General features: G+C 38.7%; 2 long non-coding RNA genes and 1 pseudogene across 2 annotated transcripts; 1 reads left to right on the top strand and 2 right to left on the bottom strand.

Annotated features, from left to right (window-relative positions):
* Positions 1-44,513: 44,513 nt before the first annotated feature.
* LOC114114110 (male-enhanced antigen 1-like) lies at positions 44,514-45,214 on the bottom strand (annotated as a pseudogene).
* A 15,968-nt stretch (positions 45,215-61,182) lies between these two features.
* LOC121819209 (uncharacterized) lies at positions 61,183-106,332 on the bottom strand. The gene is made up of 3 exons (XR_006059446.2): positions 105,150-106,332; positions 64,040-64,166; positions 61,183-61,837 (listed from the first exon to the last, which is right to left on the bottom strand). It is a non-coding gene; the product is annotated as an uncharacterized LOC121819209 (long non-coding RNA).
* On the top strand, positions 75,471-92,853 carry LOC132659482 (uncharacterized). Its single transcript, XR_009600004.1, has 4 exons — positions 75,471-75,633; positions 83,223-83,346; positions 91,862-92,016; positions 92,747-92,853. It is a non-coding gene; the product is annotated as an uncharacterized LOC132659482 (long non-coding RNA).
* Positions 106,333-144,179: the final 37,847 nt, after the last annotated feature.

Genomic DNA, 144,179 nt, shown 5'->3' with positions numbered 1-144,179 from the left:
CAAAATGTCAGTATCAGGCAGCAGCTTCAAAACCAAAGTGGTGACTAGAGGTAAAATGGAATTTTAGTTGGCAGAAAAAGCAGATGATTAAGAAAGTGGATCTGATGATGACATGGAGGCCATGGAATCCTGTGGCTACGAAGAATGTTGAACTGTAAACTCCGTCTGAGATGGTAAAGGGTGCTTCATAATACTCTGAGGCTTGTAGTAATGTAAAATACACACCTAGGGCGATGGTGATAAACAGGGCTTGTAGTATGTGGTTACGGTTTCCTTCTATAAGACTATGGTGGGCTCAGGTAATAGAGACTCCTGAGGCCAGAAGAACGGAGGTGTTGAGTAGTGGGACTTCTAGGGGATTAAGTGGGTGAATGCCTGCTGGGGGTCAGCAGCCGCCTAGTTCGGGTGTAGGGGCAAGACTTGAGTGATAGAATCCTCAGAAAAATCCAGTAAAGAATAAGACTTCGGAAATAATGAAGAGAATTATTCCGTAGCGAAGACCTTTTTGAACAGTTGGAGTATGATGTCCTTGAAAGGTACTCTCTCGGATAACATCTCGTCATCATTGATATATTGTGAGTATGTTTGTTGTTAGGCCGAGCATTAGTAAGGTTGTTGAGTTGAAGTGGAATCATATAATTAGGCCGGATGTTATTAAGAGGGTGGATAGTGCTTCTGTGAGGGGTCAGGGGCTTGGGTTTACTATGTGGTAAGCACGGGTTTGGTGTGTCATTATGTGTTGTCATGCAGGTATAGGCTAATTAGGAGGGTAAACACATAGGCTTGAATAATCGCTACTGCGAATTCGAGAATCATTAGTAGGACTAAAATAATAAATGTAATAAGAGCTGTTGCAGCCTCTGTGAACAGAGCAAGCTCCTTGTCTCTGGGCTTTATTGGCTTTCTGTGTAAACCAAGGAATATCAGCTTTTTTTCTCTCCTCTATTTTCTTATCTACAACATCTTTTCTTTATTTCTCTCTAAATCATTCACCAACACCGTTTCTCTTGAGGGTTCCCCTGGATCCTGCGGGGGCTGGACCGTGGCAGTTTTGTGAATTTTGAGTTTTAGGCCAGCTTTTTCACTTTCCTCTTTCACCTTCATCAAATAGCTCTTTAGTTCCTCTTTGCTTTCTGCCATTAAGGTGGTATCATGTGCATTTCTGAGGCTGTCGATATGTCTCCTGGCAGTCTTGACTGCAGCTTGTGTTTCATCCAGTCTGGCATTTTGCCTGATGTACTCAAGTTAAATAAGCTAAGGTGACAATATACAGCCTTGGCATACTCCTTTCCCAATTTTGAACCAGTCCATTGAAGATTTAACTGGTAGTAAAATATTAGTTTTTCTCAAAGTGATCTATAGGTTTTATGAATTTTTTTTTTCAAAATCCAGCAGGATTTCCATAGACATAGACTATGGACAAACTTATTTCTGAATTCAAATGGAAAGATAATAGGCCCTAGGATAACAAAACAACCTTGAAAAATAAGAGAAAATTGGGAGGAATTATTTTATATGATGTTGAGGCTTACTATATATTTAAGGTCATTATACAATATTGGCAAAGTGCTGAACACATAGATTAATACAACAGAATAGAGAACCAATAAATAGACCCTTGCAAATATGACCAATTAAATTTTCACAAGCGTACCAAAGAAATTCAGAAACTAAATAATTTGGAGAACTTGGGCATCTACTGGCCAAAAATTTAAAAAATGAACTTTGACCTAAACCTTACATTTGAAACCAGTATTAGCCCCCCAAAGGGATGCTAGGCTTAAATCTAAAATAGAAAATTAGAAAACCTTTAGAAAAAAATATAGGATAAAATCTTTTGGATATAGAGCTAGGCAATAAATTCTTGGGCTTCCTTGGTGGGTTAGATGGTAAAGATTCTGCCTGCAATGCAGGAGACCTGGACTCGATCCCTGGGTCAGGAAGATCCCCTGGAGAAGGGGATGACTACCCACTCCAGTATTCTTGCCTGGAGAATTCTATGGACAGAGGAGCCTGGCTGGCTACAGTCCATGGGGGTTGCAACAGTCAGACATGACTGAGCGACTAACAATCTCACTTCAATAAATTCTTAGACCTGACACCAAAAACATGATTCATAAAAGAAAACATTAATAAACTAGACTTCATCAAAACTGTTTTTTGATTTTTGTGTGTGTGTGTGTGTGTTTTTTTTTTTTTTTTTTGCCTGATACCCTGAGGAGAGAATGAAAAGACAAGTTAGAAATTGGGAAAAAAATTTGCACAAAGAACCAGTATGTGACAAAGAACTAGTAACTAGACAAAGAACTAGTATGTGACAAAGAACTAGTAACTAGAATATAGAAAGAACTCTCAAAACTCAGTAATAAAAAATCCAACTAGAAAATAGATAACTTTTTAAAAAAAGTTTTTTATTTTTTTTAGGTAAGTGTCAGGTTTACAATGAAATTGAGAGAAAGGGATAGTTATTGCATATACGCCCTAAAAAAAACCCACATACATAGCCTCCCTCATTATGAATAATACCCACTAGAATGGTATATTTTTCATGAAGGATGAACCTACATTGACACATTACAATCACACAAACTCCACAGTTTACTTTTGGGTTCATTCTTGCTGTTGTGCATTCTATGGGTTTTGGCAAAATATATCAATGTACCAATATAGGCACAATAACATTTCCACTGTGGTAAAAATCCTTTTGGTTTTTGTCAGTTTAATATCCTTCCATTCCACAACCCCATAATCATCAGTTTTTAAAATTTGTCTCCTGGAGTCAAACAGCATTTTCAGATTGATTTCTTTCATTTAGTAATATGCATTTCAGTATTCTTCAGTATACTTCCAGAACCCCATTAACAGTATGAAAAGGCAAAAAGATATGACACTGAAAGATGAACTCCCTAGGTCAGTAGGTGCCCAATATGCTACTGGAAATCAGTGGAGAAATAACTCCAGAAAGAATGAATGGAAGAAGCCAAAGCAGAAACAACACCCAGTTGTGGATGTGACTGGTGAAAGAAGCAAGGTCCAATGATGTAAAGAGCAATATTGCATAGGAACCTGGATGTTAAGTCCATGAATCAAGGCAAATTGGAAGTGTCAAACAGGAGATGGCAAGAGTGAACATCAACATTCTAGTAATCAGTGAACCGAAAAGGACTGAAATGGGTGAATTTAACTCAGATGACCATTATATCTATTAGTGTGGGTGGGAATCCCTTAGAAGAAATGGAGTAGCCATAGTAGTCAACAAAAGAGTTCAAAATGTAGTACTTGGATGCAATCTCAAAAACGACAAAATGATCTCTGTTCCTTTCCAAGGCAAACCATTCAATATCACAGTAATCCAAGTCTATGCCCTGACCAGTAATGCTGAAGAAGCTGAAGTTGAATGGTTCTATGAAGACCTGCAAGACCATTTAGAACTAACATCCAAAAAAAAGATGTCCTTTTCACTATAGGGGACTGGAATACAAAAGCAGGAAGTGAAGAAACACCTGGAGTAACAGACAAATTTGGCCTTGGAGTACAGAATGAAGCAAGGCAAACGCAAATAGAGTTTGGTCAAAAGAACACACTGGTCATAGAAAACACCCTCTTCCAACAACACAAGAGAAGACTCTACACATGGACATCACCAGATGGCCAACAGTGAAATCAAATTGATTATATTCTTTGCAGCCAAAGATGGAGAAGCTCTATACAGTCAGCAAAAACAAGACCAGGAGCTGACTGGCTCAGACCATAAACTCCTTATTGCCAAATTCAGTCTGAAATTGAAGAAAGTGGGGAAAATCATTAGACTGTTCAGGTATGACCTAAATCAAATCCCTTATGATTATACAGTAGAAGTGAGAAATAGATTTAAGGGACTAGATCTGATAGACAGAGTGCCTGATAAACTGTGGACAGAGGTTCATGACATTGTACACGAGACAGGGATCAAGGCCATCCCCAAAAAAAGAAATGAAAAAAGGCACAATGGCTGGCTGAGGAGGCATTACAAATAGCTGTGGAAAGAAGAGAAGCAGAAAACAAAGGAGAAAAGGAAAGATATAAGCATCTGGGTGTAGAGTTGCAAAGAACAGCAAGGAGAGATAAGAAAGCCTTCCTCAGCGATCAGTGCAAAGAAATGGAGGAAAACAACAGAATGGGAAAGACTAGAGATCTCTTCAAGAAAATTAGAGATATGAAGGGAACACTTCATGCAAAGATGGGCTCAATAAAGGATGGAAATTGTATGAACCTAATAGAAGCAGAAGATATTAAGAAGATGTGGCAAGAATACACAGAAGAACTGTACAAAAAAAAGATCTTCACTACCCAGATAATCATGATGGTTAGATCACTCACCTAGAACCAGACATCCTGGAATGTGAAGTCAAGTGGGCCTTAGGAAGCATCACTATGAACAAAGCTAGTGGAGGTGATGGAATTCCAGTTGAGCTCTTTCAGATCCTAAAAGATGATGCTGTGAAAGTACTGTGCTCAATATGTCAGCAAATTTGGAAAACTCAGCAGTGGCCACAGGACTGGAAAAGGTCAGTTTTCATTCCAATTCCAAAGAAAGGCAATGCCAAAGAATGGTCAAACTACGTCACAGTTGCACTCATCTCATACACTAGTAAAGTAATGTTAAAATTCTCCAAGCCAGGCTTCAGCAATACATGAACTGTGAACCTTCAGATGTTCAAGCTGGTTTTAGAAAAGGCAGAGGAAATAGAAATCAAATTGCCAATATCCTTTGGATCATCGAAAAAGCAAGATAGTTTCAGAAAAACATCTACTTCTGCTTTCTTGACTATGCCAAAAGTGGATCACAAACTGTGGAAAATTCTTCAAGAGATGGGAATACCCGACCACCTGACCTGCCTCTTGAGAAAACTGTATGCAGGTCAGAAAGCAATAGTTAGAACTGGACATGGAACAACAGACTGGTTCCAAATAGGAAAAGGAGTACATCAAGGGTATATATTGTCACCCTGCTTATTTACGTTATATGCAGAGTACATCATGAGAAACACTGGGCTGGAAGAAGCACAATTTAGAATCAAGATTGCTCTGAAAAATATCAATAACCTCAGATAGGCAGATGACACCATCCTTATTGCAGAAAGTGAAGAACTAAAGAGCCTCTTGATGAAAGTGAAGGAGCAGAGTGAAAAACTTGGCTTAAAGCTCAACATTTAGAAAACTAACATCATGGCATCCAGTCCCATCACTTCATGGCAAATAGATGGGGAAACACTGGAAACGGTGGCTGACTTTATTTTGGGGGGTTCCAAAATCACTGCAGATGGTGACTGCAGCCATGAAATTAAAAGATGCTTACTCCTTGGAAGAAAAGTTATGACCAACCTAGATAGCATATTCAAAAGCAGAGACATTACTTTGCCAACTAAGATCTGTCTAGTCAAGGCTATGGTTTTTCCTGTGGTCATGTATGGATGTGAGAGTTGTACCGTAAAGAAGGCTCAGCGCTGAAGAATTAATGCTTTTGAACTGTGGTGTTGGAGAAGATTCTTGAGAGTCCCTTGGCCTGCAAGGAGATCCAACCAGTCCATTCTGAAGGAGATCAGCCCTGGGATTTCTTTGGAAGAAATGATGCTAAAGCTGAAACTCCAGTACTTTGGCCACCTCATGCGAAGAGTTGACTCATTGGAAAAGACTCTGATGCTGGGAGGGATTGGGGGCAGGAGGAAAAGGGGACGACTGAGGATGAGATGGCTGGATGACATCACTGACTCGATGGACGTCAGTCTGAGTGAACTCCGGAAGTTGGTGATGGACAGGGAGGCCTGGCGTGCTGCGATTCATGGGGTCACAAAGAGCTGGACACAACTGAGTGACTGAACTGAACTGAAGACACAAGAATCTGGACTCATTGAAATTATTCCTTTGATAGGCATTTAAACTATGTAGGACCAGTGTCCTAATTTTCTCCTTGAATTTCTATCAGAAAGCACTGCTTTGGGCAACTGTTGTGATTGATAGAGTTATGGCCACTGCATCCTTTGTTTACTGAAATGACAGGTGTCATTCTTTCTCTACTCTAACCAGTATGTTCCTGTTAGTTGGGAAAATCTGAAAGTTTTGAAGTTACCTCCGGGAACTGGGACAAAGGCCAGACCATGGGCAAGAGACATGAGCAGACATTTCCCAGAAGAGGCATAGTAAACATTTTCCAGAAACGACGTGAACAGACATTTCCCAGAAGAGAATATCCATAGAGCAACAACCAAGAATAGATGCTTATGGCCATTAATCACTATAGAAGTAAAAATTGAAACCATATGATAAATAGGTAAAACTTGCCAGAATTTAAAAAAAAAAAAAAGAAAGAAAGAAAAGACAATGTGAAATTCTGATGAGGATGCAGAGAAACTGCGTTGCTGATGGGAGTATAAAATATTACAGATACTCAGGGAAATAATTTGACAATTTTTTTTTAAATTGTGATAAGAATACTTAACAGGAGACCTCCTCTCTTAACAGATTTTTAAATACATAACATAGCATTTTAATCTATAGGTACAATGTTATACAGCAGATATCTAAAATTTATTCATCTCGCATAACTGAAATTTTATGCATGTTTATTAGCAACTCCAGTTTTTCCTTCCCTCCAGTTTCTGGCAACCACCATTCTATCCTTGGAATCTATGAGTCTGATTATTGTAGATACCTCAGGTAACTGGAATCATGCAGTTTGTCCTTCTATGATTGGCTTGTAGAACTCCTGGGGATTCTCCAGGCAAGACTACTGGAGTGGGTTGCTAGTTCTTACTCCAGGGGTTCTTTCTGATCCAGGGATCGAACTCATGTCTCTTGGGTCTCCTGCATGGTAGGCAAATTTTTTACCACTGCACCTCCTGGGAAGACCTCTGGCTTTCTTTAATTAACAACAATCTGGGATATCTGGTTCTCTTTAATTAACAACAATTGTTTGACGTTCAGATTACCTGCCCTTTGTTGTAAAACTTCCATTTAACCAGGCTCCTTACTCTCCTCAGAGCAATTCTCTCAGGGCCACTTGAGGGGTTGCCTCCAAGACTTGAAGTCCTAAAAATTCCCACCAAATAAAACATAACTCTCAACTTTTAGGTTGTGAATATTTGTCTAAGGTGACAGCAGGAGGCTCCTTCCTTCTCTTTTTAGCAAGCCTTATTATAACTAAATTTAATTGGGTACCCCTTACTTGCCTGGTGGCTTAGACGGTAAAGTGTCTGCCTACAAAGCGGGAGACCCAGGTTCAATCCCTGGGTTGGGAAGATCTCCTGGAGAAGGAAATGGCAACCCACTCCAGTATTCTTGCCTGGAGAATCCCATGGATGGAGGAGCCTAGTAGGCTACAGTCCATGGGGTTGCAAGGAGTCGGGCATGACTGAGCGCCCTCACTTTCACTTTCACTGTTCTACTCATTTCTGACCTAAGCCCGACTTTCAAATCTTTTAATCACACAACAGCTTGCCTAGCTTGTCGGTTCTTCCCATAGATCAAAGAAGTAGGTATGAAGAATAAGATGACCAGGTCTCTTCTGAAGCTTCCCATTATATGACCTCCCAAACAAACCATGTGACTAACCTGTGATCAAGATAAAGGAACAGGTCTAGAGGAAGATCAGGAAGAGACAGGCCTGTACTCAGTGGAGGATGGTGATGACTCTGATCCACTTCCTCAATGATTAACTGAGGTTACTTCCCCCTTTTTCTTTAAGACTTTCATGGCTAGCAGCATCTTTGGAGGTGGTTCTAAGGGGACTAAGCCCACAGACTTCCCAGATTGTGGGCATTCTGATTAAAGACACCTTGTCACTGTACCAATGTCCATGAGTTTGATTTTTGTAAGCAATGAGCAGTCACCCTCAATTCAGTTGGTAACTTGCTGAGAGCTCTTTCCTGCAAAGAACTCTTTCCTGCCAAAAGATGCTTACAAAACAAACAAACAAACAAACAAACAAAAACAAACAAACAAAAAAACTAGATAAAGCTATATATATATATATATCCCTTTCAAAATTTCAAGCTCATATGTAGTAAAAAAACCTGCCTGCCAATGCAGGAGATATAAGAGACATGGGTTCAGTCCCTGGGTTGGGAAGATCCCCTGGAGGAGGGCATGGAAACCCACTCCAGAATTCTTGCCTGGAAAAGCCCATGGACAGAGGAGCCTGGTGGGCTACAGTGCATTGGGTCACAAAGAGTCAGACATGGCTGAAGCCACTTAGCACATATGATCATATAGTCAGAACCTGCTACCTAATTTGTAAGTGTAAAATAAAAAGATTGGAGTTCTTTGTTTAAAAAATCATTAATAATTTCAAGATATTGATGGCAGGGCATTAAGCCAAGTATGAAACCCTTTTTAGCCAGAGAACTGTGCTCCTGAATGGTCTGTATGTCCACATAGCTGATGGTGCATACAGAATCATTTTTATGTCCAGTTCCAGTTCACCATTTTCTGTGAAATTTTAGTATTCTTGCTTCTTGAAGAGTGCACTTTTCTCTGCTACCTAACAAGAGTTGTTTGGCTTAGCAAGAGGCAGGAAATAAATGGACTTAGGGTTGTCATTTATACCTAGCCTTCTTTTTAAAAAAAAATAAATTAATTACTAATTAATTTACAATTACAACTAATTTACAATTACTAATTACTTCACAATATTGTAGTGGTTTTTGCCATACATTGACATGAATCAGCCATGGGTGTACAGGTGTTCCCCATTCTGAACCTCCCTCCCACCTCCCTCCTCATCCCATCCCTCAGGGTCATCCCAGTGCACCAGCCCTGAGCACCCTGTCTCATGCATCGAACCTGTACTGGCTATCTGTTTCACATATGATAATAAACATGTTTCAATGCTGTTGTCTCAAATCATCCCACCCTCACCTTCTCCCACAGAGTCCAAAACAATGTTCTATACATCTGTGTCTCTTTTGCTGTCTCACATATAGGGTCATCATTACCATCTTTCTAAATTCCATATATATGTGTTAGTATACTGTTCACTCTGTATAATAGGTTCCAGTTTCATCCACCTCATTGGAACTGATTCAAATGTATTCTTTTCAATGGCTGAGTAATACTCCATTGCGTATATGTACCACAGCTTTCTTATCCATTCATCTGCTGATGGACATCTAGGTTGCTTCCATGTCCTAGCTATTATAAACAGTGCTGCGATAAACATTGGGGTACATGTGTCTCTTTCAATTCTGGTTTCCTTGGTGTGTATGCCCAGCGGTGGGATTGCTGGGTCATAAGACAGTTCTATTTCCAGATTTTAAAGGAATCTCCACACTGTTCTCCATAGTGACTGTACTAGTTTGCCTTCCCATCAGCAGTGTAAGAGGGTTCCCTTTTCTCCACACCTTCGTCAGCATTTATTGTTTGTAGACTTTTGGATACTAGCCATTCTGACCAGTGTGAGATATTACCTCATTGTGGTTTTGATTTGCATTTCTCTGATAATGAGTGATATTGAGCATCTTTTCATGTGTTTGTTAGCCATCTGTATGTCTTCTTTGGAGAAAAGTCTGTTTAGTTCTTCGGCCCATTTTTTTGATTGGGTCATTTATTTTTGTGGAATTGAGCTACAGGAGCTGCTTGTATATTTTTGAGATTAAGTCTTTGTCAGTTACTTCATTTGCTATTATTTTCTCCCATTCTGAAGGCTGCCTTTTCACCTTGCTCATAGTTTCCTTCATTGTGCAAAAGCTTTTAAGTTTAATTAGGTCTCATTTGTTTATTTTCGCTTTTATTTCCATTACTTTGGGAGGTGGAGCCTGCTGTGATTTATGTCAGAGAATGTTTTGCCTATGTTTTCCTCTAGGAGTTTTACAGTTTCTGGCCTTACATTTAGATCTTTAATCCATTTTGAGTTTACTTTAGTGTATGGTGTATAATTAGCCTTCTATTCCAACTTGCTGAGACAAGAAACAAGTTGTCTCCAGACTACATACTTATGATCAACTTTCTGTCTGCATTTTGAGATAATAATAGCCACAGGAAAAGGCTGAATAGCTGGGCTTTGCTTCTCATGTTCACCTTAAGATAACAATTATGGCAGTGATAAAGAAGGGCTAAACCTTGTTTGAGTAAAAGATCAAGAGATCACATATTTCCCATCCTTGAAGAAAGAAAAATCTCCCCATCTACACATGTGCAGAAAGGCTCCTTGCGGTTCCAAAAGGAGGGAGCACCCCCAGAAAATATGTGATGCTAAGCCCCTCCCCTCCCCAGGCCTCTGGGTGAGAATCCATCTTGGAAAAAAAGTTGTGCATTCATGTTGGGGACGGGCCTTGGGTATGGCAGCTGTGCAAAAAGAAGCGAGATAATTAACCAAAGATAATCAAAGACCCAGTAGAACTGCCCTGTATAAATCATTTAACCACCTCTTTACTGAACTCCTCCTCATGCAGGGGGATGTCCACACCCTCTCTCTTTGGGTGCATATCTCTGCCTTGTTTCTCCCTTAAACTGTTTTTCTGAGGGGTTTCCACTTGTACTGTGTCTCTAATTAAACTTTACACCTAGTTTTACAGTTTTTGCCTCCTTGAGAAATGCATTTTTCATTGAGGGTAAGTGGAATTTTGCTTCTGTCTTCTAACCCCTAGTGGACTATCAGCCAGGATTCCAGGTTTCCATCCAAGCTGTGCTGTGTGCTAAGTCGCTTCAGTTGTTTCCTATTCTTGCAACCCTATGTAATGTAGCCTGCCAAGCTCCTCTGTCTATGGGATTCTCCAGGCAAGAATACTGGAGTGGGTTGCCTTTCCCTCCTCCAAGGAATCTTCCTGACCTCAGGGATCAAACCTGTGTCTCTTATGTCTTCTGCATTGGCAGGTAGGGCTACCTAGGTTCAATTACTGAGCAGGGATGTAAGATCTCGCTTGTTTTAAGCCATCAGTTACTGCTGTCTCACTGAGATCAAGTGGGCTTTGCTCATTTCTCTAAAATTCTTTGCATGATGCACTAGGGTGAAATATACCATTTCTCCTACTCTTGAAGAAACACTGCTGCTGCTGCTGCTAGTGTTCAGAGTATTTAAACACAGGCACTTGTCAATCAGAAGAGTCTCTAGTCTGTGTTCTAACCTGAGGGTTATAGCTTTATCTGAGCCCTGAAGAAAAAAGGTTGTAGGTATTCCCCAGACCAAACTTCACTGGGATTTTAGATAATAAAGTTCATAATATTTCCTTAAGCAGGCATGAATAATTGTAACTGAGCAGGACCCTATGGTGGCACAGTCGTAAAGAATCCACTTGCCAAAGCAGGAAACACAAGAGACCTGGGTTCTATCCCTGGGTTGGGATGATACCCTGGAAAACAGGAAATGGCAACCCCCTCCAGTATTCTTTCTGGAAAATTCTTTGGACAAGAGAGCCTGGCAGGCTATAGTCCATGGGGTTGCAAAGAGTTGGACATGACTGAGTGTGCACACACACACAGGACCCTATGGTATCTTCCTGGGACAGACCCTCCCCTCATGTCCTCTGCCCACATCTCCTTTGCAGAAAAGGTGTAGTCTCCAAGCCTCCCCGAGTCACAAAAGCCTGGCTCAAGAATAAATGATTGAATAGATGTAAACATTTAGTAATAAACAGCTGTTGGGTGGAAGGAATGGATAACATTTAAAACAGTTCAGTTCAGTCGCTCAGTGGTGTCCAACTCTTTGCGACCCCATGAATCACAGCACGCCAGGCCTCCCTGTCCATCACCAGCTCCCAGAGTTCACTCAGACTCACGGCCATTGAGTCAGTGATGCCATCCAGCCATCTCATCCTCTGCCGTCCCCTTCTCCTCCTGCCCCCAATCCCTCCCAGTATCAGAGTCTTTTCCAATGAATCAGCTCTTTGCATGAGGTGTCCAAAGTACTGAAGTTTCAGCGTTATCATCATTCCTTCCATAGAAATCCCAAGGCTGCCGCCCCTGGCCTCAGGAGTGGGGTGGCTCCTCAGGGCCACCGCCCCTGGCCTCGGGCGCAAGGTGGCTTCTCCCGGCCGCCCCTGGCCTCGAACGCGGGGTAGCTCCTTTTGGCTGCCGCTCCTGACCTCGGATGCGGGGTGTCTCCTCCCAGCCGCCACTGACATCGGACGCGGGGTAGCTGCTCTCGGCTGCCGCCCCTGGCCCCAGACACGAGGTAGCTCCTCTCGGCCGCTGCCCCTGGCCTCCGACACGGGGTAGCTCCTTTCGGCTGCCGCCCCTGACCTGGGACACGGGGTAGCTCCTGCCCGCCGCCGCTGACTTCGGACATGGGGTAGCTCCTCCCAGCCACCTCTGACATCGGATGTGGGGTAGCTCCTCTCGGCCGCCGCCCCTGACCTCGGACTTGGGCACCTCCTCTCGGCCGTTCCTGCGTGTAGCCTGGCACAGCCGCTGCCCCTGACCTCGGACGTGGGGTAACTCCTCTCGGCCTCGCCGCCCGCGCCCAGCACGCCGGGTGGCAGCCGCCCGCGCCTAGCGCTCTGGGATCAGCCATATGGTGGTCACAGAGTCTTACGTCCTCTCTGAATTACCTAGGTAGTAACATCTGACCCCATATCCTGATTGGTTTCACAGATGCTTAACTCTCTACCAAATAGAAGAAGTTAACTGCTTGTTGCCCCATGAGTAGTAGCCCCCAGAGCTACTGGAGCTCTAGGGTTGATAATGTTAACCCCTGTTCCTCACCACCCTGGTTCTTCACCATCAATCAGAGAATTGAGAGGATCACACATCCTTACTCCCCTCCCTTGCTTGGCCTTTAAAAATGCTTTTCTGAAATGCATCAGAGAATTTGGGTTTTCCGAGCACTAACTGCCCTGGACTATTTGTCTGGTGACCTCAGTAAACTTGGTACTTTCCTTCATCACAACCTGATGTGAGTAAATTGGCTTTATTGCATATGGGTGAGCAGACTCAAGTATGGTTTGGTAACATTATTAGTAATTGAATAATAAATGTATTAACAGCTAAAGTTTTTTGGACACCTTTAACAAAATCATAATTTCTCAGAACACTCCTGTCACCATACAGATCATGAGTGAAAGAACTTAATGTGCTGTGATAATTTGCATGTATGCTCTGTGGCTCAGTCATGTCAGACTCTTTGCGACCTCATGGACTGTAGCCCGCCAGGGTGCCCTGTCCAGAGAGTTTTCCAGGTGAGAATACTGGGATGGGTTGTCATTTCCTACTCCAAGTGATCTTCCCATCCCAGAGATGGATCACACATCTCCTGTGTCTCCTGTTATGGCAGGCAGATTCTTTATCACCGAGCCACCTGGGAATCCTGTAACAATTTAAGCAATAATAAATTACCAGGAAGCCCCTGATTGTCCAATGGTTGGGACTCTGTACTACCTTTACCGAAGGCCTCAGTTCAATCTTTGAAGGAGGAACTAAGATCCTTCAAGCCACACAGCACTGCCAAAAATAAATTAATTAACCTTAGAAAGTTAATGAGTTGCAACAATTTAGTGGTTTCAAACCTACACTAATGATTATTTTACAGTTCTGGAGGTCAGCAGTTCAAAATGAATCTTACTGAATGAAGGTTAAGATATATTAGTAGGGCTGAGTTCCTTTTGCAGGCTTTAGGAAGGAATATGTCTCCTTGTTTCTTATAGCTTCTAGAGGTCACCTGCATCCCTCAGCTCTGGCCTCTTGCTTCATCTTCAATGCCATCAGCAGAGCATCATCAAATCTCTCCATGATTATGACACTGCTATCTTCCTCTAATAAGGAGCTGTGTGACTAAATGTGACCAACCTAGGTAATCCAGGATAATCTCCCCATCTCAAGATCCTTAATTAATTACATCTTCAAAGATTCTTTTTTTTTTTTTTCATGTAAGGTAACAAATCCACATGTTTAGGGGCTTGGGACATGGTATCTTTGATGACGGGCATCCATTGCTTTGTCTACCACATATGTGTAAAGTAAAACATTTAACAAGCTAAAGATTTGTTACTTACATTGAGTTTATTTTTCTCCAAAGACTGTTTTTTTCCTGTCTCTTACATTGAGTATATTCCTCTTTCATCAGCTACATTAACCATCCATTCTGTTGTCAAAGTTAGAAAGGCCCAAGGGAAGCAGGGCAGAGGTAAACTGGGAGTAAATTTTCATGCTCTTTGTGCTCAGTCATGTCCAACTCATTGTGACCTCTGGACTATTGCCCGCCAGGCTAAAAATCCATGGGATTTTTCAGGCAAGAATACTGGAGTGGGTTGCCATGTCCTTCTCCAGGAGATCTTCCCGACCCAGGGATTGAACCCAGGTCTCCCGCATTGTAGGCAGACGCTGTACCATCTGAGCCACCAGGGAAGTCCACTGCTCTTATGTAATCACATCTCACTGATTATTTTATTTTTATGTTACTCATTTAGACAGTCACTTCTGTTGGGTTTGTTGACTTAAAAAATAGTCACAGTCTAAAAGTTGAGAGTTATGTTTTAGTTGGTGGGAATTTTTAGGACTTCAAGCCCAGGAGACAGCATTTCAAGTAACCCTGAGAGAACTGCTCTGAGGAGGTGAGGAGAAGGGCCAGGTTACATAGAAGTTTTACAACAAAGGGCAGGTAGTCAGAACATCCAAAGATTATTGTTAATCAAAGAAAACAAGATATTCCAAGATGAGGAGTTTGATGTTTTTCTATGTCTGGGAGGATGCAAGAATCTGGGCTCAACTGAAATCATTCCTTTCAAATGTGTTTCAGTTCTCTGGGACCAATATTTTGTGTTTTAACATCTTGAAGTTGTTGGAGTTCACCTTAGGAAGTGTGGCAGCAGCCTAATGGCTGTTAGAGGGCAGGTATTCTTCTCCTTCCTGAGTTCCCTTAGTGCTCACAGGCTCACATTGGATGGCTACGATCACTGACAACTGTGACATTCTTTTTTACTGATCTGGCAGGAAATCCTCCATTTCTCAGGTGGTAATGTGTAACTTGAAGAACTTTTTCTTACCTTTTCACACTCAATTAGTTACTCACTTCCATCTCCTAAATGTAGGCCCAATTAAATTCTTTTGGAAAATAAAAAAAGTGTTTATCCTCAATAAAATTAAAATAACTCTCCTTGTACTTTCTTCCCTCACACTGCAGCCCCCCACGAACCACGTAAAACAATGTCACTTCATCTTATGTGTCATGTCGGGTATCAGGTATAGGGTTTCATAACAAAGTAAATAAGACAATAAGATTTAGGAATTATAAAATTCACATATTTAATAAAGAGCCTTTGGGTTATTTGGAAAGTTATTTTCTCATATGTTTTCTTTCCTAATGTGTGGTTGAGTTATTTTTAATTTTAGGGGGTTTCCTAACAGCCAGATACATTCTCTTCTCTTTTGCAGTTCCCTTCAGATGAAATATTTCCTTCTTCAAACTCAATTGCCTTGCCCTTTCATATAGCAAATGTCTACTCAAGTTATTGGTTTGGAAATTTATTTAACACTTCCTTGGAAGACTTTCCACTGAGTAGATATATCTCATTAAGTTCTCTCATAATATACTTATTCCACTGTCTTTTGCAATTTGTCACAATGAATCATTTATACCCTGTTAACTTTGCAGTTTCCTATTAAACTGCTCAGCGAGGCCTGGTGACTCAAAGGTATTATTTTCAAAAATATGTTCTAAATGGCAAGTGAGTAACCATACAAATATTCAAGTACTTAGTTTTCAGTTTCTTGTTCTCAGAAAGGAGAGAAGTTAAGCAATGTGGAGCAGAGCTTTCATGATAAAGGTGCTCTGTGTCTAATTCAGAAATCCCATGACCTGGTTTAGTCACTGACCTTTTACTGCCTTAATGGAATTTCCAAAACAGACCATTTACTCTGTTGCTGTCAACTTACAACAAATTTACTTGGTTTCTCACTCAAGGAGCTCATCTTCAATGTAGTTGAACCAATTATATGAGATACATTTAAATCTTTTATCAATGTTTCTGGCTCATGGTAAATGATGATAAACTGTAGCTTTATGTTACCATGTCATGATAATAATGGTAAAAGTAATGTTATTAGTTCTGTCAATTATTTGGGAATTCCAAGAATATGAAATTTACTAGGGTTTGTTCCATTTCTCTTTGACAGCAAAATGATGAAATATGTAAAAAGGATAAACTTGAAAGCTCATAAGTACTTCTGTTTATAATAAACAAGCTGAGAGAGGCCAAGCTGATGCTGCGAAGAATTAGAGGAGCCAGATTCAAACAAACAAGTTTTTAAAAAGGCATTGGAAAATTTCCAAGGTAATTGGAGGAGCAGTAAAGATTCAAAGTGAATAAAGATTTTGAGGGTCACTCTTCTAGCAGTATCTTGGTGAAGGATCACCTGCTCAGAATCTGAGCAGGGTCATGGCCAGCAGGCACTCTGCTAGGTGAGATAAAAATTGCTACCAATGCGTTTGAAGGACCAAAATCCTGAAGCGAAAAATGGGTCAAAGAAAGCTTGACATTTTTCCTTTAAGCCATTTGCCAAATTATTAACCTTCACAGGGAAAGAGGGTAAGAAGAAAAATATGACAAGCAGAGTGGCATTTTGACCATCATGTAGTTTTGAGAAGAAGAAAAAAAATCAGATTCACTCTCCAACAAGACAAGGAACTTTAGTAATAGTCCATGCTCTGAGATGGAATTTCTAGAGGGTTTAGCCACAGGTGCTAGGATAAATAAGAAATGGTGGAATGGTTGATAAATGGAAGATAAAATCTTGCAGAAACTGCAATAGATGCAAATCAACTCAGTCTTTATTGGCTTCAATATCAATGAATGTAATACTTAGCAGAGGATAATGTGAATACTTTCTGGAAGCAGGTTTCATATTTCATACATGTGTAGGTACACTGACAACATTCAAGCAAAAATTTTCTTATTGTACCAACAGCTAAAACAAACAGATGCATAAATAAATAATAGACACATAGATGACTCAGGTATAAGAATCACCAAACTCAGACTTTAAAATAACTATGATTAACACATTCTAGAAAGTAGTTAACAAAAATGATGCATTTTGCTAGAGAAGTGGAATCCCTAAATATAAATCAAATGGAAATTTTATAAACAAAAATGGCAATAAAAATTGATGGTTTAATAAGTTTAAAAGCAGATTGATCTCAGCAGAAGACACAATTACAAAAATGTAAGGTAGGTCAGCAAAAATTCCACACTGAAGCACAGAGAAGCAATAGAGAAAATATTATTCAGATATAAGGACAATAATAAAAAATACTATAGACAACATATATAGGGGTCATGTTTTTGTATCCAATCAGCCAGTCTTTATCTTTTGGTTGGGGCATTTCTGCACAACAAAGGAAACTATAAGCAAGGTGAAAAGACAGCCTTCAGAATGGGAGAAAATAATAGCAAATGAAGCAAATGACAAACAACCAATCTCAAAAATATACAAGCAGCTCCTGTGGCTCAATTCCAGAAAAATAAATGACCCAATCAAAAAATGGGCCAAAGAACTAAATAGACATTTCTCCAAAGAAGACATACGGATGGCTAACAAACACATGAAAAGATGCTCAACATCACTCATTATCAGAGATATGCAAATCAAAACACAATGAGGTACCATTTCACACCAGTCAGAATGGCTATGATCCAAAGGACTACAAGCAATAAATGCTGGAGAGGGTGTGGAGAAAAGGGAATCCTCTTACACTATTGGTAGGAGTGCAAACTAGTACACCCACGATGGAGAACAGTGTGGAGAGTCCTTAAAAACTGGAAATAGAACTGCCTTATGACCCAGCAATCCCACTGCTGGGCATACACACCAAGGAAACCAGGATTGAAAGAGACACGTGTACCCCAATGTTCATTGCAGCACTGTTTACAATAGCCAGGACAGGGAAGCAACCTAGATGTCCATCAGCAGGCGAATGGATAAGAAAGCTGTGGTACATATACACAATGGAGTATTACTCAGCCATTGAAAAGAATACATTTGAATCATTTCTAATGAGGTAGATTAAACTGGAGCCGATTATACAGAGTGAAGTAAGCCAGAAAGAAAAACACCAATACAGTATACTAACACATATATATGGAATTTAGAAAGATGGTAATGATAACCCTGTATGTGAGACAGCAAAAGAGGCATAGATGTATAGAACAGTCTTTTGGACTCTGTGGGAGAGAGAGAGGGTGGGATGATTTGGGAGAATGGCATTGAAACATGTATAATATCATATATGAAACGAGTCACCAGCCCAGGTTCAGTGCATGATACTGGATGCTAGGGGCTGGTGCACTGGGACGACCCAGAGGGATGGTACGAGGAGGGAGGAAGGAGGGGGATTCAGGATGGGGAACACGTGTATACCTGTGGCGGATAGATGCTGATGTATGGCAAAATCAATGCAATATTGTAAAGTAATTAACCTCCAATTAAAATAAATAAATTTAAAAAAATCTTAATATAGATGCAATTGTATACTCAGAAGTGAAAAAACTGGAGAAAGGCAAAAGCAGTAATTTAAGAGATAGCAATCAATAAGTTTTCAAAAGAGAAGAAAGACATCAAGCTATAAATTTAAGAAGCTTGGCAAATTAGAAACAAGATAGACTTTTGAAAATCTTACCTAGGAAAATTATAGTAAAATTATTGCAAAATTAAAAGAAAAAACAGCAAAAAAGTAGGTATAGTAAGAATGCCCAGTGCCTTCACAATGGAAACAATGACAAAATGACTTTTTTTTTTTTTTTTTTTTTTTTTACAGTGGTGAAAGAAAACAACAGGGTTCTATCCCTGGGTCAGGAAGATACCTTGGAGAAGAAAATGGCAACCCATTCCAGTATTCTTGCCTGGGAAATTCCATGGACAGAGGAAACTTGTGGGCTATTGTCCATGGGGTCACAAAGAGAGTCAGACACTAGTTAGTGACTAAATAAAAGCAACAAACAACAACAAAATAAGATAATAAAACATGGTACTTGGAAAACTGTAAGACACTGATGAAAGAAAGTGAAGATGACTGAAACAGATGGAAAGATATACTATGTGTATGAATGAAAACAATTAGTATTGTTAAAATGACCAAACTACCCAAGAAGATCTACACATTCAATGCAATATCTATCAAAATATGAACGGCATTTTTTCACACAGAACTAGAATAGATAGTTCTAACATTTGTTCAGAAGCACGAAGCCACCTGCTAAATAGTAAAAACAATTTTGAGCAAGAACAAGAGTATCACACTCTGTTTTCAAACTGTACTGCAAAGCTATAGTAATCAAAACAGTATGTCAGTGGCACAAAAACAGACACATAGATCAGTTAAATAGAGTAAGATCACAGTAATTAATCCATACTTATATGGACAATTAATCTATGACAAATGAGGCTAGGATATACCATGGCGGGGGGGGGGGAGACCATCATCTTCAACAAATGGTGTTGGGAAAACTGGACATTTATATGTGAGAGCATCAAACTAGACTACTCTCTCACACCACACACAAGAATAAGTTTGAAATAGATTAAAAACTTAAGTGTAAGACCTGAAGTGATAAATCTAGAAGGCAGCATAGGCAATATACATTTTGGCACTGATATTTATAATATTTTTTCATATGTATCCTCAGGCAAGGGAAGCAAAAAGCAAAAGTAAACAAACAGGACAACATCAAACTAAAGAGTTTTTGCAAGCAAAGGAAACTATCAACAAAATGAAAAAGACACCTACTGATTGGGAAAAGATATTTGCAAAATATAAATAAGAAGGGATTAATATCCAAAACACAACTCAACATTAAAAAAAAAATACAAATATTCAACAGGTACACTAAAAGATATTCAACATTACTAATCACCAGGGAAAAGCAAGGCAAGCAAAGATTAGATATCACTTCACACCTCTCAGTGGAGAAGGCAATGGCAACCCACTCCAGTACTCTTGCCTGGAAAATCCCATGGGCAGAGGAGCCTGGTGGGCTGCAGTCCATGGGGTCACTAAGAGTCGGACACGACTGAACGACTTCATGTTCATTTTTCACTTTCATGCATTGGAGAAGGAAATGGCAACCCACTCCAGCATTCTTGCTGGGAGAATCCCAGGGACGGTGGAGCCTGGTGGGCTGCTGTCTATGGGGTCGCACAGAGTCAGACACGACTGAGGTGATTTAGCAGCAGCAGCAGCAGCACACCTGTCAAAGACAGCAAATAACAAGTGCTATCAAGGAGACTGAGAAAAGGGAAATATCATGCACTATTTATGGGAATGTAAATTTGTGCAGCCACCATGAAAAACAGTATGGAGATTCCTCAAAAAATTTAAAATAGAGCTGTCATATGATCCATCATTAGTATTCCTGTGTACTTATCTGAAGGAAAAAAATACTAATTAGAAAAGGTACATGCACCCCTAGTTTAATTGAAGCATTATTTACAATAGCCAAGATATGGAAGCAAGCTAAGAGTATGGATAGATTAATGGATAAAAAAGATGTGATATATAGAATACAATGGAGTATTACTCAGTCATAAAAAGGAATTAAATCTTGTCAATTATAATAAAATAGATGAACCTAGAGGGTATGATGATAAGTGAAATTAGACAGAGAAAGACAAATACTGGATGGCTTCACTTTTATATAGAATCTAAAACAAGCATAACAAAACATAAACATAAACAGCTATAAATTTTGTATAGTGTTACTGATATTGAGAAAAAAATAAAAAACACAGTGTTTTCCAAAAAAGAATGGGTGGTGGGGTGCACAGAAGGGAAGACATAGCTGAGAGAGATTGAGAGATAAAACCTCTAGTTACAAAATAAATGAGTTACAGTAAGTCCCCGACATACAAAACTTCAAGTTGCAAACTTTCAAAGATGCAAACGTGTTGACATGTCTAATCATGTAAATTAGTTCACATGTTTATCATATATTGTCACTCTCAGTCATGTCTGACTCTTGCGACCCGATGGACAGTATCCAGCAAGGCTTCTGTATCCATGGAATTTTCCAGGCAAGAATAGTGGAATGGGCTGTTATTTCCTACTCCAGGGCATCTTCCTGACCTAGGGATCAAACCCACATCTCTTGAGTCTCCTGCATTAGCTGGCAGATTCTTTACCATTGCATGCTTGGGAAGCCCACAAGGTCCTGTACTATAACGTTAAAATTGCTTTCTTTATTTTTTGTGTTTTTTTTTTTTTCTTGGTGTACTATTTGTCTGAAAATTGTTCTAAATCTATTACAGTACAGTATAGTACTATAAAGCTAATTGTGCTGGTTGAGTACCTAGGCTGTTTGACTTATGAACAAACTGGATGAACATGCTCTCAAGCAGATCTTATAGGGGACTTACTACATATAGGTATGCTGCTGCTGCTAAGTCACTTCAGTTGTGTCCGACTCTGTGCGACCCCATAGACGGCAGCCCACTAGGCTCCCCCGTCCCTGGGATTCTCCAGGCAAGAACACTGGAGTGGGTTGTCATTTCCTTCTCCAATGCATGAAAGTGAAAAGTGAAAGTGAAGTCGCTCAGTGGTGTCCGACTTGTAGCGACCCCATGGACTGCAGCCTACCAGGCTCCTCCATCCATGGGATTTTCCAGGCAAGAGTACTGGAGTGGGGTGCCATCGCCTTCTCCTATGTATATATATACATTTTTTTGTGTGGCAAGGAACCTTATAAAAACGTGAGTCTTTGATCAATTTAACTTCACTTGACATTTTTAGTTACTCGGGAATTTCTGAATCAAATGGTTACCTGTGGTCTTAGTTCTCTCATGAAAACCTGAGGCAAAATTAACGACATTAATATTGTAGAGGAAGACTTTCTTCCAACTGGATGGATTGCAAATTGAGCTAAGTTGGGCTGTACGGAATGAGGGTGGGATTTGAGGTGATAAGGCAATGATGCTGATGGACTCTAGTTTCTACACAGGGAAAATGGTTGATGGGTACAGAGCATTCAAAGATGAGAGATGGAGTGCTAAAAGTCATATATATGCTTATAATTTGTGTAAAAATAGGCAGATATTGAAATTCTTGTCCTAACAGGGAAGGAAAGGGGACTATTAAGAGAAAGAGGATACAATCAGGTTAAATTTATAACTGAGAATGAAATGATTAATTTCACAGAGAACAACACATACTGTAAAGTGTTACACAGATGCAACATATTATTATTATGAAATAAGGTAGAAAATTCTATCATGGAAGATTATAGGAGAGAAAACATTACAAGGTAAGTAAAGAACAGTTACAAAAAAAGAAAAGTGAGCAAGTCCAAGTAAAAACTTAGAAGAATGAAATATATTCCAGGTACTATAAAAAGAAAAAAATATTATGTGTGTGTGTATGTGTGTGTGTGTATGTATATATATATATATATATATATATATACATGCACACACTTGAAATTAAAAGAAGAAACTTGTATTTGAGATTTTCTATAATGATTTAATGAATGGAAAAAGTGATTTTTGCCTGTTGGGGAAATTTGAGGTGTCATAATTTAGGATGGAAATTTTTATTTTTCCTTGATAAAAGTAGATAGAATTGCAATTCAGATGAGGGGAAAAAATTATTTCCAATTCATGTTAAATGATTTATTTCTTCATTCTTCTGGTATTTTGAGTAACTATAAAAGCTGCTTATATTTGCTAGATAATTCCAACATTTGTGTCACCTCGTCACAGCTTCTGTTGATTGTCTTTCCCCATGCGAGTCCAAATTTTCATGGCTATTCATATGCTGAACAACTTTGCATTGTCTTTTGGACATTTTGCTGTGAGACTCTTGATGTTTAAATGTATGCAGCATATTCAAATTTTTTGCTTAAGTAGGCAGTCACTCTGGCTAGTTTCAGGCCTTCTGGGGACTCTGGTTCCAGTTCAGTTTTCAGAGCTTTTATACTGTTTGGGGATATTTCTTGCAAGTGGGTTTTCACCCAATGACCAATATGGAATTTAAGCAATGGTCTAATATGAAGAGTTCAGGTCTCAGTGTCTTGGCACATTAGAGTAAAATGTGCAACTTCTGCATGTGTGAGCAGGGGGAGCACAGGAGCTTGTTAATAAGATTCAGAGGTCTCTTTACAAAGTTCCTCTCTCTTCATCATCTGCCCAATACTCAGTTGTTCCCAGAAACTTCTCTTTTTTTCCATCCTCCTGCTAGAAGTTTGTGACTGTAATTATCCTGGTCTACCATGCACTTTTCAATTGCGGCTGCATCTGTAAGACCATATCACAGGGAGAAAGAAAGAAAGGAGGGGAAAAAAGCAGAGGATTTAATTGAACCTTGCTGGAACTACAGCTCATCTATACAAATAAGAAAAAATCTGAAAACCCAAAAATCAGTATCTCTTCTTAGATTGAACAGAGGACTAAGGTTACATGGAAAACCATTGCTGACAAATTGAAGAGAGACAGTGGTGGATACAGAGACCACAACTCACTGGAGCAGAAGCCTGGGAACTGGAAAGTACCAGCTTCCTTTTACAGCATATCTTCTCTAGCTTTGTGTTCTTACACAACTGGGTGTTCTATAACTCAATCCAATTCAGTTCTGACACTAACTGTAGTTTGTACCAAATCCCGCAAATTAAAGACCAATGTCCCTAACAAGACTGACAGCCACAAGTCAGGTCCACAGGCTATTCACACTTCTGCCTGGATGACTACAAATTTAAGGCTTCCCACAACCCCCTTAGGTTTGATACAACTCTCAGAGCTTACTGAATGTACTAGACACGTGATAATAGTTTTGTTATAAAGACTGCAACTCAGGAATAGCCAAATGAAAGAGGCGCAAGAAGCAAGGTTTGAGATGGGGGTAATGATTTAATCACTTATGCCTATAGAGTAATACTTGGATAAAATGCCCTTTCTTGGCAGAACACAGGTGCATGAGAATGCCAGCATGGAGTCTGTGTCTGGAGTTTTATCCAAGTGTTACTGTATAGGCATAACTGAGTAAGTCATTGGTTACATGATTAAATGTAATGTTCAGTCTCCCTCTGTCTTTGAAGGTCACAGATCAGGAGGCTGAAAGACTCTACCCTCTAATCACATGGTAGTTGGTTTTCCTGGGGATTAGCCCCCACGCTAAACTTATTTAAAACCTCCACAATGAGTAATCATATTAGCATAACAAAGATACTTCTCTATCACTCAAGAAATTATAACGCTGTTTGAAATTCTTTACCAGGAATAAGGGGTAAAGACCAGGTATATTTACTGCAACACAGGTTTTAAACCACAAATTATAGCCATACTAAACCACAAAAACAAAACAAAACAAAAAATGAAGCACAGTTTGAAAAGTATCAGAACTTAGATATGGCAGCAATATTGGAATTATCAGACTGGAAATATTTAAAAAACTGTGACCAATATGCTAATGACTTTAATGCAAAAGAATAGAGACCATGCAAGGATAAATAGGTAACGTAAGGAGAGAAATAAAAATTATAAGAAAGAAAAATAGAGAAAGTCCGGAAAATAAAAAACACTAACAAAAATGAAGAGTGTCTTTCGTGAACTCATTAATAGATGACACATGGTTGAGCAGAGAATCTCTGAGTTTAGACTATGGTAAGAGAAACTTCCAAAACTGAAAAGTTAAAAGAAAAAGATTAAGAAAAAAAGCCCCAAAATCCAAGAGCTGTGGGACAGCTACAAAAAGTGTAGCATCTATAATGGGGACACCAAAAGGAGAGGAAAGAAATAGAAGCAATATTTGAAATCATAATGACTGCGAATTTCTCCAAATTAATCTGAACCATACATCCAGGAAGCTCTGAGATCACCAAGCAGGACAATTGTCAAAAAACAAAACAAAAACAAGAAAACACAAACCAAATACACCTAGGTATATTATAGTTAAACTGCAGAAAATCAAAGATTAAGAAACATTTTTGAAAGAAGACTAAAGGAAAAAGATGCCTTACCACTTTTCTTTACCTAAGAAACAATGTAAATAAGAAGAGAGTGAAGGGAAATGTTGAAACTTTGAAAGAAAAAAATACAGCAACCCAGGATTCTATGTCCTGTGAAATCACCCTTCAAGGTTAAGAAGAAATACTTTCCCAGACAAACAAACATTAAGGGAGTTAGTAGCCAGGAGACTTGTCTTGAAAGAATTACTAAAAGAAGGAAGAAGAAGGAAAGAGAGAAGGAAAATGATACAGGTCAGAAACTCAGATCTACTTAAAGAATATTACAGAAAGAATAATGAAGAGAAAATTAAAAATGTATCTTTTGTTCTTAATTGATCAAACTAATAAAAGCTTGTTCAAAATAATAATAGTAACTGTATTTCTTGTAGTTGATGCATCAGTGGAATGAATGACAGTTATGATATAAGGGATAAGAATATAATTAGGATTATTTTGTTATTATAAGATATTATGCCACTCTTGAGGTTTTATAATGTTACTTGAAAGCAGACTTGGATTAGCTATAATTTTGTGTTACAAGTTCTAGGACAATCAATAACAATATTTTTTGAAAGAGAAATAAGTCAAGTGAATATAAGATAGAGAAAATGAAATAATCTAAACTGCCCAACTAAAACCATGTAAGGCAGAAAAATGAAGGCAAAAATGGAAACAAAGAACAACAGCAACAAATAGAAAATTCTTACACACATATTCAATATTAATTCATCTGTATAAATAATCACCTTCATGTCGATGGTTAAATACACCAGCTAAAAGGCAAAAATTGTCAGAGTGGAATAGAAATAAGATCCAATTATCTGTTGTCTATAAGAAATCCATTTTAAATATATAAAGGCACATGTAGATTTAAAAATAAGATAGGGATGGAGAAAGATATTCCATATGAACACTAATTAAAAGAAAGCTGGAGTAGCTATGCTTTATTAATTTCATGCAGAGCAACTCCTAAACAAGAAAAATTATCAGGGATAAAATTATCAGGGACATTATATAATTATAAAACAGTTAATTCTCCACAAAGACCTAAGAATTCTTTACATATGTGCATCTAAGAACAGAGTCAAGATGTACGGCAAAAACTGATAGAACTGCTAGGAGAAACAGGTGAATTTGCTGTTATATTACTCATTGAAGACTTCTATAACCCTCTATTAGAAATGGACAGATCCAGCAGACAAAATCAAAAGGAGGTAGTTGTATTAACAACACCACCAGCAAACTGTATATAAAATAATTGACATTTATAGGCTACCGTATTTCACGTTGAACATCTGCCAAGTTAGACCGTATTCTGAGCTTCAAATCATACAATGTATGCTCTCAGTCTAGTATCTGTCTGTGGCCTGGGGATTGAGGACACCTACATTAAGGGATTGCAACTGAAACAACAAAGCGACCACTCCATGTCTATTAGAACAGCTGAAATCCAAATGACCAAATGCTGATGATGTAGAGCAACAGAAAGTCTCATTCACTGCTGGTGAAGTGCACAGTTACCTTGGAAGATAGTTTGGTAGTGTTTTACAAAACTAAACATATTAATCATATAACTGGAAAATTGCATTCCTCGGTATTTATCCAAATGAATTGAAAACCTACATCCACACAAAAATCTGAACATGATTATATATAGTCACTATTCATGATTGCCAAACCTAGAAGCAATCAACATGTCCTTCAATAAATGAATTCATAAGCTAGTGCATCTATACTATAGAGTATGTTAAATGACAATAAGAAATAAACTACTGCTGCTGCAGCTGCTGCTAAGCCGCTTGAGTCATGTCCGACTCTGTGCAACCCCATAGATGGCAGCCCACCAGGCTCCCCCGTCCCTGGGATTCTCCAGGCAAGAACACTGGAGTGGGTTGCCGTTTCCTTCTCCAATGCATGAAAGTGAAAAGTGAAAGTGAAGTTGCTCAGTCCTATCCGATTCTTAGCGACCCCATGGACTGCAGCCGACCAGGCTCCTCTGCCCATGGGATTTTCCAGGCAAGAGTACTGGAGTGGGGTGCCATTGCCTTCTCTGAAGAAATAAACTGTCAAGCTACAAAAAGATATGAAGGAACTTTAAATATTAATACCTATTGCTAAGGGAAAGATGGCCATTTGAAAAGTCGTATAGTATAACTCCAGCTATATGATAATCTGGAAAAGGCAAAGGAGATAGTAAAAAGATTATTCCCTCATAGGCCAATGGTTTAAGAATCTGCCTCGCAAAGTAGGGGGCATTGGTTCGATTCCTGGTCTGGGAGGGTTCCATATGCCACAAGGCAATTAAGTCTGTGCATCAGAACTACTGAGCCTGCATGCAGCAACTACTGAAGCCTGCACACCTAGGGCCCATGCTCTACAAGAGAAGTCATTGCAATGAGAAGCCTGAAAACCACAGCTAGAGAGTCGCTCTTGCTCTCCTGAAACTAGAGAAAGCCTGCACATAACGGCAAAGACCCAGGCAGCAAAAATAGATAAATAAATACTTTTTAAAAAGATTAATGGTTGCCAAGGTTTTGGGTTGGGAAGAGAGAGAGAAGAATGCATAAGTCCTAAGCACATAGATTTTGGGAGCAGTGGAAACATTCTGTTGTTCAGTCACTCAGTCATTTCTGACTCTTTGCAACCCCATGGACTGCAGCATGCCAGGCTTCCCTGTCCTTCACCATCTCCTGGCATTTGCTTAAACTCATGTCCATTGAGACGGTGATGCCATCCAACTATCTCATCCTCCATCGTCCCCTTCTTCTTCAGTGAACTGACTTTTCTTTGCTTTTCTTTAAAATATAAATTTATTTATTTTAATTGGAGGTTAATTACTTTACAACATTTTATTGGCTTTGCCATACATCAACATGAATCCACCACAGATATACACGTGTTCCCCATCCTGAACTCCCCTCCCCCATCCCTCCCCGTACCATCCCTCTGGTTCGTCTCAGTGCACCAGCCCCAAGCATCCAGTATCATGCATCAAACCTGGACTGGCGACTCATTTCATATTATACGTTTCAATGCCATTCTCCCAAATCATCCCACCCTCGCCCTCTTCCACAGAGTCCAAAAGACTGTTCTATACATCTGTGTCTCTTTTGCTGTCATTTAAGGGTCTTTTCCAATGAATTGACTCATTGCATCAGGTGGCCAAAGTATTGGAGCTTTAGCTTCAGCATCAGTCCATCAGAATATTCAAGGTTGATATCCTTTAAGATTGACTGCTTTGCTCTCTTTGCTCTCCAAGGGACTCTCAAGAGTCTTCTCCAGCACCACAGTTCAAAAGCATCAATTCTTTGGCACTTGGCCTTTTTTATTGTCCAGTTGTTACATCCATAAGTGACTACTGGAAAAAATCATAGCTTTGACTATAAGGACTTTTGTAGGCTAAGTAATGTCTCTGCTTTTTTAACACACTGTCTAGGTTTGCCATAGCTTTTCTTCTAAGAAGGAAGTGTTTTTTAATTTCATGGCTGCAGTCACCATCCACAGTGATTTTAGAGCCCAAGAAAAGAAAGTCTGTCACTGTTTCCATTGTTTTCCTATCTATTTGCCATGAACTGATGGGACTGGATGCCATGATCATCTTCTTTTGAATGTTGAGTTTTAAGCCAGCATTTTCACTCTCCTCTTTCACCTTCATCAAGAGGCTCTTTAATTCCCCTTTGCTTTCTGTCATAAGCGTGGCGTCATCTGCATATCTGAGGTTACTGATGTTTCTCCCTGCAATCTTGACTCCAGCTTGTGTTTCATCCAGCCTGGCATTCACATGATATACTCTGCATGTAAGTTAAGTAAGCATGGTGACAATATACAGCCTTGACATATTCCTTTCCGAGAACCATTCTGTATAATACTGTAGTGGTGGGCACCCGTCATTATTCATCTGTCAAAACTCAGAATATGCAACCAGAAGAGTGAATTCTAATGTGCACTGTTGTGCAGTCTTAGTCACTCAGTCATGTCTGACTTTCTGTGACCCCATAGACTTGGGCTCACCAGGCTCCTCTGTCCATGGGGATTCTCCAGGCAAGAATACTGGAGTGGGTTGCCATACCTTCCTTCAAGGGATCTTCCCAACCCAGGGATCGAACCCGAGTCTCCTGCATTGCAGGTGGATTCTTTACTGTCTGAGACACCAGGGAAGCCCATGAATACTGGAGTGGGTAGCCTATCCCTTCTCTAGGGGATCTTCCCATCCCAGGAACTGAACCAAGCTCTATTGCATTGCAGGTGAATTCTTTACCAGCTGAGCTAGCAGGTAAGACCCTAATGAACTTCAACTAATAAGCAAAAGATATTAAGAAGAGGTGGCAAGAATACTCAGAAGAACTACACAAAAAAGATCTTAATGGCCCAGATAACCAAGATGGTGGGATCACTCACCTAGAGCCAGACATCCTGGAGTCTGAAGTCAAGTGGGCTTTAAGAAGCATTACTATGACCAAGGCTAGTGGAGGTGATGAAATTCCAGCTGAGCTATTTCAAGTGCTAAAAGATGATGCTGTTATAAAGTGCTGCATTCAATATGTCAGCAAATTTGGAAAACTCAGCAGTGGCCACAAGAATGAAAAGTTTAGTTTTCATTCCAGTCTCAAAGAAAAATGATGCTAAAGAAGGTTCAAAATATGATACAATTGCAGTCATTTCACGTGCTAGCAAGGTAGTGCTCAAAATCCTTCAAGCTAGGCTTTAGTAGTACATGAACCAAGAAATTCCAGATGTACAAGCTGGACATGAGTTTGAGAAAACCCAGGGTAATAGTGAAGGACAAGGAATCCTGGCATGCTGCAGTCCATGGGGTCACAAAGAGTCCAACACAACTTAGCAACTGGATAGCAAGAATAAATGCATTGATATTTCTCATGATTTGTGACAAATGTACCAAACTAGTTCAAGGTGTAGCAAGGTTAATCCATAGTTTGTGTGTTTGGGGTCAGTTTTGGTCTCCATGAACACTTAAACTTTGGAGATGCAATTTTAAATTCATAAAATGATAGGATAATTGACTCCCTGGTCAAAAGGGAAGAATTAGGTGGAAGTAATATTTTGATGGTTAATGTTTCTAGTAGTCTGTAACTAATGCAAACATGTTTTCCAATAATTTTTTCAAGTTGTCTGATTTCAAAAAAGCATTTGGATAAATTTATCCTGAATCCAGTTTTGGTTTTTCCTATAATCATATGTCTGACTGCTGCAATATGTGTAACGGGTACTGTCTTTGGTCAGAGAATTTCAATTTTTGTTTATCTACAGAATTTCACTTTTTTGAGAAGTTTTGATGTTAACAGAATAATTCAGAAGTGTATAACTTTGGGTAATTTAAGACAAAATCCATAATAGCTTATGGAGATGCATGCTCAGGCTTTCCCATATTTTTATGCCTTTTATTATCCTCATCACACCTAAATACATACAGGTTCATCCTTTATCAAATTCTTCTTAGGTCACTAAGTTGCCAGGTAAATTATAAATGAGAAAGTACAGAGTTTGAAAACCCAGATTTGAGTGTAGATTCTAGATTTACATTGCCTGGGCTTGAATTTCAGCTCTTTTGCTTGTGATGCCCTGTTACCTTGGACAGCTCTAATAACTACTCTGTGCTTCAGGTTAGTTATTGTTGTTGTAATGATTAAATGAATTTGTATATGAATGAGGTTGGACAATAGAAGATAATTTCTTTACCACTAGCACCACCTGGGTAGCCCAATTAAGTATGTTCAGTTCAGTTCATTCACTCAGTCGTGTCCGAATCTTTGCGACCCCATGGACTGCAGCATGCCAGGCCTCCCTGTCTATCACCAGCTTCCAGAATCTATTCAAACTCATGTCCATTGAGTCCATTCACGACAATTAAGTATGTAGTGAATATTATTACTGGTCAGAAAACTCAAATTGTTTTTAGTTAAAACACAATACTGAAGCTATTGGCATATTGCTAAAAAAGTCAAAATTTTCTAAAATTATGTGAATCCACAGTATAATGAAATCTGATGAAAATCGGAAATGGCAAAAATTGGCCCAAAGCCATATAGTTCACATACAACATAGAAAATATTTTGGGCCAGTTATTGTAAATGCACTAGAATTTGCTTCCCAAGACGGAGTGACTTCACTTTCACTGTTCACTTTGATGCATTGGAGAAGGAAATGGCAACCCACTCCAGAGTTCTTGCCTGGAGGATCCCAGGGATGGGGGAGCCAGTTTGGCTGCCGTCTATGGGGTAACAGAGTCGGATGTGACTCAAGTGACTTAGCGAAGCAAATTTATTTTCCAACAAATTTATAAAGTACTTCTATATTTCAGAAAAAAATTAATGAATATTAGTTGCAGCCTCTGAGTTATCATAGAATTTGTTACCTGCTAGTGTAATTTTCCATTTATCTTTGAGCTTATTATGCTTGCTATAAGCAATTTGAGGGAAAAGTATTATACTTTTCTATATCCTTAGTCTCTAGCCTAGTCCCTAGCACAGACTAAACATTCAATAAATTATCACCAGTTGAAAAAGTATCTAATATTTTATCCTTTTTAATACAATTTTAAAAATCTGTACTTTAGTTTTCAGTTTCTCTGACCATACTCTGTTGTGTGTTCAGTCATTTTTTTCCCCATCTAGAGTTAGGAAAAGATTGTAATCCAGTATTTAGCCATATGTACATTTTACCACTAAGTTATCTGTTTTCATATCCCAAAAGTGTGAACTGTGGAATTTTGAGAAAATTAATTAAACTCTTATTCCTAATTTCTTTGTGAAATGAGCATGATAAATAGACTTCATAGGGTTGTTTTGAGGATAAATAAGCTATTATAAATAAAGTATATAGATAATGTTGCTGTTGTTTTTGTGTCTGACTCTTTTGTGACTCCATGGACTATAGCTCACCAGACTCCTCTCTCTATGGGATTTCTCACGGAAGATTACTGGAGTGGGTTGCCATTTCTTTCTCCAGGAGATCTTCCTGACTCAGGGGCAGACCCACATCTCCTGCATTGCAGGTGGAGTCTTTACTAACGAGGCACTTGGGAAGTCTGACATAGACAATGCCTGACATCTAATAATACACTTAAAAGATAATTTTTGTCATTTTTTTTCTTTGGCTTTCTTTTGCATAGTCTGTAAAACCATTATGGCTGATTTTCAAGGAGCTAACTTTCTAATCCTGTGTAGACTATACTGTTGCTTATTTGTGTCTCAAATTTCTTATGTAGAGTAAGACATATGGTACAACCTCAGTAAGATATGTGATGAAAAACAACGTGCTAATAATATCTGTGACTTTTGCTTTCATTCAGTTACACCATAAACTTTGAAATCTGTGACTCTGCCCTTTGGTGTCAGTAGGAGATTTTGCAATTTTAGAATTGAAAAAAAAAATCTATTTTTTAGTGTCTGGGTTATAAAAGGCCACTAGTAGACAAGGGATACAGAGTTTATACTTAGCTTTAGCATAAAAAGGTAATGGAATAAATTTGTAAATTTAGTGTAATTAAATTTAATTAAATGATTATATACTTCATGCGTTTGCAGTGATTCAGTACAGTTCAGTCGCTCAGTTGTGTCTGACTCTTTGCGACCCCATGAATTGCAGCATGCCAGGCCTCCCTGTCCATCACCAACTCCTTGAGTTCACTCAAACTCACATCCATTGAGTCAGTGATGCCATCCAGCCATCTCATCCTCTGTCGTCCCCTTCTCCTCCTGCCCCCAATCCCTCCCAGCATCAGAGTCTTTTCCAATGAGTCAACTCTTCGCATGAGGTGGCCAAAGTACTGGAGTTTCAGCTTTAGCATCAGTCCTTCCAAAGAACACCCAGGACTGATCTCCTTTAGAATAGACTGGTTGGATCTCCTTGCAGTCCCAGGGACTCTCAAGAGTCTTCTCCAACACCACAGTTCAAAAGTATCAATTCTTCAGTGCTCAGCCTTCTTCACAGTCCAACTCTCACATCCATACATGACTACTGGAAAAACCATAGCCTTGACTAGATGGACCTTTGTTGGTAAAGTAATGTCTCTGCTTTTGAATATGCTGTCTAGGTTGGTCATAACTTTCCTTCCAAGGAGTAGTGGTCTTTTAATTTCATGGCTGCAATCACCATCTGCAGTGATTTTGGAGCCCCCCAAAATAAAGTCAGCCACCGTTTCTGCTGTTTCCCCATCTATTTGCCATGAAATGATGGGACCAGATACCATGCTCTTAGTTTTCTGAATGTTGAGCTTTAAGCCAACTTTTTCACTGTCCTCTTTCACTTTCATCAAGAGGCTTTTTAGTTCCTCTTCACCTTCTGCCATAAGTGTGGTATCATCTGTATATCTGAGGTTACTGATATTTCTCCCAGCAATCTTGATTCCAGCTTGTGCTTCTTCCATCCCAGTGCTTCTCATGATGTACTCTGCATATAAGTTAAATAAGCAGGGTGATAATATACAGCCTTGATGTACTCCTTTTCCTATTTGGAATCAGTCTGTTGTTCCATGTTTAGTTCTAACTGTTGCTTCCTGACCTGCATATAGGTTTCTCAAGAGCCAGGTCAGGTGGTCTGGTATTCCCATCTCTTTCAGAATTTTCCATAGTTTATTTTGATCCACCCAATAGATGATACCACCCTGAATAAAAATAAAGCCTCCAAAACTATTTTATGCTATTTTTATTACCATGAGCAATATCACCACCACCATTATCATTTTTAGTAGAATTATTATAAAGTTGCTGCTGCTGCTAAGTCGCTTACATATTTAATAAATAGAAGTAATATTTAACTCATTATGGTCATCCTCATGGTTAGCTATCAAAGATTTCTCAATGTGATATTTGCTCAGAGTCACCTCTGGACAGAAATCTGGAGCAGAGTGATTACTCATTACTTTCTCTAGCAAAACTTGAATTTTTCAAAAACAAATATGAAAAGGAAAGATGTGTTTGGATTTGGCCAATATGTTTGTCATTTGTTATCTGTAGTATTCTCTACTCCGTGAGAGACAGAGTTAAAGACTTTATTTTACTTCAGCAATATACATGCAGTGTGAATAAGAGTGGATCAGATGGTATTTTTAATATTTCATAAGACTATTAGACTACTGTAAAGGCCTTGTGTTACTGAGTTGAACTTGGGTCTACTCATCTGATGCACAGCAAAGCCAACCTACTGACATCACCTTGTGGTGAAGGAAAGTAGTGTAGACTACAAAACATCTAGCAAGGAGAATGAGAAACTGATGCTCAAACATGAACTTCCTGACCCCTTTCAGAGAAGACACAGAAGACGCTTTCAGAGAAGACACTTTCAGAGAAGATACAGAAAGAGGTTGCGAGTGCATGATCAGCTCCTACACAATTCTCTGATTGGCTGATAGTAAGTTACCTGGATACTGTTTCAGGAATCGCAAACAAAGCTAGTGGATGTGAGTTATTTCAAATCCTAAAAGATGATGCTGTGAAAGTGCTTCACTCAATATGCTAGCAAATTTGGAAACCTCAGCAGTAGCCACAGGACTGGAAAGGTCCATTTTCATTCCAATACCAAAGAAAGGCAATGCCAAAGAATGCTCAAACTACTGCACAATTGCACTCATCTCACACGCTAGTAAAGTGAAGCTCAAAATTCTCCAAGCTAGGCTTCAGCAATATGTGAACCGTGAAATTACAGATGTTCAAGCTGGTTTTAGAAAAGGCAGAGTAACCAGACATCAAATTGCCAACATCTGCTGAGTCATTGAAAAAGCAAGAGAGTTCCAATAATAATAATAATTTAAAAATCTATTTCTGCTTTATTGACTATGCCAAAGCCTTTGACTGTGTGGATCACAGTAAACTGTGGAAAATTCTGAAAGAGATGGGAATACCAGACCACTTGACATGCCTCTTGAGAAACCTATATGCAGGTCAGGAAGCAACAGTTAGAACTAAACATGGAACAACAGACTGGTCCCAAATAGGAAAAGGAGTACATTAAGGCTGTATATTGTCACCCTGCTTATTTAACTTATATACAGAGTATATCATGAGAAGTGCTGGGCTGGATGAAGCACAAGCTAAATCAAGATCGCTGGGAGAAATATCAATAACCTCATATATGCAGATGATACCACCCTTATGGCAGAAAGGGAAGAAGAACTAAAGAACCTCTTGATGAAAGTGAAAGAGGACAGTGAAAAAGTTGGCTTAAAGCTCAACATTCAGAAAACTAAGATCATAGCATCTGGTCCCATCATTTCATGGCAAATAGATAGGGAAACAGCGGAAACGGTGGCTGATTTTATTTTTGAGGGCTCCAAAATCACTGCAGATGGTGATTGCAGCCATGAAATTAAAAGACAGTTGCTCCTTGGAAGGAAAATTATGGCCAACCTAGACAGCATATTTAAAAGCAGAGACATTACTCTGCCAACAAAGTTCCGTCTAAGGCTATGGTTTTTCCAGTAGTAATGTATGGATGTGAGAGTTGGACTAAAAAGAAAGCTGAACGCTGTACTAATGCATATATACGGAATTTAGAAAGATAGTAATGATAACCCTGTATGTGAGACAGCAAAAGAAACACAGATGTATAGAACAGTCTTTTGGACTCCATGGGAGAGAGAGAGGGTGGGATGATTTGGGAGAATGGCATTCAAACACGTGTAATATCATATATGAAATGAATCGCCAGTCCAGGTTTGATGCATGATACTGGATGCTTGGGGCTGGTGCACTGAGATGACCCAGAGGGATGGTACGGGGAGGGAGGGGGAGAGGGGGTTCAGGATGGGGAACATGTGTACATTTGTGGTGGATTCATGTTGATGTATGGCAAAACCAATACAACATTGTAAAGTAATTAACCTCCAATTAAAATAAATAAATTTTTAAAAAGAAAAAAGAAAACAAACAAACAAAAAAGAATTCATGCTTTTGAACTGTGGTGTTCGAGAAGACTCTTGAGAGTCCCTTGGACAGCAAGGAGGCCAAGCCAGTCAATCCTAAAGAAATCAGTCCTGAATATTCATTGGAAGGACTGATGTTGAAGCTGAAACTCTAACATTTTGTCCACCTGAAAGAAGAACTGACTCATTTGAAAAAACCCCGATTCTGGGCAAGATCAAAGGCAGGAGGAGAAGGGAATGACAGAAGATGAGATGGTTGGATGGTAGCACTGACTGAATAGACATGAGTTTGAGTAAACTCCAGGAGTTGGTGATGGACAGGGACGCCTGGCGTGCTGCAGTCCATGGGGTCACAAAGAGTCGAACACAACTGAGCGACTGAACTGAACTGAAGCACCCTGGACTGGACATTGGTCGGTTTTGGAAACTAGATCTTATCATTAGCTCTTTGACCTTGGACAGATGGCAAGTTTTAATAATTAGAACTTATACACCATGGTATCTGCACTGCCTAACACATGGTGGATACTTGTATGCGTGCATGCTATGTTGTTTCATTCATGTACAACTCTCTGTGACCCTATGGACTGTAGCCCACCAGGTTTCTTTGTCCATGGGATTCTCCTGGAAGGAGTACTGGAATGGGTTGCTATGCCCTTCTCCAAGGGATCTTCCTGACCCAGGGATTGAACCTTATCTTCTTTCTACCTGCATTGGCAGACACGTTCTTTATCACTAGCACCAGCTGGGAAGCCTGATGCTTGATGAGTACTTAAAATTAACCTTTATTTCTTCCTTTACAATACTGAGATAGTAATATTTAGTCTAATTCTTAAAGTGTTGTAAGATTCACATACATTATTAACTAGTCAGTTGTTGAAAAGGGATCATTACTATAGAAAAGAAAAGTATTATATTTCTTAAGAACTAGCATGTCTCAATAATTAGCAAACCCAATCAGACTATCACTATTTTAACCAGCAAGAGGAGAAACTTAGAGTCTAAATGCTGAGCCAAATGTTTGTGTCAGGCTGTTGAAATTCAGCTGAAAACACTGAATTTTCAGGACTAGAAATATAGGGAAGCAAGAAGACTATAAAGAAACATAGAAAAGAAGAAGCTATTGAGATAATCAATTTTTAAAGGAAAAAGCTTAGAAAAAGCTGCTGAAGTCTTCAGTTACGTAAGGAAATAGAGTACTGCTGAAACTCTGGACAGAAAACAAGTGTCTGAAGACAATTTCCATGAGTGCTTTGGATGTAGTTGGAAAAACACTATGGTTACAGATGTAAGACAGATTTGACTCACTGTCCCTATGATTGATTTATTATATGTCCAGATTATTAAAGCCCATCAACTAGTCAGTGGTAAATGTATAAGCCAGGAGGAAATCTAAGTCTATGAACATAAAAAATTACCTGCAACATAGCAAGATTTCTTCACTCTTCTCTTTCCCAGAGTAAAGAAGATAGATACAGCCCCGTCTCTATAGTTTCATCAAGTTAGGTAGGAATCTTAGTTTTAGTTTTTAATGACACTTTGGGGAATTCAGTTTCTTTTTGGTTATAAAAAAGATAATAATACATATCTTACAGGATAGTCACTAATATTAAAGAGATGATTTGTGTGTCTTGTTTAATAAACTTAATTTTTTTAAATTTTTATTTATTTTTGGCTGCATTGGATCTCAATTGCAGCATGTGGGGTTTTCGCTGTGGACACAGACTTCTTCCTGCTTGTGTGGGCTCCAGAGCACATGGGCTCTGTGGTTTGCAAGATACAGGCTCTCTAGTTGAGGTGCGCAGATTCAGTAGATGCAGAGTGTAAGCATAGTTGGCCTGAGGCATGTGGGATCTTCATTCCCTACCCAGGGATTGAACATGCATTTCCTGCATTGCCAGGTGAACTCTTAACCGTTGGGCCACCAGTGAAGCCCCATGTGTAATGCATCTTATATTTAAAGGCTGAATTAATGTTTGCTTATTTTCCCATCTCTATTCTCTCCACTCTCGAGAAAGTATCCAGTGGCCAGCCAATTAATTCTGCTTCTTTCATTGCAGTTTTCCAATATAAGGAGGGGCAAATGTGCCTATTTGAACGACAAGGGGGCCAGTAGTGCCAGGCACTACTGGGAGGAAGTGGATTTGTTAAAAAACAAAATGCATATGCCCAGATGAGGAAGTAAAGCTCTCTAACTGATTTTCACACACACAAATAAGATACAGAGTAAATTGCTAATTTCTTTTTTAAAACATTTACTTATTTTTAAATTGAAGGATAATTGCTTTACAGAATTGTGTTGGTTTCTGCCAAATATCAACATGAATCAACCACAGGTATACATATGTCCCCTCCCTCTTGAACCTCCCTCTCACCTCCCTCCCTGTCCCACTCCTCTAGGTTGTTACAGAGCTTTGGTTTGAATTCCCTGAGTCATACAGAAAATTCCCATTGCCTATCTATTTTACTTATGGTAATGTACACTTCCATGTTACTCTCTCAATACATCCCACCCTCTCTTTCCTCTCCCAGCCACCATGTCCATAGTCTGTTCTCTATGTCTGTGTCTCCATTGCTGCCCTTCAAACAATTTCATCAATACCATCTTTCTAGATTCCATATATATGTATTCGTATATGGTAGTTGTTTTTCTCTTTCTGATTTACTTCACTCTGTATAATAGGCTCTAGGTTCATCCACCTCATTAGAACTGACTCAAATGCATTCCTTTTTATGGCTGAGTAATATTCCATTATATATATGCTTCTTTATCCATTCGGCTGTCAGGAAACTATAAACAAAGTGAAAAGACAAGCCTCAGAAGAGGAGAAAATAATAGCAAATGAAGGAACTGACAAAGGATCAACTTCTATTTCCAGAGTATACAAGCAGCTCATACAGGTCAATACCAGAAAAACAAACAACCCAATTAAAAAGTGGGGAAAAAACCTAAACAGACATTTCTCTGAGGAAGACATACAGATGGCTAACGAACACATGAAAAGCTACCCAACATCACTCATTATTAGAGAAATGCAAATCAAAACTACAATGAGATATCACCTCACACCGGTCAGAATGGTTGTCATCAAAAAGCCTACAAACAATAAATTCTGGAGAGGGTGTGGAGAAAAGGGTACCTCTTGCTAATTTCTATTTCCATTCTTATACACTGATAAATAAATAAAGATGTTTCTGATAATGTTTCTAAGTAAAGACACTGTTTAGCTCCTGTTTTCAATCTTTCTTTCATTTGTTTTTATTGTTCAGTCCCTCAGTTGTGTCCGATTCTTTGCGATCCCATGGACTGCAGCATGCCAGGCTTTCCTGTACTTCACTTGTCTCAGAGCTTGCTCAAAATCATGCCCATTGAGTTGGTGATGCCAACAACCATCTCTTCCTCTGTCAGCTCCTTCTCCTCCTGCTTTTAATCTTTCACAGCAACAGGTCTTTTCTAATGAGTTGGCTCTTCACATCAGGTGGCTAAAGTATTGGAGCTTCAGCTTCAGCATCAGCCCTTCCAATGAATATTCAGGATTGCTTTCCTTTAGAATTGACTGGTTTGATGTCCTTACAGTCCAAAAGATTCTCAAGAATCTTCTCCAACAGCACAGTTCAAAAGCACCAATTCTTCTGTTCTTGAAATTCAGTGCTACTTTCCTTGAAATTCAGTGTTTTCAATTTTTTTCAGATTTCTAGGTTTATAATCCTGATTGTCAGCTGAAAGTCTGTTGTAATTATTGTTTTTATAGTGAACCCCTTTTGTCACACCAAGCAAAAGAGACAATGTGTGTTGGGCTTTACCCAGCTGTCTTCTTGAGCCATTCTGTGTGTACTTGCACATGTCTGTCACTTGAGGCCTCAACCTGGGGCTTCTTTCTGCTTCCATTGCTTTTCAATCTGGAGAAAGTGCTATGATTCATGGCAAGGAATTTGACATGTTTTCTACTCTGTTGAAGTGAGAAGACCCATCACTATTGCAGAGTGTGATGCTTAAATTAGTGTCAGCTTGGCTCAGCCAAATATATTTAAATCAAATGTCTTTGGTCAAGCATTGTTTCGGACAGTTTTGCAAGGACTTTTTAAGATGAAATTTAAATCAGTGGAGATTGAGTAAAGATTTCCCTCAGTAATGTGGATGGGTCTCATCCAATCTGTTGAAGGCCTTAATAAAACAAAGACCGACTACTTCCAAGCAAGAGGAAATTCTGGCAGCAGATGGTCTTTGAACTTGAACTGAAATATCAACTCTTACTTCATTTTGATGGTCTTCGGACTTGAACTGCAACTCTGACCCTTCCCTGAGTCTCCAGTCCGTTGACCTTCCCTGCTGATTTTAAATTTACCAGCCTTTGTAATCACATGGACCATTCTTCAAAGTAAATCTCATACACATTCTATCACTTTTGTTTGGAGAACCCTAACTGTTATAGGGAATTATTTCCCTACCAAGAAAACTTACTAAAGGGGATAGGAGACAGCAAGAATGCAACATGTATTCTCTATTTCCTTGGCTTCTTTGGCTGGATGATTTGAAAGCATAGGTGTTTGATAGAGGCTCGCTGGAAACATTGGAAAGAATGCTTAGCTCTTTCTAAAGTCATAACATTAAACAACTTATCTCTTTAAAATTTATCTATTTATATGCTTATGTGTTAGATTTACTCATATTCATTGTGCATTTAACTGTATAAAATTTTAAACTACAGAAAACATAATCTACATCAATAGAAGTGCTGCTAAATAAAAAGTGATATTTCCATAAAGTGAAAATAATATGCAGCATTAAAGTTAAACTGTAATGCTGTCATGGAAATAGCTACAAGACATCGAGGAACTTACTTGGTCATATGATTGTTCTATTTTATATCTTTTTGTGGTAACTCCATACTGTTTTCCACAGTGGTTGTACCAATTTACACTTTTACGAACAGTGCACAAGGGTTCCCTTTTCTACACATTCTTGCCAACACTTGTCTCTTGTCTTTCTGATAATGGCCATTCTAACAACTGTGAGCAGTATTTCATGGTGCTTTTGAAATTTTCCTCTGATGATTAGTGATGTACAATGTCTTTTCATGTGTCTATTGGCCATCTGTATATCTTCTTTAGAAAAATGTCTATTCAGCTCCTCTGCCCATGTTTTAATTAAAGTATCTGTTTTTGTATCTGTAGAATTTTTTAACAGAAAATATGTGGTTATTGATAAAAGTAAATTCATTAAACAAATTTTAATCTCACTTGGATTGGTTTTAGTCCTTATTCAGGTATTTTCTTTTTCTCATACGTGGTCACACATCATATGATTCTATGTGTATGAAATATCCAGAATAGGCAAAGCAGTAGACACAGAACAGATGGGGATTTGACAGGGGCTGGATATCCTGGTGGAGAATGGGAAGCAACTTCTTAATGGGTATGAGGTTTCTTCTTGAGGTGATTAAAACGTTTGGGAAATAGACAGAGATGGTGGTTGTATAACATTGTGGATATACTTGATACCACTAAATTGTTCGGTTTAAAAGATCTAATTTTACATTACAGTAACTCCCCTGCATACCAACTTTTAAATTGTGAACTTTCAAAGATGTGAACACGCGCTGAAGACCTGATAAAACCAGAGGCCCGGAGTAAGGATGAAGAGAAAAAAGAAGAAGTAACTTAAGAAATTAAGAGATTCATGACACAGAAAATGGCAAGAGGTTTTTCTTTATTTGAGGAGGCACTGTTAGTTTTTAATAGTATAGACCCAAATGTAGACGGGGACATGAAGTTTGTAGCAGCCATTCAGAATGAAATAAAGTGCTACCATATCATCTATGATAAGAAAAGAATTACTACCCAGACACCACCGAACTGTTTTGTTTTGTTTTTTTTTTTTTTTAAGAGGGAAGAGAGAATTGAATCGAGCAAGGAACCAGAACTTGTGCCATGAATGTCAGGTGTTCGTGAAGCTGCAATTTGCCCTCCATCTCCTATTGCTGACAATCCTTCAGCTCTACCATTTCCCACCTCCTCTCCCTACTCCAGTCAGTAACTCTTCTTGGCTGGTTTCACTTGATGCCAGCCATTCTATGCCAGCTGTTGTACTGTACTACTAAACTTTTCAAGGTAATGTTCTATAAGACTAAGATTATTTTCCTTTTTTTTTTTGCTCTATGATTTATTTATTTTTAATATAAATTTATTTATTTTATTTTGCTCTATGATTTATTTATTTTTAATATAAATTTATTTATTTTAATTGGAGGTTAATTGCTTTACAATATTGTATTGGTTTTGCCATACATCAACATGAATCTGCTACAGGTATACACGTGTTCTCCATCCTGAACCCTCCTCCCTCTCACTCCCCGTACCATCCGTCTGTGTCGTCTCAGTGTACCAGCCTTGTTTTTTATGTATTATTTGTCTGAAAAATATTATACACCCATTACAGTTCAGCGTCATATAGCCACTTATGTTTGTTGGGTGCCTATGCTAACTTTTTGTGACTTCTGAACAAATTATTCTTATGAATATGCTCTCAGAACAGAACTTGTCTGTATGTAGAGGTATTACTGCATTCCAATTTTATTTTAAAATTTTTAAAAGAACTCCTCCAGAGTGGCACTTCTGCAATGTGGGAAAATCCACGTTTGGGGTGATTTCACAATAGAAAATTTAAAAATATATATTGTTTAAGAGAGTCAAATGAAGCAACAAACAGGAAGATTCAAATCAGAAGGACCCAATATTATATAAGGAATGACCTGAAAGAATATATTACAAAATAAAGGAAACAAAAGCAGAACTTTTTTTTTTTTTTTCAAGGAGAATTCAAGGGCTTAATTCCTGGACCAGACTCCAGCTGTGACACCTTGACTTCACATTTTTAAAATAACTAAATGGAACTTTTAGAAATGAACCATCTATTAACTCTTGAATAAATCAAATAAATAGCTAATTGATCTGAAGTGGTAATTAAAGTACTGCAACTTAAAGCTGAGGATAATAAAGAGATTTTAAAAATGTGAGACATTGAAAAAACTTGGAAGATAGAATGAGAAGATGCCAGAAAACATTTAATAAGCATCCCATAAGAAATAAGTGAAATAAAAAGATAGAGAGGCAATCTTTGAGGTTGTTGCTGTTTAGTTGTTAAGTTATGTCCAACACTTTTGAGACCTCATGGACTGTATGTAGCCCACCAGGATCCTCTGTCCATGGGATTTCCCAGGCAAGAATGCTGGAGTGGGTTGTTATTTCCTTCTCCAGGAGATCTTCCCAACCCAGGGTTCCACTCTGCCTCTCCTGGGCTGGCAGGCAGATTCTTTACTGTTGAGTTACCAGAGAAGCCCAGGTTTTGAGGTGTCAATGACAAATAATTTTCTAGAATTCTCATTATTGGCTAATGAAAATATAAGTTGCTACAATTTCTTCTAAGAAAAATTTGTCAATATCTAATGAAGTTGAAGAATGTGCATGTTCTATAAACTTGTAGTTTTCTACTGGAAAAAAATTCTCAGAATAAGCACCTGTTCAGTAATGTACTTTTCAGCTTTGTTTGTAGCAGAGAAATTATAGAACTGCATTGGCTGAGTCTTCCACAGGGGAAATCTCCTGACATATTCTGCTTTCACACATTAGGAGATCTGCATTTCATCATGGGGGACAGAGTACCACTCAAAAGTTAATCACTATGCTAATTGATTTAACTGCGAGGAAAACCTCACTAATAGAGTTAAGAATCAAGTATATGAATAATACCTAAGTCCATCAAAGAATTTATTAATTTTATAGAGACCTGCTGAAACATTGTGCTCAGAATAAAGCTCTTAAAATAAGTACTATTCAGAAGTGTGTACCATTCTGATCCTGGTTCAAAATCAGTTATGTAGTTACATTATGCACAATTCTGATGGGTTTGATTATTTGAGTAGTTCACAAACTATAAATGGTAGATTAGAATAAGGGATGAAAATATGCCTAGGGTGAAACATAAGACTACACAGCAGGAAATGACGGTTGGGAAAAAAGAGAGAAAACAATGTAAAGAAGAGGTATTTAACAAAAAATCTTGTCATTTTGAATCCCTTCCTTTGGAGGTGTATAGTAGTAGATATTTCTATTTGTCTTAAGTCCATGTTCGTAGAAGCAACCCAAATGTCCATCAACAGATGAGTGCATTAGGAAGATATGGCACATATATGCAATGGAATATTACTCAGCCATTAAAAAGAATGAATAATGCCATTTGCAGCAACATGGATGGAACTAGAGATTCTCATATTAAGTAAAGTAAATCAGGCAAAGAAAGACAAATATCATCTGATATTTCTTGTATGTGGAATCTAAAAAATGATACAAATAAATTTATTTACAAAACAGAACAAACTTATGATTACCAGGCGGAAGAGTGGAGGGAGAGAAGGGAGATAGATTGGGAGTTTAGGATTGACATACATACATATATATGGGTTTTCTTGGTGGCACAAGTGATAAAGAATCTGCCTGCCATATGAGAGACTTAAAAAGACTCTGGTTTGATCCCTGGGTCAGGAAGATTCCCTGGAGGAGGGTACGGCAACCCACTCCAGTATTCTTACATGGAGAATCCCTTGGACAGAGGAGCCTGGCAGGCTATGGTCCATAGGCTGTATATATAGGGAGGATGGAGATGGACATTTCAACCAAGATGTATTCAGTACGGTGCTGGTTCTGGTTTGGAATGCAGGTAGATACGGCCACTCTAAGGGTGGTCACTTCCAGGCAGGCCATTCTGCCTAGCTTGGAGGACCTACTGTACCACATCTTCCCACTGGACAATTGATAATCTTCTGAGTCCAGGCAGGAACCCCTGGTGCAGACAGATGTACTCCAGCCATTCTACTCATCAGTTCTGTGTGTTCTGGGCCCTGGGTCCATGGGAACAGAACTGTGGTTGCTCCATGCTGTGGCTCACTCCTCATCTTCATCTTTGTTTTCTAATGGTGGGTCTGACAAATGAAGCCCCAGGGCTCGCAGAGCCTGAGAAGACAGTTAAGGGCCTTCAGGGACTCCAGTTCCATCTGCTCAGGAACAATGCCTCCTCCATCACACATGGATCTGATCCTGGATATCAGCAACTACATCTTCTCCGTCACCCACTGGTGCTGGCTCTACCTCTTTCTGTTCAGGATCTTGGTTCAGGAGTAGCCAGCTGGTCTTGCTCTCATTTCCTCTGGTTCCTCACTGCTCCAATCCCCAGTGCCTTCTGTAGGGCCTCGGTGTAGTCTGAGTTCCTCAGTCTGATTTCAGGACACATGGCATCTGCCCCCTAGAACTAGAACTGCTGCTGGCAATGGGCGGGTGCCACTCAGAGCCGAAGGTTGAATCCCAGGCCCACTCTTCAATGATCCTGTGTGCCTGCATCAGCTCCTGGTCCGTCATTAACCATTCCATCCAAACTCACCTGTTTCATTACCTAGGACCTTGGCTCTCTAGTGAGACTAAAACAATGGTTTCAAACTATCTGATTTAACTCCTAAATAAGTTAACAAAAAATAGCATCTGGAACTAAAATTAAGGATCCCTTTGAGTTAAATACCTTTAACCACAATTTCACTGTAATGATTACAATTTTCAGCTATCTTGGTACTCTTTTTTACAAAATACGTCTTCTAAAGAGTTGTCTATAATCCCCTCTCGACTTACTCCTCTTAGTCTCTTCCTTGAACCCACATGAATGTCTGGTTTTGTTCGTTTGTGTATAGTGTTCTTTTTCTCTACCATTTCCCCAAAACTGCTCCTGTCAGAGTCACAGGTGACCTTCCCTAACTTCTGACCCTCTCTCTGGCCAGATGTATCCCTTGGTAGGATGGAATCAACCTCACCCTCCCTTCTGACTGATGGTTGGAGGAGGTGTGATCACATCCTGAGTTCTGATAAGAAAATGCTGTGGTTGGGGAAGCCCTCACAGTGCCTTGCAAATGTGTGAGAACCTTGTGGTCTGCACTGAACTACAAAGCAGCCCCCAGCCACAGCCACCCCCAGCCACAGCCACCAGTCTTTCCAGCTGAAGTTGACCTGTTGTATTTTTTGTTGAAAGTTCTGTGAAATCTCCTTTCACCAGAAAAATAAGGCCAACGTGATAGACATTGGCCTCTCTACAGGAAGCACTGAAAACCTACTATGCCTCCAAGCAGTAAAGACTCGTTGACACTCCTGTATGCACAGCATCATTAAATCTTTCAATCTGCATGGTTGATCTTCTGCCAGTTGTAAACCTCACTATCTGTCTCTAAGCCAAATACTCCAACTGGAATTTTGGAAGTGGACAAGGTAATTTTTAAGCAAACAATGTTGGATTTAAAAAGTGCCCTGCACTCATAATAGAAGAAAGGCATGATCTATTATAAGAAAACTCAGAGAAATTCTATATCTCCATGGGTTGGGGTGGCTCTGTCTCAGCCCTGAAGGGACAGACGAGACACACTTTAAAAAGCACGTTCACCACCAAAGAAGTGCATTTTTCTCATGTGTACAAAGGGGACCTCATGGCTAGCAGGGATCTTGTCTCAGCCCTTCAGTGTTCACAGAGGTTGGCCTTGGAGATAAATTTGTTCCAGGCTTATTTGGAACAACTTCAAACCATGGGCCTCCCGGGGCTTACTTGAAGAAGATACATCGACAACAGCACCTCAAAATGCCAGAGGGAAGGTTTCAATTGAGATAGTGAAGGCTCCTCAGAAGATAAGTGGCTTTGCCAAGTGCACCAGCATGTGTGTGTGTGTGTCTGTGTGTGTGTGTAGGAGGTGGTAGTGGTACATCTTACAGTTAGTTGTTTGGGATAATAGTATAGGAACCAGGTTTCCTGGTGGGAATTCCTGACTCTTTGCTTATTGCTTCTGTGACCCTGGGCAAAGTACTCAACTTCCATGTAGTCCAATTTTTTTTGTGTGTGCTCAGTTGCTAAGTTGTGTCTGACTCTTCTGCAACCCCATGGACTATAGCCCATCTAGCTCCTCTGTTTACAGGATTTCCCAGGCGAGAATAGTGGAGTGGGTTGTCATTTCCTTTTCCAGGGAATCTTCCTGACCCAGAGATAGAACCCACGTCTCCTGCATTGGCAGGCAGAGTCTTTACCACTGTACCAGCTGGGAAGCCCCACTCCAATTTTACCTGTTGTAAAATGAGCAAAAAAAATGTATCTATGGAGAAGGCAATGGCACCCGACTCCAGTACTCTTGCCTGGAAAATCCCATGGACGAAGGAGTCTGGTAAGCTGCAGTCCATGGGGTCGCTAGGAGTCAGACACGACTGAGCAACTTCACTTTCACTTTTCACTTTCATGCATTGGAGAAGGAAATGGCAACCCACTCCAGTGTTCTTGCCTGGAGAAACTCAGAGACGGGGGAGCCTGGTGGGCTGCCGTCTATGGGGTTGCAGAGTTGGACACAACTGAAGCAACTTAGCAGCAGCAGCATCCCTCTACAGGCAGTTCTGTTTTATTCTGATGCTTATACAAAGAGCCTGAAACCAGCTAGAGGCCAGAATTGAAGAAGTAGCACCTTTGAGCCCCATGAAAGAACACAGAAGCAGACACCTCAAAGTCCCCAAACTCCCCCTCCAAACAATAGACTTTTGGGGAGAGGCTTCTAATGTGCTTACTTGGACAATATTTAAATCTTTCTAGTGTGTTGATCAAGATTTCCAGAACTCTTTTTAATTAAGAAACAACTTTATGAAACTGCTGACCAAAAGTGCAGTGGAATAATTAATACCTTGGTTTGATCCCTTGGAAGATTCCCTGGAGAAACGAATGGCAACCCACTTCAGTCCCATTAACAGAGGAGCCCGGCAGGCTACAGTCCATCAGATTGCAAAGAGTCAGACATGACTGATTGACTGACATTTCATTTTCATTTAAGGCTAAATGAACTGATGAGGGATGTTTTACTGTGGTTGTTTGGAATAGTATTGATGGTTTCTAATGTTTGATGTTTCTGTATCTATAAAGAAGCCTTTTTTTTTTTCCCATTCCCTGTAACTCTTAACAATCTAATAGATTATTTGGTAAACTGAAAATGACACATTTCAAAATGATTTTCCGGTTTTTACTGTCTACCCTTGTCTACCCCAACCTCAGAAATGTTTTGTCTTTACTTCTCATGGAAATACAGTCATCACAAAGTTTCAAAGAAAAGAAAACCAAGAAGCAATACCACATTCTTAGAAAATTCATCTTTTTTTTTTTAAATTCATCTTTGAGAAGAACAAAGCAAAAAGCATCCTCTCCATCCTCTGAAATACTACTCATGAATGAAGAGCCATCTGAATTCTCTTTCAGTCTGTAGAATGTGTGGATGACTTGGAAACAAATTATCCTGAAAAGTTACCCAACACAGATGTCCGCCTTAGGTTATGGGATAACAAATCATGAAAGGCACCCAGTGTCCACAATGACAAGTGCTACTTCTGTTTCTGATTGCCCAGAAACGACTGATACAATTTTAGCATTGCATGCTGAAATCTGGAATAAGCTCTTATCCAGCCTTTAAGAGGTAGCTAAAAATAAGCTAAGTGCAAAGCCTAAATGAGGCTGAAAACATTCTCTGAATCCACAAGGTATTCCCTTTGTATCTTTGTGAGATATATGTCAAAATGATCTGACTCAGTCCTTGGCAATTACACTGGAGAGTCCTCACAAAACTCCATGGGAAAAATACCAAGAAACTAGAAATATAGATAGAGAAAGCACACATGTTATGATAGGACAAGATGGCAGTTGGCTGTGTAAGAAAATAGAAGTTATTGAAACCAAACCAAGAAAATGATAAAATGAATTGTTTCTTTTCAATTAACACAGAAGATAAAATGACAAATGGAGCGAGGAGAACAGAAACCAGTGTAGGGATGTTGGAGAAAATAACCATGTGGTCATGAAGTTGACAGCCTACCAAGCTATCAGACATGTAAAACTGATGTTTCAATTGTTACAAGGAAAACATTCTAGAAGCTTCATTAGTACTGGATTAAAAAATGGAATCAACTCCAAGTAGAAAGGACATAAGGCAAGATGCACTGTATAATAACAATTTTTTGACTCCTTTAAATTGAATTGATTAAAATTATCAGCTGCTTCTTATATGAAAAAGCATTCATTTTATAGACAAGACTACAAACCCAAGTAAGACGTTCAAATGAAATTATAAGAGAGTATACATCCAGATTCAGAATGGCTACTCATTTAAACAGAAGTCTTACGTTGTCATGGGGTCTCAGGAGCACAGTGCCATGAGCATGACTAATGGCAAAGTGGCTCATTTCTGAAATCAACTTCCAGGTCACTTAGAGATGCTGGTTCAAAAGTCCATTTGTGCCAAATTTGGAAGACGCAAAAACAATGTTTAAACAATATTTTGGAACTGACACTTTCGATCAAAGTTTTCAAATTACCAGGACAAATCAAGCTTGTTTTTTACCTTTCTTGTGGAAGCAGAAAAGGCAATGTGACACCCACAGCTGCTCGAGGTGTCAATACTCCTCCTAACCCTGCTTAAAGTGAATAAAATACAGTAGTGGGAAGAAATATGTGGTTTTCACCGGGGTAAACTCCTTCTCTCTCATTAATTCATTGAACAACTAATTTTCCTCCCCATTCTCATATTAAAAAAAAATAAAACAGGAAAAAGCAAACTAATGATGGAATCAGCTGGAAACCTGTAGACATCTATATCCCTCCAATAACTCTAAAAACTGCTCTTCCATGACCATTCTGAGTTTCTTTGCCTTCAATTTTTACCCTTTCTGTAGTGGAAAGGTCACAGTCTTTCTGCGACAAATTTCTTTTACATTTCAAAAATCTGACCTAATACATATTCAAATGTATTTTTTTTCTTATTACAGTCCATTCTAAAGAATCCCATCCTGTCAAATCAAAAGAAGTTACTTTCCTTTAAATAAAATATATGAATAGATGATTAAGACACATGTCTCCTGAAGTACAAGAGAACTGTTAAATATTTCACAAGCCCACCTCATGCTACTGGAGCCTACTGACAAAATTCCATGAACTTGATCTATCTCTTTACTGAAGTCTTCTTATATATTTTTATTGCTATTGTTGTTCAGCTGCTCAGTAATGTCTGGCTCTTTGTGACCCCATGGACTACAGCCCACCAGATTCTTCTATCCATGACAAGGATACCAAAGTGGGTTTCCACTTACTTCTCCAGGGGATCTTCTTGACCCAAGCATTGAACCTGCGACTCCTGCATTGGCAGGCAGATTCTTTACTGCCAGGGGCCAGTGTGAGGAACTCCGCCCATGGCAAGGTCATGAGGAAGGAGGCTTGGCATACGCAAAGGCGTGATCAAGCCTCAGGAGACCCCCTGTTCCTGAGCATCTAACCCCAAAACCAGAGTCTGTTTTATGCTCTCACCTACACCTCTGACTTTACGGGGGCTCTCCCCCATAACCGTTTCTCTCAGAGAAGGAGTAAACGTGCAGCTCCAAGGCAATAAAAATTCTTGGGCGTGACAAGAGTGTTTCAGCTTACGGACTCCTCTGAAGGTTATCTAGCCCACCTGTATAGGTTCCTAAGGCCACATGTGATTGATTACAGCCTCCCAACCTGAGAGGCACAAGATGTTTTAGACTTACTAAAGGCAAATTCTTTTGGGGAGTTAGAAATTATTAGTATAGTGGGTTGGTTAGGAATTATATTGGTGAAGGGTTTTTCATTTGTTGTGTCAATAACGCTGCTAATTCCCTGCTCTGGGTGGGACAAGGATGTCTCAGGTCAAACCTCTCTGCTGACAGACTAGCTTGTGTGACAGGATTATCCATACTCCTGCCACATGACTGTTTACTACCTCTCAACCATAAACAGCACAGAGAGTTTTAGAGTATTTTGAGAGTCTTAATTAGCACAGGGCTTTTCCTTCTTGTTGAGTCAATGATTACCGCCAGGCCTCCATATCCTTAGGCACCTGGAAATATATTAATCAATATATTTGGACTATAGAAAAGGAAATATAGTAGTTTTTAAGGTTAGCAATACTAGACTTTTTGAGTTAATGAATTTTCTCCTTTGTAATAGATCACTGTTCTTTGTCATAAATCACTGTGTCCTTGTTATGTAAAAATGTAGCTTTATCACTATCTTAAGACCAAATAGATCTTAAGGGGAACATTGGTGAAAGGATTTTCATTTGTTGGGCTGATGTTTGCTGCTAAATCTCCATGTTCCCTACCCTTATAATGAATATAACTAACATATAGGAGAAATAAGTATTAACCTTTAAGCATATAGGAGAAATAAGTATTAACCTTTAAGACTAACCATGTTAACCTTGGGTTAAATAAATTCCTTTCTTGATTGTAACTCACTACACCCTCACCCTATAGGAATGTAACTTTATTTGGAGGGTGGTGCCTGGTTTAAGAAAAAACACCCTTGGAAGAAATAAGTTTTTGGTTATCAGAAAGAAAGGATCATAAAATGTCAGCAGGTCTCACTCATGGCCAGAAGATGAGGTACCTTTTTTATACATTTATGTGAAGCACCTGATTTTAATAAAGGTCAGGACTGCTGACTCCCACCTGACTCTGTATTCATCCCTATGTGTAACAAAAGGTATATAAGCAAACCCAAAAATAAAGAAATCGGATCAGTTTCCGGAAAGACTGATTCCCCCATGTCGCTTCTTTCTTGCTCCCGTTTTTCTGGCTAAATTCCCATCAGGAGCATGGATGCAATTCCACGTAATCCAAGTTATTCAGCCTCTTTTTCTCCACTAATCTTCCTCCTGCACTATCCGTTTCTAATATCTCTATATATCTGTATTTAAATATGTATTTTTCCAAAGACACCGACTCTGTCCCCACCTTCGAATTCCCTGGATCCACCGGGGCTGGACCCTGGCACTTTACCTCTGAGCTACGAGGGAAACCCCATCTTTTAGTACCATTTTGTAATTATTAGGACTCACATCTTATACACATATTGTTAGATTTCTACTTACTTCATTTTCTTTAGAATAATCATAAATAGTATTCCCACCAGGAATCCTGCACAAGCCTCTACACCAGCCTCATCTACTAGGGGTCAAACATTAGAAGCAAGAAAAATACAGTGTCACAGCCTTTGAAACTAGCCAAATATGGAATTTTTCATGAAAAGGAATGTTACTCTAACATTCAATATTTAAGGGAAAAAAATAAATGTGCAGGAAAGGAGGATAGTCCAGTGAGAAAGTAAGAAAAGATAGAAAATTTATTTGGTGGTCAATCAGTGTTTTCTAGGGAAGAGGGAATCTTGACAAAAGACATACATTATCTCATTGGAAAGTGTCTCTGTAAATATTGGCTGAGAGACTTTTAGTAAGTTAGATGTCCTGTACACAGTCTTTTATGTCTTCCAGTCAGATAGTCAGATTCTTGATCTGGGTATCCAGTTCACCTGGAGCTAGTTTTCTCTTATTGTGAGAAGGACAAAAGCTGCCTTTGAAATGTATGAAATGCTGCCCCCAGCTGACAGGAATAGCTAGACCTTGACATCGCTAGGAGATGACGTGGCAGTCACAGTCAGGACTGGATATTTTTCTGTTGGAGAGGTAGTAACATCATAGGACACCAACCTCATCAAAGCCGCTCTGTGACCATAAGAAAATGAAAGAAAATCTCCAAAACAGTGACAAAAAAGCCAAGGCCATCTTATAATTTTCTAATTGGACACAACATTACCTGATTTTTGATTTCTAAGTTTCATCATTCTACAGTGGGGGGGTGGGGGTGGGGTTGGGTAGTTATCTTGAGAATTAATGCTTTTGAACTGTGGTGTTGGAGAAGACTCTTGAGAGTCCCTTGCACTTCAAAGAGATCAAACCAGTCAATCCTGAAGGAAATTGATCCTGAATATTCTTTGGAAGGACTGATGCTGAAACTGAAGCTCCAATACTTTGGCCACCTGGGGCAAAAAGCCAACTCATTAGAAAAGGCCCTGATGTTAGGGAAAGATTGAAAGCAGGAGGAAAGGGGGATGACAGATGATCAGATGGTTGGATGGCATCACCAATTGAATGCACATGAGTTTGAGCAAGCTCCAGGAGATGGTGAAGGAGAGGGAAGCCTGGCGTGTTGCAGTCTATGGGGTCTCAAAGAGTTGGACACGACTGAGTGTCTGAACAGAAACAATGATTTTATTGATTGCATCATATTCTATCAATTGAATTTCCCATAGTTTACTTCATCATTCTCTTATTGTTGGATACAGAGTATTTCCATGTGTTTACTTTTATAATTATTGAGACAATAAATGTACCTGTGCAAATTGTTTTTACATTTATGATTTCTTAAAGTTGTAGATTCCTGGGCTTCCTTGGTGGTCAAGTGGTTAAGAATCTGTCTGGCAATGCAGGGGACACTGGTTTGATCCCTGGTGCAGGGTGATCCCACAAGCTGTGGGGCAAATAACCCCAGGTGCCACAACTACTGAGCCAGCACTGTAGAGCCCTTGAGCTGCAATGACTGAGCCCACGCGTCACAACTAAAGAAAGTCTGGGTGCAGTAACAAAGGCCCACCACAGCCAATAAACAAATAAATCTTTACAAAGATATACATTCCTAAGAGTATAACTTCTTGGCCAAATTATTTAAACATCTAAAATCCTAAGTAACTAATAGTTATTACTTAAACAATAAGTAATGATTTGTTATCATTTTAATTATTGCCAAATTATTTTTAAAACAACTTACATGACCTCAAACTATTTCAGAACAGTTAAAGGATAAAATTTAGCATCTTTTCATGTTAATTTGATAGAACATTGTAGATGTAACTTCACTGAGAGTATGATTTTATTGTCTTTGATTAATAAAATTGAGTTGTACCTCATCAATTGAATTATTTGTATTTCCCATTTTATTCTTTTTTTTTTTTTTAACTTTTTTTCCCATAAATCTATTGGGATGTTAATGTTTCTCTTTTCAATTTGTAAGTGTTATTTAGAAACTTTGTTTTGAGGTTCCAGAAGCAGAAGAGTAATGTACAAGGACAGAGTATTTAACATTAAAGGAAAATCTTTTTTAACTCAGAAAAACTTTCTCTTTAAACATAAATGTTTGGGAGGGAGATCATGGAAGAGTTATAAACAAAAAGAGCAATTGTCTGAGCATCCAGGTTGGCCAAAATGAATCTTAACACATTTATAACACTGATATCACAGAAAATGAAGTGAAAGTGAAAGTTGCTCAGTTGTGCCCGACACTTTGCATCCCCATGGACTATACGGTTCATGGAATTCTCTAGGTCAGAGTACTGGCATGGGTAGCCTTTCCCTTCTCCAGGGGATCTTCCCAAATCAGGGACTGAACGCATGTCTCCCACGTTGCTGGCAGATTCTTTACTAGCTGAGCCACAAGGGAAGCCCAACAATGCTGGAGTGGGAAGCCTATTCCTTCTCTGGAGGATGTTCCCAACCCAGGAATTGAACCAGGGTCTCCTGCATTACCAGTGGATTCTTTACCAACTGAGCTATCAGGGAATCCCCTGGTCCCTTCATATCCTGCCTGAGTTCTTTATATAACTGATGTACTGGGGCTTCCCTGCTGGCTCAGCAGTAAAGAATCTGCCTGTAGGGAACAAGGGTTCAATCACTAATCCAGGAAGATTCCACATGCCATGGAGCAACTAAGCCCATGTGCCACAACTATTGAGCCTGTGCTCTAGAGCATGGGAACCGCAATTACTGAAACCCTCCTGCCCTAGAGCTCATGCTCCACAAGAGAAGCCACCACAGTGAGATGCCTGTGCACTGCAATGAGAGAGTAGCCCCTGCAGCAATGAAGACCTAGTATAGCCAAAAGTAGATAAATAAATTAAAAAAAAATTGAAGTATTAATTTGTTGTCAATAGTCCTGAAAATTCTTGATACTTATTGTTCCATTTAAAAATTTAGCTATTTTCATCTATATAGTTCAATATACTGAGGTTAAGTGAGCCATTTTTCTATTATGCAATTTTTTAAAATATACGTTTAACCCACCTCAAAACAAGGGACACATACAGACTGAAAGTGAAGGGCTAGAAAAAGATATACCACGCAAATAGAGACCAAAAGAAAGCAGGAGTGGCAATACTCATATCCGATAAAATAGACTTTAAAACAAAGGCTGTGAAAAGAGACAAAGAAGGCCACTACATAATGATCAAAGGAACAATCCAAGAAGATATAACAATTATAAATATATATGCACCCAATATAGGAGCACTGCAATATGTAAGACAAATGCTAACAAGTATGAAAAGGGAGATCAACAATAACACAATAATAGTGGGAGACTTTAATACCCCACTCACACCTATGGGCAGATCAACTAAACGGAAAATTAACAAAGAAACGCAAACTTTAAATGATACATTAGATCAGTTAGACCTAATTGATATCTATAGGACATTTCACCCCAAAACAATGAATTTCACCTTTTTTCCAAGTGCTCATGGAACCTTCTCCAGGATAGATCACATCCTGGGCCATAAATCTAAACTTGATAAATTCAAAAAAATCGAAATCATTCCAAGTATCTTTTCTGACCATAATGCATTAAGATTAGATCTCAATTACAGGAGAAAAACTATTAAAAATTCCAACATATGGAGGATGAACAACACACTTCTGAATAACCAACAAATCACAGAAGAAATCAAAAAAGAAATCAAAATATGCATAGAAACTAATGAAAATGAAAACACAACAACCCAAAACCTGTGGGACACTATAAAAGCAGTGCTAAGAGGAAAGTTCATAGCAATACAGGCATACCTCAAGAAACAAGAAAAAAGTCAAATAAATAACCTAACTCTACAGCTAAAGCAACTAGAAAAGGAAGAATTGGAGAACCCCAGAGTTAGTAGAAGGAAAGAAATCTTAAAAATTAGGGCAGAAATAAATGCAAAAGAAACAAAAGAGACCATAGCAAAAATCAACAAAACAAAAAGCTGGTTCTTTGAAAGGGTAAATAAAATTGACAAACCATTAGCCAGACTCATCAAGAAGCAAAGAGACAAAAATCAAATCAATAAAATTAGAAATGAAAATGGAGAGATCACAACAGACAACACAGAAATACAAAGGATCATAAGAGACTACTATCAGCAGTTGTATGCCAATAAAATGGACAACGTGGAAGAAATGGACAAATTCTTAGAAAACTACAATTTTCCAAAACTGAATGAGGAAGAAATAGAAAATCTTAACAGACCCATCACAAGCATGGAAATTGAAACTGTAATCAGAAATCTTCCAACAAACAAAAGCCCAGGTCCAGATGGCTTCACAGCTGAATTCTACCAAAAATTTCGAGAAGAGCTAACACCTATCCTCCTCAAACTCTTCCAGAAATTGCAGAGGAAGGTAAACTTCCAAACTCATTCTATGAGGCCACCATCACCCTAATACCAAAACCTGACAAAGATGTCACAAAAAAAGAAAACTACAGGCCAATATCACTGATGAACATAGATGCAAAAATCCTCAACAAAATTCTAGCAATCAGAATCCAACAACACATTAAAAAGATCATACACCATGACCAAGTGGGCTTTATCCCAGGGATGCAAGGATTCTTCAATATCCGCAAATCAATCAATGTAATTCACCACATTAACAGATTGAAAAATAAAAACCATATGATTATCTCAATAGATGCAGAGAAGGCCTTTGACAAAATTCAACATCCATTTATGATAAAAACTCTCCAGAAAGCAGGAATAGAAGGAACATACCTCAACATAATAAAAGCTATATATGACAAACCCACAGCAAACATTATCCTCAATGGTGAAAAATTGAAAGCATTTCCCCTAAAGTCAGGAACAAGACAAGGGTGTCCACTTTCACCGCTACTATTCAACATAGTTCTGGAAGTTTTGGCCACAGCAATCAGAGCAGAAAAAGAAATTAAAGGAATCCAAATGGGAAAAGAAGAAGTAAAACTCTCACTGTTTGCAGATGACATGATCCTCTACATGGAAAACCCTAAAGACTCCACCAGAAAACTACTAGAGCTAATCAATGAATATAGTAAAGTTGCAGGATATAAAATCAACACACAGAAATCCCTTGCATTCCTATACAAGAATAATGAGAAAGCAGAAAAAGAAATTAAGGAAACAATTCCATTCACCATTGCAACGAAAAGAATAAAATACTTAGGAATATATCTACCTAAAGAAACTAAAGACCTATATATAGAAAACTATAAAACACTGATGAAAGAAACCAAAGAGGACACTAATAGATGGAGAAATATACCATGTTCATGGATCAGAAGAATCAATATAGTGAAAATGAGTATAGTACCCAAAGCAATTTACAAATTCAATGCAATCCCTATCAAGCTACCAGCCACATTTTTCACAGAACTAGAACAAATAATTTCAAGATTTGTATGGAAATACAAAAAACCTCGAATAGCCAAAGCAATCTTGAGAAAGAAGAATGGAACTGGAGGAATCAACTTGCCTGACTTCAGGCTCTACTACAAAGCCACAGTCATCAAGACAGTATGGTACTGGCACAAAGACAGACATATAGATCAATGGAACAAAATAGAAAGTCCAGAGATAAATCCACACACATATGGACACCTTATCTTTGACAAAGGAGGCAAGAATATACAATGGAGTAAAGACAATCTCTTTAACAAGTGGTGCTGGAAAAACTGGTCAACCACTTGTAAGAGAATGAAACTAGATCACTTTCTAATACCACACACAAAAATAAACTCAAAATGGATTAAAGATCTAAATGTAAGACCAGAAACTATAAAACTCCTAGAGGAGAACATAGGCAAAACACTCTCCGACATAAATCACAGCAGGATCCTCTATGATCCACCTCCCAGAATTCTGGAAATAAAAGCAAAAATAAACACATGGGATCTAATTAAAATTAAAAGCTTCTGCACAACAAAGGAAAATATAAGCAAGGTGAAAAGACAGCCTTCTGAATGGGAGAAAATAATAGCAAATGAAGCAACTGACAAACAACTAATCTCAAAAATATACAAGCAACTTATGCAGCTCAATTCCAGAAAAATAAACGACCCAATCAAAAAATGGGCCAAAGAACTAAAGAGACATTTCTCCAAAGAAGACATACGGATGGCTAACAAACACATGAAAAGATGCTCAACATCACTCATTATTAGAGAAATGCAAATCAAAACCACAATGAGGTACCACTTCACACCAGTCAGAATGGCTGTGATCCAAAAATCTGCAAGCAATAAATGCTGGAGAGGGTGTGGAGAAAAGGGAACGCTCCTACACTGTTGGTGGGAATGCAAACTAGTACAAGCCACTATGGAGAACAGTGTGGAGATTCCTTAAAAAATTGCAAATAGAACTACCTTATGACCCAGCAATCCCACTGCTGGGCATACACACCTAGGAAACCAGAATTGAAAGAGATACATGTACCCCAATGTTCATCGCAGCACTGTTTATAATAGCCAGGACATGGAAACAACCTAGATGTCCATCAGCAGATGAATGGATAAGAAAGCTGTGGTACATATACACAATGGAGTATTACTCAGCCATTAAAAAGAATTCATTTGAATCAGTTCTGATGAGATGGATGAAACTGGAGCCGATTATACAGAGTGAAGTAAGCCAGAAAGAAAAACACCAATACAGTATACTAACACATATATATGGAATTTCGGAAGATGGCAATGACGACCCTGTATGCAAGACAGGAAAAAAGACACAGATGTGTATAACGGACTTTTGGACTCAGAGGGAGAGGGAGAGGGTGGGATGAGTTGGGAGAATGGCATTCTAACATGTATACTATCATGTAAGAATTGAATCGCCAGTCTATGTCTGACACAGGATACAGCATGCTTGGGGCTGGTGCATGGGGATGACCCAGAGAGATGTTATGGGGAGGGAGGTGGGAGGGGGGTTCATGTTTGGGAACGCATGTTAGAATTAAAGATTTTAAAATTTAAAAATAAAAAACTAAAATATATATATATATGTTTATTTATTTTCATTGGGGGTTAATTACTTTACAATATTGTATTGGTTTTGCCATACATCAACTTTTTTTTTATGTTTTCTTAGCTTATAAGGCATCGGTGAAAGTGAAAGTTGCTCAGTTCTGTCTGACTCTGCCACCCCATGGACGATACAGTCCATCGAATTCTCCAGGTCAGAACACTGGAGTGGGTAGCCTTTCCCTTGACAAGTATAAGGCACTGGTATTCCTAGAATATTCCTTTTAAATTAATACCTATGTATAGATTTCATTCATTCAGAAATGACTTTCTGCTAAGTTACTTCAGTTGTATCCGACTCTGTGTGACCCCACAGACGGCAGCCCATCAGGCTCCCCCGTCCCTGGGATTCTCCAGGCAAGAACACTGGAGTGGGTTGCCATTTCCGCCTCCAATGCATGAAAGTGAAAAGTGAAAGTGAAGTCTCCCTGGCGTTTCCAACTCTTAGCGACCCCATGGACTGCAGCCTACCAGGCTCCTCTGTCCATGGGATTTTCCAGGCAAGAGTACTGGAGTTGGGTGCCATTTCCTTTTCCAGAAATGACTTTGGTGTTTAGTAAAAAATAAAATATTTTATTTCACAAAATTTTCACCCATTTGACTCAAGACACTGAGCAACGTCTTTATTCTCCATCAATTTATTTCATCATCTTTAAAAGAAACTTAATAGTAATATAAAATAATACATTTATAGATGATCTCTTTTGTTTCATTTATCTGTCTCATGTCAGATTCACATAGAAAACTTGCTTAAATATTGAAACATGTTTAGTGTCTGAGGAGAGTATTCACTTGTTATTCCTTTCAGCATTATCTTTGAAATTTTTGATGTCTATTCTTTTTATCTCAAGTATTCCAAACACTCAAAATTTTCAAATTTGGGGTTAGCTGAAATACATACATTTCAGAGTAACATATCTCTACTTTTTGTTTTTATAACATTATTTGTCATCTGCACAGAAATGTGAGTTCACAAAATGCATATTTTTTTCTGTTTTCTCATCATTGAATTGAGTTATATCTTGCTACAAAATGGGACGCTATTAAATTGGAAAGGAGAGCCCTCAGTTTTTGGATGTTTTCATTAAAGAGCTGTCAACTTTCTTTAATATAAAACTGGAGAACAGTTTGATCATGTAGTGATATGAAAATTTTTACTGATGGTGTTACCAAATGTTGCTACTCTTCTCCACAGGTAAACCTGAGCAGCCTCTTGAGGCCAGTAGAAGACCATAAATTGTGGATTCAATTCAGAGAAGGAGGCAGGCAGCAGAGACAAGACCAAGCCCAAGCAAAGGGGCTTTTTGCTGAAATCTATATTCCAGCTCTCTAAATGGAGGTATGAGCTGTCTTCTACACTCAGTTGTGAGAATTCTATGACTTACTTATTCCATCTCAGAGTTGTAGTGAAGCAAGTGTGCAAAGGAATCCTCAATTCAAGCAGGGACTCTTCACTGACTTTCTGCACTGTCCTTATGCCATTTCCTAAGTCAACAAAGCTTTTTTCATCTGGGCAGTTTCTCCTTCAATCCTCCAGGCTTAGTTTAAAGACTGTGGTTAGAAGTGCTCAAAAACTACCTTTAGGTCACTTCCCCAAACTCTGTGCGTCATGGTTCAGGTGGGAAAACTGCCAGTCATGAAGGAATTTGATGAATATATCCCATCAACTGCATAGCTCTAGAAATTTCTGACATATTCTGACACATATTCAATTTAAATTTTAATTTATGGTACCATGCTGGACTTTCCAGGACTTTCAGCTGGTTCAGACAGTAAAGAATCTGCCTGTATTGCAGGAGAACTGTGTTCAATCTCTGGGTTGAAAAGATCCCCTGGAGGAGGACATGGCAACCCACTCCAGTGTTCTTGCCTGGAGAATTCCATGGACAGAGGAGCCTGGCAGGCTACGGTCCATGGGGTTGCAAAGAATCGGACATGACTGAGTGACTAACACACTGGACTTTCCATAAGTCATATATATTCAGGAGTATTTTACTGAGAAATTCTAAGAGTAGACAAATCATTCTTCACCAAAAGTCTCTATCATTTTGAGACATGTGTTGTTATTTACTTTAAGGGTATTTACCTGATCTCAGTAAAGTATTAAAAACTGAGCACACACATGCTATTGCTCTCCTGTATTCAAGTTCTGTCTCTCTTTTTTTAAGATATTTTTGATTATAAGGTCTTTATTGAATTTATTACAATATTGAGTCCATTTGCTCTTTTGTTTTTTTGGGCTGCAACCCGCCAGGCCTCCCTGCCCGTCACCATCTCCCAGAGCTTGCTCAAACTCATGTCCATTGAGTCAGTGATGCCATCCAACCATCTCATCCTCTGTCGTCCTCTTCTCCCCCACCCCATTCCCCTGCCCCCGCCACCTTCAATCTTTCTCAGCATCAAGGTCTTTTCAGATGAGTCAGTTCTTCAGAGCAGGTGACCAAAGTATTGGAGTTTCAGCTTAAGCATCAGTCCTTCCAATGAATATTCAAGATTGATTTCCATTAGGATGGACTGGTTGGATCTCCTTGCAGTCCAAGGGACTCTCAAGAGTCTTCTCCAACACCACAGTTCAAAAGCATCAATTCTTCAGTGCTCAGCCTTCTTCACAGTCCAACTCTCACATCCATACAAGACTACTGGAAAAACCACAGCTTTGACTAGATGGACCTTTGTTGGCAAAGTAATGTCTCTGCTTTTTAATATGCTGTGTAGATCAGTCATAGCTTTCCTTCTAAGGAGCAAGCGTCTTTTAGTTTCAAGGCTGCAGTCACCATCTACAGTGATTTTGGAGCCCAAGAAAAGAAAGTCTGTCACTCTTTCCACTGCTTCCCCCTCTATTTGCGATGAAGTGATGGGACCAGATGCCATGACCTTAGTTTTTTGAATGTTGAGTTTTAAGCCAGTTTTCTCACTCTTCTCTTTCACCTTCATCAAGAGGCTCTTTAGTCCCTCTTCACTTTCTGCCGTAAAGGTGGTGTCATCTGCATATCTGAGGTTATTGCTATTTCTCCTGGAATCTTGATTATTATTCCTATTAAAGTAAGAATGGTAATAATAGGTTAATAAATTTTAGGATATAATACCTTGGATAAAATAAATACTATACATGTTAACCTTTTCATATAATTAAGTTCTCCTTGTGTATCTAAAGCATAAAATCATACAAATTCAGAAATATGTGAACGTTAAAGAAGAGCATCCCTGGTACAGAGGAAAAAATTACTTTGCTAATAGACAAGTAAAGAGATCGTCAATATTCCCCAGTTCATAAGAATGGAAATAACCTATTTATTTACAGATGTATGCGAATAAAAGTTCATACCCCTTGGTGGCAGTATAATACATTGGATTAAACAGGAATTTAGCACAAGAACTGAATTAGGTTCAAATCTCAGTTACCTTATTCAATGATTCTATGAATTCAAGCAAATTTTGTAACCTTTCTAAGTCAAGTATATAGTGGAAATAATTATGTCTGTCTTGACTGCATCACCTTAAAGCTGTGAGAATCACTTAAGAATTATGTCAAAGCATCTTCGATTTTAACATACTGTATAGAATGTCCCCAAACTTTCATTCACAGAATCACTGCAGTTATGAGGCTGTATAAGAAAGTAATAAATGTCAAAAGCAATAGAAGCAAAATTATTCACTGAGGAGCTGACACTTGCAAAATTGGCTGCCACGCACCTGCTCTTCCCACCTGGCATTAGCCTCCATCTATGTCATGACATCCAGGAAGTTGTTGACTGTATTTCACCAGCTGGCAGATGCTAAAACTTAATGCACACAGAGTGTGCTATGCAAAATAACCTTGCTTTCAAAGTATTTAAGATATTCTGAGAGCTTTGAGATTTGTTTAAATAAAATTAGAAATTTGTTTAAATCACAGGCACATTTACTGAAATATGGGAGAGCAACAGAATTATACAAATTAATACTTTAAATATACAAAATCAACAGGGACACTAAGATTAGTAGCTGCTTCAAAGGAGAATGAAATGAAGATTGAAGTATTAAGAGACACTCAATAAAAATAAAATCAAAGAGGTATTCTATTTTTTTCTGCAAAAATGACACATTATATGATTATGTTGTAAAACTCAAATAAGAGCTAGAGTTATGCTACTCTGCTATTATAAAATCAGGTTGAAAAATAATGGCCCTCCTTAAATCTCAACACTTAATTCTTTCCATTCTAAAAATTATTGAATATATACAATTGTAGCTTAAATCTTAAATATAAGATAAACCATTTTCCAATAGTATCATACTTTATTTTTCAAGATAAAGCCTACTTAACTCTCCTCCCCCACCATTTATTATGAAATGTTAGTTTTTCTTTTAGATCAGTTTATGCAAGTGTACTTTATCTAGTATTCAATTATACAATGAGGACTTCTAGTACGTTTTAAGATGATTTATTTAGGAAAAAAATAAAGTTAGATTTGGAAATTGATAAAATAATTTGATATGGTTAGATACATATCTTGGTGAGGTTTTGTTTTCTTTTTGTTTTTTTTTTTCACTCTGACTTTGTATTAACTGTGCTTTTCTCACAAACAAATGGAGAGACAGCTAATGCTCTCAGATGGACTGTTTATTTATACACATATGAATTTTTTGCAAAAGCTTATTGACAATATTTTTTTTCTCATAAATTGTCACCTCATGTTTTCTTCTAGTTTTATATTGCTATTTTTTAACTGATTAGAAAGAACCCCTCGTATATTAAGACTATGATTCCTTAATTGACATATACATTTCAAATGTTTTCTGTGTTACTTGTCTTCAATTTTTGTTATAGTGTACACATGATTTACACTTGGTTTTCGGTATTTTTCTTTATTGTTCCTTTCTTTTTTGACAGTTACGGAGGATCATTCTCTACCTAATGTATTTCTCTTTTGGTCTAGCCTCCACTTGAATCATTGCAAAAGACCCTGATGCTGGGAAAGACCCAAGGCAAAAGGAGGGCGGCAGAGGATGAGATATTTAGATAGCATCACTAACTCAATGGACATGAATCTGAGCAAACTCTGGGAGATGGTGAAGAACAGAGAAGCCTGTCATGCTGCAGTCCCTGAGGTTACAAAGAGTTGGACTGGACTTAGCAACTGAAGAGCAACAATCACATGACTCGGTGGTTTTATGGCTGTACAAAGACCACTTTGTTCTTCTCTCTTTTGCCTAGACACCCTAAATTTTCTAATGCTCTTTTTGATTATTTTACCTGTCACAACGTTGCTTCCTCAGTAATCTGTAATCAGGAGAATGTCATTCTTGGCTGAACGAGATTCACAGTAGGTAATCAAAAATGATGATTATTTAGATGTAAATATTCACTGGTAAAGTTTCTCCTAGGATGAAGGAAAATTAAATAAAGACATTTAGGTGGTGTAGAATAAGTATCTTTGGGAATATTGCTTTAATTAATTTATTTTTTTAATTGAAGGATAATTGCTTTACAGAATTTTGTTGGTTTTTGCCATGAATCAGCCACAGGTATACACAGAAATTATGAAAGAACATGTTGAAGGGTCCAGACACTACATCAGATAACATGGATATAAATTCTAGCTTCAACACTACATTAAGTTGCTCATTCTCCTTGCCACTCAGTTTCCTCACCTGTAAAATGGGAATAATAGCCCTGAGAGAGTGGTTTAAATGGTTGAAGGGGATGGGGCATCTCCATAATATCATAAGTATGCAATATTATTTTAATAATGCCATTTAAGTAAATTATAAAAATCTTTATGTTTGCTATTTCCAAGTAGGTGAATGCCTCTCTCATCCTTTTCATTCTTAGCTCTAATCATTTGTATATTTAAAAGAACAAATTACTCTTTACATTCCCTGGGCTTTGTCAACTCCATTAGTGTATTTTTAAATATAAATTTTTTTATTTTAATTGGAGGTTAATTACTTTACAATATTATATTGGTTTTGTCATACATCAACATGAATCCACCACAGGTATACACGTGTTCCCCATCCTGAACCCCATTCCCTCCTCCTTCCCTGTACCACCCCTCTGAGTCATCCCAGTGCACCAGCCCGAAGCATCCAGTATCATGCATCGAACCTGGACTGGCAATTCCGTTCATAAATGATATTATACATATTTCAATGCCATTCTCCCAAATGATACCACGCTCTCCGTCTCCCACAGAGTCCAAAAGACTGTTCTATACATCTGCATCTCTTGCTGTCTCACACACAGGGATATCGTTACCATCTTTCTAAATTCCATATATATGCATTAGTATACTGTATTGGTGTTTTTCTTTCTGGCTTACTTCACTCTGTATAATAGGCTCCAGTTTAATCTACCTCATTAGAAATGATTCAAATGTATTCTTTTTAATGGCTGAGTAATACTCCATTGTGTATATGTACCACAGCTTTCTTATCCATTTATCTGCTGATGGACTTCTAGGTTGCTTCCATGTCCTGGCTATTATAAACAGTGCTGCGATGAACATTGGGGTACATGTGTCTCTTTCAATTCTGGTTTCCTCGGTGTGTATGCCCAGCAGTGGAATTGCTGGGTCATAAAGCAGTTCTATTTCCAGTTTTTTAAGGAATCTCCACACTTTTCTCCATAGTGGCTGTACTAGTTTGCATTCCCACCAACAGTGTAAGTTCAGTTCAGTTCAGTCGCTCAGTCATGTCGGACTCTTTGTGACCCCATGAATCGCAGCACGCCAGGCCTCCCTGTCCATCACCATCTCCCAGAGATCACTCAGACTCACATCCATCGAGTCCATCATGCCATCCTCGGTTGTCCCCTTCTCCTGCCCTCAGTCCCTCACAGCATCAGAGTCTCTTCCAATGAGTCAGCTCTTCGCATGAGGTGGCCAAAGTACTGGAGCTTCAGCTTTAGCATCATTCCTTCCAAAGAAATCCCAGGGCTGATCTCCTAGTGTAAGAGGGCTCCCTTTTCTCCACACCCTCTCCAGCATTTATTGCTTTTGGATCACAGCCGTTCTGACTGGCATGAAATGGTAACTCATTGTGGTTTTGATTTGTGTTTCTCTGATAATGAGTGAGTGAAGGAGAAGGCAATGGCATCCCACTCCAGTACTCTTGCCTGGAAAATCCCATGGACAGAGGAACCTGGTAGGCTGCAGTCCACGGGGTCGCTAAGGGTCAGGCACAACTGAGCGACTTCACTTTTGATTTTCACTTTCATACTTTGGAGAAGGAAATGGCAACCCACTCCAGTATTCTTGCCTGGAGAATCCGAGAGACAGAGGACCCTAGTGGGCTGCTGTCTATGGGGTCGCACAGAATCAGACACGAGTGAAGTGACCTAGCAGCAGCAGATAATGAATGATGTTGAGCATCTTTTCATGTGTTTGTTACCCATTTGTATGTCTTCTTTGGAGAAATGTCTATTTAGTTCTTTGACCCATTTTTTGATTGGACCATTTATTTTTCTGGAATTGAGTTGCAGGAGTTGCTTGTATATTTTTGAGATTAGTTGTTTGTCAGTTGCTTCATTTGCTATTATCATTAGTGTATGTTTTAAAGCTACATTTGTTAGGTATTCTGCTAGATGATCTAAATCTAAAGTTTAAAACAAAGTTATCCCTTATATTTACAAAGATAACTTTAATAATCATATACTAAGTAAAAAGATTTAAAAATTCATACAGTAACTGAATGATATTGGGGTCAACGTTTAGCTTTTTACTCTGCTCTTTTAGTTAACACCATAAATTATATTGCTATAATATTATTATTTCCTTTCTTTCAGGGCTTCCCTAGTAGCTCAGCTGGTAAAGTATCCACCTGCAATGCGGGTGACCTGGGTTGGGAAGAACCCCTGCAGTAGGAAACAGCTACCTACTTCAGTATTCTGGCCTGGAGAATTCCATGGACTGTATAGTTCCTGAGGTTGCAAAGAGTAATGTTGGAATCTGAATGCTATTGGGGTCAACCTTTAGCTCTTACTCTGCTTTTTAAAATTAACACCATAAATTCTATTGCTATAATATTATGGTTTCCTTTCCTTTAAAGCTACTATCCTTTTTCTTCACTTCTTTGCCATATTCTGCTCCCTATTTCCCCCTTAATCCCTTACAGCCCCTTGAAGAATAGTCTTGAAAGATCCTTCCTTTAATTCCAAACCTTCTCTTTTTTCATAGCAATTCTTTTGGCAATACACTTGGCTCTCAACCACTTAGTTTGCTGATTCATATCTACTTAACACACATGCTGATCTAAATTATTATTTTTTGTGCAAAATGTCAAACAAATCAGGAAAGCATATTTGATAAAATTTTAAGTGAACCACAGTTTTCAAAATACTTCAGAGAAATGCCATAAGCATTGTTGGAGAGGAAGTAAGCTGCCAGGAAAGGTTATCCATCCATAGTTACTTTTCTTTGATGTAGAAAAGAATAATTTAGAAATTTGCACACAACTCTTGGCCAAAATTAAACTAAGTGTGTCTAGAATTCAAAGCATAGAATAATCTCTATTCTGTTACAGTGGAAATAATATTTTTGCTCATGTAAAAAGCCAAGCCCACCACTTATACTCTAGAATCCATCTCCTCTTGATTTTTCTGAAAACATTACTTTTGCAATTATTTCTCACCCACCCTTTTTTACAGTATTCATTTTAATCTTTTCACTGATTCATTTCCATCATCCAAAAAAAAAAAAGCAACCTAAAGAAACAAAACCCCCATGCTCTAAAGTCCACCATATTTAAAATAAAATCATTTTCCTTGATCATATATTTTCCTCCAGCTATTATTCCATTATTCCTTCCTTCTCACTATATTTGTCAAAAGATTTGGCTAAATACACACTCTCAAATTCTTCATTTTCTGTTGTCTTTTCAACTCATTCCATTCTCTTGTCTTCAAAAAACCATTTCTAATCAATATCACTTGGGACTTCCACATTGCCAAGTTAATGGCCATTTAACTATCCCTGTATTTCTTGACCTCTCAGCATCCTTTGACATAGTTTGCCACCTCTTGCTTAATAAAAACTTTCTTCTCTGTGTTTCCGAACACATCTCTTTCTTTTTTCTCTGACATCCTCAGCTACCCTTTATTTTTTTTAAACAAAATGTATTTATTTATTTTAAAATATAAATTTATTTATTTTAATTGGAGGTTAATTACTTTACAATATTATATTGGTTTTGCCGTACATCAACATGAATCCACCACAGGTATACACGTGTTCCCCATCCTGATCCGCACTCCCTCCTCCCTCCCCGTACCATCCCTCTGGGTCATCCCAGTGTACCAGTCCCAAGCATCCAGCATCATGCATTGAACATGGACTGGCAATTCGTTTCATATATGATACTATACATGTTTCAATGCCATTCTCCCAAATCATCCCACACTCTCTGTTTCCCACAGAGTCCAAAAGACTGTTCTATACATCTGTGTCTCCTTTGCTGTCTTGCATACAGGGTTATCATTACCATCTTTCTAAATTCCATATATATGCATTAGTATACTGTATTGGTGTTTTTCTTTCTGGCTTACTTCACTCTGTATAATAGGCTCCAGTTTCATCCACCTTATTAGAACTGATTCAAATGTATTCTTTTTAATGGCTGAGTAATACTCCATTGTGTATATGTACCACAGCTTTCTTATACCCTTTCTTAATCTCACTTACTTGCTTCCTCTCTATTTTAGCTCTAAATGTTGGAGTTTCTCAAGGACAGTACTTAGCACTGTAAGTACACTCTTTGAGTGAGCTCATTCTGCTTCATATATTGTTCTTTTTCTTGAGTTACAGTTACAAATATCTAAATGCATATTAAGCATTTCCATTTGGATGTCTAATAGGCATCTCAAACTTATGTCCAAAATCAGATCACTCTTTTTACAAACACAGTTCCTCCTTTCTTTCCTCTTGTCTTCTTGATTTTAGACAAAAGTCATATTTAATTTCTGTTATTACACATTTGGTCTTCTCTTGTGGCTCAGAGGGTAAAGAATCTGCCTATAATGTGAGAAACTGGGTTCGATCGCTGGGTGGGGAAGATCCCCTGGAGAAAGAAATGGTAACTCACTCCAGTATTCTTGCTAGAGAATTCCATGGGCAGAGGAGCCTGGTTGGCTGCAGTTCCTGGGGTCATAAAGAGTTGGACTCGACTGAGTGACTAACACACACAAACATACATGACACATTCACTCCTTCTGTAATTTCCTTGGTTTTTCCTCAAAAATAAATTCCAAAGATAGGAATAACTGTATCATGTAGAAAAACGCCATTATTATACTTCTATATGTGAGATGCAGTGAGTAGTTAGAGTGAAATCTATGTCTTGAAATGGATACACTGAAAAAGAAGTAAGTAAGATCTAAAATCAGTTTAAAGTTGTTTCCATTAAGGAACTAGAGAAGGGAGAATATTTTAAACCTAAAAGACACAGAAAAAAAGAAATAGTAAATATTTGAGCAGAAATAAATGAAACAGAAAAACAATAGAGAAAATCAGGGAAACCAAAAGCTAGTTTCAATAAGATTCATTAAGAACCTTGGTATCAGTGAGATTCATCAAACTCCAATCAGGATAAGAAGAAAAGGGAGAAGAGAGAAATTACCAATATCAGGAATAAGAGATTTCATGGCAATGAAAAGGTAACCTAGATATACCAGAGACAATTTTATTCCCACAAATTTGATAACAAATAAAATGTGTTAATTCCTGGAAATACACAAATTACCAAAATTCATATGAGGAGAAATAGATAAATTGAATAGTCCACATCTATTGAAGTAATTGAGTCAATTACTAGTATCCTTCCAAGCTATTAAAAAAAAAAAAAAAAGGCCAAATGATGTCACTGGTGAATTCTACTAAAGGTGTAAGAAAGATGTAGTACCAATTCTCCACAATCTCATAAAGGAAATAGAAACAGAGAAAATACCTCCTGAGAAGACATTCTATGAAGCCAATATTACTGAAAGTAGAACAAAGACATTAAAAGAAAGTAAAACCACAGATTTATATCTCTCATGAACACACCAACAAAACAGTCAAAAAAAATTTACAAATGAAATCCAAAAATCTACAAAGGAAGTATACATCATGGACAGCTGGGTTTTATTTCAGGTTTGCAAAGCAGATTGGACATTCAAAAATCAATAAATATAATCCAATATATCAATAAGCTGAGAAGAAAAAGCATGTAATCAAATCAGCTGGAAGAAAAAAAAAGTGACAAAATTAATACCCATAGGCACTCTGAGCAAATAGAAAGCTTGATAAACAACTCTTATTTAAAAATTTACTGTTAACATCATATTTCATGGTGAGGTACTTTTCCTTTTAGGCTCAAGAAAAAGGCAAGGTGTCTACTCTTACCACTCCTATTCAGCATTGTATTACAAATTCTAGATCATGCAAGAAAATCAAGAAATAAAACGCATACAGATTAGAGAACAAAAAATAAACCTATTTCTTTTAGCAGATGATATAACTATCCAGTTAGAGAACCCAAAAGAATCAACATAAAAATTCTTGGAACTAAGAAGTGAGCACAGAATATTTGCAAGGTTCAAGGTTAATACATAAAAAGTCAATTTCATACATACACACCAGCAATGAACAACTTGAATTTAACATTTAAAAATACCATTTACATTAGCTCAAAATTTGAAATATTTAGATATAAATCAAGCAAAATATGTACAGAATCTATATGTGGAAAACTATAAAGCACTGACAAAATGAATGACATCAAAGAAGATTTAGATCAATGGAGAGATATTTCATGTTCACATATTGGAAGACTCATTACTGTAAAGATGTTGATTCCTTCTGACTTTATCTATAGACTGTAATCACAAATTCTCTTCGAACCTTTTCATAGAGATCAACAAACTAACTCCAATTATGTAGGAAGACAAAAAGTTCTAGACCAGTCAACACAATGCTGAGGAAGAAGAGCAAAATTGAAGGACTCACAGTACTTGATTTCAAGACTTATTATAAAGCCAAAATAACTGAGACAAAGTGGTATTGGTGAACATATAGACATATAGATCAACAGAACAAAATGAAAACCCCTAAACTAGATACCTTATAATATGGTCAACTCATTTTTGAGAAAGACACAAATACAATTCAATTGAAAAAGGAATGGGCTCCATTTTAAATAAAAACTTCTGTTCTGTTAAAGACACTTTTAAGTCACAAAGCAGTAAAAATTTTTTTGCAAAATACAAATCTCATTAAAGGACTTGCAGTCAGAGTAAGTAATTCAATACTCAACAAAAAGTAGCCGAACAACTCAATCAAAAAATTGGCAAAAGATTTGAAAAGACACTTCACCCAAGAACATATAAAAATGGAAAGAGCACATGAAAAAATACAGAGCATCACCTGTTGCTAGGAAAATGCAGACTGAAATAACACTGAACTTCCATTAGACACCTGCTAGGATGCTAAAATCAAAAGTCCTGACAATACCAATTGCTAATGAGGATGGGAAGCAACAGGGACTCATTCATTCCTGGTGGAAATGCAAAGACATTCAAATTGAAAGACAACTGGCATTTTTTTTTTTTTAAATAAAACTAAGCATAGTCTATCATGTGATCAAGCAACTACCATTCTAGGTAGTTACAAACTGATTTGAAGACTTATATCCGCAAAAAAACTACACATGAATGTTTATGGCAGATTGGTTTATAATTGCCCCAAACTGGAAGCACTCAAGATGTCTTTCAATAGGTGAATGAGTGTGCAAAGTATGGTACTCAGATGATGGAAAGAGCGATAAAAAAAGAATGAGCTATCCAGCCACAAATGTATATAGATAAATCGGAAATGCATATTTCATATTAAAAGCCATCAGTTTGAAAATGCTCTATTTTACATAACTTCATTGATGTGTTATCTGGATAATGCAAAACTGTAAAGAAGGTAAATTTTGTCAAGGTTTGCATGAGAAGGTTGAAAAGTGAAACACGGGATATTTCAGGGCAATGAACCTTTATTCTGCATGATATTGTAATGGTGTGTTCATTACGTTATGCTTTAGTCAAAACCCATGAAACTCACAGAATTTTATGGCAGAAAAAGTGAATTTTAATGTATGCAAATTAAAAAGATAATGAAGTCTACTCTGCAAAATGGACAAGTGTTTAGCTTGTTTAGGGTGAGTGAGAATGGGTGTGGCTCTCCTACGACATGGAGGTAGAGTAAAAATCACCATGAGGGGATACCAGGCATCTAATGAACCCCCCTACAACTATCCCATTACCTAGATTAATAGTGATGTTGAATGGATGTCCTACAAAGGCATGATTGTAGCAAACTGTGAGAAGCATCCACCACTGTTTAGAGGGATTTTTCTGGTGAAAACTTCCTGCATACCTGTGAATCAGTGTGGACTACCATGCTCTTATCTGGTGCCTACTTACTGACTTATCAGCCCAGAAAAACTGGGTGTCAAATTCATGAGACATTAGTAAGGTTTTCCCTATGGTGAACAAGTGATCACTGGTTGAATGGCTACATAAGGAAAAAAGTAACCCTTCTGCTGCTGCTTGGCAATATGACATCTTTACCTGAAAATTCTTAGTGGAATATGACAGATATAGTTATTGACAAAGAGAAAAGCCAATTCTATATTTTAATGGGTTTTGGTACCATTTCCTTTTCTGTAACAGAGATAGGAGTAAGATGCACTGATGCTGTGAAGAGAACAAAATCTTCAAAGCCTGATGTACAGCTGCCAGGAGTAGGCTAATATTACAGTCATTCAAGATGGGATAGGAAAACACCAGCACAGCACTGGTGTTAAAGGGGAAGTAAGAAAAACCCTGAATGGGTTGAAATGGCATATAGAAGAAGAATCAAATGCAACATCATCACATGTACTTCAAAGAACTACCCATCATGATGAAGAGGTCCTGTTATTCAGACCAGCAATTCATTAATAGGGACAGTAAGTAGAATTCAAAACAGACACAGACTTTCAAACTTAACTTCATTGCATGTAATTAAAATCTCAGAGGAGTATAAAGTGACCAGATATGGGGATTTTTATGCATGATTCCAGTGCTCAAAAATCACACAAAAAATCGTATTTATAGTAATACAACTTGAGACAATATCTGATATTTCAGTGCCAGTATACATTATTCAGTGATGACATCTTCAAGACGACCCCAACAGAGTTCACTCAGTTATTTGCTGTGTATGGAGTAGCACTGGGTTTTTCTATGTTGTTGAATTATGCACTAACAATGAAAAAGTAAGAAGACACTTACAGATATGTATAGTAGAAAGTACCTGTGTTTGCACAGGAAATAAACCTCAACATTGTGAGATAAATCACTGTGTGTGATGGGTTCTGAGATTGCAAATACAAATACAACTTGACTCTACCAGATGAACAAGGAACAGGATGCTTGTTTTATTTTTCACAATGACTGTGGCAAAAAAAAAAAAAAAATCTTGTTTGGGGGAGCATATCACCTTCATGCCTTGGAGAAGGAAATGGCAACCCACTCCAGTGTTCTTGCCTGGAGAGCCCCAGGGATGGGGGAGCTTCATGGGCTGCCGTCTGTGGGGTCGCACAGAGTTGGACACAACTGAAGCGACTTAGTAGCAGCATGAGTATATGACTATAGTTATTAATAGCTAACACACTAAGTGTTCATCCACGCAGTTTGGAGTTCTATTTCTGCCCTTAGAAGACATAAATGAAATTTTAAATGCATTATGAAGAAGGTAGAAGAAAAATTAGATGACTTAGTGGATTATGTTTAGAAAGTATGAGTATGGAAGCAAGGCAGAGGCAGAAGAAGATCAAAAGCTCCAAGACTTCCACCAGAAACTTGGAATGTTTACACATCAGTATTAAATGGCAACCACAAGATGAACAACAGAAAGTTGGAATTGCAAATTTCAACAGCTGATGGTAGTTCGTCATTCTTCAATTTGGAAAAAAAAAGGTGAATAGGAAAACAATGAAAAATGATTGCCCAGATTCTTTGTACTCACACTCGAATATGGCGACCAACAGATAACATTGTCACAAAGATGATGACAGAATCTGTGTATACAAAATTATTAACAGATACTGCAAATATAAAACCAATCACCAGGTCCGTATACACTTGAGAGCAATCACTTATTGACTTAGAAGTAACCGTGCCAAACTTCATGGTAAGAAAGTAAAAACATGAAATCCATAACTGGCAATGAATTACAATAAAAATAAGTCTAAAAACATTTCAATGAAGTTAATGTTTGTATTACTTAGTGAATCATGGACCAAATGTCTCAATGGATGTTTTTGACAGGACCAAATGTCTTGGGAGGACAAAGCATGTATACTAGAATCACAAAATTAAGGAAGTTGCTGGTGATGCTGATAACCATGATTCTCACTATTGAAGTGGGAGGTTGTAGAAATGCAAAGGACGAGATTAGCATAATCCATGTTGTAACATATTAGATTTGGCAGCATCAGCATAAACTTGTGGAGCCAACTGAAAAGCTCTCGATGGCCAAAGATTGAACCATGTGAAACAATAAGATAAAGTAACGTTAGATTGTCCCTCAAGACATAAAATGAATGTGAATAACTTTCACAGATATAAATGACTGAATGAATAAGTAAAGGGAACACTAGTCAAACATCCTCTGCAGAATAAATCTAAATAATTTATGTAGATTGTCTCTTTTGCAAAAGGTGGAGCATAAATCTCCACTGAAGTGCAGGCTGAGCATTTTGACTTCCTTCTGAAGAGTACTGTGTGGACATGGGGAAAAGCGAGTAATTTTGCAGTAGTGAAACCTGATGAACACCATTATAGTCAAATGATCAAAGTCACCCTCAATAGTTATGTTGATAAAAGTACCCTTCATCAGATGTGCTAAGAATGATTATTTATCCCTGTGGTCTTCCTCCAAAAACCTAGGTGTGTCAGTTGCTCTGTCATGTCTCTTGTGACCTCACGGACTGTAGCCCACCAGGCTCCTCTGCTCCTGAGATTCTCCAGGCAAGAATACCGGAATGTTGCCATTCCCTTCTCCAGGGGATCTTCCCGACCCAGGGATCAAAACGTAGATTTCCTGCATTGCAGACAGATTCTTTACCATCTGAGCTACCAGGGAAGCCCTCTGAAAATGTATGGCCTAGTATAATGATGAGAAAAACATCAGACTACCTCAGCTTAGGAACATTTTGGAAAATATCTAATCAACATTCCTCAAAACTGTGAAAGTTCAAAAAAAAAAAAAAAAAAAGGAAAAAAGCGAGAAACTATCACACTAGAGATATCCTAAGGAGATATCAGAACTAAATGTATTGTGGTACCCTGAATGGGATGGATCCTTGAATATAAAAAGGTCTTAGGAAATACTAAGCAAGAGGTACTGGACAAAAAGTGGATAAAGTATAGACTTTAATTAAAAACAATATATTAATATTGACTCATTAGTTCTGACAAATGTACTAATGCAACATGTTAATAATAGAGGAGGTGGAGTGTTGGGTATATGGTAACATTGTAGTGATGTCACAACTCTTCTGTAAATAATGAAACCATCTTGAAAGAAAACATTTATTTAAATAATGAAGTTCCTCTCACTCTTCAACCATATGCTTTGTGGTTTCACAGCTCTAGGCTTTGTTTCAGTGCCACAGTTTGTAGGCACTGACTCCTTTTGATCAAGTGATGTCTGTTTTCATCTCATTCAAAGATGGATTATCCTGTTTATAGGATGTTTGAACAGATACAAAACCCAGAGGAATCAATGATGCAGAAGCCAAGGAAACATCCCTATCATTGCCAAAGTATGTGAACATGCCAAGGTAAGAATCCATAACCTTCCACGATGCCACAGATTATACAGCTAGAATTTTCTATTGGTCTTTTAGTCTTAGATTTTTAATGGGAACTTTTAAGAACTAGAATTAGAATCTATTATTCAGAAAATTCATAACCTTATCCTGAAACAATCGGTTTACATACATGTCTCCCCATTAGACTGTGCAGTTGTTTATTTCTGCAACCTTTCTATTCAGTCTAGTTTCAGGCATATAATTATATGTTTGTAAATATTGTTACATTGAAAGTAATGAATCAGATCTGACTTGACCTAGGTTGAAGATTAAGAAAGTATTTTAATGCTTACTTTGTTGAAGTAAAGTTATAAAGACTGGCATCTGAGTTTTGCTTCATGAACTGATATATAACTGTTATAATATTTCAAACAAAATTTAGGAAGATGGATGGCTATAGTACTTAATCTTACTTATGTTCCTACTTTAGAGAGTAATTTTTAATATGATTCAATTCTTTTGATACTTTTGATATATTTTGACATATTTTTCCTTTTTGGGTGTCAATTCGATATATTTTTCCTTCCTGGGTGTCAGTCTCACTGAATATTATCTGTTTCCAGCCCAGATGTACATAAAGGTAAATGACAAATTTTAGTGGAAATATTTTGACTACTTGATTGTCTAATAACCACCCACTTCATTATTATGTGAATTATACTTTTGGAACAGAAGTGTTGACATAAGAATAATATTCATTCACCAGTACTGGTGAACTGTACAGAGTACTTTGGTGGTTGGTAGTGAGAATGGGGGGAAATGTTAAAATGATTACAAAATTCTAGTGATACTAATAAGTTCTGGTGATAACAGTTCTGGGGGTATAATGTACAACATGATGACTATAGATATTAATTCTGTACCATATACTAGAAAGCAACAGTGAATGTGCATCATAAAAGTTATCACCACATCTACACACAAAATGATAACTATGTGAAATGAGGACTGCATTACTATGGTTGAACCCATGTCTCATGTACATGTCTCCTGCATTGTAGGCACATTCTTTACTGCTGAACCACCAAGGAAGCCCTAATCATAGCCCAATGTATGTGTATATTAAATCACTCTGTTATAAACCTTAAACATAGTGTGATATGTCAATTATATCTTAATCAAGCTGAAAAAAATTTAAAAAACAATGAAATAAATACTTAAAAACCAAAACAACAACAACAACAAAAAAAAAAAAACCAGAAAAATAGAAAAACATTTAATTATTAGATAAAGCATACTGGTGTCTTAGACTTCCCTGATGGCTCAGCAGTGAAGAATCCACCTGCAGTGCAGAAGATACAGATGTGAGTTCAATTCCAGGGTCAGGAAGATCCCCTGGAAAAGGAAATAGCTACGCACTCCAGTATTCTTGCCTGGAAAATTCCATGGACAGAGGAGTCTGGCGTTCTATAGTCCATAGTGTTGCAAAAAGTAAAACATGACTGGGCACATACACACAATGATTCACCTCTTATTTTGAATTGATAAAACCAATTCTCTAAAGATAACTAAATATGTGTCTGTGGTAACATAATATGTATAGAGATTGTAGATTTCTTTCCATCGCATTAAGACAATGTGTACTCTCAAAGTTTGACATTTGTATTGTCAAGTACAAGTTGGCACTTGTCGTTGGCACTTGTCATCCACCTCCACAAGAATTAAATCATGTGTTGCTGCAGCTGCTGCTTTTCAACACATCCCAAAAAGAGTTTAGGGTAGAGAGCAGAGTGCACACATCTCCTCTGTGCTCGAGTGACAAGTCTTCAGATAGTTAATATTTTCACGGTCCGGTTTTCTGAGCCCAATTCTTGTATTTCTCCATAGCTAGAAAAACTCTAAAATCTGTCACGGTGAGATGACTGTTTCTGTGACCAGCAAAGCTTCACAAGAATAGCATAAGTCTTTTGGAAAAAATACATGCTTGATTGCACACATTCCACCTTCACCAAAATCATTTATGTACTGACCTTCCCCTTGCCTCTTTGGAACAAGTTTTCAGAGCCATCTGAAATGCTCTCTGCTAGGCTGCAGTCCTCATTTTGCCCCAAAGGAAACTTAACTTGTAACTCTCGAATGTAGTGCATTTTTTTTAAGTCAACAGTTTGACATAGTTTCAAGTTTGTCGTAAATGCTTAAATGTTTTGCAAAGAAAAATTAATCATTATAGATAAGCCCAAATGTCCCAAATGGCATCAGACTGCTCTGAGAGTGACCAGCATTGCTGTGGTTACACTTGTTGCCACAGTGATAGGACTAACTGTCTGGGGTGAGTAAATTAAAGCTACACATTCAACTATAAAGATTAATATGTTTCCTTTGGAGTTGTTTTTTTCTTTTTTTTGTATTTCTCTAACTTTTTCAGAATCATTGTTCACATTTACCTAATATTCTCTTTCAATATTGTTTTATTTATGTTGGTATTAAATGACAAGGTTGATAATTTCAGTAATTATTAATCATTTCCCCCTATATACAGGAGGTAATAAATGTGATTTATACTCTGCTAGAAATTTTGTAATTAATCGGCAAACTGTGGGTCTGACAGTCACAGTTTGCTGAAGTTTTATATTTTGGCAAAAACACTTTGTTGAAAAAGATTTGCACAATGTGAGAGTTGGGAATTAAGTTTTACTTGTGGCAGGAGGAAGACTGACTCCTGGCAGGCCATGATTCAGAGAGCTCTGAGAAACTGCTCCAAGGAGGAGGGGGAAGAGGAGCTAGGTTATGCAGAAGTTTGGGGACAAAGGGTGGATAATCTGAACACCAAAAGATTATTGTTAATTAAAGAAAATCAGATATCTCAATTAAGGAATTTGGCACTTGTTTATTTGTGGGAAGATGCAAGAGTCTGGGCTCACTGAAATCATTCCTTTCATATGCATCTCAGCTATGTGGGGCCAATACCCCGTGTTTTCATATCCTCAGCTTCTTTGGGGCTCACTCTCACAGGGAGTGGCTTCCATCTGATGGCAGTTAGATATCAGGCATTCTCCTTCCTGAGTTCCCTTAGAGCTCACAGGCTCACTTTGGAGGGCTACAATCACTGATGATGGTGACATCTTTGTTTACTGATAAGGAAATATTTTGTTTCTCAGTTGGTAAACAATGTAAGTTTGACAGTCCCAATTCTATGAACTGAGGTTTTATATTTTGGTGAAAGTACTTAATTTTATGAAAGCTGATTTAGGAGAATGGCATTGAAACATATATAATATCATATATGAAATGAATCACCAGTCCAGGTTTGATGCATGATACAGGATGCTTGGGGCTGGTGCATTGGGATGACCCAGAGGGATGGTATGGGGAGGGAGGAGGGAGGGGGGTTCAGGATGGGGAGTACATGTACACCCGTGGTGGATTCATGTTGATGTATGGCAAAACCAATATAATATTGTAAAGTAATTAGGCTCCAATTAAAATAAATAAATTTATAATTAAAAGAACAACTTACAGTTTACAATGATGATATTTTGAAGTTTGACAAAATTTATCAGCTGCTTGAAAATTTAAGGCTGAGTTAAATTTAAGATTTATTGTAAAATGAGCTCTATTTCAACAAGAGCTACAGTCCTACCTATTATTGATTCAATTTGCTGCATCCTATCACATGTTAGGAGTTGTGACAAATATCTTACACTCACTAACTTTTAGCCTTCCATCAACTCTAAGTTAATTAAATATTTCCCCTTTTTATATATGAAGAACCTGAGGAAAAGAGAAGCTACACCACTAGTTCAAAACCACACAAAATTCGAATCTATTATACCAAACAGAACTGTTCAACTTCAGCTTCTTCAGTGTTAATGGTTGGGGCATAGACTTGGATTACTGTGATATTGAATGGTTTGCCTTGGAAACCAACAGAGATCATTCTGTCGTTTTTGAGAGTGCATCCAAGTACTGCATTGTGGACCCTTCTGTGGACCATGATGGCTACTCCATTTCTTCTAAGGGATTCCTGCTCACAGTAGTAGATATAATGGTCATCTGAGTTAAATTCATCCATTTCAATCCATTTTAGTTCACTGATTCCTGGAATGCTGACGTTCACTCTTACCATCTCCTGTTTGACCACTTCCAATTTGCCTTGATTCATGGACCTGACATTCCAGGTTCCTATGCAATATTGCTCTTTATAGCATCAGACCTTGCTTCCATCACTAGTCATATCCACAGCTGGGTATTGTTTTTGCTTTGGCTCCATCCCTTCATTCTTTCTGGAGTTATTTCTCCACTGATCTCCAGTAGCATATTGGGCACCTACTGACCTGGGGAGTTCCTCTTTCAGTATCCTATCATTTTGCCTTTTCATACTGTTCATGGGGTTCTCAAGGCAAGAAAACTGAAGTGGTTTGCCATTCCCTTCTCCAATGGACCACATTCTGTCAGACCTCTCCACCATGACCCACCCGTCTTGGGTGGCCCCAAAGAGTGTGGCTTAGTTTCAGTGAGTTAGACAAGGCTGTGGTCTGTGTGATTAGATTGACTAGTTTTCTGTGCGTATGGTTTCAGTGTGTCTGCCCTCTGATGCCCTCTTGCAACACCTACCATCTTACTTGGGTTTCTCTTACATTGGACGAGGGGTATCTCCTCACCACTGCCCCTCCTGACCTTGAACATGGAGTAGTTCCTCTCGGCCTTCCTGGGCCCATGCAGCCTGGCACTCTCAGCTACTGCTCCTGACCTCAGATGTGGGGTAGCTCCTCTTGGCTGCTGCCCCTGACCTCGGACGTGGGGTAGCTCCTCTCGGCCATGCTACTGTGAGGTCTGTCACAGCCGGCAGGCTTCTGCCGTGCAGTCCATACAAGACCTTTTAGAACTAACACCCAAAAGATGTCCTTCTCATTAGAGGAGACTGGAATGCAAAAGTAGGAAGTCAAGAAACACCTGGAGTAACAGGCAAATTTGGCCTTGAAATATGGAATGAAGCAGGGCAAAGGCTCATAGAGTTTTGCCAAGAGAATGCACTGGTCACAGCAAACACCCTCTTCAAACAACACAAGTCAAGACTCTACACATGGACATCACCAGATGGTCAACACTGAAATCAGATTAATTATATTCTTTGCAGCCAAAGGTGGAGAAGCTCTATACAGTCAGCAAAAACAAGACCAGGAGCTGACTGTGGCTCAGATCATGAACTCCTTGTTGGCAAGTTCAGACTTAAATTGAAGAAAGTAGGAAAACCACTAGACCATTCAGGTATGACCTAAATCAAATCCTTATGATTATACAGTGAAAGTAAGAAATAGATTTAAGGGCCTAGATCTGATAGATAGAGTGCCTGATGAACTACGGACAGAGGTTCATGACATTGTACAGGAGACAGGGATGAAGATCATCCCCATGGAAAAGAAATGCAAAAATGCAAAATGGCTGTCCAGAGAGGTCTTACAAACAGCTGTGAAAAGAAGAGAAGAGAAAAGCAAAGGAAAGATATAAGCATCTGAATGCAGAGTTCCAAAGAATAGCAAGAAGAGATAAGAAAGCCTTCCTCAGCGATCAATGCAAAGAAATAGAGGAAAACAACAGAATGCGAAAGACTAGAGATCTCTTCAAGACACTTAGAGATAGCAAGGGAACATTTCATGCAAAGATGGGCTCAATAAAGGACAGAAATGGTATGGACCTAACAGAAGCAGAAGATATTAAGAAGAGGTGGCAAGAATACACAGAAGAACTGTCCAAAAAAGATCTTCATGACCCAGATAATCACAATGGTGTGATCACTCATCTAGAGCCAGACATCCTGGAATATGAAGTCAAGTGGGCCTTAGAAAGCATCACTACAAACAAAGCTAGTGGAGGTGATGGAATTCCAGTTGAGCTATTTCAAATCCTGAAAGATGATGCTGTGAAAGTTCTGCACTCAATATGCCAGCAAGTTTGGAAAACTCAGCAGTGGCCACAGGACTGGAAAAGGTCAGTTTTCATTCCAATCCCAAAGAAAGACAATGCCAAAGAATGCTCAAACTACCGCACAATTGCACTCATCTCACATGCTAGTAAAGTAATACTCAAAATTCTCCAAGCCAGCCTTCAGCAATACGTGAACTATGAACTCCCTGTTGTTCAAGCTGGTTTTAGAAAAGGCAGAGGAACCAGAGATCAAATTGCCAACATCTGCTGGGTCATGGAAAAAGCAAGAGAGTTCCAGAAAAGTATCTATTTCTGCTTTATTGACTATGCCAAAGTCTTTCACTCTGTGGATGACAATAAACTGTAGAAAATTCTGAAAGAGATGGGAATACTAGACCACCTGACCTGCCTCTTGAGAAACCTATATGCAGGTCAGGAAGCAACAATTAGAACTGGACATGGAACAACAGACTGGTCCCAAATAGGAAAAGGAGTATGTCAAGGCTGTATATTGTCACCCTGCTTATTTAACTTATATGCAGAGTACATCTTGAGAAATTCTGGGCTGGAAGAAGCACAAGCTGGAATTAAGATTGTCAGGAGAAATATCAATAACCTCAGATATGCAGATGACACCACCCTTTTGGCAGAAAGTGAAGAGGAACTAAAAAGCCTCTTGGTGAAAATGAAAGAGGAGAGTGAAAAAGTTGGCTTAAAGCTTAACTTTCAGAAAACTAAGATCATGGCATCTGGTCCCATCACTCCATGGGAAATAGATGGGAAAACAGTGAAAACAGTGTCAGAGTTTATTTGGGGGGCTCCAAAATCACTGCAGATGGTGATAGCTGCCATGAAATTAAAAGACGCTTACTCCTTGGAAGAAAAGTTATGACCAACCGAGATAGTATATTCAAAAACAGAAACATTACTTTGCCAACAAAGGTACGTCTAGTCAAGGCTATGGTTTTCCAGTGGTTATGTATGGATGTGAGAGTTGGACTGTGAAGAAAGCTGAGTGCTGAAGAATTGATGCTTTTGAACTGTGGTGTTGGAGAAGACTCTTGAGAGTCCCTTGGACTGCAAGGAGATCCAACCAATCCATTCTGAAGATCAGCCCTGGGATTTCTTTGGAAGGAATGATGCTGAAGCTGAAACTCCAGTACTTTGGCCACCTCATGTGAAGAGTTGACTCACTGGAAAAGACTGTGATGCTGGGAGGGATTGGGGGCAGGAGAAGAAGGGGACGACAGAGGATGAGATAGCTGGATGACATCACTGACTCGATGGACGTGAGTTTGAGTGAACTCAAGGAGTTGGTGATGGACAGGGAGGCCTGGCATGCTGCAACTCATGGAATAGCAGAGTCAGACATGACTGAACGTTTTCCTAAGTGGAAATTCTCTGAGTCCCTAAGCTTATCATCCTTTGTCAAATTATAAGGCTAAAGCACTCTAAACAGATGTCCTCTCAATCAGTATTTTGTAAATTTATTTGCAGTTTCATATTATCCAATGCAATGGACATGAACTTGGGCAAACTTTGGGAGATGGTGAGGGACAGGAAAGCCTGGCATGTTGCTGTCCATGGGGTTGCAAAGAGTAGGCAAGTGAACAACAACACTGACAAATAATTAAAAGGCCAAGGCTTATATTGTAGGAATCTAACTAGTGTTACTTCTTTTCTTCATTTCTTAGTAAGTCACCTAAGCATATATTCCTGCAGTGACAACCCCCAGTGAGAGGTTCAGTATGAGAATGGAACCAAAGATTGCAACTGCATGAATCCCAGGAAGCCACAGAACAGTGCAAACTTCATTAAGTAAGTGGTTTTATTTCATTGTGTTTTGGGGGAGGAAAACACCAGTTAACAAGAGAAAATGGTTCATCTGTGTGCATATGAGAACTAACAGAAGAAGTGGCTAGCTAAATGGTCAAAGTTAATTGTTTATATACCTATGCTTCAATAAGGAAAAGAATTGTTGCTTAGTCACTAAGTCGTGTCCAACACTTTGTGACCTCATGGACTGTAAGCTGCCAGTCTCCTCTATCCATGGAATTTCTCAGGCAAGAATATTGGAGCAGATTGCCATTTTCTTCTCCAGGGGATCTTCCCAACCCAAGGATCAAACCCACATCTTCTGTACTGGCAGTGGACTCTTTATCACTGAGCCACCGGGGGAAAGAAAGACAGAAGAAATGACTCTGATGGGAAAAACAATATGGGTTTTTGGGAAAGACAAGCGGGTTTTTTCAGAACACATTGGAACTAACAAAGTTTGTGACAGTGTCTATTTAAGCAGGCATGAGTAGTCTTTCCCTTTTCTTCATGGCCATAAAATTTCCCCAGAAAAGGAACTTAAGGTAGGTTTCCTATCAGTCTCTTTCATGGGAGTTGTTTTTACCCTAAAGAGGGGATTCATGGCAGCCTCACTTCTCAGAAGGTAACTGAGCGGGACCCCATGGGGTCTTCCTGGGTGGGACAGAACTTTCCCCAAATCCTCTGCTTCAGCTTCTCTCTGAAGGGTCTAGCTAATAGTATTTGATACATATTTCCAGAGGTGTTTTGTAGATGTTAAAAAACCTCCCCCTCTCCAACAAATGGAAGATGCTAACTACTTGATGACCTTGAGTACAGAGCCCCAGGCCTGCTGGAGCCTAAGAACTGGTGATGTTCACCCTTGTAACACTGCCCTGTTCCCTCACTGTTAGCCATCAGAGAACTATGCATGAGCTGATCACAGACCTTGCAACCTCCCTTCCTTATCTGGCTTCCAAAAGTCCTTTGCGAAAACCCTTCAGGGAGCTGTGTTTTTTTTTTTTTTTTTTTTTTTTTAGGGCAGAAGCCACCCTTCCTTGCATGGCCTTTCAATAAACCTTGCTCTGCTCCAGACTGATGCTTTGCTTTGCTTGACACGTGAACTGGAATTAACAAGATGTGTTTACTTTTTGTCTGATAAGCAAAGTTCAGAGGAGGCTTCTTCCTGCATCTGTTCAATCTCAAGTTGTCTTTCAGCTTAAAATAATTCTCATATAAAAATGGAATATTTTAGGCTGGTGAATTCAGATCCTTTTCAGTATTTTGAAGATGGTTTTCTTATTGTAATTATTCACTTTGGTTCCTGGAACGAAAATTCCAGGAACTCTGGTTCCTGTTGATCTGCTCAGGTTCACTACTTTACTATACTGTACTGCTCACTTACATTGCAGCTGCTAAAACTCTTCAATACCACTGTCTTCAGCAGTCAACTTGCTGCTACTTCGAATGTTATAATTCTTACTAGTCAACAAACATGTCACTGTCTCTTCCTACTTTTCAAATTCTTAATTTATTAATTTGACATCACATACTTATTAGGCAAATATAAAATACTTGGTAAAACTGATACAATATTGTAAAGTAAAAAATAATAATAATAAAAGAAAAATATACTTGGTTTAATGATGAGATGGTGAAAAGCTTAAGAAAAAGTCCCTACCCACAAGATGCATATGTGTGTATGAGAAATAGTGAAGATATAATCAAATGCCCTTTTCATGTGAGGTTTAACTGATGAAACGTTTTCCTGTCAGAGGTCTAGAGTAGCTTCTTGTGTGAGGCATTAGAAACTTGAAAGGTTAGGTGAGCCCAGAATGTGGAGTGTGGTTAAGGATGATATGATAATAGATATTGTTTTGGAGAAAAGGGTTTGCTGCCTAACACACGTAAAATTCAATACTTGGCATCAGCTTTTGAGAGAAGGAGACGCTTTATCGTGAGGTCAACCAATAAGGAGATAGCAGACATGTCTGTTTATCTGTCTTCCTAATCTGAGTTTCAATCATGCTTCCATGAATTAGGGGAGGAGGGTTTTATGTGAAATTTCTGATATGGCATGTGTTGACTAAAGAAATATTCACAATCTGAAAGTCGAGAGTTATGTTTTATTCGGTGGGGATTTTTGGAACTCTGAGCCTGAGAGGCAGCATCTCCAGTAACCCTAAGAGAACTGCTCCGGGGAGGTGATTGGAGGGTTAGGATATATAGGAGTTTTGCATCAAAGGGCAGGTAATCAGGCAGTCAAAAGATTGCTGTTAAATAAAGAAATCCAGAAATCACAAGTTAAGGAATTTAGCCCTTTTCTATGTATTTGTTGCTGTTGTTCAGTAACTCAGTCATTTCTGATTCTTTGCAATGACCTTGGACTGCAGCACCACTTCCCTGTCCTTCACTATCTCCTAGAGTTTGCTCAGACTCATGTCCTTCATGTCAATGATGCCATCTAACCATCTCATCCTCTGTCAACCCCTTCTCATAGTTTCATTTAAAAACTTAATCATACACTACTTTGTATAAAATATGTAACTAAAGAGAACTTGCTGAATAGCACATTTAGTGCTCTGTGGTGACCTACATAGGAAGGAGATCCAAAAAAAAAGAAGAGATATATGTATATATGGGCTTTCCAGGTGCTGCAATGGTAAAGAATCCGCCTGCCAGTGCAGGAGGCACAAAAGACATGGATTCAATCTCTCGATTGGGAAGATCTCCAGAGTAGGAAATGGCAACCCACTCCAGTATCCTTGCCTAAAAAATTCCATGGACAAAGGAGTCTGGCAGGCTAGAGTCTGTGGGGTCACAAAGAGTCAGACAAGACTGAGCACACACACGTGTGTATGTATAGCTGATTCACGTTGCTATACAGCAGAAACGAATACATTTCAAACCAATAAAAATTGATTAAAAAACAGTCATGAATCAGTCATGAGTACAAAACTCACTATTTTTAAAAAATATAGTGGGAAAAAGTTAAATTTTAAAAAGTCTCTTTACCCCTTCCTTTCTTCCCTCCCTTAGTCTCAGGAATTAGAGATGATCTAGATAAAATATTCTTGAGAAGGGTGTTAGAATATTTACATCTCAAGGTGCACAGAGAGAAATGCACGTTTCTCCTAGAAAATTAGCTTCCACTAACTGAATATGCGGACTTCCCAGGTGGCTTAGTGGTAAAGAATTCAGCTGCCAATGCAGGAGATGCAGACTTGATCCCTGGGTCTGAAGATCCCCTGCAGAAGGAAATGGCAATCCACTCTAGTACTCTTTCTTGGAAAATTCCATGGACAGAGGAGCCTGGTCGGCTAAAGTCCATGTGATCAAAAAGAGTTGTTCATGACTTACCATTAAACAACAACAGAAACTGAATACACAAAAACCAGTTTTAGGATGCTCAACGAGTTCCATCTCGAGCATTTGGGGGGCAAGATTTCCTTCAATTTCTAAATAGCCATTCTTGTCTCCAGGGGATATTCTCAACCCAGGGATCAAGCCCCCATCTTCTGCATTGCAGGTAGATTCTTTACTGTCTGAGCCACCAGGGGGTTATGTTTCTAAATAGCCAATTCAGTTTAAATTTGAAAGTAACATCACTCACTCACACTCACATACCTCTCCTCAGATGAACTTGAATCAGCATTCAAGTTACCATAAGGACTTGCTAAGGAAGGTCAATACCAGGACTAGAGAGCAGGATTTGGACTCTCTCTCTATCTCACGCACACCCACATGCACACAGAGAGTTCAGATTATATGTGCTAATATACTATGATAAAAGTACACATAGTTGATTTTAGTTGCTTTCTTATATAACAGAGAAATTAAATGCAAAATTGCACATATTAGATATTTTTATTTTTATTCCATAAAATGCCTGTTCATTCTCTTTGCCCTTTTTTGCAAAAAAAAAAAAAAGAGTGCCTATTTTTTCTTATTTATGTTTATTGTAAAATATGAAAATTAACCTTTCTCATAAGTTATAATCATTTTCTAAGTAAAAAACCCACCTAAAGCTATAAGCTTTTGCATAGTTAGATGCCATGAGTTATGCTAAAATATATGTATAGTCTTGATGTTGAGTTGGGACTGTTGATGGCCAAAATCCTGGCTTTCTCTGCCCACCAAAGCCTAATAAAAAATATGGAGAGTTTGGAGGAGATAGAAAGGTGGTTTTAATTCCCAACCAGTGGAGAGGGCAAAACAGTAGGCTCATGCCTCAAAGACTGTGCCCCACTTCCCATGAAGAAGTGAAAGTGTTATTCACTCAGTCTTGTCCCGCTCTTTGCAGCCCCATGGACTGAAGCCCACCAGGCTTCCCTCTGTCCATGGAATCCAGGCAAGAATACTGGAGTGGGTAGCCATTTCTTTCTCCAGGGTATCTTCTAGATGCAAGGACTCAGCTTGAAGTACAAATATTACTAATTTTCTGAAAATAGAAATGAATTTCTGAATATAGATTTATTTTCTGAGTATAGATTTATTTTAATGCTTTTTTTTTTCCCCAAGCTTTTCCTTTTCATGGTGATATGTCTGGAGGTCCTTGGGGCATAGAGATATTGGGATCATGGTAAACATTTTGTTTTACAAAGTTACTGATAAAGTATGCTGTGAAATGTATTATTCTGCATCAAATGTGACTCTGAAAAGGACATTTTATTTTTCAGAGTGGTTTTCCCCTAATGCCTTTTAGATATCTAAGCTTTAGTCTCTCTGTTTAAGTTTTTCTATCTCCTATCTATTTCTAAACTGTATGACCTTTCAGTTCAGTTCAGTTCAGTCGCTCAGTCGTGTCCGACTCTTTGCAACCCAATGAATAGCAGCACACCAGGCCTCTCTGTCCATCACCATCTCCCGGAGTTCACTCAGACTCATGTCCATCGAGTCCGTGATGCCATCCAGCCATCCAATACTCGGTCGTCCCCTTCTCCTACTGCCCCCAATCGTTTCCAGCATCAGAGTCTTTTCCAATGTGTCAACTCTTCGCGTGAGGTGGTCAAAGTACTGGAGTTTCAGCTCTATCATCATTCCCTCCAAAGAAATCCCAGGGTTGATCTCCTTCAGAATGGACTGGTTGGATCTCCTTGCAGTCCAAGAGACTCTCAAGAGTCTTCTCCAACACCACAGTTCCAATGCATCAATTCGTTGGCGCTCAGCCTTCTTCACAGTCCAACTCTCACATCCATACATGACCACAGGAAAAACCATAGCCTTGACTAGACAGACTTTAGTCGGCAAAGTAATGTCCCTGCTTTTGAATATGCCATCTAGGTTGGTCATAACTTTTCTTCCAAGCAGTAAGCGTCTTTTAATTTCATGGCTGCAGTCACCATCTGAGGTGATTTTGGAGCCCCCGAAAATAAAGTCTGACACTGTTTCCACTGTTTCCCCATCTATTTCCCATGAAGTGATGGGACCGGATGCCATGATCTTCGTTTTCTGAATGTTGAGCTTTAAGCCAACTTTTTCACTCTCCTCTTTCACTTTCATCAAGAGGCTTTTTAGCTCTTCTTCACTTTCTGCCATAAGGGTGGTTTCATCTGCATATCTGAGGTTGTTGATATTTCTCCCGGCAATCTTGATTCCAGCTTGTGTTTCTTCCAGTCCAGCCTTTCTCATGATGTACTCTGCACAGAAGTTAAATAAGCAGGGTGACAATATACAGCCTTGATGTACTCCTTTTCCTATTTGGAACCAGTCTGTTGTTCCATGTCCAGTTCTAACTATTGCTTCCTGACCTGCATACAGATTTCTCAAGAGGCAGGTCAGGTAGTCTGGTATTCCCATCTCTTTCAGAATTTTCCACAGTTTATTGTGATCCACACAGTCAAAGGCTTTGACATAGTCAATAAAGCAGAAATCGATGCTTTTCTGGCACTCTCTTGCTTTTCCCATGATCCAGCGGATGTTGGCAATTTGACCTCTGGTTCCTGTGCCTTTTCTAAAACCAGCTTGAACATCAGGGAGTTCACGGTTCACGTATTGCTGAAGCCGGCTTGGAGAATTTTGAGCATTACTTTACTAGTGTGTGAGATGAGTGCAATTGTGCAGCAGTTTTAGCATTCTCTGGCATTGCCTTTCTTTGGGATTGGAATGAAAACTGACCTTTTCCAGTCCTGTGGCCACTGCTGTGTTTTCCAAATTTGTTGGCATATTGAGTGCAGAACTTTCACAGCATCATCTTTCAGGATTTGAAATAGCTCAACTGGAATTCCATCACCTCCACTAGCTTTGTTTGTAGTGATGCTTTGTAAGGCCCACTTGACTTCACATTCCAGGATGTCTGGCTCTAGATGAGTGATCACATCATTATGATTATCTGGGTTATGAAGATGTTTTTTGTACATTTCTTCCGTGTATCCTTGCCACCTCTTCTTAATATCTTCTGCTTCTCTTAGATCCATACCATTACTGTCCTTTATCGAGCCCATCTTTGCATGAAATGTTTCTTTAGTATCTCTAATTTTCTTGAAGAGATCTCTAGTTTTTCCCATTCTGTTCTTTTCCTCTATTTCTTTGCATTGATCGCTGAGGAAGGCTTTCTTATCTCTCCTTGCTATTCTTTGGAACTCTGCATTCAGATGCTTATATCTTTCCTTTTCTCCTTGGCTTTTTTGCCTCTCTCCTTTTCAAAGCTATTTGTAAGGCCTCCCCAGACAGCCATTTTGCTTTTTTGCATTTCTTTTCCATGGAGATGGTCTTGATCCCTGTCTCCTGTACAATGTCACGAACCTCATTCCATAGTTCATCAGGCACTCTATCTATCAGACCTAGGCCCTTAAATCTATTTCTCACTTCCACTGTATAATCATAAGGGATTTGATTTAGGTCATACCTGAATGGTCTAGTGGTTTTCCCTACATTCTTCAATTTCAGTCTGAATTTGGTAATAAGGAGTTCATGATCTGAGCCACAGTCAGCTCCTGGTCTTGTTTTTGTTGACTGTATACAGCTTCTCTATCTTTGGCTGCAAAGAATATAATCAATCTGATTTCGGTGTTGACCATCTGGTGATGTCCATGTGTAGAGTCTTCTCTTGTGTTGTTGGAAGAGGGTTTTTGCTATGACCATTGCGTTCTCTTGGCAAAACTCTATTAGTCTTTGCCCTGCTTCATTCCATATTTCAAGGCCAAATTTGCCTGTTACTCCAGGTGTTTCTTGACTTCCTACTTTTGCATTCCAGGCCCGTATAATGAAAAGGACATCTTTGGGGGTGTTAGTTCTAACAGGTCTTGTAAGTCTTCATAAAACCATTCAACTTCAGCTTCTTCAGCATTACTGGTTGGGGCATAGACTTGGGTAACTGTGGTATTGAAATGTTTGCCTTGGAGACGAACAGAGATCATTCTGTCGTTTTTTAGATTGCATCCAAGTACTGCATTTTGGACTCTTTTGTTGACCATGATGGCTACTCCATTTCTTCTCAGAGATTCTTTAGTAAGTTATTTTAGTTGCCCTCTTTATTCTTTGCTTAACCTTAGCTTTAGTGCCTTTATTTATGAAATGTGGAACATGAAGTTAATAATTTTATGTCATAAATGTCATATAAAGAAAAACATTTCATACATTCATATGAATAAAGAACTCAGGAAATTACTTAATTGTAGCCCTTAATAGTCAGAGAAGGCAATGGCAACCCACTCCCAGTACTCTTGCCTGGAAAATCCCATGGACGGAGGAGCCTGGTGGCCTGCAGTCCATGGGGTCTCGAAGAGTCAGACTCGACTGAGCGACTTCACTTTCAATTTTCACTTTCATGCATTGGAGAGGGAAATGGCAACCCACTCCAGCATTCTTGCCTGGAGAATCCCAGGGACGGTGGAGCCTGGTGGGCTGCTGTCTATGGGGTCGCACAGAGTCGGACACGGCTGAAGTGACTTCAGCAGCAGCAGCAGCCCTTAATAGTAAGGACAGGGAAGAGTGGCGGGCTGCAGTCCATGGGTTTACAAAGAGTTGGACACCACTTGTGTGCTTAGTCATGTCTTACTCTTTGTGACCCCATAGACTGTAGCCCACCAGGCTCCTCAGTCCATGGGGATTCTTCGGGCAAGAATACTGGAGTGGGTTACCATGCCCTCCTCCAGGAGATCTTCTCAATCTAAGGATTAAACCCAGGTCTCCTGCATTGCAGGCAGATTCTTTGCTGTCTGAGCCACAAGGGAAGCCCAAGAATACTGGAGTGGGTAGCCTATCCCTTCTCCAGGGGATTTTCCTGACCCAGGAATCATACTGGGGTCTCCTGCATTGCAGGTGGATTCTTTATCAGCTGAGCTACCACTTAGCTACTGAGTAACAAAAATGACTATTTCTGGCATTTATCTCTTTGTCTGCAAAGAGTCAGAGGTGACTTAGCAACTGAACAACAACAACAACAATCTCTTTAAAGACTATCAGTGGAGGAGGCGTTCATCTCCTAAAAGTGAGACAAAATTTTTTTTTAAAGAAATTGTTTACAAAATTAGTGCCAAAATTGATTTTGATATTCAAACCTTGTTTTCGAGTCTACTTCTTCTTTTTTATGTTTTAGGAAACCCTAGCCAAAACTTACGCCCTAATGGCTGGGTGCAGAAGAAAGGGAAATGCTGTAACTTTTTCAAAACCTATCAATCGTGGATCGATAGCCAAAAATTCTGTTCAACAATGAAATCACATCTCTTGGTGATCCAAGATAAGGCTGAGTTGGTAAGAGCTCATTTGCCATGAAAAAGGGGGGGGGGGGAAGCTCTTTTAAAACAAAGAGAAGAGCTTCTGTGTACTCAGTGGTGTCTGACTCTTTGTGATCCCATGGACTATAGCCCACCAGGTTCATCTGTCCATGGATTTCCCAGGCGAGAATACTGGAATGGGTTGCCATTTCCTTCTCCAGGGAAATCTTCCCAACCCAGGGATCAAACCTGGGTCTCCTGCACTACAGGCAGATTCTTTACTGACTGAACCACCAGGGAAGCCCAGAGAGGTACTCATCAAAGGCACTACCCATATCTGACAATATTCCTGGTATCTTGGGTAGGACAGATGGAGGCTCCTTAGTGTTATTATTTATTTTCCCCATAAACATCAGTCTTCTTCAAGACTGCACATTGGTAGGAAAAGGATAGATATCTCTCCTTTGGAAAGACATTAATTCCCAGTTTTTGCTTCAAATTCTCTTTGCACCCCTTCATCAGTTGCTGTTTATATCATCCTCATGAATTCCATTAAGTAGCAAATACCTTTACACAATATATGCAAGAATACTTTGGAAACCTTTCCATATTAATTTCCTACCTTAAGTATGTAGAAAACCTCTTCAACCTTCTTAAGATTTTCCTGAGTAAGAGGATAAATATCAAATTTTTTAAAGTCTGAACAAAGGTCAGAAGAAGCTGTTTTAATAGTGTAACAGTTCATTTCCTCTGGATCCCTGTCACAGGATTTCTTACAGAGCAGTATACAAGATGGAATTTACTTCTGGATTGGATTGAACATTTCTCATCCACAAAATACGTGGAGCTGGCTGGATGGCACCCCATTAAATCTAACACTGTGAGTGTTTGGCATTTGAGTGTGTGTGTATGGCCAGTCATGTCCAACTCTTTGCGACCCTATGGACTGTAGCCTGTCAGGCTGCCCTGTCCATGGAATTTTCCAGGCAGGAGTCCTGAAGTGGGTTACACTCCAGAGGATCTCCCCAGCCCAGGGATTAAACCAGAGTCTCTTGCATCTCCTTCATTAGTAGGCAGATTATTTAACACTGCATCACCTGGCATTGGAGTACTTTTGGGGGAATTTAATAGTTCAACAGCCAATCCCTACTGGGGGCTGCCTGAACCTGCAGGGAGCCAACTTGTTCCTACAGATTGAAGACTTTAATCTTTGTTAGTGTGTAAATGATCAGGAAATTTGCCTTAGAGAAACAGACTCCTAAACTAATTTATTTTCATATATTCTGCTTTCTTTTAGCTTACAGATAATGCTAGAGGTATAAATGGAAAATCATAATCAATGCAAAATTCTCTAAATTTAAATTCTTATTACATATTTCTTCAGAAAAGAGGTTTACAGAATAATTCTTATTTTTTTTTAATTGGAGTACAACTGCTTTACAATGATGCGTTAGCTCTTGCTGTAGCACAGCATGAAATGGTCACATGTATACATATATCTCCTCTCTCACAGCAAAATAAAGATCTTAGAAGACTGCTATGATCTGCATGTTTGTATTACCCAAAAATTCATGTGTTAAAATCCTAACCACGATGTATTAATACACCATGATATATTAAGAAATAGGACCTTTGAGAGATGCTTAAATCATGACGGTGGAGCTTTCACAAAGGTAGCTTCCCCACCCCAATAACTGAGAAATATTAAGGAAGAAGTTATATGTAACACAACAGACAACTATTTGACTCTTTTCAAATTCTATTATCCCAATAAACAATATCTGTATCTATTTTATGTACCTCATTCATTTCTGTTTAAATTCTATGGGTAGAGAGTACTGAATCTTCGGGGATTCTGTGCTAATCCTCAAAACACAGGCAGGTTTGGAGTGCCCAGGGCAAAAACTTCTACTCTCATTATCAAGGCTTGGGGGATCATTAAAAGTTGATTTAACTACTTAAAAATTTGAAATGTTGTGGTATCTCTTAAAGAGATGTGATGTGGAGGAAATGAAGAAAGAAAATAGAGATGTTCGAGAGTGATACAGCAGCCTTATCAGGTTGGCTGAGGGGAAGTAAAAATTGCTCAAAAGAAGAAAGTCACCCAGCAAACGAATATTCTTAACCAGAGACTATTTACAATATCTTTTGTTAAAATTCATACTCTGTACTCACATATACCGCAATTTCTGTACACCCTCCACACTAAATTAACTTAAAAAATTTATCGTTGATTATTTTTAATGGCTATCTCCCAGCATATTTTTACTAGAAAATCAGCATGACCCTTTTTTATTTTTTAAATATTTTATTTTTAAGTTTTGTTGGAGTATGTATAATTGATTTAACATGTCCTATTAGCTTCAGACAGAGAAGGTGATGGCACCCACTGCCGTACTCTTGCTTGGAAAATCCCATGGATGGAGGAGCCTGGTGGGCTGCTGTCTATGGGGTAGCAAAGCGTTGGACACGACTGAAGTGACTTAGCAGCAGCAGCACCACCACCACCAGCAGCAGCATTAGCTTCAGGTGTATAGCAAAGTGAATCAGTTCTACATATATCCACTCCTTCTACCATTATATTTTTCATATAGAATGTGATGCTCTGCCACCCAAATGTAAACTTGCTTAGAATTATTAATTTGCTAATCTGATTCTTTGTGTATTTTCTGATTTCTAAGATATTTTGCAGCTTATTTGTTTAAGACAGGAAAAGTTGTTTTGAACATCATGGAAAACAGAATTTAGGGGAAGTTTCCTTCTTTTACGTTAAGGATAAAGAATCTGGGTATATCCTTATACACCGGCATTTACAGAAATGTTCTTGTTGAGGTGTCTATGTGAGTTTACAAATTTTAAAAGGGGGTTGATCTTTTGTAGAAGCAAAGAGGCTCATTGCAAACAGTGAAAAAAGATTTTTGAAAAGTGTCATTTTATTCTGGCTCCTATAACAAAATACCACAGGCTGGGTAGCTTATAAGCAACAGAAATGTATTTCCCACAGTTCTGGAGTGTGGGATTCCAAGATAAAAGTACCTGAATGATCCTGTTTTGTTAAGAGGATTCTTCTTGGTTTGCAGCCAGAGCCTTCTCAACATGTTCTCACATAGTGGAAGGGGCTCGAGATCTGTCTAGAACCTCCTTTGTAAGGAAAGAATCGCATTCGTGAAGGTTCCACCCTCATGACTTAAGCATCTCTCAAAGGTCCTAATTCCTAATATATCATTTTGAGGTTAGGATTTTAACATATGAATTTTGGGGTGATACAAACATGCAGATCCTAGTAGTCTCCTAAAATCTTTAGTTTTCACATGATGGAATGGATTGGGAAACCAATGTTTCTTACATTTTAATTTTCATTTTAATTCCACATAGTAATGATATTTACAAATGACTGTTTAGGTTAGAAAACTATTTGGAGGAACTCCTTCATTAAATAAATTGCTTTTAATGTGCATTTGCTCTCTAAATATTGCAATGTCTCACACCTCCAGATTGGAGAGTACACTCTTCCCAAGAAGAGAGAAAGCACAGAATACAGAGAGTTGTGCTTTTAGCAGAGTGAGAACAGATGTCTGGGAAAGAGTCCAGCTTTCATGGCAGTCACTAGCATGTTGCGTTTTCCTCTATAGATTTCAAGTTCTTGATGAGATTGAAGATGATGCTTGTGCCTTAATAACAAAGAAGGGGTGTTGTTTTTTTTTTTTTTTTTCTGAAAAGTGCCTCATTCAGAATTACTGGATTTGTCAAGGTGTCATTCCTTCATCTACACACAATGACCTCTGAATTGATCACAGGTATAAATCTTCCTGTTTAAAAAAATTATACATTTTTGTGGAAACACTTTGTTTCTACAACAAATATTATGTGATAGTGCTGATAATAGTGTGGATGTGGGTCACTACCCATCAAGGCAATCAGCCTTGAGTTCTTGACTCTACCTGAGGACTGAAATGACATTTTCATAGTCATCTCTCATGAACGATACTAGCTGTTTCAGACAGAAACTACTGCTTTGTCTCCTCAAGAATTCTCTTCCTACACCTTGCTTTCACCATTAATGGAAAAGATTTTACTTTTTCAAAGACAAGCCACTGGATATTACATTTTCGAATTTTCTACCATTGAATCTACACGTTTGTCTGTGTCTTGTCTGTCACTTTTTTTCTCTCCATTTCCAAAAAAAAAAAAAAAAAAAAAGCCACACTTCTTTCTATCTAAATCAGATCTCCAAGTCTATGGTCAGGATTGCATCCACTTAATTTTTTTCAAGGAGATCCCTTCCTTGATTCTGTCTTCTTTACCCTCTCTCTTCTTATGCCTTCCTTTACAAGAAAATTGTTCATTAACCACATGCGTCTTTTGGTTTCCACCCAGTTTTCCTCATCCCTTTTAAGTCAAATTTCCTACAAATTTTTATGCTTGCCTTCCTCTTTCTGTTTCTCGGTCCACATTCTATAATGTAGTTTCTGCTTTTCCTACTATTGCACTGAAGTGTTCTCTCCACACTTTTGACAAAATACAGTCAGGACTGTTTACTTTCACTTTATCTCTCAGCAGTGTTGCTCATTGTTGACCCGGCATTCATTTTTGAAATATTTTTTAACTTTAGCATCTATGATGCAAAGTTTTCTTGAAATTCTCTCTACCTCTCCAACTATTCCTCCTCAGTATTTTCTGCAACATCTATTCTCTCGTCTGATCTCTTAAATAATGATATTCCTCAGAGTTCTTGAGGGTCCTCTATTACATGAAAATATTGGCTGAACTCATCCAGTCTATAACTTCAATTGCTATCAATTTATTTTATTTTTAGATAATTTTTATTGACATGTAGTTGATTTACAATGTGCTAGTTTCAAGTGTACAGCAAAGTGAATCAGTTATCAGTTCAGTTCAGTTCAGTTCAGTTGCTCAGTCATGTCCGACTCTTTGTGACCCCATGGACTGAGGCATGTCAGGCTACCCTGTTCATCACCAACTCCCAAAGCTTGCTCAAACTTATGTCCATCAAGTCAGTGATGCTATACAACCGTCTCATCTTCTGTCATCCCCTTCTCCTCCTGCCTTCAATGTTTCCCAGCGTCATGATCTTTTCCAGTGAGTCAGTACTTTGCATCATGTGGCTAGAGTTTCAGCTTTATCATCAGTCCTTCCAGTGAATATTCAGGACAGATTTCCTTTAGGATTAACTGGTTTGATCTTGCAGTCCAAGGGACTCTCAAGAGTCTTCTCCAACACCACACTTAGAGTTATACATATACTCATTCTTTTTTTAAAGAGTCTTTTTACATACAGGTCATTACAGAGTATTAAGTAGAGTTCCTTGTTCTATACAGCAGATTCTTATCAGTTATACATATAAAACAACTAATTTTATATGTAGTTGTGTGTATATGTTGGGGCTTCCCTGGTAGCTCTGTCATAAAGAATTTGCCTTCAATACATGCAGATTTGACCGCTGGGTCAGGAAGATCCCCTAGAGAAAATCCAGTCCAGTATTCTTGCCTTTGAAACCCCATGGATGGAGCAGCCTGGCAGGCTACAGTCCTTGGGGTCACAAAAGAGTCGGACACGACTGATCTACTAGACAAGGGTGTATATGTCAGCCACAGTCTCCCCAATTCATTGACCACTCCCAAACCCATACTTCTAGCCCAGACCTTATTATAGAGGATTGCCCATTGGACATCTCTGTATACATCTACATCTCAAGACCCGTCAACTAATGAACTTAAACAGATTAGCTTAGTGGATTGGTAGCAACATGCTCACTCTAGTTCAAGCCAGAACTTTTGGAGTCAACCACGACTTCTTCCTTCTTCTCTCTCTCAATATTCAAAAATTCATTTAAACCCTGTCAATTTTATCACAGGATTATTTCTGGAGTCTGTCTCTATACAGACTTTATTAATCACCCAGTCATCTTCGATTATTGCTCTAGCTTTTCTGTCTGCTGCAGTCCATTCTCCAAGTTGTCATCATGGTTTAGATTCTTTGAACCTCACATCCCCCACATTACTCACTACCTAATTTCCTTCAGTGGCTTTTCACTGTTTAAACCTTTCACCAACTTCTCCAGCCACTCTTTATTCCTCCCCCAGCTCCATGCTGGTAATGATGCAAGCACACTAATCCTGTTTCAGTTCCTCAAATGTGGCATGCTGTCTTTTGCCTCTAATCTAATCATATGTTTGCCTCAGCTCAACAAACACTGTTCCCTTTCTCACTCTTCTGTTCAACTCTTCCTTATTTTTCAGGTCACCAGTGAAATGTCATTTGCAAGAAAATACTTCTGTGACTATTGTCCACTCCAGGCTAAACTGTAAGGATTTCATATATATTTTCGTAGTTCCCTGTGCTGATTTTAATCTTAACATTTAAAATCTTTTTTTTTTCTTAACCATTGTTTAATTATTCATATTTCTTCATGTGCTGTAAACTCTGTAAAGTGAATAATCCTCATCATTGTGCGAACAAGATGTGTGATTCATACTGGTAGATAAGTACTTTTTATGTTGCTGCTGCTACTGCTGCTAAGTCACATCAGTCGTGTCCGACTCTGTGTGACCCCATAGACGGCAGCCCACCACGCTCCTCTGTCCATGGGAGTTTCCAGGCAGTAGTACTGGAGTGGGGTGCCATTGCCTTCTCCAACTTTTTATGTTATCAAGTATGTATTTGCTACATGTTCCCCAGCATCATTTTTACTAGTTAGGCAGAGCTTCCCCTAGTTTTGATAAACAAAACCTGCATACAGAGAAATAAAGTCACTGCTGGTTTTTTATTTTTCTTTTTTAATAAATATCAGTGTTAGATTTACAGACTAATAAATAAAAATTTCCAGGTTTCTTGCTTGTTTGTGCTTTTAACCAAGAGGCTTGGAGCTGAGAGATTACTAATGTTTGCTGATTGACTTTAAATTCACCAACAGAACTATTTTAAGATCTTGGATCCATTAACAACAAAATTTAAAGATTATAAAAAAATTTTAAAATTTTATTTCAAATTCATATGTATAAACAGAAATAATTATAGCTTTGTAGGGAAAGAAATATAAAATGTTCAACTCAAAAAATTTAAATGCAAAGAGCATAAAGCCATGCTTACTTAGTATAATAAGTGCAAAAATATGTACCGTTTTATTAACATGAACATTTGAGAAATGTCAAAAAAAATGATAAACGTTACAATTGAAGGGAAGAGGAGAAAGATTAAGAGATCTGAGGATCTCTTGTTTCAGTGATTTTTGAAACACTGATTTTGATGTAAATGTTACTAGTACAGCCACTTTGGAGAACAGTGTGGAGATTCCTTAAAAAATTGCAAATAGAACTACCTTATGACCCAGAAATCCCACTTCTGGGAATACACACCGAGGAAACCAGAATTGAAAGAGACACATGTACCCCAATGTTCATCGCAGCACTGTTTATAATAGCCAGGACATGGAAACAACCTAGATGTCCATCAGCAGATGAATGGATAAGAAAGCTGTGGTACATATACACAATGGAGTATTACTCAGCCGTTAAAAAGAATTCATTTGAATCAGTTCTGATGAGATGGATGAAACTGGAGCCGATTATACAGAGTGAAGTAAGCCAGAAAGAAAAACACCAATACAGTATACTAACACATATATATGGAATTTAGGAAGATGGCAATGACGACCCTGTATGCAAGACAGTGAAAGAGACACAGATGTGTATAACGGACTTTTGGACTCAGAGGGAGAGGGAGAGGGTGGGATGATTTGAGAGAATGACATTCTAACATGTATACTATCATTTGAATTGAATCGCCAGTCTATGTCTGACGCAGGATGCAGCATGCTTGGGGCTGGTTCATGGGGATGACCCAGAAAGATGTTATGGGGAGGGAGGTGGGAGGGGGGTTCATGTTTGGGAATGCATGTAAGAATTAAAGATTTTAAAATTTAAAAAATAAAAAATTAAAATGGTAAAAAAAATAAAAAAATAATAAAATATGAAAGAATTAGTCTGCACGTTGAGTATTGCCTTGGAAAGAAAATGAAAGTCACTCAGTTGTGTCCGACTCTTTGCTGTCCGACTCTTTGTTTGTTGTCTGTCAGACTCTTTGCTGTCCATCCGACTCTTTGCTGTCTGACTCTGTGACCCCATGGATTATACAGTCCATGGAAATCTCCAGGACAGAATGCTTGAGTGGGTAGTCTTTCCCTTCTCCAAGGATCTTCCCAACCCAGGGATTGAACCCAGGTCTCCCGCATTGTGGGCGAATTCTTTACCAGCTGAGCCACAAGGGAAACCTGAAAATACTGGAGTAGGCAGCCTATCCATTCTCCAGCAGATCTTCTCCACCCAGGAATTGAACCAGGGTCTTCTGCACTGCAGTCTAAGTATTGTCTTCAGTTCAGTTCAGTTCAGTCGCTCAGTCGTGTCCGACTCTTTGCGTCCCCATGAATTGCAGCACGCCAGGCCTCCCTGTCCATCACCAACTCCCGGAGTTCACTCAGACTCACATCCATTGAGTCAGTGATGCCATCCAGCCATCTCATCCTCTGTCATCCCCTTCTCCTCCTGCCCCCAATCCCTCCCAGCATCAGAGACTTTTCCAATGAGTCATCTCTTCACATGAGGTGGCCAAAGTACTGGAGTTTCAGCTTTAGCATCATTCCTTCCAAAGAAATCCCAGGGCCGATCTCCTTCAGAATGGACTGGTTAGATCTGCTTGCAGTCCAAGGGACTCTCAAGAGTCTTAGATCACACCAAAAACACAACTCCAAGAAGATAAGAGAATCAATAACTAAAATCTTACTAGTAAGCTACCCATAAGTATTGACTTACTATTCTGGGAACATATGTCCATAGATATCACATATTAATGGAGTTCATATTCCCATTTCCAAGTGAGACCTCTTTTTTTTTTTCAGCAAATTGAATGATAAGGTTTGAAGATTTATTAACAACTCTTGCTGTTGAGTCACTTAAATCCTGTCTGACTCTTTGTGACCCCATGGACTGCAGCACACCAAGCTGCATGTGGTTCTCCAGGCAAGAATACTGGAGGGGACTGCCATTTCCTTCTCCTAAGTGATTCCTCTCAAGTCAAATGCAGTGTCACGTGTTCACCCTCATGCAATGATGAAGTTATATTTCTCATTTTTCTCCATTTATATTCAGTAGTGTTGAACACTTTGGGTTTCCCATTAATCACTGTAAAAATTAGCATGTTACTTTCCTGCTTTGTTTATGCTTATTAGTATATAATACATATATACATGTGTATCTTTATATTTACATGCATATGCATTAAAGTATAATAAAAATTATAATCAAGGATAAAAAAGTTTTCACGCTTAGAAGTTGGCTTCTCATAATTTGAGAAATTAAATGTCCAATCCTAACCATATTTATCTATTATTGCCCCCAGTGGACATGTGAGAGAATATTTGTGACTTTATTAAAAAAACACCAAAACTCTCAATTTGTTTTTACAAAGTAACAACTTTATTTTAATACTAATTCATACACTTAGGGCAGTCTTTGAAAAAATCTAAGTCACTAAGTAATGAAAGAGCATTAGGTCCCATAAAGCCATGAGTCATACAAAGGGATTTTTTGACATTGTTACTCTATTGTTAGAGAAGGCTGATACAATGACCATATAATTTTTTAAATTATAACTTGAAACAGTGTGTTTTTCTATTTGATTTTGGACACTCCAGTATTAGAAGGCTTACAGGTCTAATATGTGAGTATTGCAGCATCTATATCCTAGAAAATATGCATCGTTCTCATTTTGTGCTTCTGCAAATATGTGTGAACAGATTTATGTGTCTGAAGTTAAACTGTTGCTGCACTGGTGCTCTCAGAGGCCCAGATTCAGCTCTCTGACCAAACCAAAATGACCTTAAACTTCACCTAAAAAACAATAAGTACTATAGAAGCAAATGATGTTTTCACTGGGCAGATAATTGTCATCTTTGCCACCACACACTTTTCCTCTTTTTGTCATGTGAGCTTACACCTGAGGTCTGTGCACCTCTGTCTGCATCCGAGTCACATACCAGCCCAGACTCTCTCCTGAATTCTAGAACTGTACATCCCACTTCCTGTGAAGCATTTCCCCCTGGAATTCTGCCACCTCCTAAAATTCAGTAATTCCAAAATATCCTTTTCCTGCTGTGTCAGTTAGTAACCCCACTGTTCCTCTGATTGACTTCCTAAAGGGAAACATGGAATTTATTATTTTTTTTTAACATCTATTCTTCATCTCATTGTCTGATATTTTCTGGGAGTTTATCTCTGAAAGAGTTTCTGAGTCACTTCACTCTTCTCTATTCTTCCTACCACAATTTCTGACACTGCTCTTATCATTTCTTCTTTCAATCAATTGAAAAGACTTTCAGATAATTTCTTGACCCATCAAGTATCTAGTATCTTTAGAGAAATAACCTAAAGGTACTAGAAGTTTAGAGCATCAGTTCCAAACTTCACTACTTCAGTTAGTATAGCAAATAATTCCCCCTGAATCTGGCCCTGGGTCTCCTTCCCTCTCTTCTTCCCTCCCTGACCCCCTCTCTCAGCTCCAAATCTTATTCTTTCCTCTCCCATTCTGGTGCTTCCAGACAATTATAGCTTCTCTATTTTGTAGCATTTGCTATCCTCATATATGCTTTTCACTCTGCTGCCAGTGTTTTTCCTGAAAATGTTCTTCCTTGAATATCTCCACTTTCGAAACTTGTCAATTAAAAAATATCTTCTCTAGGCACCTCTTTCTCAAATTTTGGACACTTTCTTTGTTGTGCTACCAGTGAACCTTGCATACTTCATATCCATTTGATATGGTAGTTCTTACACTGTTTGGTAATTCAATGTTTGAGGGTTCGTCTATTCAGTGTCTGCTTTTCTAAACAAATTATAGGCAATGCTAAGTTTCTTGTCCCATTTATTCTATTCTAGTTTTCAATTAAAATAATTTTATTTACTCCTGATACAGGAGAACAATTAAGTAATAATACAGCACCAGCTGTTAAAATTAAGACCTTAAGAACAAAGTCCTGAGTTTTCTAAGGAACCATACAATGCTTGGTTTTAATTAGGAAAGAGATTTTCTCTTTTTATCTTTTATGTGACTCTGTATGGTTCTTTCCCCTATTCATGTTGAGACTGAAATAATCAAACAAACATTTATAAACAATGGGAACGAGGAGAGAACACAGAGGAGAACAAAATGAGAATGAGGGTGAGAAGAGAGCTTAGAAAGATGGAAATTGATATGGTCGATAACAGAAGATGCAACAATGAGACTCTGCTAAGTTATTTTCCTAAATTCTTACAAGTCCAGTATGTGTTCTCTTTTTACAACTATTTAAATTTCTATCAATGAGTATACATGAAGCACCCATAGGATGCAGAACACAGATTTCACAATTATTTCAAGAAAACAATGTTTTACAAAGAGATATGGTTAACCTTGAGTAAACATGAAGATGATATCTATTTTCTCATACAGGGAGCAGTTTGCGCAGCAAGGTTTAAATCACTTCCTCACCTATCTGCACCCCCCCTCCCAAATTTGTACTATTCATGATGTCCATCGCAAAATAGGTCCTTGGCATTCACAAATAGCACTCTGCAAGTTCAGAATTGTTTACTCATCACCTTGATTCTGTCACATGACAGTCTGAATGTGAAATCTTTTTATTATTGTTTCATCTTTTCTTCTATGTGTTCAGTGTGTAAAAGAGATTCACTCAACGAGTAAGTCAACATGTTATGCACTATTCTTGTGTTGAACTACACTACATTACTCATGAGTGAATCTCATGAAGTTATGCAAATATTGCAAAACTAAAAGAAAATCAACTAGGACTGATAATGAAATTAACAGTAAAAATATCAGAATTCTTACTTAACAAAACAAGCAATTTTGAATGACATTAGTCAATTCATATTATTAAATCTCTTGAAATGGCATCTAAAATTTTCATACATATTTTAATGTATTTCCTATCAGATTTGATTCTAAAAGCAATTTGGAACTTTTAAATACACTGTGGCGTATATATCTTGAATGCCAAGAATCTAACAGATTTATAAAAATGGACTTAGAGGTTTTGAGTGAAATATCAATGAACATTTCTAAGCATGAATTTCATGTACATTTATATTAATATATTTATTTCTGAAGGAATAAAAATTACATTTTATGTAAAATATGTTAAATCTAGGGCGTCTTAACTTTTTGATGTGCATATGTCTGGTTTGCTGCAAATCTATTTTCTAACTAAATGGGTACTGTACACAGTTTTGTGTAAATAGGCACATTCACCAATCCCAATTATTTTAAACCTGAAACAAAACACAAAGGGGAAAAAAAGGGGGCCACAGAATGAGTGGATACTGAAGAAAATTATTGTCTGCTCTCAGATCTTATTCTAACCCAACATCATATTATTTGAATATAAAGCAAACTGAATTCATATGTTTTGCCTGTCCTAAAACATAGCTTTATAAACGGTATGGTCCATGGAATTCTCCTGACCAAAATACTGGAGTGGGTAGCCATTCCCTTCTCCAGGGGATCTTCCCAACCCAGGAATCAAACCCAGCTCTTCCACACTTGTAGGCAGATTTTTTGCCTTCTGAGCCACAAAGGAAGCCCGAGAATACTGGAGTGGATAGCCTATCTCTTCTCCAGGTGATCTTCCCAACCCACTAATCGAACTGGGGTCTCCTGCATTGCAGGTGGATTCTTTACCAGCTGAGCTACCAAGGAAGCCCTTAGACACTCAAAATATCAATAATCTATATGATGAAGAAGGGAAGGATCTATTGCCAAGTATATTTTAAACTTTGCATAATATTCTAATTATTTAACATCTTTGAAAACTGATTTTTCTTTCACCTGTATTATTATGGAACAATACATATTACACCTTTCACAGTTTCTGTACAGATTGGATGGTACATGATTATATGAAGCATTATTTGGAATATTATAGGCATTAAATAATTTGTATAATATCTTGTGTTGCCATTTTGTTTCCTGGGCTCATTTTTTCTCCATCAAAGGGAAACTTCTAGGAGAACGGTGTGTATGGATTATAACTCAAATCTCTCCATGATGGGAAAGGTTCTAAGCCCCAGTTTCAGGTGTGTCAGTTATATACTCAGGACTTACCAATCCTGGTTGTATAGCATTCCATCAATCCACTTCCAAGTCTGCTCTGGTTTTCGCCTCAACCAATCCAATATTGAAAATGGTCAAAAAAAAAAAAAAAAGAGAGAAAATGGTCAGAATATCTCCTCAGGAAATTCTTTAATAAAGAATATTTATAGAATAAATAGCAAATGCTGTCTTCTCCTGAAACTTTCTCTAAGTCATTATCAGTTCAGTTCAGGTCAGTTCAGTCACTCAATCATGTCTGACTCTCTGCGACCCCAAAATCGCAGCACGCCAGGCCTCTCTGTCCATCAGCAACTCCCAGAGTTCACTCACACTCACGTCCATCGTGTCAGTGATGCTACCCAGCCATCTCATCCTAGGTCGTCCCCTTCTCTTCCTTCCCCCAATCCCTCCCAGCATCAGAGTCTTTTCCAATGAGTCAACCCTTCGCATGAGGCGGCCAAAGTACTGGAGTTTCAGCTTTAGCATCATACCTTCCAAAGAAATCCCAGGGTTGATCTCCTTCAGAATGGACTAGTTGGATCTCTTTGCAGTCCAAGGGACTCTCAAGAGTCTTCTCCAACACCACAGTTCAAAAGCATCAATTCTTCAGTGTTCAGCCTTCTTCACAGTCCAACTCTCATATCCATACATGACTTCTGGAAAGACCATCGCCTTGACTAGATGGAGCTTAGTGGGCAAAATCATGTCTCTGCTTTTGAATATGCTATCTAGGTTGGTCATAACTTTTCTTCCAAGCAGTAAGCGTCTTTTAATTTCATGGCTGCAGTCACCATCTACAGTAATTTTGGAGCCCCCCAAAATAAAGTCTGACACTGTTTCTACTGTTTCCCCATCTATTTACCATGAAGTGATGGGACCAGATGCCATGATCTTCGTTTTCTGAATGTTGAGCTTTAAGCCAACTTTTTCACTCTCCTCTTTCACTTTCATCAAGAGGCTTTTTAGTTCCTCTTCACTTTCTGCCATAAGGGTGGTGTCATCTGCATATCCGAGGTGACTGATATTTCTCCTGGCAATCTTGATTCCAGCTTGTGTTTCTTCCAGTCTAGCGTTTCTCATGATGTACTCTGCATAGAAGTTAAATAAGCAGGGTGACAATATACAGCCTTGATGTACTCCTTTTCCTATTTGGAACCAGTGTGTTGTTCCATGTCCAGTTCTAACTGTTGCTTCCTGACCTGCATACAGATTCAAGAGGCAGGTCAGGTGATCTGTATTCCCATCTCTTTCAGAATTTTCCACAGTTTATTGTGATCCACACAGTCAAAGTCTTTGGCATAGTCAATAAAGCAGAAATGGATGTTTTTCTGGAACTCTCTTGCTTTTTCCCTGATCCAGCAGATGTTGGCAATTTGATCTCTGGTTCCTCTGCCTTTTCTAAAACCAGCTTGAACATCAGGGAGTTCAAGGTTCACGTATTGCTGAAGCCTGGCTTGGAGAATTTTGAGCATTACTTTACTAGCGTGTGAGATGAGTGCAATTGTGTGGTAGTTTGAGCATTCTTTTGCATTGCCTTTCTTTGGGATTGAAATGAAAACTGACCTTTTCCAGTCCTATGGCCAGTGCTGAGTTTTCCAAATTTGCTGGCATACTGAGTGCAGCACTTTCACAGCATCATCTTTCAGGATTTGAAATAGTTCTATTGGAATTCCATCACCTCCACTAGCTTTGTTTGCAGTGATGCTTTCTAAGGCCCACTTGACTTCACATTCCAGAATGTCTGGCTCTAGATGAGTGATCACACTATCGTGATTATCCGGGTCGTGAAGATCCTTTCTGTACAGTTCTTTTCTGTATTCTTGCCATCTTTTCTTAATATCTTCTGCTTCTGTTTGGTCCATACCATTTCTGTCCTTTGTTGAGCCCACCTTTGCATGAAATGTTCCCTTGGTATCTCTAATTTTCTTGAAGAGATCTCTAGTCTTTCCAATTCTGTTGTTTTCCTCTATTTTTTGCATTGTTTGCTGAAGAAGGCTTTCTTATCTCTTCTTGCTATTCTTTGGAACTCTGCATTCAGATGTTTATATCTTTCCTTTCCTCCTTTGCTTTTCACTTCTCTTCTTTTCACAGCTATTTGTAAGGCTTCCCCGGACAACCATGTTGCTTTTTTGCATTTCTTTTCCATGGGGATTGTCTTGATCCCTGTCTCCTGTACAATGTCACGAACCTCCACCCATAGTTCATCAGGCACTCTATCTATCAGGTCTAGGCCCTTAAATCTATTTCTCACTTCCACTGTATAATCATAAGGGATTTGATTTAGGTCATACCTGAATGGTCTAGCGGTTTTCCCTACTTTCTTCAATTTCAGTCTGAATTTGGTAATAAGGAGTTCATGATCTGAGCCACAGTCAGCTCCTGGTCTTGTTTTTATTGACTGTATAGAGCTGCTCCATCTTTGACTGCTGAGAATAGAATCAATCTGATTTCGGTGTTGACCATCTGGTGATGTCCATGTGTAGAGTCTTCTCTCGTGATGTTGGAAGAGGGTGTTTGCTATGACCAGTGCATTTTCTCGGCAAAGCCCTATTAGTCTTTGACCTGCTTCATTCCATATTCCAAGGCCAAATTTGCCTGTTACTCCAGGTGTTTCTTGACTTCCTACTTTTGTATTCCAGTCCCTTATAATGAAAAGAACATCTTTTGGGGGCATTAGTTCTACAAGGTCTTGTAGGTCTTCATAGAACCGTTCAACTTCAGCTTCTTCAGCATTACTGGTTGGGGCATAGACTTGGATTATTCTGATATTGAATGGTTTGCCTTGGAAAGGAACAGAGATCATTCTGTCGTTTTTGAGATTGCATCCAAGTATTGCATTTTGAACTCTTTTGTTGACTACTATGGCTACTCCATTTCTTCTAAGGGTTTTCCGCCCATAGTAATAGATATAATGGTCATCTGAGGTAAATTTGCCCGTTCCAGTCCATTTTAGTCACTGATTCCTAGAATGTCAACGTTCATTCTTGCCATCTCCTGTTTGACCACTTTCAATTTGCCTTGATTCATGGACCTGACATTCCAAGTTCCTATGCAATATTGCTCTTTAGAGCATCGACCTTGCTTCTAAGCTGTGTATTGTTTTTGCTTTGGCTCCGTCACTTCACTCTTTCTGGAATTATTTCTCCACTGACCTCCAGTAGCATATTGGGTACCTACTGACCTGGGGAGTACCTCTTTCAGTATCCTATTATTTTGCCTTTTCATACTGTTCATGGGGTTCTCAAGGCAAGAATACTGAAGTGGTTTGCCATTCCCTTCTCCAGTGGACCACATTCTGTCAGACCTCTCCACCATGACCTGCCCGTCTTGGGTTGCCCCATGGGCATGACTTAGTTTCATTCAGTTAGATAAGGCTATGGTCCTAGTGTAATTAGATTGACTCAATTTCTGTGAGTATGATTTCAGTGTGTCTGCCCTCTCATGCCTTGTTGCAACACCTACCATCTTACTTGGGTTTCTCTTACCTTTGGTGTGGGGTATCCCTTCACGGCTGCTCCAGCAAAGCACAGCCACTGCTCCTTACCTTGGATGAAGGGAATCTCCTCCTGCCGCCCTTGCTGACCTTCAACATGAGATGGATCCTCTAGGCCCTCCCGCGCCCACACAGCCACCACTCCTTGGATGTGGGGTTGCTCCTCCCAGCTGCTGCCCCTGGCCTTTGGTGTGGGGTTCCTCCTCCCAGTCACCGCCCTGGCCTCGGGAACAGGGTGGCTCCTCCCAGCTGACACCCCTGACCTCGGAAGCGGGTTGACTCCTCCCGGCAGCCTAACCTTGTCTCGGATGCGGGGTATCTCCTCCCCGCCATCGCCCCTGACCTTGGACGCAGGGTAGCTCCTCTCGGCCATTCCTGTGCCGTCATAACCTGGCACTCTAGGCCGCTGCCCCTGACCTCAGACGTGGGGTAGCTCTCGGCTGTGCCTAGTGTGCTGGCTGCCACCGCCACCTGCGCCTGCGCTTAGTGCACTGGCCGCCGCTGCAGCCTGCGCCACTACTGCCGCCTGAGCTTAGTGCACCGGCCGCCACATGCCGCCGCCTGCTCATGCGCTTAGTCCGACAGCCGCCGCCTGCGCCTGGGCTTGGTGCGCTGGCAGCCACCGCCGCCTGAGCCTGCACTTAGTGCGCCGGCTGCCACCGCCGCCTTCGCTTACTGCGCCGGCAGCCACACGCTGCCACCTGAGCTTAGTGTGCCGCCACCTGCACATGCGCTTAGTGCGCTGAGCGCCGCACGCCTCTGCCTGCTCATGCACTTAGTCCGCCGGCCACTGTCTGTGCCTGTGCTTGGTGCGCTGGCCGCCGCCTGCGCCTGCCCTTGGTGTGCCCTGCCACCGCCGCTGCTTGCACCTGCGCTTAGTGCGCCGGCCGCCACCTGCGCCTGCGCTTAGTGCACTGGCCGCTGCTGCTGCCTGCGAAAAACACAGACTTTCATATTTGGGAATGATTTCAGGGTGACTTTGCCTTTCTCTGGTTCATGACTCAATTCACAAGTTATGTTACTTTTGTAACAGCTTTTGTAGCAAATTGCATTGGGTAGCTTTCTCTCTTATTAACTTTCTAAGAGACATTACTTTGCCAGCTAAGTTCCGTCTAGTCAAGGCTATGGTTTTTCCTGTGGTCATGTATGGATGTGAGAGTTGGACTGTGAAGAAGGCTGAGCGCCGAAGAATTGATGTGTTTGAACTGTGGTGGTGTTTTTTAAAGCCAATCTGAAAATTTTTGTCTTTTAAGAGATAAATTAAAAATATTTACATTTTGTCATGATTTGTGTTATATTTGGATTTATCAATGTTGTGTTTTATTTATTTTTCATATTTATTTTTTACTAAATTCTGTTGGATTGGTATTTTTATGTCTTTATTTCAATACCTTTTTAAAACATTTTTTATTCTTTCACGATTACCACTGAATTCTTTAAAAAAAAAATGCCTATCTATATATATATTCTAATTGTTAGATTGTCTATGTCTAAAGAATTCTTTAACTGTTTGGACAATTATTCTTTTCTCCAAGGCCTTCTAACTGAGTGCCATAATTTTTTTACATCTCCATAGTTTGTAATTTTATTTCTTAGGCTGAGTAGTCCTTTCTGATTTTCTGTAATCAATCTTGTCTATTCAGAGAACCAGTTTTCCTCCTGTATATCCTCACTTATTATTTTGTTCTACTCTTTTTCTCTTATGCTTAGTCCATTAATTTAACAAATAAATAACAAAGCTTTTGTTCTGTTTCCATATCCATCTGATATTTCTCATTTTCCCCCTGCTTTAATTTCATAATTTATTATTCTATGGAATATAATGTATAACTTTGGATTTTCCCACCATTCTAATGTATTCATTTAAATATTTTTACCAGAATTTTCTACAAAATTAATGTTAATGTGGGTCAATTCCTCTTCTGTCTATTCCTAGTAGAGCAAATTGTCAGCAAATGTTAAATATGTCCCTATGCTCCTTAAGGTCTTTACCATTCTATCGCTTATCACCTCCGAAATTCTACATCTCTACTGTTTCTGTTTCAAGGCATTTCATATAGTACACTTTTGAATTTTTCTACTTTAGACTTTTTTGTACCCCAGAATTCCTAGATCATCTTGGCTATAACAACTCATGTACTAATTCTCTCCAGCATCTCTGACAAACTGTTATGATTCTGCTTATCATTGCTTTCATATAGTCCCACAAAAGGCAACTTTTATTTGATATAAAACAGGTAGATTAATATCAGTTCATACTGAGAGTTTTATTATAACTTTTCAGTTCTTTGAATTGTGAAAATGGTTTAGTTTTTCTGAGTTTCATTGCTATAAATCCTTTTGAAAATGCTGTTGTTCCTATTGTTATTTAGTCACTAATTGGTTTCCAACTCTTTGTGATCCCCATAGTCTGTTGCCCTCCAGCTCCTCTATCCATGGGATTTCCCAGGCAAGAATACTGGAGTGAGTTGCCACTTCCTTCTCCAGGGGGTCTTTCCAACCCAGGCATTGAACCTATGTCTCCCACATTGGCAGGCACATTCTTTACCACTGAGCCACTAAGGAAGCCCTTGAAAGATACAGCCTAGGTGCTTATGTGGTTGAACTTCTTTGAAGAACAGTTGTGGTCTTTCTCATGGGCAGTAGTATTTAAATTGCTTTACATGGGGCCAAGGGAAAATGCCTCAGAGTGTAACTTGTTTCTAAATAGGAAGGGAAAGTCATCTCCTAAATGTTGCCTGATAACTTACCATGAGGATTCATCTGAGGTGACCTGTGACATGAATGAGATCTGACTTGATATGAGCTCTTTCTACGGTTTGAGTAAATATGAAAGCAGGACTCCCCTCTCTGCTTATCAGAGGGTCTTTTCTGGACCATTCTTATTCTCCACACCAGCTATAAGCTCTGAATATATAATTATGGTTCAAAAGCATTGGCTTACCAGTTCTTTCGTGGTGTTGAATACAGCAAGAGCTGCAGCATGAGAGGCACCGAGGTTCTGGCTTGCTTCCCAGGTGGTTGTGTTTTCAGAAAAATAGAAGCACTTTCCTAGGAAACCAATCCAGCCTTCCAGGCATGATATGTGTTCAGTGGAAGATTTTTATTTTTCAAATAAAAATGATTGAATAATATATTAAGTACTGAAGGGGTGGAAATCCCTTAATTTCAAACAGTTGTTCATTTGAATAAAATTCACCAGGTTAGCCTTCTGTCTGAAGGTATTAGACTTCATCATGCCTAAATATCTATACTCCTACTTTGCTAGGTTGAAAGAAAATCTTGATGAATGCCCTTTAAGTAGATGCTGTTATTGCTCAAACTGGGGCTTGATGTACTTCTCAAGTGATATTTCTTTCGAGGAAGTCACTCTCATTTTCATGAACTTAACTATTATATATGTACTGATATTAGCAAACTGATATGTCCAACCCAGGCCTCTCATCAGGCATCTCCTCCATATAACAACCTAATAGATACTCATTCCCTCAACAGCAAATATTCAGGAATACACATTATTTAGTATGGCCATTATATTAGATGCATATTTTTAAAAGCATATTAAAAGTGTATAAAAAAGCATATTAAAAAGCAGAGACATCACTTTGCCAAGTGGTGTCTACAAAGGTCTGTATAGTCAAAGCTATGGTTTTTCACTAGTCATGTAAGGATGTAAGAGTTGGACCATTGAAAAGACTGAGCACCAAAGAACTGATGTTTCAAATTGTGGTGCTGGAGAAGACTTTTGAGAGTCCCTTGGATTGCAAGGAAGTCAAACCAGTCAATCCGAAAGGACATCAAACCTGAATATCAATTGGAAGGACTGTTGCTGAAGCTCCAATACTTTGACCACCTGATGTGAAGAGCTGAGAAGATCAGATAGCATCAACAACTCAATGGACATGAATTTGAGCAAACAATGCCAAAGAATGCTCAAACTACCACAGAACTGCACTCATCTCACATGCTAGTAAAGTAATGCTCAAAATTCTCCAAGCCAGGCTTCAGCAATACGTGAACCTTGAACTCCCTGATGTTCAAGCTGGTTTTAGAAAAGGCAGAGGAACCAGAGATCAAATTGCCGACATCTGCTGGATCATGGAAAAAGCAAGAGAGTTCCAGAAAAACATCTATTTCTGCTTTATTGACTATGCCAAAGCCTTTGACTGTGTGGATCACAATAAACTGTGGAAAATTCTGAGAGAGATGGGAATACAGACCACCTGACCTGCCTCTTGAGAAATCTGTGTGCAGGTCAGGAAGCAACAGTTAGAACTGGCCATGGAACAACAGACTGGTTCCAAATAGGAAAAGGAGTACATCAAGGCTGTATATTGTCACCCTGCTTATTTAACTTCTATGCAGAGTACATCATGAGAAACAGTGGACTGGAAGAAACAAGCTGGAATGAAGATTGCCGGGAGAAGTATCAATAACCTCAGATATGCAGATGACACCACTCTTATGGCAGAAAGTGAAGAGGAACTAAAAAGCCTCTTGATGAAAGTGAAAGAGGAGAGTGAAAAAGTTGGCTTAAAGCTCAACATTCAGAAAACGAAGATCATGGCATCCGGTCCCATCACTCCATGGAAAATAGATGGGGAAACAGTGGAAACAGTGTCAGATTTTATTTTGGGGGGCTCCAAAACCACTGCAGATGGTGATTGCAGCCATGAAATTAAAAGACATTTACTCCTTGGAAGGAAAGTTATGACCAACTTAGATGGTATATTCAAAAGCAGGGACATTACTTTGCTGACTAAGGTCCATCTAGTCAAGGCTATGGTTTTTCCTGTGGTCATGTATGGATGTGAGAGTTGGACTGTGAAGAAGGCTGAGCGCCGAAGAATTGATGCTTTTGAACTGTGGTGTTGGAGAAGACTCTTGAGAGTCCCTTGGACTGCAAGGAGATCCAACCAATCCATTCTGAAGGAGATCAGCCCTGCGATTTCTTTGGAAGGAATGATGCTAAAGCTGAAACTCCAGTACTTTGGCCACCTCATGCGAAGTGTTGACTCACTGGAAAAGACTCTGATGTTGGGAGGGATTGGGGGCAGGAGGAGAAGGGGACGACCGAGGATGACATGGCTCGATGGCATCACGGACTCTATGAACGTGAGTCTGAGTGAACTCTATGAGTTGCTGATGGACAGGGAGGCCTGGCGTGCTGCGATTCATGGGGTCGCAAAGAGTCGGACACGACTGCACGACTGAACTGAACTGAACTGGGCAGATAGTGAAGGACAGAGGAACCTGGCATGCTACAGTCCATGGGGTTGCAAAGAGTCAGACATTACTTAGGGACTAAAAAATAGCAACAACAAAGTTATTCTCATGTTATATAGGAGGAAACATAGGATTATTTCATGTAAGATGTCTGAAATTACCCTTAATTCTGAGCTAAAGTGTGGAAGGCAGAAGTACTATGAAACATTTTAGAGGAGAGTTAATATGAACATATTTTGGAAATGGACCACTGACCTGCTAAAATTGTGGCCAGTGTAATTATTAGGATCACCAGAAAGATGATGTCTGTGATCATTTTAGTGATCAAAATTTCTTTTTATTTTCTTTTGAGTGTTCTTGTGATTCTATAATAAGATTGGAACAGATAACATCTCCTATAGAAAAATTATTCAGTTCTTTATTACTTAGAATTTGAGATTAATGTATACAAAGCAACCACATTTCTATATACTAGCACTTATCAATAGGATATTAAAATATAGCTTACCATTTACAATAGCATAAAATATTGAATGCTTATGGATTTATGTCTGACAAAAGACATATAAAACTTGTACATTAGATACAAAACATTACTGAAAGAAACTGAAGACATAAATAAATGGAAAAATATTGTCTTCATGATTCAGAACACACAATAATGTTATGATGTCAATCTGCTCAAACTAATTTATACATTATCACAATCATACACAAAGTTCTCAGCTTTTTTTTTTTTTTGAGTAGAAGTAGGTAAGCTGTTGTTAAATTCCTATTGAAATGTAAAAAGAACTAGAATAGCCACGTTTGAAAGAGAACTAAATTTGAGCACAAGTATTACCTGGCTTAAAGACTTATGATAAAAACTACAGTTGTCAATATAGCAGGAGCAGCAGCAGAAACATACCCACGCGTGTGCAGACACCAAATTTTTGGCAAAGATGCAAAGGAGGATAGTCATTTTGATAAAAAGTACTGGAAATATTGGATATCCACATACAACAAAAGACTTTTTAGTTAGTACCACCTCCCATATGTAAAAACTAATTCAAAAAGGATCATAGAAATAAATGTAAAAGCTGAAGCTATAAAAAGTTTCAGAGAAAACAGGAATTTTTGTTGTTGTTGTTGTTATTTTGGACTAGAGAAAGATTCAATCCAACCAAAAAACATGATGTCAAAAAAATAATAAATAAATTGGACTTGTAGTACAATTCTGCTCCTCGAAAAACAGTTTTAACAAAATGAAAAGTCAAATCAGAGACTGGAAGAAATATTTTCAAATTCAAAGTCTGATAAAGGTCTTGGGTCCAGAATATATAAAGAACTTGGTACTTAAGAAAACACACAACATAACAAAAATACAAACAAGGTGTAACAGACATTTCATGAAATAAGAAATATATAGATGAAATATATAGATGGCAAATTACCACATAAAAAGATGCTCAGCATTATTAGTCATAAAGAAAGTGCAAATTAAAGCTAGATTCAGAAACTACTACATATCTATTAGAATAATTAAAGTTAAAATGTCTGACCATAGCCAAGTATTAGTGAGAATATAGAAGAACTGGAACTCTCTCATTCATTGTTGGTGAAAACAGCAAGACCATTTTGGAAGGCACTGTAAAAATCTCTTGAAAAGCTAAATATATACCTAGGATATGATCCATTATTTCTGCACATAGGTACTCCCCCAAGAGAAATGGAAGAGTATGTCCATACAGAGATAGGTACCTAAATTTTTATAGAAGCTTAATTTTAATAACCCCAAACTGTGGCTGAATAAATAAATAGTGTTTTATCTATATGGGGAACACTAGTCAGCAACAAAAAAGAAATGAACTACTGATACAAACAATGACATGGGTGAATTTTATAATAGTTATACTGAACAAAACAAGCCAAACTGAAATGAGTATATACTGTGTGATTCCATCTATATAAAATTCCATAAAATGCAAATCTATCTATAGTGTCAGAAATTTGATGTGTGATTCTTTCAAGGAATGCATGCTGAAACTAGCAAGAGAAAAATATAATAACGGGAAATGAGAAAATTTTTGGTGTTAATAAATATTTCAGTATCTTGAATGCATTTACGGTTTCTTGGATATTGTCATGTACATCAAAATCTATCGGGTTGTACACTTTATGTTCATTTTAATGTAATGTCAGTTTTCTCTCAATAAAGCTGTTAAAATAATATAAAAATCAGGTATCTTTAATTCACAGTATGTGTGTGTTTATAGTGTTTATAATCTCCCTTAGATACACAGCTGGAAAAAATTTGGCACAGGTAGGAGAAATGAAATGCTGACTCCCTCTGGAGGGTTAGGATTCAGAATTGAAAGCAGAAACTCACAAACTGTAAATTTGTTTATTTCACAAATAGAGCATAGCGCCTGTCACACCTGTGCTTCTTACCTGAAGATTGGAAATCTCCTACACTAGTCAGCCTTTCGTGGTCATTCATGTTTCTTTCTGAGTAAGACATACACACACACACACACACACACACACACACACACACACACACACACACACACACACAGGCTGGAGTGAACAGGATTCAAGATTCCAGCTAGTATCTGAACTTGCTTCAGTAATCTGATGGAGGACAATCTCAAATGAGAATGCAAGTTAAGGCAATCTAAGATGAGAATATCATGTTAGGGAAATCTCAAATGAGAATACAACGGTAGTGTATCAGTTCAGTTCAGTTCAGTCACTCAGTCGTGTCCGACACTTTGCGACCCCATGAACTGCAGCACGCCAGGGCTCCCTGTTCATCACCAACTCCCGGAGTTCACTCAGACTCACATCCATCAAGTCCGTGATGCCATCGAGCCATGTCATCCTCGGTCGTCCCCTTCTCCTTCTGCCCCTAATCCCTCCCAGAATCAGAGTCTTTTCCAATGAGTCAACTCTTCCCATGAGGTGGCCAAAGTACTGGAGTTTCAGCTTTAGCATCATTCCTTCCAAAGAAATCCCAGGGCTGATCTCCTTCAGAATGGATTGGTTGGATATCCTTGCAGTCTAAGGGACGCTTAAGAGTCTTCTCCAGCACCACAGTTCAAAAGCATCAATTCTTCGGCACTCAGCGTTCTTCACAGTCCAACTCTCACATCCATACATAACCACAGGAAAACCATAGCCTTGACTAGACGGACCTTAGTCGGCAAAGTAATGTCTCTGCTTTTGAGTATACTATCTCGGTTGGTCATAACTTTTCTTCCAAGGAGTAAGCGTCTTTCAATTTCATGGCTGCAGTCACCATCTGCAGTGATTTTGGAGCCCCCCAAAATAAAATCTGACACTTTTTCCACTGTTTCCCCATCTATTTCCCATGAAGTGACGGGACCGGATGTCATGATCTTCGTTTTCTGAATGTTGAGTTTTAAGCCAACTTTTTCACTCTTCTCTTTCACTTTCATCAAGAGGCTTTTTAGTTCCTCTTCACTTTCTGCCATAAGAGTGGTGTCATCTGCATATTTGAGGTTATTGATATTCCTCCATTTCAGAAGAAATGTAGTAGCCATAATGGTCAACAAAAGAGTCCGAAATGCAGTACTTGGATGCAGTCTCAAAAATGACAGAATGATCTCTGTTCGTCTCCAAGGCAAACCATTCAATATCACAGTTACCCAAGTCTATGCCCCAACCAGTAATGCTGAAGAAGCTGAAGTTGAATGGTGTTATGAAGACCTACAAGACCTTTTAGAACTAACACCCAAAAAATATGTCCTTTTCATTATAGGGGCCTGGAATGCAAAAGTAGGAAGTCAAGAAACACCTGGAGTAACAGGCAAATTTGGCCTTGAAATGAGGAACGAAGCAGGGCAAAGACTAATAGAGTTTTCCCAAAAAAATGCACTGGTCATAGCAAACACCCTCTTCCAACAACACAAGAGAAGACTCTACACATGGTCAAGACCAAAATCAGATTGATTATATTCTCTGCAGCCAAGATGGAACAGCTCTATACAGTCAACAAAAACAAGACCAGGAGCTGACTGTGGCTCAGATCAGGAACTCCTTATTACCAAATTCAGACTGAAATTGAAGAAAGTATGGAAAACTGCTAGACCATTCAGGTATGACCTAAATCAAATCCCTTATGATTACACAGGGGAAGTGAGAAATAGATTTAAGGGCCTAGATCTGATAGATAGAGTGCCTGATGAACTATGGAATGAGGTTCATGACATTGTACAGGAGACAGGGATCAAGACCATCCCCATGGAAAAGAAATGCAAAAAAGCAAAATGGCTGTCTGGGGAGGCCTTACACATAGCTGTGAAAAGGAGAGAGGCAAAAAGCAAAGGAGAAAAAGAAAGATATAAACATCTGAATGCAGAGTTCCAAAGAATAGCAAGAAGAGATAAGAAAGCCTTCCACAGCAATCAATGCAAAGAAATAGAGGAAAAGAACAGAATGTGAAAGATTAGAGATCTCTTCAAGAAAATTAGAGATACCAAGGGAACATTTCATGCAAAGGTGGGCTTGATAAAGGACAGGAATGGTATGGACCTAACAGAAGCAGATATTAAGAAGAGGTGGCAAGAATACACAGAAGAACTGTACTATATATATATATCTTCATGACGGTAGTGTATAAATTATTATAAAAGTTCCTCAGAATCAACTGCTTCCTTTTTAGCACATTCTATCCACAAATCATTATCAGTGCAGCTTGAGAAGCTGCTAGAGAGGGCTGGCAGCTGAAATAATTCTTCCAATGGCTGGATTCAGTGTGAAGGAAGTGAGGTTCACTGGTTTATGAAGCCAGCAGGTTACGCCTTCATACCATGACCCTGACCTTCACATACTTTTAGTTAATTTGACCACTATAGCATCTTAAAAAGCAGAGACATTACTTTGCCAACAAAGGCCCATGTAGTCAAAGCTATGGTTTTTCCAGTAGTCATGTATGGATGTGAGAGTTGAACTATAAAGCTGAGCACCGAAGAATTGATGCTTTTGAACTGTGGTATTGGAGAAGACTCTTGAGAGTCCCGTGGACTGCAAGGAGATCCAACCTGTCCATCCTAAAGTAAATAAGTCCTGAATATTCATTGGAAGGATGCTGAAGCTGAAACTCCGACACTTTGGCCACCTGTTGCAAGGAGCTGACTCATTTGAAAAGACCCTGATGCTGGAAAAGATTGAAGGCAGGAGGAGAAAGGGACAACAGAGGAGGAGATGGTTGGGTGGCATCACCAACTCAATGGATATGAGTTAGAGTAAACTCCGGGATTTGGTGATGGATGGGGAGGCCTGGTGTGCTGAAGTCCGTGGGGTCACAAAGAGTGGGACATGACTGAGCGACTGAACTGATTATGGATCCCAGCCGCAGATCCAAGCCCCAAAGTTTTAAGGGCAAAATAGCAAGTTGTGAAACTGAAAGTTGCTCAGTCGTGTCTGATTCTTTGCGACACCATGGACTTAGTCCAAAGAATTCTCCAGGCCAGAATACTGGAGTGGGTAGCCTTTCCTTTCTCCAGGGGATCTTCCCAACCCAGGGATAAACCCAGGTCTCCCACATTACAGGTGGATTTTTTTACCAGCTGAGCCACAAAATAGCAATTCAGACTTCTTGAAAAGAACATGATTTTGCTTTAGTAATAATAATAATAACAGGAAAAAAAATCTAATATTTATTGTGTTTCCTTGACAGTAAGTCTAGGTCTAAGCTTCTAACTTTTATGAAGTAATTTAAACTCACCATAACATCAAATAAGAGCTTATTATTATTGTTAATTTATAGATGAGATAACTTCTTTAATGTAGCAGAGAGGTTAAAACGTTTTCTTGAACTAACATAGCCAATTCCAGTTGAGCTCTTTCAAATCCTGAAAGATGATGCTGTGAAGGTGCTGCACTCAATATGCCAGCAAATTTGGAAAACTCAGCAGTGGCCATAGGACTGGAAAAAGTCAGTTTTCATTCCAATCCCAAAAGAAGGAAATGCAACAGAATGCTCAAACTACCACACAATTGCACTCATCTCACATGCTAGTAAAGTAATGCTCAAAATTCTCCAAGCCAGGCTTCAGCAATACGTGAACCATGAACTCCCTGATGTTCAAGCTGGTTTTAGAAAAGATAGAGGAACAAGAGATCAAATTGCCAACATCTGGTGGATCATGGAAGAAGCAAGATAGTTCCAGAAAAACATCTACTTCTGCTTTATTGACTATGTCAAAGCCTTTGACTTGTGGATCACAATAAACTGTGGAAAATTCTGAGAGAGATGGGCATACCAGACCACCTGACCTGCCTCTTGAGAAATCTGTATGCAGGTCAGGAAGCAACAGTTAGAACTGGCCATGGAACAACAGACTGGTTCCAAATAGGAAAAGGAGTACATCAAGGCTGTATATTGTCATCCTGCTTATTTAACTTCTATGCAGGGTACAGCATGAGAAACGTTGGACTGGAAGAAACACAAGCTGGAATCAAGATTGCCAGGAGAAATATCAATAAACTCAGATATGCAGATGACACCACCCTCGTGGCAGAAAGTGAAGAGGAACTAAAAGTCTCTTGATGAAAGTGAAAGAGGAGAGAAAAAAAGTTGGCTTAAAGCTCAGCATTCAGAAAACAAAGATCATGGCATCCAGTCCCATCACTTCATGGGAAATAGATGGGAAACAGTGGAAACAGTGTCAGATTTTTTTTTTTTGGGGGGGGGGGCTCCAAAATCACTGTAGATGGTGACTGCAGCCATGAAATTAAAAGACTCTTACTCTTTGAAGGAAAAATTATGACCAACCTAGATAGCATATTCAAAAGCAGAGACATTATTTTGCCAAGAAAGGTCCGTCTCGTCCACGCTATGGTTTTTCTTGTGGTCATGTATGGATGCGAGAGTTGGACTGTGAAGAAAGCTGAACGCTGAAGAATTGATGCTTTTGAACTGTGGTGTTGGAGAAGACTCTTGAGAGTCCCTTGGACTGCAAGGAAATCCAATCAGTCCGTTCTGAAGGAGATCAGCCCTGGGATTTCTTTGGAAGGAATGATGCTAAAGCTGAAACTCCAGTACTTTGGCCACCTCATGTGAAGATTTGATTCACTGGAAAAGACTCTGGGAGTTGGTGATGGACATGGAGGCCTGGTGTGCTGCGATTCGTGAGGTCGCAAAGAGTCGGACACGACTGAGCGACTGAACTGAACTGAACATAGTATGGGGCAGAGGTTGGCTCTGGTCATTTAACCATTTTGCTCTCTTCTACTGCTTCTCTCTGTTTAGGAGTGTTGCCACGAATGTGCTGATGTGCTAAGCTTCTCCTTCCAGATTTAGAAAGCACACCTCCCTCAGGTTCAACAACAACAAAAGTACTATGCTGTGAGAATTTTGCTCAGATAATGATCACCAAGTTATATTATTTGACAGAAGTGAGGATGAAATCATGGCAACCTGGATTTCAAAGCCACCTCCTGGAGAGGCAAGCAAACAGTAATGGGTTGGCATTTTTTCAAAGTTGGATTGTAAGGCATAGAGATCCCTCTAATTTTGTATGTTAAACTTTTTAATGTGTGAACATTATTTTGCATCCCCCAAACAATTATTTCAGGAGCTGGGCAGACTTTGTGTTTGTGTGCACATGTATTTGCATTAAAGAGAGAGAGAGATTGGGGAAACTGATGGCTAGATTATTTCAATCAAGACTTTACCTGGAGCACAAATTATTCCTAAACTTTACATGCTGTCTTATAACTATATGTTTTGCTGGAGCACCACTCAGCTATTCCCACATTAGTGCTCTATTATAAATCACACCCTAAACCCTAAGCACTTACCAGCCTGCGCTGCATTGGTTGAGTACTGTCCCACAGAAGCTGGCAACTCTGCGGCTCTGCCTCATACTGCAGCTTGTCTCTTGTTATCTTTGTTATCCTCCTGTGCAGGTTGAGGCAGCAACAGCTGCTCCAGAAGCACTTCTCCTGGAGATGTCAGAGGTACAAGACACTAATCCTAGCTGCTCACCAAATTATGTCACTTGTTACTATCCCATTGGCTGGTGCTCCTTTCTGGCTGACCGCAAACCCATGGGAAGTACCCTTGACTTCTAGTGAAAGTCATACCACATGTTTACAAGGGCTTTTTGGGGGACACTTGTGCATGCTAGGTCACTTCAGTTGTGCCTGACTCTGTGAGACCCTATGGCTCTTCTGTCCATGGGATTCTCCAGGCAGGAATACTAGGGTGGGTTACCATGCCCTCCTGCAGGGGATCTTCCCGACCCAGGGATCGAACCCATGTCTCTTACATCTCCTGCATTGTCAGACAGGTTCTTTACCACTAGCAATATCTGGGAAGCCCTTCTTGGGGACAGTAATCCATACAATGCAGCTCGCTGGAGCACTTACGGGGCTCTCCTGCTCAAATCTGCTTTATCTGCCATTGGTCTGCATTTGTGTTTTAAATCAGTCTTGAAACTTTTTTGTTTGTTTTTAAATTAAGGAGTTTACCTAAAGGATGAGGTGGTTGGATGGCATCACTGACTTGCGTAAACTCCGGGAGTTGGTGATGGACAGGGAGGCCTGGCATGCTGGTCCATGGGTTCAAAGAGTTGGACACGACTGAGCAACTGAAATGAACTTACATAAGAAAGCTGTTTTCAGCCTGTTGGCATCCTTTAGGGACAATAGTTATAGGCAGTTACTTATATAAGGTAAGTTTCATCTTTTTTAAAAATGATTTGCATATGAACTTTTCACATTTCTCCTGTATATTATCAATTTCCTTTCAAATTTATCTTTTGTTAAACAAAGAGTGACCAGAAACACTTAATAATGGACAGATCATAAGCTTAACTTTATCACAGAATCATCCCATTACATCCATCTGGTTATATAATTTTGTGTATGCTCATTTTGGAGAAGGCAATGGCAACCCACTCCAGTACTCTTGCCGGGAAGGTCCCATGGATGGAGGAGCCTGGTAGGCTGCAGTCAACAGGATCGCTAGGAGTCGGACACGACTTCACTTTCACTTTCATGCATTGGAGAAGGAAATGGCAATCCACTCCAGTATTCTTGCCTGGAGAATCCCAGGGACGGGAGAGCCGGGTGGGCTGCCGTCTATGGGGTCGCACAGAGTCGGACACGACTGAAGCGACCTAGCAGCAGCAGTATGCTCATTTGCTTCAGTCATATCTAAGTCATTGTGACCCTATGGGCTGTAGCCTGCCAGGCTCCTCTGTCCCTGGGGATTCTCCAGACAGTGAGTTGCCATCCTCCAGGGGATCTTCCTGACCCAGGGATCGAACCTGAGTCTCCTAAGTCTCCGGCACTGTAGGCAGATTCTTTACCCTCTGAGCCATCAGGGAAGCCCATATAATTTTGAAATTATTCCTTATTTTAACTTTGAAATTGTTTGCTAAATTGTCTTTAAACTTATTCAATCAACTCAGCAATCACTATTCTACAGGCAATTTAGGAGAAAACTAAGAGAACTCTTTTCTTTCCAAGTCCATTTCTTGCCTTCTGGGCTCGTATAGTCACAGATATTCTCTTTGTGGTCCTCTCAAGTGCTATTCAAACTATTTGTAGCTCAGTGATACTTTTACAGGTATTTGACATGTATTAGATAAGTTTCAGGGCACTCTCCCTACAGAGGCAGGATGGGGAATCATAAAAATATTATGTTAGCTCTCCAATTTAATTCTCAGGGTTTCCCGTTCCAAGGTCTTACTGAAGCAATAATTAAAACAACAACAACAACAACAACAACAACAAAACCCTCCCATTTACAGCTGTATGAGGGAAAGAGAGGCTTGGGACAATTACGAGCAGCCAAGAACCTCAGAGCCTAAATGCAATCAAACCTAACCATGGGTCTATATACTTGAGGATAAACAAAAAAGCAAACACATAATCTCCCAAAGAAAAAAGGCAAATGCATGGGTGAGAAGTGCGGACACCGTAGGGGCTGAGCAAACTGGAAATACCTGGAAAAGTCAAGCACAGACCTTAACTCTCTTCCATATCCTCAGGAATGGCTTTCTCCTTATTTGCTCACATTCTAATCTGCCTTTAAGATACTTATTATCCCTTCTCAAAGTGCTGATAAAACTTACTTTGTTCTTGTTATTTAGCCACTCAGTCTTGTCCAACTATTTGCCACCTCATAGACTGTAGTCCGCCAGGCTTCTGTGTCCATGGGACTTCCCAAGGCAAGAATACCAGAGTGGGTTTCCGTTTCCTTCTCCAGGGGCTATTCTCCACCTAGGGGTCAAACTCGTGTCTCCTGCATTGGCAGGCAGATTCTTTACCACTGAGTCACCAGGGAAGCCCTAAAACTTATTTGGAACTTTTCATGTATACATTTTATGAGCTTTGTTTTTATATGTGTATTCCTTCTTTCTTTTAATAAATATTGTTAGAAAGAATCAATGTATAAAATCCTCCAGGATAAAGAATTTTGTTACATGCCAAAAGAAAGGAAAGACCAGTGCTTCTCAAGTTCTTCATTGCCACCCACCTTCCTCTTAATGTTAAATGAAGTGTACTTGCTACTGCAGATGAGATGTATATTATAAAATGATAGAGGGGGTAGTTTTGCCACTTAAATTACATCACTTTTCATATTTTTAAAATAAATAATGTGAAAACTCACCATGACCAGTCATTGTTATGTGAGATATCTTTTTTCTCATGGAGAAAAAGTATTATTTATTTTAATACTTCTTATTTATTGAATTAATTATTCCATTTGTGCTTTTCTTTACTTCTTTTCCAAAAGGGAAAGTGAAGCGTGAGGTTAAAAGTGTGGTATATAACCCATGGCCTAAAATAATTTGTCCAAGTTTTGGAAAAAATAAATTTAGCTTGTTTTTCTCTTTTTAGAAATTATTCTCCGGGGACTTCCCTAGTGGTCCAGGGGTTAAGACTTCGTCTTCCAATGCAGGAGGTGTGGGTTTGATCCTAGTCAGGGGCCTAAGATCTCATATGCCTCTCGAAGATCTCACATTCCTCTCACCAAAGAAACAAATGGAAAACAGAAGCAAAGTTGTAACAGATTCAATAAAGGCTTTAAAAATGGTCCACATCAAAGTAGAAAGAAAGAAAGAGAACCACAACAAAAGAAAAAGAAAAAAATTATTCTCCAAGTCTCATATCATGGGCTTTCAGCTACTTTTTTTCTTTGTGGGCATTTCTAACAGTAACTAACTGTTACTCTTTGCTACATAGTAATTTTTCATGCACAATCTTTGAAGCCACTTCTTTAATTTCTCTCTGCCCTATCTACTTAATTTTCTTATTTTTTCCACAAGCATGTTTTGTCTGGGAATAGCTTCCAGCATTTTAATTTTCCTTTGAAGCAAATTCTCTCCAAGATCTAATCTGCACCCATTGGAATTGCCACATATGGGGCTCCCCTACCTGCCAAGGGTTATGCATATAAACTAGACTGATCTGTTAGAGTTTTTCATCTCTCCTAAACAGAAACTATTTCAGAAATAGATATTGTCCTAAACTAAGTCTTTCTTAATTAACTTTTGTGTGTGTGCTTAGTTGCTCAGTCATGTCCAGCTCTCTGGGATCCCACAGACTATAGCCCTCCAGGCTCTTGTGTCAATGGAATTCTCCAGACAGGAATACTGGAGTGGGTTGCCACTTCCTCCTCCAGGGGATCTTTCAGACCCAGGAATCAAACTTCTGTCTCCTGCATTGCAGGCAGATTCTTCACTAGCCCTCTTAATTAACTTACCTGATATTTAACATATGAACTCTGGGAGAGGAAAGGCATCTCTCTTCCTCTAGGATTAGGAAACATAAAGAGTTAAAATGCAGAAGTTATTTTCCAGTTTCATGGAGAAAGAAATGTACAAATGAAGTCCAGATACATGGGATAAAAAACAAAAATATAGCGGTAAGTGCAGATCCCTGGAGAAACCAGTTGAGTTCCCACATCCAGCCAGAAGACAGAGTGGTGAAACAATATGCTTTCTTAGGTATGGCAGAGTTGATGTAACTCCTATGTTTTATAGGTAGGCCATATTTTAGTATATGCATTTTACAGATCAGAAATCAAAAGACTGAATAAGTTAGTTTCATACAGCTAAAAATAGGATATCTGTACCCATCTTATGTGTAACGAAGTGAAGCCTCTTTTTCCAAATTAAAAAAAATCGCACTTGTATGTTTATTATAGTAAGTGTGTACTGGATAGATATCTAGTTCCTGTTTTACTTAAGAAAGAAAATAATGTCTTTGTAGATTGATCTAACCATCCAACCCTAGAGCAGTAGAATATAGTAGCGGAAATTAGAGATTTTTGAAGGAAGTGACTTTATTTCTACCAAACCAGAAAGCTGATTCATAATGAAAACAAATAGTGAGAAGAGATGGAATGTTTTGGAAATAGGTTTCTAACCTCAATTCTCAATATCGAAAGACAAACTTCTGGTTTCACTTCTTACATGGAAATGTGTGAAACTGCAATTTTCTTCCTGGGAAGTCCCTGTTCTACTGCCAGAAAGGAGTTGGAGGTTTGACTGGTTTCTGAGCACCTTAAGGTTGAGGATATTCACTTTATTCATTGACTTATTAGTTAATTTATTTGAATGCCTCCTTTGTTCATAGCTTTGTGCTTAGTGCTATAGGAGATGCAAAATATACAGTTCCTCAGGGGAGAGTAATAAATCAGGCTTCTTGTATTCAGTAATCTACTGTCAAAACATTCTGGAAGTACTCAGGTATAAATCCCAATCTAGATATCTGCTAATAGGAGAAATATCCTGGAGCTGACTTAAAAAAAGAAATAAAACAAATCAATCCCCACATTTATATCCACAAAATTTTATTTTAAAAGTTTTTGAGTTGATTTGAAAAAAACATATATACTTAGAGAAATAGTTATTAATTATCAGGACCAAAGAATGCAGTTCGGTATACTGCCATTTAAAAAGCTAAGCAAACTTGTGATTAGTAAGTAAGGATTAAGTTTCAAGGTTTCAGATGGTCAGATCTGAGAGGAAAACATGATTATTTCTATAGCTCTCATTGAAAACATTGAATATGTCAATTCCTTAGGGTTGAGAAATTTAGTTTTCTAATATCTGAAAGTATATTTCTTACATGGAATTTTCTGTATTGAGATATAATAACATTAGACCACAAACTTTTATTTTGTTGTCATTCTGTCACCAAAATGCAAATGGTTCCTCCAGGACTAAAATAATTGTTAATAATTGATGCTGTTAAGATTTGTGGATTAAGATGTATATATGATACATGTGATGAATTTGTGCAATGCTGGTCCAAGGCAGACTGCATACTAAGAATGGCCAGGATGTTTGATTTACAGGAACAGGGGTTTTGTCCTACAGGGGTTCAAGTAGAAAACAGCAATATTGAGTTTGAATATCCTGCACAAGTTCACCACTGTTCCCCAAACTCTCATCTTCTCTCAACTAAATTTGCCGTCTGGCCATTAAGCACGATATAATCAAATAGCTAAGGATAGACTCTGAAACCAGGCAATCTGAGTTTAAATTTCAGGTCTGACACTTTCTAGATGTGAGACCTTGTAAAGTTTACTCCAATTCTCCAGAATGTTTCCTTATCTTTAAAATGAAAATAATAGGAATTTTGCTGGCGGTCCAGTGATTAAGACCCTCCACTTTCACTGCAGGGGGAGTGGGTTCAATCCCTGGTTGGGAAACTGAGATCCCATAAGCCCGGTAGCCAAAAAATTGAAAAAATAATTGAAAATGAGAATAATAACAATGTCCCTTTAGTAGTCTCCCCCCCCCCCATGAGGTTCAAATATATTTAAGATTTTTAAAGCTCTTAGAACTATGCTAAACAAATACTAAGTGCTATTGTAAGTGGTGATTTTTCAGTATTTGAGCTTGGGACCCCAGAGAGTGAGTTGTTTACAGCAAATATGGGATTATTTGAGTATTAATCTTCTATTTGTTCAGTTAACATCTGAATTACTGTTTATTTCAACTCTTCCAAGTATTCTGTAAAAATGAATTTCTACTTCATATTTCTGTGGTCGATTCTTTTTCCAAAAAGCATCAGTTTCTAGTAGCCATGTTGATTTTTTAATATCCTGGTCTTTCTGTCCTTTAGTTGGCATAGCTCTGACTCTCAATCCTCTTTCTGCTGCCACGATTCTTATTATAACAACCTAATTCTCACCTTCTGTGTGTCAGTTTTATAGTCCATGTCTGTATTTAGAGTCAGGTAATATAATTAATTTCTGGTTAATGATAACTGTAGAACTGTGATGAAAGACTAGCTTACCTACATGTTTTCACCGCTTTTTTTTTTTTTTCTTCAAAATTTAAGACTAATTCAACTGTTTGATTGGCCTGTACAAGGAGTTAGGAGATTGGGTAGATGGACAAATGGTAATCTAACTAGTGGCGAATGAGCTCTATGTTCTCAACACTTCTGCTATTTGGGAACTCAGGATTACCTCCCTCTGTAAATCCTTCACTTGAATTTTAAAACTTGTAAATTGGCCTCAAATTTACTGAGGGATTGATGAGTATGGATGTCCATAGTGATGTACGTTGATGTATATGGATTACATATAAATGATAATGACACAAATTGTGACATTTGTACCAAATTTGAGAAAAAGATTCTAATCTAATTGAACGAAAATTCCTTCAGAACTTCAAATTTTGTTGCTTTTGATTTATTCCACTAGATATTTGATGAATGTTCAGTTGATCGTTTCCTAACATAAAAATCACATTGCCACTGGGAGATTATAATTTATAAGCTTCTATAAATGCTTGACTCCTTCCATGCATTTATTTATTTTTCTACTCATTCTGCCAAGCATATTCAGTGTATACAGTACTTGAGATGAAATTCATAATATTTGATTAAGCAGATCCTATTCTAAAGCTAATCTTTAGTTCAGTCAGTTTGGTCACTCAGTCATGTCTGACTCTTTGTGACTCCATGGACTAGCACCTCCATGGACTGTCAGGCTTCCCTGTCCAGAACCAACTCCCAAAACTTACTAAAACTCATGTCTTTTGAGTTGGTGATGCCATCCAACTATCTCATCCTCTGTCATCCACTTCTCTTCCCACCTTCAATCTTTCCCAGCATCAGGGTCTTTTCCAATGCGCCAGGTCTTCACATCAGGTGGCCAAAGTAATGGAGTTTCAGCTTCAGCATCAGTCCTTCCTATTAATATTTAGGACTTATTTCCTTTCAGATGGACTGGTTGGATCTCCTTGCAGTCCAAGGAACTCTCAAGGTTCTTCTCCAACACTACAGTTCAAAAGTATCAATTCTTCAGAGCTTAGCTTTCTTTACAGTCCAAATGTTACATCCATACATGAATACTGGAAAAACTATAGCTTTGACAAGATGGACCTTTGTTGCCAAAGTAATGTCTCTGCTTTTTAATATGCTGTCTAGGTTGGTCATGATTTTCATTCAAGGAGCAAGTGTCTTAATTTCATGGCTGCAATTACCATCTGCAGTGATTTTGGAGCCCAGGAAAATAAAATCTGTCACTGTTTCCAGTGTTTCCCCATCTATTTGCCATGAAAGTGATGGGACCAGATACCATGACCTTAGTTTTCTGAATGTTGAGTTTTAAGTCAACTTTTTCACTCTCCTCTTTCACTTTCATCAAGAGGTTCTTTAATTCTTCTTCACTTTCTGCCATAATGGTGGTGTCATCTGCATATCTGAGGTGATTGATATTTCTCCTGGCAATCTTGATTCCAGCTTGTGCTTCATCCAGTCTGGCATCTCATGATATATTCTGCATATAAGTTAAATAAGCAGAGTGACAATATACAGCCTTGACGTACTCCTTTTCCTATTTGGAACCAGTCTGTTGTTCCATGTCCAGTTCTAACCGTTGCTTCCTGACCTGCATTCAGATTTCTTAAGAGGCAGGTCGGGTGATCTAGTTCTGCCATCAATTGTAGGATTTTCCAGCTTGTTGTGATCCACATAGTCAAAGGCTTAAGCATAGTCAATACAGCAAAAGTAGATGTTTTTCAGGAACTCTCTTGCTTTTTCGATGATCCAGTGGATGTCGGCAATTTGATCTCAGGTTCCTCTGCCATTTGTAAATCAAGCTTGACCATCCAGAATTTCACAGTTAACATAATGTTGAAGCCTGGCTTGGAGAATTTTGAGCATTACTTTGCTAGTGTGTGAGATGAGTGCAACTGTGTGGTAGTTGGAACATTCTTTTGCATTGACTTCCTTTGGGATTAGAATGAAAACTGACCTTTTCCAGTCCTGTGGCCACTGCTCAGTTCAGTTCAGTTCAGTTCAGTCGCTCCATCATGTCTGACTCTGCAAACCCATGAATCGCAGCACGCCAGGGCTCCCTGTCCATCACCAACTCCCGGAGTTCACCCAGACTCACGTCCATCGAGTCCGTGATGCCATCCAGCCATCTCATCCTCGGTCGTCCCCTTCTCGTCCTGCCCCCAATCCCTCCCAGCGTCAGAGTCTTTTCCAATGAGTCAACTCCTCGCATGAGGTGGCCAAAGTACTGGAGTTAGTTTTCCAAATTTGCTGGCATATTGAGTGAAGCACTTTCACAGCATCATCTTTCAGGATTTGAAATAGCTCAGCTGGAATTCCATCATCTCCATTAGCTCTGTTCATAGTGAGTCCTCCTAAGACACATTTGACTTCACATTCCAAAATGTCTGGCTCTAGGTGAGTGATTATACCATCGTGGTTATCTGGGTCATGAAGATCTTTTTGTATAGTCCTTCTGTGTATTCTTGCCGCCTCTTCTTAATATCTTCTGCTTCTGTTAGGTCCATACCATTTATGTCCTTTATCGAGCCCATCTTTGCATGAAATGTTCCATTGGTATCTCTAATTTTCTTAAAGAGATCTCTAATCCTTCACATTCTATTGTTTTCTTATACTCCTTTGCACTGATCACCAAGGAAGGCTTTCTTATCTCTCCTTGCTATTCTTTGGAACTCTGCATTCAGATGGGTATATCTTTCCTTTTCTCCTTTGCCTTTTGCTTCCCTTCTTTTCACAGCTATCTGTAAGGCCTCCTCAGGCAAGCATTTTGCCTTTTTGCATTTATTTTTCTTGGGGATGGTCTTGATCACTGCCTCCTGCACAATGTCAAAAACCTCCATCCATAGTTCATCAGGCACTCTGTCTATCAGATCTAATCCCTTGAATCTATTTGTCACTTCCACTGTATAGTGGAGTGGATAAGGAGTTCATGATCTGAGCCACAGCCAGTCCTGGTCTTGTTTTTCCTGACTGTGTAGATCCTCTCCATCTTTGGCTGCAAAAATATAATCAGTCTGATTTCGATATTGACCATCTGGTGACTTCCATGTGTAGAGTCTTCTCTTGTGTTGTTGGAAGAGGGTGTTTGCTATGACCAATGTGTTCTCTTGGCAAAACTCTATTAGTCTTTGCCCTGCTTCATTCTGTACTCCAAGCCCAAATTTGCCTGTCACTCCAGGTATCTCTTGACTAATCTTATAATCTCTTTTTATCTGTTTAGGCCATAAAATCAAGTCAGTTTTCTTCTTGGAGGTATTGGATAGAAATCATTTATGTTAGAAAACATGAAATTGAGAGATTAATAAACTCATTGTTGTTAATAATGGAGGGACATGTATTTTGTTTTAGTTTCAATTCTGTTTGTGGTACAAAAAATTAGTATCAAACAATGTATCCAAAATAAATAAAGGGTAATATAAAGTTTGATCATTGTTCAGATAAGTATCTGATCTGATCAATATTCACTAAATCATGTTTGATTCTTTTGTGACCTCATGGACTGTAGCCCATCAGGTCCTCTGTCCATGGGCTTTCCCAGTCAAGAATACCATGCTGGATAGCTATTTCCTTCTCCAGAGAATCTTCTCCCAGAGATCGAACCCAGGTCTCCTGCATTGGCAGGCAGATTCTTTACTACTGAGCCACCAATGAAGCTCCCAGAGAATATAATATAGCTCTAAGATTGCAAATACTGACACTGTATTTTATAGCATGTATAGCAACATAGAATAGGTCTATGAATGTTGGGAAGTAAAGCACAGAACACAGAATTGTGTAGAAACACTGTTATTCTTCCACTGCATTGTCTGGGTATCATGGTGAATCCTCATATTTCCCAGTTTTTACAGTTTCTGGATTTAGGTATTGTTTCAGGAATACCAACAGTTTGCCTGACTGCCCGGGCCTTAATATCCCCTCTGTCCCTCTCCCTTCCCCAGTCTCTGGAAAATCCAGATATACTTTCTTTATTTCTGGAAATCACCAGAGATGTTTTCCAGTGTGTGGAATCACACAGTGTATGGCCAAGCTCTGAAGACAGATTAGGGCACACTCTTATGCTCTTGTCTCCATATCCATGTGCCTCTCTTGAGGTGAGAGTTTTTTAAAGGTTCCCCCCCCCCCCTTATTTCTTAACCTTCTTATAGGGTATCAACTCATTGCCTTTCCCCTCTTTTCCTTTCTTATTACTCAGCTCTAGTAAGGAAGTCAGTTACCGATTGTTTTTAAATTTTCTGTTTTTGAAAATCGAGGTATTCTTGATGTACAACAGGATATTTGTTTCAAGTATATAGTATAGTGATTTGTTATTCATATTGAGAGAGTCATTTCCTAGGCAGGTTGATAAGAAGTCTAAGGGTCTCCAAGGAGAGAGGGGTCTGGACTTCTCAAGGAGGAAGAAAGGACAAACGTTTTCTCCTCTACATTCCTTAGGATTATGTAACAATAATGTATCCTGCCTGAGGACAGTCTCTGGATTAAACCTTCTGGCTAATCCTGTTATCTTAAAATGTAAATTATGGGAGTAGGTCTGGTCTTTAAAGTGAAGTCACTCAGTCGTGTCCGACTCTTTGCTACCCCATGGACTGTAGCCCACCAGGCTCCTCTCTCCATGGGATTTTCCAGGCAAGAATACGGGTGGGGTTGCCATTTCCTTCTCCAGGGGATCTTCTCAACCCAGGGATTGAACCCAGGTCTCCTGCATTGCAGGCAGATGCTTTAACCTCTGCACCACCAGGGTCTTTACAAGGACTATATAATAATAATGTATCCTGTATGAGGACAGTCTCTGGATGAAACCTTCTGGCTAATTATGTTATCTTAAAGTGTAAATTATGGAAGCAGGTCTGGTGAGGTCTTTACAACCTCCAGACATTCTTTGGATTCATTGGAGAGTATATGACTCCATTGCTAACACTAGCAAGGGGGTACTCTTTCTACCCCTTTCTGATGACTATGTCAGAAGCTTTCTCTATCTCCTTTATACTTTAATAAAAGTTTATTACACAAAAGCTCTGAGCAATCAAGCCTCATCTCTGGCCTGGATTGAATTCTTCTCCAGAGGCCAAGAATCTCAGCGTTTTTGCGTGGTTCAGCTACAACCTTTCAATACGCACCATGAAACAATCACAAGTCTAGTTCACATCTGTCAGCACACAGAGTACTTTCTCTTGTGATGAGAAATTTTAAGATCCACTCTCTCAGCAACTTTCAAATATGCAACACAGTGTTATTAACTAGAGTTCCTATGCTTTATATGACAGCTATGGGATTTACAGAATGTATTTGCTTTATAACTGGAAGTTTGTATCCTTGACTTCTTTTATCCTTCAACTTCTTTTGCCCACCGTCCACCCTCTGCCCATGGTAGCCACCAATGTGATTTCTGTATCCGTATCCAGGAAATTTTGTTTTTTAGATTTTACATATGAGTGAGATCATATGGTATTTGTCTTTCTCTGCTCTGTCTGATTCATTTCACTTAGCACGATACTCTCAAGGTCGATCCAGTTTGTCACAAATGGTAGTTTCATCCCTTTTTATGGCTGAATTATAGTCTATTGTGTATATACTGCATTTTCTTTATCCATTCAGACATCAGTGGACACTTAGGTCATTTCCATATCTTGCCTGTTGCAAATAATTCAGCAGTGAGTATGAAGGTGCATATATCTTTTCAAGTTTCTATTTTCTTTTTTTTTTTTTTTTTTTTTTTCAGTTGCACTGCAAGGCTTGTGGGATCTTAGTTCCCTGATCAAACATGGGCCTGTGGCAGTGAACATGCAGAGTCCTAACTACTGGACCACCAGGGAGTTCCCTCAAATTGGTGTTTTCATTTTCTTTGAAGTGGGGTTGCAGGATGGCATGGCAGTTCTATTTTTAACTCCTTTTTAAAAAGCTTTCTCTCGACTCTTTGATTTTATTTTTAATTTTTTATCTCAGTGTTCTAAGCCTTAGGAAACTAATTTCTGATATTAAAGTTCTAGGAGTTTTTTTTTTTTCTTTTTTTTTATCTTTTTTTTTTTTTTTCCCCTGAAGGATAGTTGCTTTACAGAATTTTGTTGCTTTCTGTCAAATCTCAGCATGAACCAGTCATAGGTTATATATATCCCCTCCTTTTTGAACCTCCCTCCCATCTCCCTCCCCATCCCATTCCTCTAGGTTGATACAGATCCCCTGTTTGAGTTTCCTGAGCCATATAGCAAATTCCTATTGCCGATCTGTTATACACATGGTAATGTAAGTTTCCATGTTACTCTTTCCATATATCCCACTCTCTACTCCCCTCCCCATATCCATAAGTCAATTCTCTATGTCTGTTTCTCCATTGCTGTAAATAAATTCTACAGTACCATTTTTGTAGATTCCATATATGTGTGTTAGAATATGATATTTATCTTTCTCTTTCTGACTCACTTCATGCTGTATAATAGGTTCTAGGTTCATCTACCTCATCAAAACTGACTCAGTTGTGTTCCTTTTTATGGCTGAGTTAATATTCCATTTTGTATATGTACCATAACTTCTTTATCCACTCATCTGTCGATGGACATCTAGATTGCTTCCATGTTCTAGCTATTATAAATAGTGCTGCAATGAACAGTGGGTATGTGTGTCTGTTTCAACCCTAGTTTCCTCAGGGAATATGCCTAGGAGTGAGATTGCTGGGTCATATGGTGCTTTTATTCCTAGTTTTTTAAGGAATCTCCATTCTGTCTTCCATAGTGGTTGTATCAATTTACATTTCCACCAACAGTGCAAGAGCATTTCCTTTTCTCCACACCATCTCCAGCATTTATTGTTTGTAGATTTTTTGATGATGGCCATTCTGACTGGTATGAGGTGATATCGCATTGTGGTTTTGATTTGCATTTGTCTAACAATGAGCAATGTTGGGCATCTTTTCATATGTTTGTTAGCCATCTGTATGTTTTCTTTGGAGAAACGTCTGTTTAGGTCTTTTCCCCACTTTTTGATTGGGTAGTTTGTTTTTCTGACATTGAGTTGTATGAGCTGCTTGTATATTTTGGAAATTTATCCTTTGTCAGTTGTTTTATTAGCTATTATTTTCTCCCATTCAGTGGGTTGTCTTTTCACTTTGCTTATAGTTTCCTTTGCTGTGCAAAAGCTTTTAAGTTTAATCGGGTCCCACTTGTTTACTTTTGTTTTTATTTTTGTTACTCTAGGAAGTGGGTCATAGAGGATCTTGTTTTGATTTATATAATCGAGTGTTCTGCCTATGTTTTCCTCTAAGAGTTTCATAGTTTCTGGTCTTACATTTAGGTATTTAATCCATTTTGAGTTTATCCTTGTGTGTGGTGTTAGGAAGTGTTCTAGTTTCATTCTTTTATGTATAGCTGTCCAGTTTTCCCAGCACCATTTATTGAAGAGGCTGTCTTTCCCTGGTGGCTCAGATGGTAAAGCATCTGTCTACAGTGCGGGAGACCTAGGTTCAATCCCTGGGTTGGGAAGATCCCCTGGAGAAGGAAATGGTAATCCACTCCAGGACTATTGCTTGGAAAATCCCATGGACAGAGGAGTCTGGTAGGCTACAGTCCATGAGGTCACAAAGAGTCAGACACGACTGAGCGACTTCATTTCGTCTTTGCCCCATTGTATATTCTTGTCTTCTTTGTCAAAAACAGGCTACCCATAGGTGCATGGATTTATGTCTGGGCTTTCTATCTTGTTCCATTGTTCTATATTTCTGTTTTTATGCCAGTACCATACTGTCTTGATGACTGTAGCTTTGTAGTATAATCTGAAGTCAGGAAGGTTGATTCCTCCAGCTCCATTCTACCTTCTCAAGACTGCTTTGGCTATTCAGGGTCTTTTCTGTTTCCATATGAATTGTGAAACTTTTTGTTCTAGTTCTGTGAAAAAAAATGCCATTGGTAATTTGATAGGGACCACATTGAATCTGTGGATTGCATTTGATAGTATAGTCATTTTCACAATATTGATTCTTCCTACCCAGGAACATGGAATATCTCTCCATCTGTTTATATTGTCTATGATTTCTTTCCTGAGTGTCTTATAATTTTCTGTGTCCAGTTCTCTTGTCTCCTTAGGTAAGTTTATTCCTAGATATTTAATTCTTTTTGTTGCAATGGTGAATGGGATTGATTCTTTAATTTTTCTTTCTGATTTTCCATTGTTAGTATATAGAAATACAAGTGATTTCTGTGTATTGATTTTGCATCCTGCAAATTTGCTAAATTTACTGTTTGGCTTTAGTAATTTTCTGATAATATCTTTAGGATATTCTATGTACAGTATCATGTCATGTGCAAACAGTGAGAGCTTTACTTCTTCTTTTTCTATCTGGATTCCTTTTATTTCTTTTTCTTTTCTCATTGCTATAGCTAGGACTTCTAGGACTATGTTGAATAATAATGATGACAGTGGGCACCCATGTCTTGTTCCTGATCTTAGGTGGAATGGTTTCCATTTTTCACCATTGAGAATAATGTTTGCTAGAGGCTTATCATATACGGCCTTTACAATGTTGAGGTAGGTTCCTTCTTTTTTTTTTTTTTTTCAAATTTTATTTTTTTACTTTACAATACTGTATTGGTTTGCCATACATTGACATGAATCCACCACAGGTGTACATGAGTTCCCAACCCTGAACCCCCCCTCCCACCACCCTCCCCATAACATCTCTCTGGGTCAGCCCAGTGCACCAGCCCCAAGCATCCTGTATCCTATATCGAACCTAGACTAGTGATTCGTTTCTTACATGATAGTATAAATGTTTCAATGCCATTCTCCCAAATCATCCCACCCTCTCCCTCTCACACAGAGTCCAACAGTCTATTCTATAGATCTGTGTCTCTTTTGCTGTCTCGCATATAGGGTTATTATTACCATCTTTCTAAATTCCATATATATGTGTTAGTATACTGTATTGGTGTTTTTCTTTCTGGCTTACTTCACTCTGTATAATCGGCTCCAGTTTCATCCACCTCATTAGAACTGATTCAAATGTATTCTTTTTAATGGCTGAGTAATATTCCATAGTGTATATGTACCACAGCTTTCTTATCCATTCGTCTGTTGATGGACATCTAGATTGCTTCCATGTCCTGGCTATTGTAAACAGTGCTGCGATGAACATTGGGGTACATGTGTCTCTTTCAATTCTGGTTTCCTCAGTGTGTGTGCCCAGCAGGGGGATTGCTGGGTCATAAGGTAGTTCTATTTGCAACTTTTTAAGGAATCTCCACACTGTTCTCCATAGTGGCTGTACTAGTTTGCATTCCCACCAACAGTGTAAGAGGGTTCCCTTTTCTCCACACCCTCTCCAGCATTTATTGCTTGTGGACTTTTGGATCACAGCCATTCTGACTGGTGTGAAATAGTACCTCATTGTGGTCTTGATTTGCATTTCTCTGATTATGAGTGATGTTGAGCATCTTTTCTTGTGTTTGTTAGCCATCTGTATTTTTTCTTTGGAGAAATGACTATTTAGTTCTTTGGCCCATTTTTTGATTGGGTCGTTTACTTTTCTGGAATTGAGTTGCATGAGTTGCTTGTATATTTTTGAGATTCATTGTTTGTCATTTGCTTCATTTGCTATTATTTTCTCCCATTCCAAAGGCTGTCTTTTCACCTTGCTTATATTTTCCTTTGTTGTGCAGAAGCTTTTAATTTTAATTAGATCCCATTTGTTTATTTTTGCTTTTATTTCCAGTATTCTGGGAGTTGGATCATAGAGGATCCTGCTGTGATTTATGTCAGAGAGTGTTTTACCTATGTTCTCCTATAGGAGTTTTATAGTTTCTGGTCTTACATCTAGATCTTTAATCCATTTTGAGTTTATTTTTGTGACTCCACCAGAAAATTACTAGGACTAATCAATGAATATAGTAAATTTGCGGGATACAAAATCAACACACAGAAATCCCTTGCATTCCTATACACTAATAATGAGAAAGCAGAAAAAGAAATTAAGGAAACAATTCCATTCACCATTGCAACGAAAAGAATAAAATACTTGGGAACATATCTACCTAAAGAAACTAAAGACCTATATAGAGAAAACTATAAAACACTGATGAAAGAAATCAAAGAGGAGACTAATAGATAGAGAACTATACCATGTCCATGGATCGGAAGAATCAATATAGTGAAAATGAGTATACTACCCAAAGCAATCTACAGATTCAATGCAATCCCTATCAATCTACCAGCAGTATTTTTCACAGAGCTAGAACAAATAATTTCACAATATGTATGGAAATACAAAAAAACCTCGAATAGCCAAAGCAGTCTTGAGAAAGAAGAATGGAACTGGAGGAATCAACCTGCCTGACTTCAGGCTCTACTACAAAGCCACAATCATCAAGACAGTATGGTACTGGCACAAAGACAGAAATATAGATCAATGGAACAAAATAGAAAGCCCAGAGATAAATCCACACACCTATGGACACCTTATCTTCGACAAAGGAGGCAAGAATATACAATGGAGTAAAGACAATCTCTTTAACAAGTGGTCCTGGGAAAACTGGTCAACCACTTGTAAAAGAATGATACTGAGGTAGGTTCCTTCTATGCTCGTTTTTTGAAGAGTTTTAATCATAAATGAGTGTTAGCTTTGTCAAGGGCTTTTTCTGCATCTATTGAGATTATCATATGGTTTTTAATCTTTCAATTTGTTAATGTGGTGTATCACATTGATTGATTTGCATATCTTGAATAATCCTTGCATTCCTGGAATAAACCCAACTTGATCATGGTGTATGAGCTTTTGATGTGTTACTGAATTCTGTTTGCTAAAATTTTATTGAGGATTTTTGCATCTATGTTCATCAGTGATATTGGCCTGTAGTTTCCTTTTTTTGTGTTGTCTTTGTCTGATCTTGGTATCAGGGTGATGGTGGCCTCTTGGAAGGAGTTTGGAAGTGTTCCTTCCTCTGCAATTTTTTGAAATACTTTTAGAAAGATAGGCCTTAAATCTTTTAATGGAATTCTCCTGTGAACCCATCTGGTCTTGGGTTTTTGTTTTTGGGGAGAATCTTGATCACAGCTTCAATTTCAGTGCTTATAGTTGGATTGTTCATAATTTCTACTTCTTACTGGTTCAGTCCTGGAAGATTGAACTTTTCTAAGAATCTGTCCATTACTTCTAGGTTATCTATTTTATTGCCACATAGTTGTTCATATTAGTCTCATAATCCTCTGTATTTCTGCATTGTCTGATGTAACCTCTCCTTTTTCATTTCTTATTTTGTTGATTTGATTCTTCTCTCTTTTTTCCTCAATGAGTCTGGCTAAACGTTTGTCAATTTTATCTTCTCAAAGAACCAGCTTTTAGTTTTATTAATCTTTACTATTTTTTCTGTCATTTCTTTTCCATTTATATCTGCTCAGAGCTTTATGATTTCTTTCCTTCTACTATTTTTTTTGTTGTTGTTGTTCTTTTTCCAGTTGTTTTAGGTGTAAAGTTAGGTTGTCTATTCAATGTTTTTCTTATTTCTTGAGGTAGGATTGTGTGGTTATAAACTTCCCTCTTAGGACTGCTTTTGCTGCATCCCATAGGTTTTGAGTTGTCATGGTTTCATTGTCATCTGTTTCTAGAATTTTTTAAAAATTTCCCTTTTAATTTCATCAGTAACCTGTTGGTTATTTAGAAACGTGTTGTTTAATCTCCATGTGTTTGAGTTTCTTACAATGTTTTTCTTGTAATTGATATCTAGTCTCATAGTTGTGGTTGAAGAAAATGCTTGATATGATTTCAATTTTCTTAAATTTACTGAGGTTTGATTTGTGACCCAATGTGGTCTATCCTAGAGAATGTTCCATGTGCATTTGAGAAGGTGTATTCTTCTGCATTTGGATGGAATGTCCTGAAGATATCAATGAGATCCATCTCATCTAATGTATCATTTAAGACTTGCATTTCCTTATTAATTTTATGTTTTTATGGACTGTCTATTGGTGTGAGTGGGGTGTTAAAGCCTCCTACTATTATTGTGTTACTGTCAATTTCTCCTTTTATGTCTGTTATTGTTTGTCTTATGCATTGAAGTGCTCCTATGTTGGGTGCATAGATATTTACAATTGTTATATCCTCCTCTTGGATTGATCCTTTGATCACTATGTAGTGTCCTTTCTTATCTCTTATAATCTTCTTTATTTTAAGGTCTATTTTGTCTGATATGAGGATTCCTACTCCAGCTTTTTTTTTGCTTCCCACTTGCATGGAATATATTTTTCCATCCTTCACTTTCCATCTATATGTGTCTTTAGGTCTGAGGTGGGTTTCTTGTAGACAGCATATATAGGGTTCTTGTTTTTGTATCCATTCAGCTAGTCTGTGTCTTTTGGTTGGAATACTTAATCAATTTACATTTAAAGTAATTATTGATATATATGTTCCTATTGCCATTTTCTTAATTGTTTGGGGTCAGTTATGTAGATCTTTTTTCTTCTCTTGTATTTCTTGACTATATAAGTTCATTTAACATTTGTTGTAAAGCTGGTTTGGTGGTACTGAATTCTCTTAACTTTTGCTTGTCTGAAAAGCTTTTTATTTTTCCATCAATTTTGAAGGAGATCCTTGCCAGGTACAGTAAGTAATCTTGGTTGTAGATTTCTCCCTTTCAGTACTTTAAATATATCCTGCCATTCCCTTCTGGACTGCAGAGTTTCTGGTGAAAGATCAGCTGTTAAGTGTATGGGGTCTCCCTTGTATGTTACTTGTTCCTTCTCCCTTGCTGCTTCTTATATTCTTTCATTGTGTTTAGTCTTTGTTAGTTTGATTAGTATGTGTCTTGGTGTGTTTCTCCTTGGGTTTTTCCTGTACAGAACTCTTCATGCCTCTTGAACTTGATTGACTATTTCCTTTTCCATGTTGGGGAAATTTTCAACTATAATCTTTTCAAAAATTTTCTCATATGTTTTCTTTTTCTCTTCTCCTTCTGAGACCCCTATTATTCGAATGTTGGTGCATTTGATATTGTCCCAGAGGTCTCTGAGACTATCCTTGTGGAAGAGCTGGAAGGCTTTGAGCAAATACTGAAAATGTATTTGCTCCACTCATGACGAAGGTTGGAAGCTGGAACGAGCATAACAAAGGGTTATGAGCATTCACCGAGTGCCTGAGGCTGCGAATGGATAACGAAGGGTTATACGCCTGGCTGTGAGGCGTTCAATGGCTTCCTTCTGACCACCCGTTTCTGAGAGCAAAGACTGCTGTTTCATGATAAGACTCCCTTCAGAGTTTCGCCAAAGCTATGTTATGTCTTGGGCGGTGGGAACTGTATTTTATGCTTGAATACTTTAATGTTTATCTGGAATGGCTACGTGCAAGTCTGCCTTATGCTCTATTCCCTGAGAATTACAAAACTGCGCAGTTAGATAATCAACTTTGTCAGTCCACTAGAGGCTGTCCCTGAGTGTCCTTTTCAGAGTGTGGTTCTCTGAGCTTTACATATCCTCAGTTCTTTTCACTCTTTTTACTTTGTTCTGCTCCTCAGAAGTTATTTCCACCATTTTTTCTTTCATCTCACTGATTCGTTCTTCTGCTTCAGATATTTTGCTTTTGATTCCTTCTAGAGTATTTTTAATTTCAGCAATTGTGTTGTTTGTCTCTGCATGTGTATTCTTTAATTCTTCTAGGCTTTGTTAATTGATTCTTGCATTTTCTCCATTTTGGTTTCAAGTTTTTGATCATCTTTACTATCATTATTCTGAATTCTTTTTCGGGTAGTTTGGCTATTTCCTTTTCATTTATTTGGATTTCTTTGTTTCTAGTTTGTTCCTTCCTTTTTGTAGTATTTCTCTGCCTTTTCATTATTTTTTTAAACTTACTGTGCTTGAGATATCTTTCTCCCAGGCTTCAAGGTTGAATTCTTTCTTCTTTTGATTTCTGCCCTCTAAGATTGGTCCAGTGCTTTGTGTAAGCTTCTGTTAGGGTGAGATTTTTGCTGAATTTTGTTTGTTTGTTTGTTTTTCCTCTGATGGGCAAGGCTGAGTGAGGTGGTGATCCTGTCTGCTGATAATTGAGTTTGTATTTTTGTTTTACTTGTTGTTTAGATGAGGTGTCCTGCACCAGGATGGTATTGGTGGTTGGGTGATGCTGGGTCTTGTATTCTAGTGGTTTCCTTTGTGTGAGTTCTTACTATTTGATACCCCCAAGGGTTAGTCCTCTGGAGTCAGTGCTCCCACTCCAAAGGCTCAGGGGTTGATCTCTGGTAAGGAACGAAGATTTCACAACTGGCTTGTTATGATATTAAGTGAGATTAAAACAAATATCCAAAAATGAGAAACCAAATATGAACCCCAGAAAAATGGCAGTTACAAAATGCAAATAATAATTAAATTAATGGAATATACACATATACATAAACACCAATAAGCAAAGTCAAAACAGTTCAACAAAAATAAAGTGCAATAGATTGACCCAGTGAACAAAGGAAAGCAAAAATTATATTTTCTAGTTAAGAACAAAACTAACTAAAGCACAAACTGGAAAACAATACTAAAGCAAGGTGCCAAATGGGGAATAAAGCGATGAAAACAAAACTAACAAATATGTTGAGAGGAAAGGAAAGAAAGAAAAGAAAGAATGGATATGCAAAGCTAATAGAGGTAGATGAAGAAGATTTACATACATTAAAGATGAACTGCAAAGGGGAAAGAATATTAGGAAAGGCAAACAAAGGAATAAATGTAGAAAAAATATAATAGGTTAAAAAAAACTAGAACCTAAAATTATGAAAAAGAGAAAAGAAAAGAAAAATAAACAGAAGAAGATAGAAGAAAGGAAAAAAGGGAAACTCAACAGAACTGCAAAAGTCCAACATAGAGGCAGAGGTTTATAACAACAATAAAAAATGTGACTGAATAAACACATATATACCCATAAGCAAAATCAAAACAGTCCAACAACAAAAAAACGTACAATAGAATGACCTGGCGAATAAGGGGGACCAAAAATTATGTTTACCAGAACAAAAATAGCTAAAGTACAAATTGGAAAACAAAACTAAAGCAAGGTGCCAATAGTGGAATAAAACAGTGAAAATAAAACTAACAAATATGTTGAGAGGAAAGGAAAGAAAGAAAAGAAATAAAAAAACAGATATGCAAAGTTAAATAGAGGTAGATAAAGAAGATTTATATACATTAACGATTAACTGCAAGGGGAACAAAATTGTAGGAAAAGCAAACAAAGGAATAAATGTAGAAAAAAAATAATAGGTTTAAAAACTTATAATTAAAAAAAGAGAGGCAAAAAAAAAAAGGGGGGGGGGAAACTCCCCAGAGCTGCAAAAGCCCAATGTAGAGGCAGAGGTTTATAACAGCAATAAACATGTGATTGAGAAAAAAAGAAAAAGAAAAAAAAATCTCAAAAGCTTAATTAGATTTCATAGTGCCAATAAAATCAATAACTATAATTGGGGGGAGGGTGGGAGAGGGGAAAAAAAAAAGAAAAAAAATCCAAAAGAATCTACAGAACAAGTCAAAACATAAGAATAATGAATGTTTTTCTTGAGTCACAGCTGTCAGAGTCCTTTCCCTCACTGGGAGTCACAGTCCACCTCACCTCCCTAGGATGCCCTCCAACACTGTCCTTGATCTCTGAACCTGCTGTAGGGGCAGCTCAGATTCTAATCTGGTCCTACTCCTGTGTGTTCTTGCCTCCAATGTCCACAGCTATCAGAACTAGTGCCTTTTCTTTTGTGGGAGTTCTCAATGACCTTTTATATATTCCATAGACACAGGGTCTGCCTAGTTGATCATGTGGATTTAATGTACAACTTGTACAGCTGGTGGGAAGGTTTTTGGGTCTTCTTCCTTAGCTGCACTGCCCCTGGGTTTCAATTGTGGCTTTATTTCCACCTCTGCGTGTGGGTCGTCCACTGGGGTTTGCTCCGGAGGCTGCCCTGGAGGACTCGGGCTTGCCTCTGTGAGGGCCAGGTGTAGAGGTGGTGCAGCTGCTTGGGTCACAGGGGTTCTGGCAGTGCCAGGTAGTCAGGGAAGTCGGCAGCTAAGGCAGCAGGAAACACAGTGCTTTAGAAGGTTATGGC

This window comes from Ovis aries, chromosome 3 (genome assembly GCF_016772045.2).
Source record: "Ovis aries strain OAR_USU_Benz2616 breed Rambouillet chromosome 3, ARS-UI_Ramb_v3.0, whole genome shotgun sequence".
NCBI lineage: Eukaryota > Metazoa > Chordata > Mammalia > Artiodactyla > Bovidae > Ovis > Ovis aries.
The sequence above is the reverse complement of the archived record's forward strand: the minus strand, read 5'-3'. Positions and strand labels throughout refer to the sequence as shown.